General features: G+C 45.8%; 1 protein-coding gene across 6 annotated transcripts; it reads left to right on the top strand.

Annotated features, from left to right (window-relative positions):
* The first annotated feature begins 46,656 nt into the window (after window positions 1-46,656).
* LOC113901597 (N-acetyllactosaminide alpha-1,3-galactosyltransferase) lies at window positions 46,657-124,047 on the top strand. Of its 6 annotated transcripts, XM_027556160.1 has the most exons (9): window positions 46,800-47,043; window positions 56,981-57,075; window positions 91,015-91,130; window positions 101,818-101,906; window positions 108,408-108,443; window positions 110,076-110,141; window positions 110,701-110,793; window positions 118,599-118,736; window positions 123,063-124,047. In XM_027556160.1, exons 4-9 carry the CDS (start codon window positions 101,827-101,829, stop codon window positions 123,754-123,756), a joined length of 1,107 nt encoding a protein of 368 aa, XP_027411961.1. In that variant the 5' UTR covers window positions 46,800-47,043; window positions 56,981-57,075; window positions 91,015-91,130; window positions 101,818-101,826; the 3' UTR covers window positions 123,757-124,047. The 6 variants fall into 6 exon arrangements, with proteins under 6 accessions (XP_027411957.1, XP_027411958.1, XP_027411961.1 ...); XM_027556159.1 differs by lacking the exon at window positions 56,981-57,075 and having other exon boundaries at window positions 46,906-47,043; XM_027556162.1 differs by lacking the exons at window positions 46,800-47,043; window positions 56,981-57,075 and adding an exon at window positions 48,062-48,128.
* Window positions 124,048-144,179: the final 20,132 nt, after the last annotated feature.

The following is a 144,179-nucleotide window of genomic DNA, read 5'->3' as shown; positions in this document are numbered from 1 at the left end:
AATGTTTCCTGCAGGAAACGCAAGAGTCCTGGGTCAGAGACAAACGACTTTATTACTCAGCATGGCTAGTGAGTATATTAGTATATTTGTATACTGATGAAATGTATGTTTGTATACAAACATACATTTGTATGTTTACATACACAAACATCAGTATATTTGTCTCAGTGAGTCCCACGGGGGTAGGATGCTTGGTTTAGAAAATAAATACAGAGGGCACCTGGTTAAATTTGAATTTTAGATAAATGATAAATGCCTTTCTTTAGTATGTCTCAAATATTGCATGAGACGTATCTATACTAAAAAAGTAGTGACTGGAACTTCCCTGGAAGTCCAGTGGTTAAGACTCTGTGCTTCCACTGCAGGGGGGCGTGGGTTCCATCCCCAACCAAGGAACTGAGATCCTGCATGCCTTCCCATGTAGCAAATAAATACATAAGCAGTCGTTGCTTATTTGAAACTCAACATTACGTGGGCATCCTATAGTTCAATAGGCAAGTCTACACAGGGTTGACACACACAGATCCAGTTGGATACCTCACATGCGGTGGGTTGCAATACAAAAGATGAGCCCTGAGCTTTGAGAACCCCAAACCTTTTCTTTTTTAAAATATTTATTACATTATTTTTGTCTGTGTTGGGTCTTAGTGGTGGCTCATTGGAGTTCTCGGGCTTACTTATCCCCAAGGCACGAGGGATCTTAGTTCCTGACCAGGGCCCCGTTCCCTGCATTGGAAGGCAAATTCCCAAACACCGGACCACCAGGGAAGTCCCAGAGAACCCCAAACTTTAATAGTGGGCAGGAAGCATGCCTGCCTTTTGATTCAGAGAGAAAGACTCTCCATCATCCAAGGCTATTCACCGTGCAAAGGTTCTTGAAAAGATAGTCTGTAACAAACAGCTGTCAGTGTCTCCACTTGCAAGATCTGAGACACCCATGGAGATCTGACTTCCAAAATATCCCAGGTATGGGGAAGAGGGGATGGCTGAGGTCTCTCTCCTCTGGAGTCAGTATAAGTGCTCGTCATTGGGTCTGCATTCTACCCATTTCTCTTACTAACCTCCCTCCCCCACCTCTAGTAACAGTCTGTCTCCTTTGCAGGAGGAAAGGGGATTATATGATAATTCAAGTTCAGTTCTAACGAAATCACAGATGGCTGCAGGAGCTCCCTGGTGGTCCAGTGGTTAGGACTCAGCACTCTCACTGCCAGGGCCAGGGTTCAGTCCCTGATGGGGGAACTAAGATCCCTGCAAGTCACATGGCACTGCCAAAAAAAAAAAGAGAGAGAGTGAAAGATGGATGAGAGTACACGCATGCATGCTGAGTCACTTTAGTCTTGTCTGGCTTTTTGTGCCCCCATGGACTGTAGCCCTCCAGGCTCCTCTGTCCATGGGATTCTCATCAAGAATACTGGAGTGGGTTGCCACCAGTGGATATTCCCAACCCAGGGATTAAAGTCACATCTCTTATGTCTCCTGCATTGGCAGTTGGGTTCTTTACCACTAGTTCCACCTGGGAAGCCCATGCAAGTCCATATTCTCCCCCTTTCAGTTCATCCAGCAAATGTTTGCCCCGTGCCTACCGTGCATGGTCCGTGTGAGCGTGGACACTGGAGCTGCAGTAGGGCAGGAGACTGACCTGATCCCTGCCCACAGGGAGCTCACAGTCTGATGCACTTGTAAAGGGGAGCAAGAGGAAAAATGACCTCTCCTTTCTGTAAGAAAACAGCTCCAGTGGCAAAGACCCTGCTCAGTTCTCTGCCTGGAGGCCTCACTGCAGCCACGTGGGCTACTGTTTGCTGTCCGCCACCTCGAGTGTCTCTATTTCCTCGACTTTGCTTCCACTGCAGCTGCTGCCTGGCAATGCCTCCCCTCCACCCCTTTCCTCCTGCTAATATCCTGTTTCTGTTTGGAAAATTTCAGCTCAAATCCTGCCACCTCCAAGAACCTTCCTCAGAATGATGCTCCTCTCTCTCTTTTTTTTTTATTTAAATTTATTTATTTATTTTTGTGTGTTCCAATAAAACTTTATTTACAAAAGCCCGAGGGTAAGCTGAACTTGGAGGGGCAGGCCATAATTTGCCAGTGGCTGTCCTAAACACTGGAGAGATTTACATAGCCATCTGGAAATAGTGACATATACAGCTTGTGATATATACAACTCAAGACTTGTTGATTTGTTCATTCCATTAATCTTATTTTTTTTTTTATTGAAAGATAATTGTTTTACAGGATTTTTTTGTTTTCTGTAAAACCTCAACATGAATCAGCCATAGGTATACATATATCCCCTCCCTTTTGAAACTCCTTCCCATCTCCCTCATTCTAGGTTGATACAGAGCCCCTGTTTGAGTTTCCTGAGCCATATAGTAGTAAATTCCCTTTGGCTATCTATTTTACATATGGTAATGTAAGTTTCCATGTTACTCTTTCCAATCATCTCACCCTCTCCTCCCCTCACCCCGTGTCCATAAGTCTATTCTCTATGTCTGTTTCTTCATTGCTGCCCTGCAAATTCTTCAGTACTATTTTTTAAGATTCTGTATATATGAGTTAGAATACAATCTTTATCTTTTTGACTTACTTCACTCTGTATAACAGGTTCTAGGTTCATCCACCTCATTAGAACTGACTCAAATGCATTCCTTTTTATGGCTGAGTAATATTCCATTGTGTGTATATACCACAACTTCTTTATCCATTCATCTGTTGATGGACATCCAGGTTGCTTCCATGTTCTAGCTACTGCAAATAGTGCTACAATGAACAATGGGATACATGTGTCTTATTCAGTTTTGGTTTCCTCAGGGTATATGCCTAGGAGTGGGATTGCTGGGTCATATGGTGGTTTTATTCCTAGTTTTTTTTTTTAAATCTCCATACCGTCTTCCATAGTGGCTATATAAATTTACATTCCCACCAACAGTGCAAGAACATTCCCTTTTCTCCACACCCTCTCCAACATTGTTTGTAGACTTTTTGATAAGGGCCATTCTGACAGGTGTGAAGTGATATCTCATTTTAGTTTGCATTTCTCTAATAATGAGTGATGTTGAGCATCTTTTCAATGTGTTTGTTAGAGATCTGTATGTTTTCTTTGGAGAAGTGTCTGTTTAGGTCTTTTCCCTCCTTTTTGATTGGGTTATCTGTTTTTCTGGTATTGAAAAATACCAGAAAAAATACATGAGCTGCTTGTACATTTTGGAAATTAATCCTTTTATATTTTGGAAATATATTATTTTATATTTTGGAAATCCTTGTATATTTTGGAAGTATTTTGGATATTAATATTTCCAAATATTTTGGAAAATAATCCTTTTTCAGTTGTTTCGTTTGCTATTATTTTCTCACCTTCTGAGTGTTGTCTTTTCACCTTGCTTAGAATTTCCTTTGCTGTGCAAAAGCTTTTAGGTTTAATCAGGTCCCACTTCTTTACTTTTGTTTTTATTTCCATTCCTCTATGAGGTAGGTCATAGAGGATCTTGCTTTGATTTTTGTCATTGAGTTTTCTGTCTATGTTTTCCTCTAAAAGTTATATAGTTTCTGGTCTTACATTTAGGTCTTTAGTCCATTGTGAGTTTATCTTTGTGTATGGTATGGGAAGTATTCTAATTCCATTCTTTTACATGTAGCTGCCCAGTTTTCTGAGCACCATTTATTTAAGTGGCTGTCTTTGCCTCATTGTATATTCTTACCTCCTTTGTAAAAAATAGGGTACGCATAGGTGCATGGGTTTATTTCTGGGCTTTCTATCTTGTTCCATTGGTCTATATTTCTGTTTTTGTGCCAGTACCAAACTGTCTTGATGACTGTAGCTTTGTGGTATAATCTGAAGTTAGGAAGATTGATTACTCCAGCTCTGTTCTTTCTCAAAATGACTTTGGTTTCTCAGGGTCTTTTGTGTTTCCATATGATATTTATTTTTAATTGAAGGATAATTAAAAGACACTTACTCCTTGGAAGGAAAGTTATGACCAACCTAGATAGCATATTCAAAAGCAGAGACATTACTTTGCCAACAAAGATCTGTCTAGTCAAGGCTATGGTTTTTCCAGGGTCATGTATGGATGTGAGAGTTGGACTATAAAGAAAGCTAAGTGCTGAAGAATTGATGCTCTTGAACTGTGGTGTTGGAAAAGACTCTTGAGAGTCCCTTGGACTGCAAGGAGATCCAACCAGTCCATCCTAAAGGAGATCAGTCCTGGGTGTTCACTGGAAGGACTGATATTGAAGCTGAAGTGCCAATACTTTGGCCACCTGATGTGAAGAACTGACTCATTGGAAAAGACCCTGATGCTGGGAAAGATTGAGGGCAGGTGGAGAAGGGGACGACAGAGGATGAGATGGTTGGATGGCATCATCAACTCGATGGACATGGGTTTGGGTGGACTTGGGGAGTTGGTGATGGACAGGGAGGCCTGGCATGCTGCATTTCATGGGGTCACAAAGAGTTGGACACGACTGAGTGACTGAACTGAACTGAATTACCATATTGTTGTTTTCTGCCATACATCAACATGAATCAGCCATAAGTATACTTATGTCCACTCCTTCTTGAACCTCCTTCCCACCTCCCACCCCTCTAGGTTGTCACGGAGCACCAGATTTGAGGTCCCTGCTTCATACAGTGAATTTCCACTGGCTATCTAATTGTTGTTGTTCAGTCATGCAGTCATGTCTGACTATTTTCAATCCCATGGACTGCAGCACACCAAGCTTCCCTGTCTCTCTCCATCTCCTGGAGCTTACTCAAACTCACATCCATTGAGTCAGTGATGCCATCCAACCATCTCATCCTCAGTCATCCCCTTCTCCTCCTACCTTCAATCTTTCCCAGCATCAGGGCCTTTTCCAATGAGTCAGTTCCTCGCATCAGGTGGCCAAAGTATTGGCACTTCAGCTTCAGCATCAGTCCTTCCAATGAATATTCAGGACTGATTTCCTTTAGGATGGACTGGTTGGATCTCCTTGCAGTCCAAGGGACTCTCAAGAGTCTTCTCCAACACCACCATTCAAAAGCATAAATTCTTTGGCTCTCAGCCTTCTTTATGGTCCAACTCTCACATCCATACATGACTACTGGAAAAACCATAACTTTGACTATACAGACCTTTGTTGGTAAAGTACTGTCTCTGCTTTTGAATATGCTATCTAGGTTTGTCATAGCTTTTCTTCCAAGGAGGAAGCATCTTTTAATTTCATGGCTGCAGTCACCATCTGCAATGATTTTGGAGCCCAAGAAAATAAAGTCTGTCACTGTTTGCATTGTGTCCCCATCTATTTGCCACAAAGTGATGGGACCAGATGGTATGATCTTCATTTTTCAAATGTTGAGTTTTAAGTCAACTTTTTCACATCCCTCTTTCACTTTCATCAAAAGGCTCTTTAGTTCCTCTTTTTTTTCTGCCAAAAGAGTGGTGTCATCTGCATATGTGAAGTTATTGATATTTCTTCCGGCATTCTTGATTCCAGCTTATATTCATCCAACCTGGCATTTCACATGATGTACTCTGCATTTAAGTTAAATAAGCAAGGTGACAATATACAGCCTTGATATACTCCTTTCCCAATTTGGAACCAGTCCGTTGTTCCATATCTGGTTCTAACTGTTGCTTCTTGACCTGCATACAGGTTTCGCAGGAGGCAGGTAAGGTGGTCTGGTATTGACATCTCTTTAAGAATGTTCCACAGTTTGCTGTGATCCACACAGTCAAAGGCTTTAGCGTAATACATATGTTTCAATGCTACTCTCTCAGTTTATCCGACCCTGTCCTTCCCCCACTGTGTACGTGAGTCTGTTCTCTGTGTCTGCATCTCCATGGCTGCCCTGCAGATAGGTTCATCAATACCATCTTTCCAGATTCCATATTTATGTGGGTTAATATGCAATATCTCTTTTTCTCTTTCTGACTTACTTCACTCTGTATAATAGGCTCAGGGTGCATCCACCTCTTTAGAACTAAGTCAGAATGATGCTCCCTTGCTTCACGCTCCCACCTGGGTTTCAGCCTCTTTTTGAGCACTGTGGATACATAACCTCCTCTGAATCAGAAATACAGGGAGGGGCCCTGAGCCTGGACTCTGAGGTCAGACCTTCTGGGTTCCAGGACAGGCTTGGCCACCTTAAAGCTGAGCCATCCTGTGAAAATCACCCTGGCTCTTTGTCTCTGCTTCTCTCATCTGTCGAGAGGGGTCTCAGTGAGGATTAAATGAGAAAAGTCAGGACAAAGACCCAGCATAGAGCAGATGCTCAGTCATCAAGTGTGAAACTGAAAGCTGGTGAGAAGTTGCTATATAACACAGGGAATTCAGCCTGGCACTCTGTGGTGACCTCGGGGGTGGGGTGGGGGGGAGGGGAGGGGGGCTCAAGACCAAGGGGATATACATATAATTATGGCTGATTCACCCTGTGGTATGGCAGAAACCAACACAACATTGTAAAGCAATTTTCCTCCAATTAAAAAATCAATTCAAAAAATAACATTATTTTTTTTTAAATGTCACAGTGAAGATGATTATGACAAACTGCTTTACTTTCAGTTTCTGTTGGTGCCTCACAACAGCCTTAGCTGGCAAGTATTACAACCCCCACTCTACAGATGGGGAAACTGAGGCTTGGAGACCTGAAGTGATTTGCCCAAGCTGTGCTAGTGAGTGCTGGAGCTGGGTCTCAAACCCTGGCTGGCCTGACTCCAGAGTTCATGTTCTTCCAGAAACAGAAAACCTATGGGGCCTGGGGGCCAAGGTGGCCGAGGATAGTGGCCATGGCTTCTGGAAGGTGAGGAACCGTGAACCCAAAAGGTGACGAGTTTCCATCCTAAGCGGCTCCATACGGAACTCTGGTTGGCTCCGTCTAACATCTTTTCTTGCTGTTCTGCAGGCCCAACATGAAAGAAATGGGCCATCTGCAAGATGAGTAGACTCTGTGGACAGCTGAACCTCTGGTTGTCTTGGAAATGCTGTTCCCGACCTCCCACCTCCACCCCTGCCAAGATCTTCCCATAATAAGTCGTTCTGAGCCTTCACAGAACACAGGCAGCTGATTTCCTTTCACTCTGGCTCCGCCTCCCCATCCCGCCCGCTCCTGTGTCCTTGCTCTGGAGCCCCTGGATGAGTGTTGGAGCTGAGCCCTGCTCCAAGGCCTCCTGCTTGCCTGGGACTGGTCTGTTCACTGGAAAGTCAGGACTCTGAGTGTCCTGATGCCAAAGGGCACTGACAGCCATGCTTGGAGCAGTGGTGGGCAGAGGAAAGCGTTTGACTTGGGCTGGTGGATACAGCCTGCCCCTGATCCCCTCAAGGCGTCCCCAGGGACCAATAGCCTCTCTCCTTCTCAGTTCTGCTGACAAATATGACTCCTCAACTCTCTCTGGCAGCAAACCCTATCCCATCTCCCCTCTGCCAGTTCAGTTAACAGCAGCTGCATCCCTTCTCACCCCTCATTGACAGGAAGTCCTGAATCACACTTTTGGGTTTCCAGGGAACTCTAAGGATGCTGTGGGTGTATTGTTGCTGCAGCCAACACACGGCCTCATGGCGCTGCTCAGTCTGTCTGCTTGGGCTGCCCCATGAGGCCTGGTTCTTGTTCAGGCCACCGTGACCCACCCAAGGTGAGGCGCTCCACTGGCAACTTCACCCCAGTGTGGTGAGCTCATCCACTAGGGCATGAGGCCCCAACCCTCGGTGCCACACCCCCAAAGCCCTCTGGGGCAGGCAGAGGGGGACCCAGGCTTCTGCACTTCTTGGCACCCTGTCCCCCAGCCTTCTCTCCAGTCCCAGAAACCCACCCAGAGGGTTGACACCTTCCTTTTCTCCCTTTACAAAGATTAAGGGTGTGTTCTGTCCTGTTTCTCTTCAGGAGACTTATCGCATGGACCAGGGACTTCGAAATGCGCCCAACTTTCAAACTCTCCCTGGACAGGAGGGTGCTCAGGCCTGGCTGAGGGTGCAGCCTCCCCTCATTCCTTCCTGAGCCAAATAACCTCTCCTCCCAGCACTCACAGCCACTCATATCAGATTGGCGAAGGAGGCCTCTGTCCGCCTGCCCCCCTCCTCCCGGCATGGAGAAAACAAAGCTCAAGTTAAGCTCTCCCTATGGACCAGCTCTCCATGCTAATGACAGCATCCACAGCCAGTGACCAGCCCCCACAATCCCCCTAAGAGGTGGGGTTCATGAATCTACTTTAGGGATAGACCAGCCCTTCTGTAATGGACTTCATCATAATCAGAGAGGCTGTCATTTGCAAAGTGCCTATGAAACAGCTCACGTGTGTGATGAATGTCTCAGATGGCACTGACCATGCTGGAGATCTGCTAAAATCAGTCCAATGCTCTCTGCTCTGATTCTTTTTGCTTTATGGCCATGCTGGGTCTTCATTTTTGTGGGGGCTTTCTCTAGCGGCAAGTGGGGGGCTGCTCTTCATTGTGGTGCATGGGCTTCTCATTGCGGCAGCTTCTCTTGTTGTGGAGCACAGACTCTAGGCGCATGGGCTCAGTAGTTGTGGCACATGAGCTTAGTTACTCCTTGGCAGGGTGTTTCTTCCCAGACCAGGAATCGAACCCATGTCCCCTGCATTGGCAGGCCGATTTCTATCTACTGCACTCTCAGGGAAGTCCATACCCCAGCTTTTCACCCTTATTTTATAGTACCTGGAGGTGGAAAGCTTCTGCAAGCTTACTGCTTTGTGTAAGCTAAACTTCTTTAACAATTGACCCAGAATGTAATGACCTCACACAATGGAAGTTTATTTTTCTCTCATGATAAGATCTAAGAGTTTGGTTCCAAGTTGGTAGGGTAGACGTGGGGTGCAGGCTGATGATGGATCTGCCATTGTCAACATAGGGCCCCCAGGGTCATCCCACACACAGAAAGGGGACCAGAAGGGTGGGAGTTTTGGGGGCAGGCCTGGAATGGCACTCATCACATCTTATCATCTGCAACTCCATCATTTGGCCAAACTAACCTCAAGGAGGCTGGGGAATGTAGGAAGCTGTGAGCCCAGGAAGGAGAAGCATGGATGTCACGGACTCAGTGGTCTCTGCCAAACCAAGCTTTCTCAGATCCTTAGCTTTTTCTTCCTTCCTTGTGATCTCTGTTTCGTATTGCCTTGCCTTAAACAGGAAACTTAGTTCTCTCTGACTTACACAAATACACACACCTACACGTACAATCTGTATCAAGCACTGGTGGGACTGGCACATGTTACTGATAATTTGGAGGTAGAGAGGGGATGGTGTTACAAATAGCTTCTGGGAAGAGTGGAAAAGCTTCATTATCCTAAAGCTCTCCTTTGCCCAACCCTGCTTGTCTGGAAGTGGGGCTGGTCCCCCTCCCCATGCTGGCTTTCTCCATTTTGCTGGCTTTCTTCCCTGCTTCTTCCTCTCCCTCCACCTCACTTCTTATTCTTCCTTCAAGAAATCCCAGCCCCAAACAAAGCCTTCCTGCGTCTTATCATACCCAGCCTCTTAAGTCTCTCCAAGAAGTTTATCAAGATGTTTTCCCCAAAGACAGTTCCTAGCCCTTAAGATAAGAGTTTTGTTCACATTCTCAGTAACCCCAGGAGTAGGCATTGTTACCTCAGTTGACACTTTGGACATCAAGAGAAGCAAAGAACTTGCTTAATTAAAGATCCAATATATAATAAACTCCCCACTTGGCCAATAGACTTGAGTCGGGGGCCGCAGGCTGTGGGCTAAGTGTGGCTAAAGAAAGACCCTGACATTTCTTAGGAGCTCTGCATGGTCCTAGGGCTTGATATGTCTTATTTGAGCTGGAATTCCCCCCACCTTCACCCCCACCCCGACTCCTGCCCCCTTTTCACAAAGAAAGTGAGTATCAGAGACAGAGAAGCAACTTGCTTGAAGTCAGCAGCAGGCCGGACCACCCTTCCCTGTTCCAGGTAGTCTCCCCACGTGGGGGCAGAAGCCTGGAGACCTGGGTGTTAGCTCCAGATCTGCTTCTGTTTGCTCTGGGGCCTTGGTTCCATCCCTTCCCAGAGTTAAGCCAATGGGATTGGATGGGGCAGTTTCTCCCAGTGTGGATGCTTAGAAGGCCAGGATTCCACCTCTGTCAACTGTGCTCAAGCTTCTCTAGCCAAGAGAATGTCCTGCCTTTGCAGGCTCTGCAACTCTCAGTTTTGACCCCAGGTTGCAGGCTCATGATGGACTTTGTAGGAAAGGAGTTTGTATTCCCTGTCACCCCCTGGCCCCACATCTCCTCCCACCAGAGTTCCTCGTGTAACCAGCAACCTGAGAACTCTGCTGGCCCCAGAATGCTTTCCAAATAACCCAGAGGGCCAAGTTCCTGAGGAAGGAAGGGACTAGACAAACAAAAAGCCAATCTAAAAACTTTCTTCTTGTTCTGATCTTGGGGAGTACCACACGTTCAGTGCGTCAGGATATCCCCTCTCTAGCTTCCCAGTGCCTCTGCCATCTTCAAACAGCCAGAGCAGGGACTTCCCTGGCAGTCCAGTGGTTAAGACTCTGTATTCCCAATGTAGGGGACCTGGGTTAGATCCCTGCTCAGGGAACTATATCCCACATACTGCAACTAAGACTCAGCACAGCCAAATAAAGAAATAATTTAAAAAAGTAAAACAACCAGAGCACTTTGTCAAGGGTGACCAATTTGTCTCAGTTTACCTGGGACTTGTCTCATTTTTCAATCAGAAAAACTAGCATTCCAAGAACACCTGCTCACTCCTAGGCAAACTGGGAGGTCATTTGCTCTTACCTTTAATATTTTCTTGCTTAAGAATAATATACAATTATTTAAAGTACATATGGACTAAAAAGAAATGTTTTAGAATAGAAAGGTGTATTTTGTCTTTGTTTTTCATATATGCCTTTATTTTATTAGGTTGAAAATGTGCCGTTCAAAACTTATTTAACTTGAGATAGGACTTTTGTGTTTATCCTTTTGATAGTTCATAGGAACTGAACCAGAGTTTTTTTTATTTTTACTCAAACAACTGTAAATCATACAGGATTTCTTTCACATCTGTTGCAAATTTGAAAACTATTCCCAAGCCTACATGCTTACTATTGCATTCAACTTTCCTGATAACTATTGCACAATTATCTTTTTTATATAAAATATTATTATAACAAAGTTGTTTGGATTTTAAAAGCAAATTACCATATAGCCAGAGTTAGGTTTTTTTTTTTTTTTGGTAATGAACTAAATAAATTTAAAAAAAGAAGAAGAAGAATGGTTTGGGCTTCCCTGGTTGTCCAGTAGTTAAGAATCTGCCTGCCAATGTAGGAGTCATGGGATCGATCCCTAATCTGGGAAGATCCCACATGCAGCAGAGCAACTAAGCCCATGCACCAGCTACTGAGCCTGCACTCTGGAGCCCATGACCCAGGAACCCATGTGCAGCAGCTACTGGAGCCCAGGTGCCCTGGAGCCTGTGCTCTGCAACAGGAGAAGGCACCGCAGTGAGAAGTCCACGCACCACAACTAGAATGTGGTCCTGCTCACCACAGCCAGAGAAAGCTGGGGTAGCAACCTGGCCAAAAAAAAAAAAAAAGATTTTTTTTTAATTATAAAGAAAGAATTGCTTAGTGATTGAGAATGATTAAGAATTCAGTGTCTGGAATCAGATGTACAAGGACTGAGTCTTGCCTCTGCCCCTTATGGGCTGTGCATCACTGGACAAGTCATCACTCCCCCTGGAGTCTTAGTTTCCTCGGCTGTAAAATGGAGATAATACAAGCATTTTGCTTCAAGGGTTGGTGTGAAGATGTACTGAGCTAGTGTTTAGTAATATATAGTCTCCAGGGTCACAGAGATGATACAGATCTAGCCTCACCCGTGAGCATCCAATAGACTGATATGGGTGAAGGAGGCTGGTACTGAGTGTCCCTGGAGCACAAGGAGGGGCTGGTGAAGTTGGCCCAGGGATGACAGGAGACTCTTGAGGGATGGAGAGACATTTGAGTGGGGCTTTAATGATAGACAAATAGGAGTTATTCAAGAGGAGAATGGAGAACATTCCTGGCAAAGGAAACAGGCTGGGGAAGTGCGTGTCTGTTCAGATTCAGCTGAGTTGAAACTAAGTTTCTGGAATCTCCTCTGGGTTGAGGTTGGCCATAAGAAAACTTTGCATGAGGTTTGGGAAGTGGAAGTGAATGTAGCTGTGTTTGTGGTCAGGTGATGAGGAGAGAAACTGTTGCAGCTCATGAAGGCTGGCCAACATCTACTGGCTCTCTCTGTGGGTTTTTTTTTTTTTTTTTTTTTTAATGGTATGATGTAGCAGGCAGGCCCACACCTACTACAGCTCTTTTTCTTCTTCTTTTTTGAGTTCTCATTTATTTTCTTATAAAGTCCTTGAAAGGAAGGTATCAGTCACTTTTGTGATTTTGTTAAGAAACTACTACAAGAGCGTAGAGTGAAATTTTTCTTTTCTTTTCTTTTCTTTTTTTAAACTGAATTATAGTTGTTTACAATGTTGTGTTAATTACTTCTGTACAGCAAAGTGGCTCAGTTATACATATATACACATTCTTTTTTTATTATTTTCCATGATGGTTTATCATGGGTTTGAATATAGTTCTCTGTGTTATACAGAAGGACCTTGTTTTCCTTCAGTTTCTTCTGTATCTTTTGGGTCAGTTTCTTCAATGAAGACTCCACTTCTGCAAGTCAACCATGTGATGGAAGCTAGAGGTGGGGACGCGAGGAGAGACCACGTGGGTTTGTTTGTTCCTGTGAGAACCAGCTTCCCCTCGCTCTCCTCAATTCCTCATCATTTTCCCTCTCTATTGCCTGCCCTGCTGGCCTCTGACGCAGCAGTGACCCTAGCTATGTGTAAACGATTTGTGCACTGTTCCCCTCTCATCAGTGCATCAAGTCAGCTCCCTGGAAGACACGGCCGTTCTCTCTCATGCCTAGTGGTTTTGCTTCTCCCAACGAAACCTGACTGATACCCCGAGTCCTGTGTGGCTGGGAGTTGGAGAACTGGCAACATGGGCAAGGGATGGGAAGGGGGTGATGTAAAATGAGGATAGAGAGGTAGGCTGGGGTCCAGGGACTTGAAAGGTGTGAATGTCTGGGCAGGGGGCTTGCAGTTTATCCTGCTGTTATTGAGGAACCATGGGAAGTTTTTGAGCAGGAAAGTGATGTGGCCAGATGGGCACTCTCTCTATAACATGCTTGATTTCTTTGATTATGTGTTTTTTATGAGCTAAGCCCTGGGTTGCGTCCTGGGAGAGAAAAAGAGAGGGTCAGACATGGGTCTCGCCCCCCTCCCACCCCTCCCACCACATACACCACCCCTCCCCCCCCCCATCCCAGGGGCTTGTAGGCACATATGAGTTCATTCTCTTATGTGCAGAAGGAACTTTAAGGCAGAGAGTGGTCAAAACCACAAGAAGAGTACTGGTAAGTCAGTGTATTTCCTCAGTTAGAATATGACTTTCTTAAACCATATTTCTTTTGTACTTCCCCTTCCAGGGTTGAGTATATAGCCATTGCTTCTTGGATTGACTTGAAAAATGCTAGTTCTCACTTCGTCAGAAGGAGATAAAAAACAAACCCCCCCCCCCAAACTTAGGGATTTACACTAAGCAAACAGAGGTTTCAAAAATTGTCTTCTCTCCCCTTGTCTTCATTTACCTAAAAGTGGAGGTGAATCTGGTTATTAATGAGAGGGTGGGACAAGGAGACCATCAACCCTGTGTCCAGGGGTCCTGGACGGTCAGAGTTGGGATTCAGATGCCTTAGTACATGTGTCCAGTTAGGCGATGTCCTCCACCCAGCCACAGGCTATTGTACCCACTGATTCACGGAGGGCTGAGGCGCTGTCTGGGAGGGACACCCATGTTCAGACATATGTCAAGGTTCAGACACATGCAGGGATGTGTGGCAGAATGTGGTGAAGGAGGGAGGGACTGACTGTCAAGGAAGGGGCAAGGGACTTGGGGACTTCCCTGGTGGTCCAGTGGTTAAGAATCCTCCTACCAATGTAGGGGATAGGGGTTCAATCCCTGGTCTAGGAACCATGATTCCACATGCTGTGGAGAAACTAAGCCTGTACGCAACGACTACTGAGCCTGCGTGCCGAGGGCACATGCTCTGCAACAAGGGAAGTCACTGCAAAGAGAAGCCCACACGCTGCAAACAGAGAGCGGTCCCTTGCACTGCAACTAGGGAAAAGCCGGCACAGCAATGAAGACCCTGCACAGCCAAAAATAAATCAGTAAACATTTAAAGGCCAAGAGACCTGGAGTGGCATAGCAGACTCAGCCCCAAGGCCAAGGAGGGGGACACCAGGGATTAGTGGCCATTGTGGAAAACTGCCATCATCTTCCTGGTCCTCCTGGGAATGCAGGAGCTGTGTCTCTAAACTCCATAACATGTAAGGGTCCAAGAAGCCCTGCTATGGGGTTCCAAGACAGTGTGCAGCCCAGAGAGGAAAGAGCTTTCTCCTTTGCAGCCATAGGACAAACCATGGTGGCACTGTGAGGCCAGAAGTGTGGGTGGCAGTGTTATAGGCTGGATCGTGGTGGCCTTGGAGCCTTGGAGAGGATGGGGGCTTGCCGTATCAGATGATGTCTCCTGCTCAGCTAGCAGCAATGTCACCTTCGACGTTAGTCACTTTCTACTTCTGAGAGCCTTGGCCGTGGCAGTGAACATATATTGGCAGCCAGGACTGACTCCTCAGGGACCACATCACACTCCTTGGAACTGGAGATCCTGTGTTAGCAGGTAGGTTTCCAACTTGCAGAACTGAAAGTCAACTGTTAGTGGGACGTTGGCAAGATCTGGGAAGGTTAGATGATACCAAAATAAGGATGGAGTGGGTAGAAGGATGGTAATCAGATGGGTAGAGAACTGGAAATCTCTTAGGGAGGACGAGAGTGGTAGGATTTTGTGGAGCCTGGCGAGGAAATATAATATGTGGCTCAGATGGTAAAGAGTCTGCCTACAATGCAGGAGACCCAGGTTCAATCTCTGGGTTGGGAAGATCCTCTAGAGAAGGGAATGACTACCCACTCCAGTATTCTTGCCTGGAGAATCCCACGGACAGTGAAGCCTGGAGGGCTACAGTTCGTGGGGCTGCAAAGATTCGGACACACCGATCCACTAACACTTTCCCTTCACTTCAGGGGTGGGGGTGGGCCACAACTCCTTTCAGAGCTCAGGTGGTGGGAGGAGCTGGAACCAATGGGAGAAAGCCACGCAGATGCAGATTCTCCTTCAGCTCAAGGAAGAACTTTCGAGAGCCAGATCCCTTCAGGTAATAGTGAGTACTTGGCCCCACAGGATTCTGGCAGAGGTCGGATGATTCAATGAGGAGGATGCTGAGAACCTGCAGACTCTAAGCTCTGGGTCTCATAAAATAAAAGTCAAATACCAGTTCAACTTTTATTTGAACCAGTCAAATAAAAGTTTAAAAATTATTTTTGGTATCAACACCAGAAAAGGGAGGAAGAACATACACATATGCCTTCCCAAGAGAGGATTTATTTATCATATACCAAGAAAAAATGGAAGAAAATATCATTCATGTATCCAGTTTCTGTTGCCGCAACAGAGTAACATAAAGCAGTGAATATGAAGAAATTACAACTGGAAACCACAGCCCCGATGTGCCTTAGAAACATAATATCAAAGGGGAAAGAAGACTCACAAAAGACCTGCAACATGATACCATGTATATAAAAGTTTCAAAATGAAGCTAAACCAAAGAATATGTTCTTTAGGGGTGGATACATCAGTGAGAAAACTATTTTTGAAAAGTAAAGGCATCAGAAACAGGGCTTTAAGTAGTGGTTACAGGGGGTGGGGAGGAAGCCCCGGGCTGGAGCAGGGAAGCACACAGATGGCCTTGACAGTATCAGCGACTGCTAGCGTCTAATGCACGTGCTTGAAGGACACACACTGGCTTCATTGCAATGCTTTGTGACCTCATAGTGTAACATATATTGGGCTTTCCTGGTGATCCAGTGGTTGAGAATCTGCCTTGCAATGCAGGCGACACAAGCTCCATCCCCTGGTCCAGGAAGATCCCACATGCCTCAGGACAACTAAGCCTGTGTGCCACAATTACTGAGCCTGTGCTCTTAGGCCTGGGAACCACAGCTACTGAGCCCATGTGCAGCAACTACTGAAGTCCAAGTGCCCTAGGACCCATGCTCCACAAGAGAAGCCACTGCAGTGAGAAGCCCGCACACCACCGCTAGAGAGTAGCTCCCACTCTCTGCAACTACAGAAAGCCCCCTAGCAGCAATGAAGACCCAGCACAGTCCAAAATAAATAAATAAATATTTTTTAAAAACAAAAATGTGACATCTATTTTTGTCTGTTTAATATTTGCAAAAAACAAACAAACAAAAAACCCATGGGCTATATTCAGAATTACACAAAATTGTATGTACATGTATATATATATATATTTAAACTTTTTTTTTTTTTGGTCCTTTCATATTTGGCAGGTTTTTGTAGCAGCGATTGAAAAAAAATGTTTTAGACAGAATTCTTTCCAACTGGGCATCAACGTTGACAGTGACACAGAAACAAAGTTGAATGTCGGACTTGTTCTAGAACTTGAGCTTCAGTCAGTCCTTTTCAGCCATCCAGTGTCATCTGAGTATGTGGAAACCCTTTTGCTCACTTGTGCAAATGCAGGAAATTGAGGAACTGTACCTCTGGCTGGCAGAGCTTGCAGCAGGCAGGCTACAGGGCTGGCTGGGGATGCTGTGCAAGGGGAAAATGGGGACACAATTTGGAATTTGGAAAGAGTGGTGGGGAAAGGGGTGAGGGGAAGGATTGCTGTAAATGAACTTCAGGAAGGTGAGAGTGTGTATCTTTCCTGCTCTTAGGATGGGGGTAGAGTCCCCCCTGTGCTCTGGTTCCCCTCTGACCATACCCTCTTTGTGGGGTGAGGAGTCTCCAGGGCCAAGGGGACATGCTTTCTCAGAGCTTCCATCATCCCTTTCTTGGAACCACATCCCTGGTACCTGGCATTCTCTACCCAGAGGTCCTGGGGCCTGCTTCCTGAGGGCAGACCACACTAGCCCACACTAGACAGCGTGCACAGGCCTAGGACCATGAAGGCCGTGCAGCGAGCAGATGTGGACACAGTTTAGAGCAACTGAGGATGCTTGTGCAGATAGGTGAGGCCCCTGTGGTGGTTGATATGGAGCTGTGAGTGGGGCCAGGAGGAGAGGAAAGGGCTGGGAACCTTCACTGGTATTCTTGTGCAGCTCCACAACTTTTAGGGAGTGGGGAGCTGTCCAAGGCTACTTTCATGTCTAAGATTGTCCCCATGTCTGTGTGCCAGTCCCAATAATGTGAAGACAGGATGTGGGATTGAGAGACCACTCTGGCCAATGTGCCCATGTCAGAGGTTTCAGGGGACAGGGGCAGGGATACTCCACGTGCCTGTGTTATCTCCTGACCACAACATAGGACACTTAGGCATGAACTGCTCTGCAGGTCCCGGCTAGACATGGGTTAAGGGTCCTAAGCTCTAGGCTCTCCCTGGCTTTGCCACCAACCAGCTTGGACAAATCAGCTCCCTTCTCTACATATTGAAGGTGGAAGATACCAGGAGCCTTGGCGGGTATCAAGGCAAGGAGTGTCTCAGTGGAGGAACCACCGTCCACCCAAGTGTTCAGCCCCCTGGAGTCACCTCTCTGTGACTCCGGTCTGCCCTGTCTCTTACCAAGATGACTGCCCCCAGCAAGCTGAGCTTGTTGCCCTCTTCATACCCCATCTCAGCTCCATCCTGAAGAAATATCCCAGCAGCTGCGATATGATAGCTGTGGTAGGCAACCTCTAAGATGAACCCCCCTAGAATTCCCACTTCTAATATCCATTTCCTCACAGAGTCCTCCCTCTGAGTGTGAGCTGAAACTGGGAGCTTGATTCTAACGAGCAGAATATAGAAAAAGTAAAAAGTGATGGATGTCTTGTCCAAGATTAGAGTACAAAACCCCTGTGGCTTCTATCATTCTCTCGGTCTCTCACTTCCTACTCAGAGGGAAATCGGCTGCCGTGTTGTGAGCTGCTCTGTGGAGAGGCCCACGAGACAAGGAGCTGAGGGAGGTGTCCAGTCAACAGGAAGGGAAGAAACAAGACCCTCAGTCCCGTGGCCCATGAGCAATCGAATCCTGCCCGCAAACACTTGGAGGAGCTTAGAAATGGATCTAACAGGCCATCCCCCAGTAGAGATGGCAGCCCCAGATGACATCAAGAGTCCAGCCTTCAGAGAGATCTGGGCCAGAGGCAGCTGGTTAAACTGCTCCTGGCTTTCTCACCCCAGAAACTGTGAGACAATGAATGCTTGTGGTTTTAAGCCACTAAATGCTGGGATGCTTTTATTTAATTTTTTTTTTTTAACTTTACAATATTGTATTGGTTTTGCCATATATCAACATGAATCTGCCACAGGTATACACGTGTTCCTCATCCTGAACCCTCCTCCCTCCCTGTACCATCCCTCTAGGTCATCCCAGTGCACCAGCCCCAAGCATCCAGTATCGCGCATCGAACCTGGACTGGCGACTCGTTTCATATATGATATTTTACATGTTTCAGTGCCATTCTCCCAAATCATCCCACCCTCTCCCTCTCCCAGAGTCCAAAAGACTGTTCTATGCATCAGTGTCTCTTTTGCTGTCTCGTATACAGGGTTATTGTTACCATCTTTCTAAATTCCATATACATGCATTAGTATACTGTATTTGTGTTTTTATTTCTGGCTTACTTCACTCTGTATAATAGGCTCCAGTTTCATCCACCTCATTAGAACTGACTCAAATGTATTCTTTTTAATGGCTGAGTAATACTCCATTGTGTATATGTACCACAGTTTTCTTATCCATTCATCTGCTGATGGACATCTAGGTTGCTTCCATGTCCTGGCTATTATAAACTGTGCTGCGATGAACATTGGGGTACACGTGTCTCTTTCAATTCTGGTTTCCTCAGTGTGTATGCCCAGCAATGGGATTGCTGGATCATAAGGCAGTTCTATTTCCAGTTTTTTAAGGAATCTCCACACTGTTCTCCATAGTGGCTGTACTAGTTTGCATTCCCACCAACAGTGTAAGAGGGTTCCCTTTTCTCCACACCCTCTCCAGCATTTATTGCTTGTAGACTTTTGGATCACAGCCATTGTGACTGGCATGAAATGGTACCTCATAGTGGTTTTGATTTGCATTTCCTTCCCTTCCCAAACCTGACGGTCTCTGGTCTTCTACGTGCTTTTTTTTTGGCTCCATCCAGTCTTAGTTGCAGTGCATGGGATATTCATTGTGTCATGAGGGATCTTTCCTTGCACTGTGGGCTTCTCTCTGGTTGTGGCACACGGGCTCCAGAGAACACAGGCTCAGTAGTTGCAGTGAGAGGGCCTAGTTGCCCTGCGGCACATGGGATCTTAGTTCCCTGACCAGGGATCTGTTTCTCCTGCCTAGAATCTCTGCAAAAATGGGGCTGTTGCTTCTCCACCACTGCATCTCTGAAAATTCAGGGCAATACCGTGATCAGTATCTACCAGCATTAACAAGCAGTAATGCTGAAGAAGAAGCTGAATGGTTCTATGAACACCTATAAGACCTTCTAGAACTAATACCCCAAAAAGATGTCCTTTTCATTATAGGGAATGGAATGCAAAAGTAAGTCAAGAGATAACTGGAGTAACAGGCAAATTTGGCCCTGGAGTACAAAACAAAGCAGGTCAAAGGCCAACAAAGTTTTGCCAAGAGAATGCACTGGTCATAGCAAACACCCTCTTCCAACAACACAAGAGAAGACTCTACACATGGACATCACCAGATGGTCAATACTGAAATCAGATTGATTGTATTCTTTGCAGCCAAAGATGGAGAAGCTCTAGAGTCAGCAAAAACAAGACTGGGAGCTGACTGTGGCTCAGATTATGAACACCTTATTGTTAAATTCAGACTTAAATTGAAGAAAGTAGGGAAAACCACCAGACCATTCGAGTATGGCCTAAATCAAATCCCTTACGATTATACAATGAAAGTGAGAAATAAATTCAAGGGATTAGATCTGATAGACAGAGTGCCTGAAGAACTATGGATGGAGGTTTGTGACATTGTACAGGAGACAGGGATCAAGACCATCCCCAAGAAAACGAAATGCAAAAAGGCAAAATGGTTGTTTGAGTAGGCCTTACAAATAGCTGAGAAAAGAGGAGAAGTGAAAGGCAAAGAAGAAAAGGAAAGATATACCCATTTGAATTCAGAGTTCCAAAGAATAGCAAGGAGAGATAAGAAAGACTTCCTCAGCTATCAATGCAAAGAAATATAGGGAAACAACAGAATGGGAAAGACTAAAGATCTCTTCAAGAAAATTAGAGATACCAAGGTAACATTTCATGTAAAGATGGGCACCATAAAGGACAGAAATGGTATGGACTTAACAGAAGCAGACAATATTAAGAAGAGGTGGCAAGAATACACAGAAGAACTATACAAAAAAGATGTTCATGACCCAAATAACCACAATGGTGTGATCACGCACCTAGAGCCAGACATCCTGGAATGCAAAGTCAAGTGGACCTTAGGAAGCATCACTACGAACAAAGCTAGAGGAGGAGATGGAATTCTGGTTGAGCTATTTCAAATCCTAAAAGATGATTGCTGTTAAAGTGCTGCCCTCAATATGTCAGCAAATTTGGAAAACTCAGCTACAGGACTGGAAAAGGTCAGTTTTCATTCCAATCCCAAAGAAAGGCAATGCCAAAGAATGCTCAAACTATCACACAATTGCACTCCTTTCACATGCTAGCAAAGTAATGCTCAAAATTCTCCAAGCCAGGCTTCAGTAGTATGTGAACTGTGAACTTCCAGATGTTCAAGCTGGATTTAGAAAAGGCAGAGGAACCAGAGACCATATTGCCAACATCCATTGGATCATCAAAAAAACAAGAGAGTTGCAGAAAAACATCTATTTCTGCTTTATTGACTATGCCTAAGCCTTTTACTGTGTGGATCACAACAAACTGGAAAATTCTTCAAGAAATGGGAATACCGGACCACCTGGCCTGCTTCCTGAGAAATCGGCATGCAGGTCAAGAAACAACAGTTAGAACCGAACATGGAACAGCAGACTGGTTCCAAATTGGGAAAGGAATACATCAAGGCCATATATTGTCACCTTGCTTATTTAACTTATATTCAGGGTACATCTTGCAAAATGCTGGGCTGGATGAAGCACAAGCTGGAATCAAGATTGCCGGGAGATGACAGGCAGATGACACCATCCTTATGTTAGAAAATGAAGAGGAACTAAAGAACCTCTTGAAAGTGAAAGAGAAGAGTGAAAAAGTTGTCTTAAAACTCAGCATTCAGAAAACTAAGATCTTGGCATATGGTCCCATCACTTCATGGCAAATAGATGGGGAAACAATGGAAACAGTGACAGACTTTATGTTTTGAGGCTCCAAAATCACTGCAAATGATGACTTCAGCCATGAAATTAAAAGACGCTTGCTCCTGGAAGAAAAGCTATCACCAACCTAGACAGCGTATTAAAAAGCAGAGACATTACTTTGCCAACAAAGGTACATCTAGTCAAAGCTATGGCTTTTCCAGTAGTCATGTGTGGATGTGAGAGTTGGACTATAAAGAAAGCTGAGTGCCGAAGAATTGATGCTTTTGAACTGTAGTGCTGGAGAAGACTCTTGAGAGTCCCGTGGACTGCAAAGAGATCCAACCAGTCCATCCTAAAGGAAATCAGTCCTGAATATTCATTAGAAGGACTGATGCTGAAGTTGAAACTACAATACTTTGGCCACCTGATGCATAGAACTGAGACTCATTGGAAAAGACTCCAATGTTGGGAAAGATGGAAGGCAGGAGGAGAAGGGGACGACAGAGGATGAGATGGTTGGATGGCATCACCAACTCAATGGACATGAGTTGGTGTAAGCTCCGGGAGTTGGTGATGGACAGGGAAGCTTGGTGTGCTGCAGTTCATGGGTCACAAAGAGTCAGACAGGACTGAGAGACTGAACTGAACCGGTGGGGGACACGGCCCTTATAGGATGCAAGTACTCCTGGGATAGATATATGTCCATTCAGGGACCCTGGAGCAGTGTCTCTTCAAAACCAGAGGCCTCTTTACCCAGTCCTGCCCATGCCTGGGCTGGAGACATAAATTGCCATTGCCTAGCTGGGCTGGACACTGCACAAGCTTACCCAGACCCTTGTGGGTTCATTTCTTTTTTTTGAGATTGTTTTGATATGGATCATTTTCTAAACTCAATTGAATTTTTTTTTTAAGGTTTAGCTATTTTTCTTAAAGTATTCTGAGGCATTTGAGGGAACTAGCAGTTACTTTGAATCTTCCACTAGTCAGAATAAACTTGTATCAGAATAATGAGATGTTAGTCTATTACCTAAATCTCAGAAGCTCTTTGTAGCTTCTTTCCCAACAAAACTCTTTATTGAATTTGTTACAAATTTGCTCCTGTTTTATGTTTTGGTGTTTTGGCCACAAGGCATGTGGGCCCCGACCAGGAATTGAACCCACACTCCCTGTAATTGGAAGGTTAACTGCTGGACCTCCAGGGAAACCCCTGGAGGCTTGTTTGTTACAATCACCAAACACATACTGACTTCAAACACAGACACATGTATTATCCTATGGTTCTGATGTCCACAGTCTGACACGAGTCTCAGTGGATTAAGTTCATGGCATTGGCAAGGCTATACTGCTTTCCTGAAGCTCTCGGGGACAATCTATCTCCTTGACTTTCCAGCTCCAGAGGCTGTCAGCATCCCTCGACTTACGGCTTCTTCTACCCTCAGAGCAGAGATGAGGGTTTGAATACTTGCACTGCATCACCCCAACCTCTCCTTCATTCCTAGACATCTTCTGCCTCCACCTCCCACTTTTAAATATTCTTGTCTTGGGCTCACCCAGATAATCTAGAATTTTTACATTTGATTTTTAAGATCAGCTAATTAGCAACTTTAATTCCATCCACTGCCTCCACTCCCTTTGCCACATAATGTAACACATTCACAGTTTCTGGGATTCCGACCTGGATGTGCTCAGGCACTGGTATTACTGCTTTCTGTTCTTAGTAATTTGGAGAAGGCAATGGCACCCCACTCGAGTACACTTGCTTGGAAAATCCCACGGATGGAGGAGCCTGGTAGGCTGCAGTCCATGGGGTCGCTAAGAGTCGGACACGACTGAGGGACTTCACTTATTCTTAGTAATTAATTAATTAGGCTGCATCGGGTCTTAGCTGTGGCACACAGGATCTTCATTATGGCATGCAGGACCTTGCGTTTCAGTGCATAGGCTTAGCTGCTCCGAGGCATGTGGGATGTTTGTTCCCAGACCAAGGATCGAACCCACGTCCCCTGCAGTGCAAGGTGGATTCTTAACCACTGTGCCCACCAGGGAGGTCCCAAGAAGGCCAGTATCCTGCTTCCACATCTTGTTGTACTGCAGACTCCAGGGCCCCTGCAGCAGACAGGGGTGCCGTCAGGGGCTCTGGAGTCTGTGTTTTACCCTGGGGCAGTGAGAAGGTAGGAGGTGGGGGCTGGGGGAAAGCAGAGCAGGTGGGGCTGATGGGGAGGGGGGAGATTTCCTGGTTCCTTTTGTCTCCTAAGAGCCTCCTTCCCCTGCGGCCTCAACAGCTGTGTCCTCCTCCCGCCAGCTTCAGGCCTGGGGGGACCGAAAGGTGGGTGAATTAAAACCCAGGCCTTGGGTGTGTCTCTGTTAAGAAGAGAACTCCAGACTTCCCAGGTGTGTTCTCCTGACTCCCGAAAACTTGCTTTTCCGTTTCAAGGTCCCCGTGTCACCCTGGTCGCCTTCAGGCTGTTGAAGAGACCCTGGTCTTTGTTGCAACTTGTGGTGGCAAAAGCCATTCCTATGTGTATCTCTTTGCGATCCTGAAATGCCTGCATTCTGAGTCACAGACAGGTGGTGAGGAGAGCCTGCAGGGGGCTTGTTGGAGCCTGTGGATGAATTCCAGTGGGAGCAGGGATGTCGCAACCAGATAGAAAGGAGCCATTTTGTCAAGAGAAGAACTGGAGGAGATGATTGATGATCTGAATGGGAAGTTGTTGTTCAGTCACTAAGCTTTGTGCAACTCTTTTTGATCCTGTCGACTAAAAAGATGCAAGTCAAGTTTTAGTTGCGGCAAAACGAGACCTGCAGCCTGGGAGATCGCTCTGAGAGACTGCTCCAAAGAGGCAGTGGGGGAAAATCAATATATAAGATTTTGGTGAAAAGGCAGTTCAACACCATTAAGCACTCCAACACCATTAAGCACTCCTTTTACAATTGACTATGCCAAAGCCTTTGACTGTGTGGATCACAATAAACTGTGGAAAATTCTGAAAGAGATGGGAATACCAGACCACCTGACCTGCCTCTTGAGAAATTTGTATGCAGGTCAGGAAGCAACAGTTAGAACTGGACATGGAACAACAGAATGGTTCCAATAGGAAAAGGAGTACGTCAAGGCTGTGTATTGTCACCCTGCTTATTTAACTTATATGCAGAGTACATCATGAGAAATGCTGGGCTGGAAGAAGCACAAGCTGGAATCAAGATTGCCGGGAAAAATATCAATAACCTCAGATATGCAGATGACACCACCCTTATGGCAGAAAGTGAAGAGGAACTCAAAAGCCTCTTGATGAAGGTGAAAGAGGAGAGTGAAAAAGTTGGATTAAAACTCAACATTCAGAAAACGAAGATCATGGTATCTGGTCCTATCACTTCATGGGAAATAGATGAGGAAACAGTGGAAACAGTGTCAGACTTTCTTTTTTTGGATTCCAAAATCACTGCAGATGGTGACTGTAGCCATGAAATTAAAAGACGCTTACTCCTTGGAGGGAAAGTTATGACCAACCTAGATAGCATATTCAAAAGCAGAGACATTACTTTGCCAACAAAGGTCCGTCTAGTCAAGGCTATGGTTTTTCCAGTGTGAGAGTTGGACTATGAAGAAAGCTGAGCACTGAAGAATTGATGCTTTTGAACTGTGTTGTTGGAGAAGACTCTTGAGAGTCCCTTGGACTGCAAGGAGATCCAACTAGTCCATTCTGAAGGAGACCAGCCCTGGGATTTCTTTGGAAGGAATGATGCTAAAGCTGAAACTCCAGTACTTTGGCCACCTCATGGGAAGAGTTGACTCATTGGAAAAGACTCTGATGCTGGGAGGGATTGGGGGCAAGAGGAGAAGGGGACAACAGAGGATGAGATGGTTGCATGGCATCACTGACTCAATGGATGTGAGTCTGAGTGAACTCTAGGAGTTGGTGATGGACAAGGAGGCCTGGCGTGCTTCGATTCACGGGGTTGCAAAGAGTCGGACACGACTGAGGGACTTAACTGAACTGAACTTACAAAAGGTTTTCTGCTAGTTAGGAAGATGTGATGTCACCGTGAAGGGATTTAGTGCCTCTTAGACATGAGGAAATACAAGGATTGAAATAATAAAGTCTGTTCCTAAAAACATCCAACTATCTAAAGACCTGCCCCACCAGATTCCCCGGAACATAGAGCATCTCACTACACTCCCTCAGGGGCTGTTGAAGGTCAACAGCTACAGCAGCATGGGATTCAATCTCCCTAAAGGCAGATGGCAAATGCCCTTGTTGTTCAGTCATTGGCAATGCTCTCAGCAAGTGCCAATTTGTAGCTGACAAGTGCTTTTCTGGATATGAAGAGATGCAAGGATTGTGATCATGAAATCAGTTCCTGAGAATGTCTAACTATCGAAAGACCTGTTCCACCAGTTTCCCTGGAGCACAGAAACAGGCAGATGGCAAATGCCCTTGTCGTTGTTCAGTCACTAGCAAATGCTCTTGACAAGCGCCAGTTTGTAGTTGACAATCCCATGGACTGTAGCACACCAGGCTCCCCTGTCCTCCACTATCTCCCGGAGATTGCTTAAATCCATATCCTTTGAGTCGGTGATGCTATCTAACTGTCTCATCCTCCACCGCCTCCTTCTCCTTTTGCCTTCAATCTTTCCCATCATCAGGGTCTTTTCCAATGAGCCAGCTCTTTGCATCAGGCAGCCAAACTATTGGAGCTTCTGCTTCATGATTCCCTTCATGAATCACAGCCTTGTCTTGGCGAAGGGGCTTGTGTAACTCAATGAAGCTATGTGCCATGCTGCGCAGGGCCACCGAAGATGAATGGGTCATAGTGAAGAGTTCTGACAAAACGTGGTCCACTGGAGAAGGAAATGGCAACCTGCTCCAGTATTCTTGCCTGAAGAACCCTATGAATGAGGAGTGAAAGAAAGTTAGTTGCTTAGTCGTGTCTAACTCTTTGTGACCCCATGGACTATAGCCTGTTAGGCTCCTCTGTCCATGGAATTCTCCAGGCAAGAATACTGGAGTGGGTAGAAGTTCCTTCTGTAGGGGATCTTCCTGACCTAGGAATTGAATCCATGTCTCCTGCATTACAGGCAGACTCTTTACCATCAGAACCACCAGGGATGGCTGTGCCCAACCCCACTAGGCCTCCTCTGCTCTAGAGGCCACAGCCCACCCCCATCTTCTGGCTCCCTTTCAGGCCACATGTGTGCTGTTCTTCTTGTCAACTCAGCCTTTGATTACGCTGTTCCTTCCTTCTTTAACACTCTTCCCTCTCTCATCCCTCTGTTACTTTCTACTCATCCTTCAGAAGCCAGCTTGTTGCAGAGAAGTCAATTCTGACTCCATGCTACAATTGTTTCTTTGATTCACTTTTCGTTGTTTTTGTTATTTCAATCACACATAGCTGACTCAGAGCACCCTGCCACTCTGCCTTACTGTTAAACTAAAGTGCCTTTGTCCAGCTCATACAGAGATAATCCGATCCTGCTCACCTGTGATTGGCTACAAAAAAGAAGAGATGAACACACTCCTTTCCAAAGGCTGGCCCTTCCCAGAGATGTTTTGCAAGACGAAAAACCCTTTTTACTTTACTTCCTCACTGCCTTTCCCTCTCTATTCTGCCTTTCGACTTTAGAGAAGCAATGAGAAACTTCTCTCTCTGGCTCTATAAAAGAACCTGATGTCCAGACCCAGAGGAGATGGTTACTTTGACAAATTAGTCTGCCATCTTCTTGGTCAACTGGCTTTCCGAATAAAGTCATATTCCTAGCCTCTATGCTTCCTCTCGGATTATTTGGCCTGTCCTGCAGCAAGCAGAGCAAGCTTGGATTCATAACAAGCTGGGTCATCACACCTTCAGGAAAGTGTTCCCTGTCCTGCTGACACACATCCGGATTTCCCCATCAGAAGCCCTCAAGGGCACCCCGGACCCTTCTCACATCCTGCACCTCTGTTCCAGCATCTTTTAGGCTTTTTTTTTCTGCAGTTGTTTCTCCTTGGTTTTCTCTCCCACCAGTTCATAAGCTCCACGAGGGCAGGAAGTGAGCTGCCCTCATGGCAGCTTTCACTCAGTCACTGCATCCTTGGTTCTTCATGTAGAGCCCGGCACACACTAGGTGCTTAAAGAGTATTTGCTGAATGAAGGAAAGGGGATCAAGACTTGTGCCCTCTAAAAATAGATGATGCTTCTTTGGAGAGAGTGAGGCCTCCATCATCAGGAGCATTCAAGTACAACTGGATGTTTGTCTGGAGGGTACATATGTGTAGAGAGGAGTCAAGCAAGAGATGCATGTACCAGACGAGCTTTCAGGTCACCTTTGATCCCAAGAAGCCTGAGACCTGGGGAACCCATGATGAAGTGGCTGGCTGGCTATTGTCTGAGAGACCCACATTGACATCTGGCTCAAATCTAATTCACTTTTTAATCTCCCTTTATAGTTGCAATATTTAAGTCTAAGCATTTATTTTATGATTGGTGTAGTGCTGTGCTCAGTCAAGACTCTTTTCGACCCTGTGGACTGTAGCCCAGAAAGCTCCGTCCATGCAACTTTCCAGGCAAGAATACTGGAATGGGTTGCCATTTCCTTCTCCAGGGTGGTCTTCCCGATCCAGGGACTGAACCCGCGTCTTTTGCATCTCCTACATTGGCAGGTGGATTCTTTACCACTGTGCCACCTGGGAAGCCCTTCTAATTCACTTTTTAAACTATGAATGTTTATCTCATTTTCCTCTCCACTATTCATTTTCTCATCTTAAAAACGGGATGATAATAATTACGCCCCAACCCACGGGATTACAGTGTATAAAAATGCTGTCCTACTCTCCTCAGCTGGGTTTCCTAGAAGCAGAGCCTGGGAGGGGCTTCTTGAAAACTTGATTTATTAGAGGCATGTTCTCAGGAAAAGCGCAGGTGGAAGGGCGGGGTTGTGTTGAAGAACACAGTTGGGGCAGAGAAAGAAAGTCATAAAAGGATGTGGTCTTGGCTGCTGATTTAACCTGTTCCCTTGGGGATCTCTGAAGCATGAACTGTATCATCTTCCAACAAGAGGGCTGACTTTCTGTAACCCAGACCAATCAGGAGTCATTGGTTGCTGGGTGTTCTGAGAGGTACCTGACCTCCCAAGCAAACAACTTCCATTTGGCCAAGGATAAGAAGAGGGCAGCTAGACTTTAGAAGCCAATCCTGGGATTTTCCCAGTGGTCAGTAGTTAAGACTCTGTGTTGTCAATGCAGGGAGCCTGGGTTGGATCTCTGGTTAGGGAAATAAGATCCCACATGCTGTTTGGTGTGGCCAAAATATACAGTTTTTTAAACAAAAGGGAAAAGAATAATGGGTGACATACACTTAAATATGATTTTTAAAATAAATTTTTAAAAAAGCCAAGGGCACCAGTGGGCGTGAAGGAGACCTGGGTGGGCTCTGGAAACCTCCACTGTACATGTTCACGGTCACTGGAATGGAAAGGGCTTGACCTTGGTATCCTATCATGTTGTCTAGGAAGTGGAACCTTCCAAAGTTTCAGCAACTTGTCCAAAGCCTAGTTCATCCAAGAGTGGGAGCAGACCTTGAAACTAGGATGTCTGCCTCCAAATCTCTTGTCCTTCAAACAATCCTCCTCCTAAGGCTGAGGCTCCCCTGGCTGGGGGAGGGTCTGCCCAGTGGAGGATCTGGGAGCCCCCCAGAACCTGGAAGGAAAGGAGCTCCCACCCCAAATACTCAGCATCAGGGTGTCAACCAGTCTCACTAGGGCTCTTGCAAACTCACTCCTTCTGGTTCCCACAAAGGAAGTCAATATAGTCTGGTGAGTGAGAGCTGCTACTAATAAAAGCCTGCCTGAGCCCCCACTGAAGTGCAAAGGGGACTGACTGTGTGAACCACAGGCATTTCTTGACTGCAGGGAGAGAAATCAAGCCTGGGGCTACCAGGCTTCCTGCACACATGGACACCTAGGTGCACACCCACCCACAGCACACAAGCATGCACACACCACACACAGTTGAACACCAAGATGCCATTTCAGGCACCTCCCTTGTGGGTAGGCTCACAGCCACCCACAAGCACCCACTCCCTCACATTCAGCCCTGCAGCCGCACACACTGAAACACACACTCACATACTTACATGTGCAGACACAGTTACAACACACATCCAGATACCAATATGCCTCCCCAGCTCAGCCCCATCACAGGTGCACATTCAGAAAAACATAGGAATGTACACACAGCCACACACACATGTGACTATCAGGGTCACTCAAGGAGTCACACATACTCTAGAGCATATTCCTTCAGTGATCAGATATTCATTGTGCAGTGGATATCAGTGGTAAATAATCCATCTGCCCATATGCAAGATGCCAGAGATGCACGTTCCATCCTTGGGCAGGGAAGATCCCTTGGAGGAGGAAATGGCAACCCACTCCAGTATTCTTGCCTGGGAAATCCCATGAACAGAGGAGCCTGGCAGGCTATAATGATGGAGTAGCAAAGAGTCAGACATGGCTAAACGACTGAGCATCCACCCACATGGCTAAAGTACTGAGTGTGCACACACACACACAAACATACACACACACATCGATTTGTCCAGACATGCAGGTATGTGGACACACAGATACACGTTCAAGTATCTCCACACACACACACACACACACACACTGATTTGTCTAGACATGCAGGTATGTGGACACACAGATACATGTTCAAGTATCTCCACACAAACACACACACTCAAGCACACACACAGACACAAAGACAGACACACACATGTACACACCATACATAACAAATACACACAACCATTTTCCCCCCCCAGCTTTACTGAGATATAATTGACCACACACAGTCCGATTTCTCAGTGAGTGAAAATGACAAGCGATGTAGTTTCTTGAAACATCTTGCCTCGGTGTTCTCTCCCTGCCTCCTCCTCTCTCCTCCTTTCTCCCACTCCTGCTCTCCTTTCCCCTTTCATCTCTCCCCTCCTTCTCTCTTCTCCCAAAGTCTGTGTGTAAGCTCAGACGCTCAGTAGTGTCCAATTCTTTGTGACCACATGGACTGGAGCCCACCAGTCTCCTCTGTCCAAGGGATTCCTTAGGCAAGAATACTGGCGTGGGGTGCCATTTCCTCCTCCAAGGGCTCTTTCCTGTCCAAGGATCGAACTCAAGTCTCCCGAGTCTCCTGCATTGGCAGGTAGATTCTTTACCACTAACGCCACCTAGGAAGTCCCCTTCCCAAAATCTATCTCCTATTTTTCCGATTGATTATATTCTTTGCAGCCAAAGATGGAGAAGCTCTATACAGTCAGCAAAAACAAGACCAGGAGCTGACTGTGGCTCAGATCATGAACTCCTTATTGCCAAATTCAGACTGAAATTGAAGAAAGTAGGGAAAACCACTAGACCATTCAGGTATGACCTAAACCAAATCCCTTATGATTATACAGTGGAAGTGAGAAATAGATTTAAGGGCCTAGATCTGATAGATAGAGTGCCTGATGAACTATGGAATGAGGTTCATGACACTGTACAGGAGACAGGGATCAAGACCATCCCCATGGAAAAGAAATGCAAAAAAGCAAAATGGCTGTCTGAGGAGGCCTTACAAATAGCTGTGAAAAGAAGAGAAGCAAAAAGCAAAGGAGAAAAGAAAAGATATAAACATCTGAATGCAGAGTTCCAAAGAATAGCAAGAAGAGATAAGAACGCCTTCTTCAGCGATCAATGCAAAGAAATAGAGGAAAACAACAGAATGGGAAAGACAAGAGATCTCTTCAAGAAAATCAGAGATACCACAGGAACATTTCATGCAAAGATGGGCTCGATAAAGGACAAAATGGTATGGACCTAACAGAAGCAGAAGATATTAAGAAGAGATGGCAAGAATACACAGAAGAACTGTACAAAAAAGATCTTCACGACCCTGATAATCACGATGGTGTGATCACTCACTTAGAGCCAGACATCCAGGAATGTGAAGTCAAGTGGGCCTTAGAAAGCATCACTATGAACAAAGCTAGTGGAGGTGATGGAATTCCAGTTGAGCTATTCCAAATCCTAAAAGATGATGCTGTGAAAGTGCTGCACTCAATATGCCAGCAAATTTGGAAAACTCACCAGTGGCCACAGGACTGGAAAAGGTCAGTTTTCATTCCAATCCCAAAGAAAGCCAATGCCAAAGAATGCTCAAACTACTGCACAATTGCACTCATCTCACATGCTAGTAAAGTAATGCTCAAAATTCTCCAAGCCAGGCTTCGGCAATATGTGAACTGTGAACTTCCTGTTGTTCAAGCTGGTTTTAGAAAAGGCAGAGGAACCAGAGATCAAATTGCCAGTTTCCGCTGGATCATGGAAAAAGCAAGAGAGTTCCAGAGAAACATCTATTTCTGCTTTATTGACTATGTCAAAGCCTTTGACTGAGTGGATCACAATCAACTGTGGAAAATTCTGAAAGAGATGGGAATACCAGACCACCTGACCTGCCTCTTGAGAAATTTGTATGCAGGTCAGGAAGCAACAGTTAGAACTGGACATGGAGCAACAGAATGGTTCCAAATAGGAAAAGGAGTACGTCAAGGCTGTATATTGTCACCCTGCTTATTTAACTTATATGCAGAGTACATCATGAGAAACGCTGGACTGGAAGAAACACAAGCTGGAATCAAGATTGCTGGGAGAAATATCAATAACCTCAGATATGCAGATGACACCACCCTTATGGCAGAAAGTGAAGAGGAACTCAAAAGCCTCTTGATGAAGGTGAAAGAGGAGAGTTAAAAAGTTGGCTTAAAGCTCAACATTCAGAAAACGAAGATCATGGCATCTGGTCCCATCACTTCATGGGAAATAGATGGGGAAACAGTGGAAACAGTGTCAGACTTTATTTTTCTGGGCTCCAAAATCACTGCAGATGGTGACTGCAGCCATGAAATTAAAAGATGCTTACTCCTTGGAAGGAAAGTTATGACCAACCTAGATAGCATATTCAAAAGCAGAGGCATTACTTTGCCAACAAAGGTTCGTCTAGTCAAGGCTATGGTTTTTCCTGTGGTCATGTATGGATGTGAGAGTTGGACTCTGAAGATAGCTGAGCACTGAAGAATTGATGCTTTTGAACTGTGGTGTTGGAGAAGACTCTTGAGAGTCCCTTGGACTGCAAGGAGATCCAACCTGTCCATTCTGAAGGAGATCAGCCCTGGGATTTCTTTGGAAGGAATGATGCTAAAGCTGAAACTCTAGTACTTTGGCCACCTCATGGGAAGAGTTGACTCATTGGAGAAGACTCTGATGCTGGGAGGGATTGGGGGCAGGAGGAGAAGAGGATGACAGAGGATGAGATGGCTGGATGGCATCATGGATTCGATGGACATGAGTCTGAGTGAACTCCGGGAGTTGGTGATGGACAGGGAGGCCTGGCATGCTGCAATTCATGGGGTTGCAAAGAGTCGGATACGACTGAGCGACTGATCTGATCTGATTTTTCTCAGGAGATGGGTGGCTACAACCCTGTTTCAGTTGTAAGAAATTCAACCTGAAAATCTTGTGGGCCTGGATTTCTTTCTTCCCTTGTGCTGCTCCAATGCCTTTTCTTTCTTTCTCTCTTTCTTAAATTGAAGTACAGTTAATTTACAATATTGTGCTAGTTTCACGTGCATAGCAAAGTGACTCAGTTATATATATATATATATATATATTTTTTTTTTTTTCAGATTCCTTTCCATTATACAATGGTTATTGCAAGATAATGAATAGTACAGTTCCCTGTGCTATACAGTACATCCTTATGGTTTATCTATTTTATATATAGCAGTATGTATCTGTTAATCCTGTACTCCTAATTTTTCCCTTCCCACCCTCTTTTCCTCTTTGGCAATCATAAGTTTGTTTTCTATGTCTCTAAGTCTGTTTCTGTTTTGTAAGTGAATTCATTAGCATAGTTTTTTAGATCCCACATCTAAGTAATATGATACAATATTTGTCTTTCTATGTCTGACTTACTTCACTTAGTTTGATCATCTGTGAAAGAAAGTGTTAGTCACTCAGTCGTGTCTGACTCTTTGCAACCCCATGGACTATAGCCCTCCAGACTCCTCCATCCATGGCATTTTCCAGGCAAGAACACTGGAGTGCACTGTCATTTCCTTCTCCAGGGGATCTTCCCAACCCAGGGATTGAACCCAGGTCTCCCACATTGCGGTCAGACTCTTTACCATCTGAGCCACCAGGGAAGCCTTGATCATCTTTAGGTCTATCCATGTTACTGCAAATAGAATTATTTCATTCTTTTTTGTGGCTACATAATATTCCATTTTATATATTTACATCTTCTTTATCCATTCCTCTGTTTATGGACACTTAATCCACCCTTTTTCTTTTGCTCAGATCAACCTGACTGCCTTTAGCTGAGGTAGGGCCAGATGCTGATGATCTCAGAGGAGGCGGGTGCCGAGTGGGAAGGAAGAGTAAAAATCTGTCCTGGAACCCAGAACTTGAAGAATTTGGTTGGAAAGCTAGAGGGACAAGGAAAGGATGTAGTCTTTGGCCACAGGCTGCACCCTTTACCCCAACTATCAGACTCAACCCCCTCTCCTTAGGAAGAAAGGCTTGAGGTTAGGGAAGAGATAGAAACTTGCTTAAGCACGGACTTGTACCCAGGTTTCTGTATCCTGTTCTGAGCAATTTTCCTCACACCAGCCGCATCTACTCCCAGTCGAATGGCTGGATGATACAGATGATGGTGGTGGTGATGGTGGTGGTGGCGGCAATGATGACGATGGTTGTGATAATGGTGGTATTGATAGTGATGGTGATGGTGATGACAGTGATGGGTGATGATTATGATGGAATTACTGGCCATCATGAGGGTATCGACTCACACACAGTACCTACTCTTGCCAGGCTCTGTTCTACACTCTTAAGTAAATTATTACTTTCACTTTGTCCATGAGGCAGCTAAGGCACAGAAAGGTGACACCACTTGCTCAAGATCACACAGTAACGATGCCTGGCAAGTTCAGAGAAGACATTGCCTTGACTCAAATGCCGCACAGGCGGATGCCAGAGCAAAGAGAGCCTGGGGAGACCCATCCACTCTCTGGAGTCACTGTACAGATGGGGCATCTGGAGCCCAGGGGAGGGGCCCTCCCCAGGTCACACAGCAAGAGTCTCCTTCAGGGAGAATTCCAATGCTGATGCTCAACCAAGCCAGAACTCTCTGAAATGGAGAGTCTCATTACAGAGAGAAAAAAGCCATAGTTACAGTCAACCGCAGGCGGTCTTTGAGTATTGACAGCCTCTAGAAATGATCCATGGTCAGTTTGTTCAGGACCCCAGCATGTGCAGTGTGCAGTGTGGGGAGAGACCCGCTGCCATAGTAAGTATTAAAAATGAGGGACTTTCCAGGCAGTCCAGGATTAAGAGTCCATGCTTTCACTGCAGGGGCATGGGTTTGATCTCTGGTTGGGGAATTAGGATCCCACATGCCATGTGGCATGGCCAAAAAGAAAGAAAATGGAGGTCATCTCCTCCTCACTCCACCTTCTGCTTTCTGTACAAAAAGAGACACAGGACTGGACATTTGGGTAGCTTGGTTTTACCTATGGCAATGATTTGAGATGACTCAAGATGCCCATCCCCCTGCCCCTGTTTCCTCCCAATCACCCTTTCAGTTTCTGACATTCCACCATCTGAGGTTCATTCCTGTGTCCTGATAACCATCACAACTGTCTTACATGGACAGGTGCCTCACATATCTCATCTCATTGGCTCCTGGGAGGGAGGCTTCCTCCTTACCCAGATATGGAGACTGATCCTGGGAAGGGCTTCCTCCTCCTGATCAAAGATCCCAGCTAGTAATGGTCAAGCCACGATGGCCACCTAGATTTTTTAGAGTTCAGGACCTTCTCTCTTTACTGGGGCAGCCACTGGTAACTTGGAGTCCTCCTGGCTGTGACTTCTGCCTCTAAAAATAGGGTGGAATGGACTTTTCATGTGGGGTGCCTCCAGGCCTGTGAGCCTGGGGGCATGAAGCTGAAGCATTGGAGGAACTATGAAGCTGCCTGATGAGGCAGTCAGAGCCAGGCAGGAGCCAGGGGCCTCCTGACAGTGCTGCAAAGCAAAAAAACAGACCAGGCTCCCAGCACCTGGTTTGACAGCCCACAAGTCAAAAGCCAGGACCAATGGAGACAGATCTGAATCAACTTTCTTATCTAAAGAAGGGTTTTGGTTTGGTTTTTAATTTAAAAAAATCTAAAAACAACATTGATGCTTTTGAATTGTGGTGTTGGAGAAGACTCTTGAGAGTCCCTTGGACTGCAAGGAGATCAAACCAGTCCATCTTAAAGGAAAATCAATCCTAAATATTCATTGGAAGGACTGATGCTGAAGCAGAAGCTCCAATACTTTGGCCATCTGATGCAAAGAACTTACTCACTGGAAAAGATCCTGATGCTGGGAAAGATTAAAGGCAAGAGGAGAAGGGGATGACAGAGGATGAGATGGTTGGATGGCATCACTGACTCAATAGACAAGAGTGTGAGCAAACTCTGGGAGATAGTGAAGGACAGGGAAGCTGGCATGCTGTAGTCCATGGGGTCACAAAGAGCCAGACATGACTGAGCGAGTGAGAAAGTATGTGCTTACAATAAGCACTGGGTCGGGAAGATCTGAGGCAGAGGGAACAGCAGGTACAAATGCCCAGATGTGGATTATAGGCAACCTGTTTGAGGGACAGCACAGAGGAGACGGTGGCTGGAGGCTTAGGGGGCCCAGGAAGATTGGTGAGGGACCAGGCAGCCAGGTTGTGCCTGAGCTGAGATCTGCAGGGTGAGGAGGGGAGCAGAGGGAATTAGCATGACTTAGTAGGGGGGACCTCATGTGCACTGGGTTTAGTGACTCAAAAATTCAAAGAAAAACTTTATATAATTGACCATAGGAGCTCACATTTATTCGGTGCCTTACTATATTTAGAACCTCTTTTATATGAACATATGTCATTTTTTATTCTAACATACCCCTGGGAGGTAGAGATAATTATCTCCATTTTATAGATAACTATCTATAAAAGAATAGATAAGTATAGGACAGAAAATTTAAGTGATTCTTTTTCCTCTCAAGGTCACCTGGCTTGTGGAATTTCAGGAACAAAAACTGAACCAGAGCTGATCCCAGGCTGGTTCTATTACACATTTTTTTTCTAATGCCCAGAACATAACATTCATTCAAACTCTTGAGAAGACCGAGGACATTAGTGTTTTTAAGTTGCGTCTTTATTTTATTTATGTGCTTAATTTGAAAAATAGAGAAGATATTCTCAGGGAATAACAATCTTGAAATACACAAGGGTTTAAGTGGATTATTTCTTTGACCTTTTTTGAAAGTTGAGAGGAACACACTTTTAACACGGTGGAATGTAGCTTTATTAGTTTTGGTTGCGAATATAAAATTTTATTTCAACTGGTAGAATTCTTTGGCCCTGGAAGCACGGACAGTTTTCAAAAATGAACCCAAGAGCCTTAAAAAACTTGGCCTTCTCCCTGTTTCTGCCTTTTGAAATTAGATATATGTAAATGCCAGAGGTAGAATTTAACATCATTAGAAAACAAATGACTTCCAAGTACCAAACCAAGTAAAAAAGGATATTTCCTTGCCTGGAGATGATGATTTTAATAGCATTTCCCTGGTTCAATAAAGGATGGAGAAAATGATGGGCCTTTAAGGAGCCAAGTCAGCCTCTGGTCTCCTGGGCTTGTCAATTCCTCCCATCTTATTTATTGTCCAACTGGAAGGAAAGCAATTATCTGATGCCAGTCTCAAGTCAGAAAGCCTTTTCTTCTTCCTTCTCTCCCTCCCTCTCCCCACTTCCTTGCCTCAGTAGGGGAGGAAAGCACTGTTCCTTTACCCTCTTCTGTTCTGTTAATGCAACCTGCAAATTAAACCGACAAAGACAGATTAACTGGAGAAAAAGGCATGTGTTCCTTTATTGATGCTAATATTTTTATATATGTGGGGGCTTCACAGGAGAAATAAAAGTGAAAACCCAAAGAAGGGATTAGACCTAAGGTCTTATCCACCACTTTAACAAAGGATAATAAATGGTGGAGAAGTGACTAGACAAAAGTAAAGGAGTTGGGGCTACTAGGGGTGGTACGTTTTGGGAAGGAATATATCTGGAGGAAGCTAATGGAAGATAAGTGTTATTTGAGTCAGGTTGTTTTGCTTATGCAGACTCACCTGATCGCTGGTAATAAAGGTCGCCCTCCTCCTCCTGGTATGAGTGGGGGTTGGAGTTGGGGAAGTGGACCTTCACAAGGAGAATTTATGTCACCATTAGGAAGGGAAATTTATGCCCTGCTTTTAGGCAGAATGGTAAGGGGGGGAAAGTGGTAGCAGAGAGTTGTTCCTGTGTCTGCTGCTTCCCAATTACCTTCAGCTCCAAATAGTCTTCATGCCAAAGTGACATATTTTGGAGGTGGTGTATTTTGTTAATTGTTGTGTTTGATAAGAGGAGAACTTTGTTTACATAAATGCTCCATCATTTTATTTTATTTTATTGGCCATGCCACGCAGCAGGGATCTAAAGCTTCTCCACCCAGGGATCAAACTCCTGCCCCTGCACTTGGGAGCACAGAGACTTAACCACTGGACGCTGGGGGTGGGGAGGCTGGAGTGGGGGTGGGGGTGGGTGGCAAGTTCTGTTTCCCTTAATTCCTCCTTCCCTCCCTTCCTTCCTTCTTTCTTTCCTTCCCTCCTTCCTTTTTGACTCCTCTCTCTTTCCTTCCCGTGTGACTTTACTTTTCAGGGACAGTGATAGTAAGGGTAGGACTAATCCCTCCAAGGCAAACTCCTTCCTGCTTTCTCCATCCCCAGGGATGATGACTCTAGAGGCTCCCTTCTGTGGACAGGATAAAAGGCAAATTCTTGGTCTCCGCCTTCCAAGCCTCTCCACCATGGCCCCTCAGCCTCCGGCCGGTGGCCCCATGGCTCAGGGGGAGGACTTTGCCTGTCCTATCTGTCCTTTGCACAAGCTCCTCTGCTTCCTGTTCTCATCCTCCCAGCTGCCCTCCTGCACCCCCACTTCTCCAGGACTCAGTACTCAGCCTCACCTGCTTCAACTAACTTGACTATTTCTGGCAGCTGCTGTAGAACACTTTCCCCTTCTGGCCCTGAGAGTTTCCCCTCCTATCTGGGGCCTGAGGAGCACGTGAGAGAAGAAGGAATGAAACCCAGCTCTGAAAAGTTCGAGTAGGTGATTTTGAGGAAGTCACTCCCCCGTAGTCCGAAACTCATTTCCTCGTCTGTAAATTGAAGGGCACGGCTGGCCATCTCCTGGGGCTCCAGAGCCCTGTGTGTCTCTGGTTCTGGGGAAGTTTCCCATTTCCTTGAGGTGGGATTTCTGTGGGTCGGGCTCATCAAACTCTGCAGACCCTGGTCTTCTCGCCGCCCCCTCCCGCTCACTCCCAGCACGCCCCTGCTGATAAGCTCTTCCCCACAAAAGCCTAGAACAATTTTCCATCCACTGAAATGGACTGATGGGGCTTGTAGCAACACAGAAAGTTTTGTTCCTACAGTTATGATAAGTGCTACGAAGGGGACACCTGTGAACTCTGACCCAGTGACATTTCACGCAGGCCCTTAGCCAGATGTAAAAATAGAAGAAGATGCGTTTTCTTCCTGTTTATCTGCAGGCGTTCCTGCAGACTCAGGATACCAGTCCTTTTTTGTTTTCTACCTTGCAAACATCTCACAGTTTCTGGTTTGCCCATTAATTCATTGTGGCATCTTTCCAGTATGTGTTGTATTTGTATTTTGATGTAGTCAAATTTATTTATATTTTTCTTTAAGGTCAGTACTCTGTGTATGTGTGTTTAAATAAACACTTACCTATTGTGAAGTAATAATGATATTTTCCTCTGAAGGTTTTAGTTTCTCTTTTCCTTTAGGTCAGTTACCCATGTGTTCTGTGGCATGTGTGTGTGCGTTGTGTGTGTTAGGAATCTAATTTTACTTCTCATATGGATTGCTCAGAAACACTTTTTAAAGTTGTGATAAAAGTCATAACATAAAATTCACATTCAAAATGGGTGAGCCGTGCTCAAGTGCACAGTTCAGGGCATTTAAGGTCTTCACGGTGCTGTGGAATCCTCAGCAGTGTCTATTTCCATACTGTTCTTCATCAGCCCAAGAGGAAACCAAGTACCCACTTGGCAGTCGCTCCCGTGCTCCCTCCCCCAGCCCCTGGTAACCATTTGTCTGCTTTCTGTCTCTATGAATTTGCCTATTTTGGATATTTCCATAAAGTTGAGTTATACAATACGTGACCTTTTGCGTCTGGTTTCTTTCACTTAGCACGTTTTCAAGGTTCATCCACACGGTAACATGAATCAGTATTTCATTCCTTTTTATGCCAAATAATATTCCTTTGTATGGATGTACCATGTTTTCTTTATCCGGTCATTGCTTGAAGGACACCTGGGTTGTTTCCGCTTTTCTGCTGTTATAAATAGCGATGCTATGAACATGCCTGTGCAAGTTTTTGTTTGCCCACCTGCTTCCAATTCTTTTGGGCTCAGCAATACTCTCTGAAGTCTATTCTTTCTCCGCTGATCTGTAGCCCCATTTCTGGCCTACACTGAGTTTCCACATGCTTGTGGGTCTCTTTCTAGGCTCCTTATTTCATTCCCTTAGTCCAGTAATCCATCCTGGTACTAACCCTATGCTGTTAGAGTTTCATGGTGTGTCTTGATATCTGGCTGAACAACAGCCCATCTCTCACCTCGCTGCTCAGTCAAGACTGTCTTGGTTACACCTGGCCCTTTGCTCTTCCATTCAGGTTTTAAGAGCAGCTTGCCAAGTTCCACAAAACTCTGCTGGGATTTGTTTTGATCGAATAGGTTGATTTGCAGAAAATGGCTATCTTTGTGATGCTGAAGCTTTCTAGCACACACTCATGGCTCTTTCTCCTCCTCCCTAAAGACTTTGGCTCTGCTTGGGTCAAAGAGAGCTTTGGCTCTCCCCTAAGCCTTCACCTGGTGAATTTCTCCTTCTTTTGGTCTCAGGGTCCCCTGCAACCTGTAGTTATCCCTCAGAGCCCTGATCACAATGGTCCCAAAATTATTCATTGGGTGGGTCTTGGTTTAATGTCTGGGCTGCAGCCATCCCCCAGGGCTATGATGCTACATGCTTACCTTGATATCCTCAGCTTGAAGATCAGGGGCTGACAGATACCGAGGTCCCAGTAAGTATTTGTTAAAAGAGTGAGAAAGGCCTTCTGGATTCAGAGCATTTTCGTCAGACCTAGAGAGATGGGGAACAAAAGTTACCTAACTTGCCTCTGCCTCGGCTTTCTTTTCTGGAAATCGGGGGATGTGATTAGCATGCACGAAGGATGACATGAGCTGAAGTATGTGAGAGGCACCTGGAGCAATGCCTGGCAAGTCATCAGAGCTACCTGTGCTTACCTGCCTCATCCTTGCCCTCTGTCAATATTCAGCCTCACACTCCTGTGATTCCAAAGCCCTTTCCCCAACATTATCCCATGAACTAGTCACCTTATTCCCTTTCAGCATATGACACAAAGTAGTCTCAGACAGGAAGAATGACTCATCTAAGACCTTAAACCTAGAAGTCTTGACCCAAAGCTGATGTATGTAATCTTGAAGGTGTTTTACAGCTCAGCCATTCAGTCAGTAGAATTTCCAGTTAGATTTTGAGAGCTATATGTGTGTGCATACATGCTCAGTTGCCTTAGTCGTGTCTGACTCTTTGCGACCTTATGGACCATAGCCCACCAGGTGCCTCTGTTCACGGGATTCTCCAGGCAAGAATACTGGAGTGGGTTGCCATGCCCTCCTCCAAGGGATCTTCCTGACCCTGGGATCAAACCTGAGTCTCCAGGATTGCAGGCAGATTACTGCTGAGCCACCAGGGAAGAAGCCCTGAGAACTATATCAGTACAGTTCAGTTCAGTAGCTCAGTCGTGTCTGACTCTTTGCGACCCCATGAATTGCAGCACCCTGGGCCTCCCTGTCCATCACCAGCACCCAGAGTTCACTCAGACTCATATCCATCGAGTCAGTGATGCCATCCAGCCATCTCATCCTCTGTCGTCCCCTTCTCCTTTTGCCTCCAATCTCTCCCAGCATCAAAGATTTTTCCAATGAGTCAACTCTTTGCATGAGGTGACCAAAGTACTGGAGTTTCAGCTTTAGCATCGTTCCTTCCAAAGAAATCCCAGGGCTGATCTCCTTCAGAATGGACAGGTTGGATCTCCTTGCAGTCCAAGGGACTCTCAAGAGTCTTCTCCAACAACACAGTTCAAAAGTATCAATTCTTCGGCACTCAGCCTTCTTCACACTCCAACTCTCACATCCATACACGACCATAGGAAAAACCATAGCCTTGACTAGACAGACCTTTGTTGGCAAAGTAATGTCTCTGCTTTTGAATATGCTATCTAGGTTGGTCATAACTTTTCTTCCAAAGAGTAAGTGTCTTTTAATTTCATGGCTGCAGTCACCATCTGTAGTGATTTTGGAGCCCCAAACAATAAAGTCTGACACTGTTTCCACTGTTTCCCCATCTATTTCCCATGAAGTGATGGGACCAGATGCCATGATCTTCATTTTCTGAATGTTGAGTTTTAAGCCAACTTTTTCACTCTCCTCTTTCACCTGCATCAAGGGGCTTTTGAGTTCCTCTTCACTTTCTGCCATAAGGGTGGTGTCATCTGCATATCTGAGGTTATTGATATTTCTCCCAGCAATCTTGATTCCAGCTTGTGCTTCTTCCAACCCAGCATTTCTCATATAAGCAGGGTGACAATATACAGCCTTGACGTACTCCTTTTCCTATTTGGAACCAGTCTGTTGTTCCATGGCCATTCTAACTGTTGCTTCCTGACCTGCATATAGGTTTCTCAAGAAGCAGGTCAGGTGGTCTGGTATTCCCATCTCTTTCAGAATTTTCCACAGTTTATTGTAATCCACACAGTCAAAGGCTTTGGCAGAGTCAATAAAACAGAAATAGATGTTTTTCTGCAACCCTCTTGCTTTTTCCATGATCCAGCAGACGTTGGCAATTTGATCTCTGGTTCCTCTGCCTTTTCTAAAACCAGCTTGAACAACAGGAAGTTCATGATTCACATATTGCTGAAGCCTGGCTTGAAGAATTTTGAGCATTACTTTACTAGTGTGTGAGATGTGTGCAATTGTGCAGTAGTTTGAGCATTCTTTGGCATTGCCTTTCTTTGGGATTGGAATGAAAACTGACCTTTTCCAGTCCTGTGGCCACTGCTGAGTTCTCCAAATTTGCTGGCACAGTGAGTGCAGGACTTTCACAGCACCATCTTTCAGGATTTGAAATAGCTCAACTGGAATTCCATCACCTCCACTAGCTTTGTTCGTAGTGATGCTTTCTAAGGCCCACTTGACTTCACATTCCAGGATGTCTGGCTCTAAGTGAGTGATCACACCATCGTGATTATCTGGGTCATGAAGATCTTTTTTGTACAGTTCTTCTGTGTATTCTTTCCACTTCTTCTTAATATCTTCTGCTTCTGTTAAGTCCATACCATTTCTGTCCTTTATCGAGCCCATCTTTGCATGAAATGTTCCCTTGGTATCTCTCATTTTCTTGAAGAGATCTCTAGTCTTTCCCATTCTGTTGTTTTCCTCTATTTCTTTGCATTGATTGCTGAAGAAGGCTTTCTTATCTCTTCTTGCTATTCTTTGGAATGCTGCATTCAGATTTTTATATATTTCCTTTTCTCCTTTGCTTTTTGCTTCTCTTCTTTTCACAGCTATTTGTAAGGCCTCCTCAGACAGCCATTTTGCTTTTTTGCATTTCTTTTCCATGGGGATGGTCTTGATCCCTGTCTCCTGTACAATGTCATGAACCTCTGTCCATAGTTCATCAGGCACTCTATCTATCAGATCTAGGCCCTTAAATCTATTTCTCACTTCCACTGTATAATCATAAGGGATTTGATTTAGGTCATACCTGAATGGTCTAGTGGTTTTCCCTACTTTCTTCAATTTCAGTCTGAATTTGGCAATAAGGAGTTCATGATCTGAGCCACAGTCAGCTCCTGGTCTTGTTTTTGCTGACTGTATAGAGCTTCTCCATCTTTGGTTGCAAAGAATATAATCAATCTGATTTTGGTGTTGACCATCTGGTGATGTCCATGTGTAGAGTCTTCTCTTGTGTTGTTGCAAGAGGGTGTTTGCTATGACCAGTGCATTTTCTTGACAAAACTCTGTTAGTCTTTGCGCTGCTTCATTCCATATTCCAAGGCCAAATTTGCCTGTTACTCCAGGTGTTTCTTGACCAGTCCCCTATAATGAAAAGGACATCTTTTTTGGGTGTTAGTTCTAAAAGGTCTTGTAGGTCTTCATAGAACTGTTCAACTTCAGCTTCTTCAGCGTTACTGGTTGGGGCATAGACTTGAATTACTGTGATATTGAATGGTTTGCCTTGGAAATGAATAGAGATCATTCTGTTGTTTTTGAGATTGCATCCATGTACTGCATTTCGCACTCTTTTGTTGACCATGATGGCCACTCCATTTCTTCTGAGGGATTCCTGCCCGCAGTAGTAGATATAATAGTCATCTGAGTTAAATTCACCCATTCCAGTCCATTTTAGTTCGCTGATTCCTAGAATGTCGACGTTCACTCTTGCCATCTCCTGTTTGACCACTTCCAATTTGCCTTGATTCATGGACCTGACATTCCAGGTTCCTATGCAATATTGCTTTTTACCGCATCAGACCTTGCTTCTATCACCAGTCACATCCACAACTGGGTATTGTTTTTGCTTTGGCTCCATCCCTTCATTCTTTCTGGAGTTATTTCTCCACTGATCTCCAGTAGCATATTGGGCACCTACTGACCTGGGGAGTTTCTCTTTCAGTATCTTATCATCTTGCCTTTTCATACTGTTCATGGGGTTCTCAAGGCAAGAATACTGAAGTGGTTTGCCATTCCCTTCTCCAGTGGACCACATTCTGTCAGATCTCTCCACCATGACCCGCCCGTCTTGGGTGGCACCACAGGGCATGGCTTATTTTCATTGAGTTAGACAAGGCTGTGGTCCTAGTGTGATTAGATTGACTAGTTTTCTGTGAGTATAGTTTCAGTGTGTCTGCCCTCTGATGCCCTCTTGCAACACCTACCGTCTTACTTGGGTTTCTCTTACCTTGGACGTGAGAACTATATAGGTCTTCCCAAAACAAACAAATAAAAAAGTCCAGATCCATAGTATTGACTTAAATTATTTTTATTTTATTGTTACTGAAATAGGTATAAACCTAAAATTAACCAGGAAGCTGTCATGCTCACACTCTATAAAACAACTGTAAAACCAAAACAAAATTTCTAAGATACAAACGCAACCTCAAAACCAACAAAATCCAGAATAACAACATTAAATTAATGTGACTGGTGATGCGTTGCTGAAATCAAACCTCTTGCATTGAGTTTAATAGTAGCGGAGTGATGTTTTTACACGTTCTATTTCCTGTGTCCTTGTCTTTTGATTTTAATCACGATGAGCTATCATTTGAGCCACTTGAATTACTGTCATAGTTTTCTTAAAAAAAAAAAACTCATTTATTGTCCAGTTTGATGGACTGAACAATTGAAACAATGCATCCTTAGATGCAATAATGAAAACATGGGGAATGATGAACTTGGTATTACATCATTCGTATATTTACTGTGATACTCACCACTAATGAACTATTGCAAGTGAGTTCACCCAAGACAATAATGGAGCAGTTTGTACTTTTGCAAAGGATGTACTGTGCTGATTGTCATGGAATACCTCCTTCCTGAGCAACCATGTGGGGTTGATGATTCAATTCTCCCACCCGTTTATTCCACTGGAACTGTAACAGGAGGGAAAGGGGCAGGGCACAACTTTTGAAAGAATGACATAGCCCAAGGATACAAAGCAGACAAGATGAGACCTTAATCCTTAATCAACAAGTGAAATGACACGCCCAGAAGTGCCCTGAGGAGTGGGCACGATGGCCCAGATCCTGGAAATCTCCACCCCTTCCCAAAAATAGTTGGAATAATCCTCTCACTTATTAGCATATGAAATTATCCAGCCTATAAAAATGAACCACACCAGATTTCGTGGCCCAGTTTGCCCTCTGCAACGGCCCACAGTCTGGAGTGTGCAGCTTTCCATATCTGAATAAATCCACCTCTTACCTATGACTTTGTCTCTCACTGAATTCTTTCTGCGATGAGACATCAAGAACCTGAGCTTCATTAGGTCCTGAAACCAGGTACTGGGTGTTTTGGCTGGGTTTGAGTCCCAGCCATGTGGGTTCAAGTCCCAAGCAGGGTTTTGGCTGGGTTTGAGTCCCAATCTGAGGTAAAAGGTTTCAGAATCATCAGGAAACTCCATCCTTCCAAGTTTTCAGAAGTCACTTGGCCTCCTGCAGCCTCTTATATCCTTCAAATATTTGATCAGGGCTCTGTTCTTTTCTCATTAGCATGAAACAATTAAAATGATACATTATACTCAGGCTCTGTGCCATTTTCATGGTGTCAAATTACAGTTTCAACGCGTTAAAATATTTAAGAAGCTAATTTCTTAGCCCCTGAAGTTGAAGTTCAAAGGCAAATGATCCCCGCCAAATAAAATTCTGAGTTTTGCAGCAGCAAAATATATGGTCTGGAAACCAAGAAGTGAGATGATTGTTGTGGCCACCAGCACAGAACTAAGTCAGCCGGATGTGCCTACATCAACTCACCAGAAGTGAAAGGTAGTCACGCCCGGGCTCAGAAGCACAAACTTTGAAATAGATTTTTTTTTTTAATTTGTTTTCTAGTTCTGTTCTAAAATAATTCTAGTGGTGAACCACAGGGCCTGTGCAGAATTCTGTTTGAGGAACTCTGGGCCCGAAGACTACTAAGTCTGCGAACAAACCCTGGCAGGGCCGGCGCTAGGTGCTCAGTGGCCAGCCCCTCCCATTCGGAGCTCCGGATGTGGGGGGCTCCGGCGAGAGTGGCTCCTGCCTGCCGGCCTGTCGCTGTCATCTGCACCCTTCCTTCCCCAGGAAACAAACAGTGGATCAGACCTCCCAGGCTCTCCTCTTCCCTCGTGTCTGGCGGGGCGCCAGGGCTTCGGGGCCCCTCCCCGCGGTCCTGGGTGACAGACCCAACCCCACCGTCCGAAGCTCCGGGTCCCCCACCACCCCCCCCAGCCCCCGCCCCACGGCCACCCCCACCACGCGCAGGCCCAAGAAGGCAAAGAGGCCCAGCCACCCTCACCAGGGATTGTCTTTTCTTTTTTTGCTGGTTTCAGGCTTTTTTCTGCCTGAGTGAAAATGAAACAAACACTCCCCTGCGCCGCCCTGCCACCAGACACACACGCGCACCGGCACTCGCGCACTAGCGCGCCGGGCCTCCCAGCGGCCGAGTCCGGGGCGGGACCCGCTCTGCACAAACACCGGGGGCCGGGCCGAGCTGGGAGCGTGCAGCCCGCTGCCCAGCGCCCGCCGGCTCCCTCGCGCCCCTGCCCGCCGCCCCGGAGGAGCGCCCGGCGGCCGGCCGACGGGAGCGCAGGCGGCACACCCCGCCCCGGCACGCCCCGCGGGGCTCGGGAGGAGGCAGCGCGCCGACTGTTCCGGCAGCCGAGGACGCCGCCGGGGAGCCGAGGCGCCGGCCAGCCCCCAGCGCGCCCAGCTTCTGCGGATCAGGTGGGTCCCGCGAGGCGCCACCCCACGCCCCTGAGCCCGCGAGCCCCCGGGGGGCTGGAGCCGGGTGCGGGCGGCGCGACGAGAGGACGGGCCGCCGCGCCGGCCCTGCCCTGTTGCTGCCCTGCCCGTGTCCCCGCTTTTGTTCTGATCGCTCCCGCGGTGCCCAACTCTGACCCGGTCTCTGTCCCATCCCGTCCCCGTCTCAGCCTCTGCCCAGCTTTCCGGACTCGGGCCTCTTGAAGGGCTGCGGGCAGGGCTTCCCACGGGGTCCGGGGGAGTGGAGGAGGGAGAAGGCAGGTTCAGGGGGCGCAGGGCGGGACCACCGAGGAAGTCTCGGAAGGAGGGAAGGCTCTGCCTCATCTACGGGGCAGGAGGTGGGAAGGGGCGCCCTCGCCCTGGACAGGGTTGGGAAGAGGATCCCTCCAGGAAGGGGGCTCCTGGGAGGGTAAGGGAGGGGCGCAGGAACCCCTCAGAGCCGGGGCGCCGAGAGGGAGAGGTCGAGGAGCTCAGAAAGCCGAGAACCAAGCCCAACACCCAGCACGGGGAAAGTTTCAAACGTAGTAACTTTGGCAGCTACGAGGCCGGAGGCGGCGGGGTGATGGGACGCGATCCGGGCCCTTCAAGTCTTCAGACCACCACGTTCCCACTCCAAAGGGACACCACCCTGCGTTTGAAAATGGCAGAAAAGCAGCTAAACAGAATGATTGCACAAACTCTTGAAAGGCGTCCAAGAAACAGTAAAGTGGAAAAAAATGTCAGCACGCAAAGAGAGCAAGCAGAGCGACTTGAGATTCCCATTCTTCCCGCGGGCCGGGGAGGGGAGGGACGAATACGCGGAGGTTTGTCAGCCAGCGCGCTCCTCTCTGCGGAGGCGAGACCCGAGCCCCTGCGGCGGCGTTGGTGGCTTTGCTTGTCGTTTGCGCTCCTCCTCAGCAGGCCTCGTGGCCTCCTCCGTTTACTTAGAAATGGGTGGGTCTCAAGGGGCCGGAGGTGGGGCGGGGAGCATCTGGCCTCGCTGCTTCCTAGGCGGGAAACCCTTTCCCAGGGAGAGCCTCCGTTTCTGCGACCACGAAATAGAGACAGCTGTGAGTGAGGAAATGCCAAGGGCAGAGGGGCTGGGGTGGGTGGGGGGTCGCGTGTACCTGGGGGAAGGTTGTGGGTGTTCTATCGTCCTTCTGCACCTCTTGGGCTGCACGAAGTTCTTTCTTCCTTCCTGGGAATCATTTCTGGGTCTTCCTTGCCTTCCCTACCACATTGAGGGGGGAGGGGGCAGGTGCAGATTCTTAGTTATTGTTACATGGAACAGGTGCACAATGACTGAACAAGCTAGCTGAAGACGTCCCTCGGGTTCATCTGGTTAGGGGGATTTCAAACTTTGCCCCTGAGAGGCCTAGAGTCCTGGCTCAAGGGACACCATGGTGGTGGTGGTGGGGGGAGGCTGGGCAGCAGGGCGCTGATCTTTCCCTTCCATCTTTCAGACAGAACCAGTTCAGGTCTGATTTTGCCTCCTCTAGATACTGGGAAACCCTGGAGGCTGTTTTCAGTATCAGATTCTTCAGATCCAGTGTGATCTGGGCCCTTTTGGTGTAGCAACTGAATCTAGAGGTGTGCAAAGTGATTTGGGCAAGACCCACCAGTGGCCAAGCCTTGCCAGGAAACCTGTGACCTTAGTCATTGGTCAGGAACACCTTTTCCTGGCCCTGGTGGCTCTGAGCTTTTAGCATTGGCCCACCCAGACCCTAACTCCAGGACCCCCAGGGCCACCTCTCTACCTTCAGGGGAGAAACAGCCCAGGAGTCTCCTTGCTAAGCTTTTCCAGTCCTTCAGCGAGTCTTTCACATATAGTTTGGTTTCACAGGCTGAGGTCAAAAGAATTAGGTTCTCCAGAAACTAATCAGCACACTGCAGCTTGCTTAGCCCAGCCCAACGGGTATCAACCGACTTTATCATTGAGGCAGTGTAGGCTGAGAGACCAAGTAACTTGCTGGTGGGCACTCAGTTCCTAAATTGCAGCTGGGATTTGAAAGCAGCTCTGTCTCTAAGGCTTCTGCTCTTTGCATTGCATCATCTCTTAGGATGGCTAGAAACTGATTAACGGGCAATTGTCATGGAGATTGGGGCAAGAGTGAGGGGAGAAAGACTGAAAGGGGGACTAGGTTAAGGTGGGGGGGACTGACATTTATATAGGTGTATCCATAGCATAAATATACTTGTATTTTAACTGAATGTTTTCTGCCCTGTGCATTTGTGGGCACTCAATCACTAAGTCGAATTGGACTCTTTTGCGACCCCATGGACTGCATCCTGCCAGGCTCCCCTGTCCATGGGATTCTCCAGGCAAAAATACTGGAATGGGTTGCCATTTCCTCCTCCAGGGGATCTTCCTGACCCAGTGATCGAACTTCTTTACCATTGAGCCACCTTTTCTGCCCTGTATATTCTCATTATTTTAGTTTTTATTTTCTAGATACTTTACAATTTTTTTGTTTTGCTAAGTTTTAACTAAACTATAATTTTCGTACAATAAAATTCACAGATTGTAAGTGCTAGGTTTACCATGGTTTGACAGTTGTTTGCACTCATGTAACCACCACCCAAAATGAGATATGAGATATGAATTGCCCAGGGATGGCGGAGCCTGGTGGACTGCTGTCTATGGGGTCGCACAGAGTTGGACATGACTGAAGTGACTTAGCAGCAGCAGCAGCAGCAGCAGCAGCAGAAGGTTCCCATTTGTAGTGAATTTTCCTTCCACCCTTCCAAGCAACCAGTTGGTGATTTTCTTCATCACTGATTAATTTTGCCTGCTCTGGAACATCACATAAATGGAATTGTATTGTATGTCTTTTTCACGTCTGGCTTATTTCACTTGGTGTAGTGTTTGTTAAATTCACCCATGTTGTTGTGTATATGAGTAGTTTGTTCCTTTTTAGTGCTGAGTAGTATTCCATTTTATGGATATACCATCATTGCATATTTATTCTCCTGTTGATGGATATTTGAGTTATTTCCAGTTTGGGCTATTATTTCTTCAGTTCAGTTCAGTTTAGTTCAGTCACTCAGTCATGTCCGACTCTTTGTGACCCCATGAATTGAAGCACGCCAGGCCTCCCTGTCCATCACCAACTCCCAGAGTTCACTCAGACTCATATCCATCGAGTCAGTGATGCCATCCAGCCATCTCATCCTCTGTCATCCCCTTCTCCTCCTGCTCCCACTCCCTCCCAGCATCAGAGTCTTTTCCAATGAGTCAACTCTTCACATGAGGTGGCCAAAGTACTGGAGTTTCAGCTTCAGCATCGTTCCTTCCAAAGAAATCCCAGGGCTGATCTCCTTCAGAATGGACAGGTTGGATCTCCTTGCAGTCCAAGGGACTCTCAAGAGTCTTCTCCAACAACACAGTTCAAAAGCATCAATTCTTCGGCGCTCAGCCTTCTTCACAGTCCAACTCTCACATCCATACATGACCACTGGAAAAACCATAGCCTTGACTAGACGGACCTTTGTTGGCAAAGTGATGTCTCTGCTTTTGAATATGCTATCTAGGTTGGTCATAACTTTCCTTCCAAGGAGTAACCGTCTTTTAATTTCATGGCTACAGTCACCATCTGCAGTGATTTTGGAGCCCCCCAAAATAAAGTCTGACACTGTTTCCACTGTTTCCCCATCTATTTCCCATGAACTGATGGGACCAGATGCCATGATCTTCGTTTTCTGAACGTTGAGTTTTAAGCCAACTTTTTTTATTATTTCTTAGAGAAGTCTTTTGTGGTCATTTGTTATCACTTAGTAGTGAAATTGTGGGATCATAGAGGGTACCATTTTACATTCCCACAGCAAAGCATAAGACATAATTATTCCACATCCTTGTCAAGATTTGGTATTGTCCATCTTTTTTGTTTTAGCCTTTTTTAGTGCCTGGGTAGTAGTATTTTATACCTTCTATTTTTATGATAGAATTTTAAGAGTTCTTGGAGAACACAACATGATCACGGTGAAGAATATGAAATAAGATGCAAAGAGCCAACTCACTGGAAAAGACCCTGATGTTAAGAAAGACTGAAGGCAAAAGGAAAAGGGGCCAGCAGAGGATGAGATGGTTGGTTAGCATCACTGACTCAATGGCCATGAATCTGAGCAAACTTGGGGAGATAGTGAAGGACAGAGGAGCCTGGCGAGCTACAGTCCCTGGAATTGCGAAGAGTCCGACATGGCTTAGCGACTGAACAGCAGCAACAACAGTGGAGGCCATTGTGAGGCATGACTCCTGAGGAAAGGGACCAAATGGTGGCTGGAATTGTGATTTTAGGAATAGGAATTTATGGGCTCAGGAAAGAGCTCTCTCATGTGAGAATGGAGATTTAAAGATCTGGTCCTTGTACTCTGTAAATAGGCAAGTTGACTCATGCTACCTCTATAACAATCATCTTTATCTCCAGTTCAGATCTCTATTGTAAGCCCCCAGTTCACATGTTTAACTGCCCTTTGGGTATCTCTCCTTGGATGTCCCAAAGGCAATGCAGACTGGACAAATCCAGAACAGAATTCATTATCTCCTTTTGGCTTTCTGTCAGGGATCACTGAATGAATAATTGTGCCACTAGCTAAGAGAATACAGAAAGAGGAATGTCTGAGGTTGAGCAACGAGATACTGAATTTAGTTCAAAGCTAACTGTTGTGGAACAATCTAGGAAGATAAGGACTGGATCAGTTCAGTTCAGTCGCTCAGTCATGTCTGACTCTTTGCGACCTCATGAACCGCAGCATGCCAGGCCTCCCTGTCTATCACCAACTCCGGGAGTCCACCCAAACCCATGTCCATTGAGTCAGTGATGCCATCCAACCATCTCATCTTCTGTCATCCCCTTCTCCTCCTGCCCTCAATCTTTCCCAACATCAGGGTCTTTTCAAATGAGTCAGCTCTTCACATCAGGTGGCCAAAGTATTGGAGTTTCAGCTTCAGCATCAGTCCTTCCAATGAACACCCAGGACTGATCTCCTTTAGAGTGGACTGGTTGGATCTCCTTGCAGTCCAAGGGACTCTCAAGAGTCTTCTCCAACAACACAGTTTAAAAGCATCAATTCTTCTGCGCTCAGCTTTCTTCACAGTCCAACTCTCACGTCCATACACGACCACTGGAAGAACCATAGCCTTGACTAGACAGACCTTTGTTGGCAAACTAATGATGTCTCTGCTTTTGAATATGCTGTCTTGTTTGGTCATAACTTTTCTTCCAAGGAGTAAGTGTCTTTTAACTTCATGGCTGCAGTCACCATCTGCAGTGATTTTGGAGCCCAGAAAAATAAAGTCAGTCACTGTTTCCACTGTTTCCCCATCTGTTTGCCATGAAGTGATGGGACTGGATGCCATGAAGTGATGGGATTGGATGCTATGATCTTAGTTTTCTGAATGTTGAGCTTTAAGCCAAATTTTTCACTCTCCTTTTTCACTTTCATCAGGAAGCTCTTTAGTTCTTCTTCACTTTCTGCCATAAGGGTGGTGTCATCTGCATATCTGAGGTTATTGATATTTCTCCCTGCAACCTTGATTCTAGCTTGTGCTTCCTCCAGTCCAGTGTTTCTCATGATGAACTCTGCATATAAGTTAAATAAGCGGGGTGAAAATATATAGCCTTGACATACTCCTTTTCCTATTTGAAACCAGTCTGTTGTTCCTGTCCAGTTCTAACTGTTGCTTCCTGACCTGCATACAGGTTTCTCAAGAGGCAGGTCAGGTGGTCTGGTATTCCCATCTCTTTCAGAATTTTCCACAGTTTATTGTGATCCACACAGTCAAAGGCTTTGGCATAGTCAATAAAGCAGAAATAGATGCTTTTCTGGAACTCTCTTGCTTTTTTGATGATCCAGTGGATGTTGGCAATTTGATCTCTGGATGGCATTGAGCAATTAAGAGATTACTGGAATATACTGTGAGTAGTTTTGGTGGAGTGGAGGGCAGGTAAGCTAGATTGCTGGTAGGTGATAGAGAAAGAAGTGGAGATGGTGAGTAGAATCAACTCTTTGAGGAAGTTTGTTTGAGAAAGTCAGGGGAGCGATTGAGCTATAGTTGAAGGAAGAGAGGGTGAAGAAAAGGATTTTAGATGGAAAAGACAAGTGAAATATAAGCTCAGGGGAAGGATTCAGTCCAGGAGAGGGCAGGGATGGCTGATAGAGTGAGGTACTGGGAGGAGTAGGAAGGAATGAGGAGGGTTGGCTTTGAAAAAGATGGAGAAGTTTCATCACCTACAAAATTCTGTTGACCCTCCATGTGCACAACTCCTAATCATGACATGTGAGGTTCTTCACCATCTGTTCCCTTCTTGTCTCATATATATAGCATATATCAGCTTTGGCTGCAGTTAATGCTGCATAACAAACATCCCCCCATCACTGACTCTTAGTTTATGACCACAAAGGTTTCTTTACTACTCATGCTACATGTCAGCTGGAGGGCAGTCAAGACTACATGGTTTTGTAGACTTGCATTGGGTTCCAGCCAGGCAGACTGTCTGCTCTGTGTATCCTCTCCTCCCAGAACCCAGGCTGAAGTTGCTGCTTCTACCTGATATGTGTTATTTTATGGTGAGAGCTGGAGGGAGAAAGAGATGATGTGATGTTTCTTAAAGTGGCTGCACTGGCATGTGATCACTTCTATCCATATTCCATTCATCAAAGACAGTCATGTGACCAAGTCTAGAGTCAATGGGATGGAGATATATGCTCTGCCTATTGGTCCAGAATGGATGCTTAGGACCAGCAATCCACCTGACCACATATATTTATTAGAAACCCCTTCAAACAGATCTGCACCTGTCTTTAACTCTCCAAACTAATCTTCAGTGCACCACTGCTCTTTGGCTCCATTGTTCCCCTTTTTTCAAGCATGGCAATGGCCTTTCAAGTCTTTATATCCCTCTATCTGGACACCATCATTCTCTTGCAGCCCCCACAATCTAATATAGTTCAGGTAATTCCACCTCTTTACCAGTTCTGCAGAGAGTTCCTTTACTTCCAACCCAACTGCCCCTGCTGAGTTGGCATGCAACCCTCCTTAACTGAGAGCCCTGCTGCCGGGCACTCCCTGTTCTCTGCTCTAAACTAGCACCCTCCTCATATCCTGTCCCAGCAACCCAAGTCCTCTTTCTAGACACTAGATGATTGGCATTGTCCATCTTTCCAAGGCTCCCCTCTGCTCTCCAGATACAGCACATATTCCTCTAGGTGATATGCAAGGTCTTGCATGAGCTACTCTCTGAAGCTCTCATCACCCTCACCACCCCACCTCTTGGAACTTCTGCTCCAGCCTCAGGGAACTACTGTAATTCCTGAAACCCTCTCCTGGTTTGGTACCTCTGGGCTTTTCCCCATCTGCTTCCTTTGCTTAGAACACCATTCCCTCCTCCCCTAAAAAGCTACTCACAGACTCCTACTCATCCTTCAAGACCCAGCTTAATCATCTCTAAGCTGCCAGTCTCTTCATTCTGCCTCTTGCTCCCCGCCATGAATTAGGCACTTCCCCACATGGATCTCTGGGCATCTTGCAATGCACACTCTGACACATTATGTCACGTGTCATATCTCTCCCGTCCTTGACCATGAACTGCTGGAACCCACTGTGCACGTGACCACAGTACTCTTTGCCTGGCTCACCCTGCTGGCTGAGAGTGGCCTCCACTGACTGAGTTTGCGCCTCTACTGCCTGTCAGACCTAGAACAAAATACCTCCCCTCTGAGCCTGGGCTGAAAAGCTCTGCTGATAAAAAGCTTCATGCTCGCTCCTGCAAGAGAGAGGCCAGGTAGGTCAGACTGGGAAATCAAAGAGTAATGTACATTTGGACCATGGAGGCAAGGGGGTCATCATTTAGTGTACTGAACGCAGAATTATTTATAAAATTCCTTGCAGTTCTAAAAAGAGGAAGTAAAAGTATGTCATAGAAATCTCCAGACAAAGAGCTGGTCTGCTCAGCTTGTCGCAATGGGGGGTGGAGGCGCCAGACCCTCGGCTACCTCTGGTCAGACCTGGCTGGGGCTCTTGCTGGCACTGTGCTCCAGCTTTATCGCCAGATAGAGTTTCCTAAAGGAGAGGTGGCGAGGGCAGCAGGGTGGGGACCTGAGGTTGCGTGTTTACATGTCGTGTCCGTGGGGAAACTGCATGCTGGGTTTCTCCAGGGATCTGGGTGTAAGGGCATCAGCTTCCTGCAGGGTGTGTTTCAGGCCATGTGTGGTAGGCAGATGTGAACGGCAGGAAAAAGCATGGAGTTGCTCCCCAGACCGGATCCTAACTGGAGAGTGAGTGATCTGAGAGAGGGGGCACATGTGGGAAGGCAGAGGGAGAGAGGATGTCTAGAAGGATATGGTCAAGAGGGTTGCATGGCGGAGAGGCTGAGTAGAGGATTGGGCCCTGGAAGGGGTCAGCTGGTTGTGGGTTGACTGCAGGACCCTGGTGGGAATGGAAAAATACTATAGTGTTGTTCTTCCTAGAGTTCTCTACACGAATGGCCAGTTAGATAAGTGAGATCGTATATCCACCTCGCTTGAGGCTCACGAAAGCCCTGTGAAGCTGGCAAAGTGGGAATTATCCCCCCATTTTACGTGTGGGGAAACTGAGGCTTAGAGTGTTGATCTTTTGGCCAAAGGTTCTCAAGAACTAAGTGAAAGAACTGAGGCATGAGAGCCCAGTCCTCACTCCAAACACAGTTTGACTTGGAGATCCTGGTGGGCTGCGGGTAGGGGGAGTGAAGGTGATTCTAAAGGAAGGGGAGGGCACGGGCTGTGGAGCAGATCCATGCCCAGCCCAAGAGAGGGCTCCTGCCTGGCACTGTGCAGCCTGGAATTAGCCAGAGTGCAAAGTAGCTGCTGAAAGAGGGTGGTGGGAGAGGCCAGGTCTTGTGATTAGTTCTTAAAGAAAGTTTCCAACTCCATCCCAGTCTAGGTGTCTTATCTTTCAGAGCCTTACTTTAACATGCCCTGGTCTTAGCCACACGGGGCAGGGGTTTGTACCATCAGGACAAGTGATCAGGAAGGGCTTCCTGGAGGAAGTGACCTTCCAGCTGGTGGGTGGCCAAGGTGAGTCGGGGTGGGGTCACTGAAAAGAGTGCTGGGCTGAAAGTGAGCTGGTCTTTTCCCCACAGGACGTGGAGACTGTCGGAGCCTCAGTTTCCTTGTTAACAAAATGTTTTGAGGCTGTGATCCAGGAAACTTCTCTTTGAGCACTATCTGCTGTTAAACAAAAGGCAGACAAGTCCAAACCCACAGGAAATGAACATTCAAATTAAAAATGTGCCAGGGAGAAGTAGCTGCTGAAGTGTACAGAGAGATCCCAAGCTTTGAGCTTCCCACCTGTGAATTTGGGTACCAGGAACTGTGGTTCTGAAAGATGCACCTCTTGCCAAATTCGTGCTTTGAATCAGATCTTACCCAACATTCATCGGGCTGCCAGATCTTCATTTACTGCTGGTCAAAGCATTCAGAATGTACTCAGCATCTCTGCTAGACACACCTGAGATTAGCAGTAAACAGAGAGGTACAATCCCTCCCCTGCTTCCCTGCTGAGATGGAAGTCAGTTTGGGAGACAGTCATTAAATAGCCAATTGCCCAGAGGGAGCCATGAAGGAGAAGCATGGGAGGCAAGGTAGGGGGTGGGCGGGGGGCAGGGGGTCTGTACCTGTCAGGGCAAGTGATCAGGAAGGGCTTCCTGGAGGAAGTGACCTTCCAACTGTGGCCTGCAGGATTTGGAGGCTGAAGAGGGAAGAGTGTTTTGGGCAAAGGTAGGAGGCCCTGAGAAACAGTCATCCACATCTTCTCCAGGGCTGTTCCCGAATCCAGATGTCCCTGGTGTCTGGAGGGGCACTGAGGGGGGTCAGCTGCCCAGCGGGGTGACGTTGTATTTGGCAGCATCTACGTGCAGAAGTGCAGCTGTCCTTTCTCCTCTGTCAGGGAAACCACGTGTCCTCAAGTGGCCAGCCAGCTGTCCCCAAGAGGAACTTGCCTGGCATTTGCACGGAAAGACGAGACACTTCACAAAATCAACGGTGAGGTTTACTTTAAGGGGAACATGGCCCCCAGAGAGCAGGGACAGGGGTCTGGATGCTCTAGGTTGATCTATGGTTGTCTGTACATTGGTGTTTTGTATGGCAAACTATTTTCACATGTTAGCCAGAGCTGTGCAGAGGGGGTGTGTGTGCAAATTAATTGAGTGCTTAGGAATTCATTCCCTGGCATGAAAAAGCTCCCTGAATGTTTGAGGCTGATGTGTTGAGAAACGCAGGAGAATCCGTGGCTGCAAGCAAGGGATGAAGCTTCTAGCTCACTGAGGCAGAGGAGGCGTGCATTGGAAGGATTTTTTGCTGTTGCTCATGGTATCCCTGGGGAAGCTGGAAAAGCAAGCTGCCCAGAACTAGTAGAGGTTGGGCAACAGACAGCACACTCAGGGTCTCCCAACAGGAGCTAATTGTAGTTTCTGCTGCCACTGGAGCCGCTGTAACATTTCAGTGGCATCTGAGCCTTGGTGCTGCTTCTTTAGGACACAGAGCTACTAAGTGACCACACTGAGGTCACTTTTCTGCATTCCAAGTGCAGATGAATGGCCAGGGGCAGGGTCTAGGTCATTCCATTCTGGTGGAGAAAGAAGGGTCCTGACGATAAGCTGAGAAACCACAAAATGCTCCCAAGCTGCCAGAGATGGGCTTCCAGTAGTGCCATGGAATCCTACATGTGTAAGCAGAGTCACGGGGCCATAGCTACTGGAGGGAAACGTGTTCTGGGGAGCTTTCAGAGGGACAGCTTGGCCTTGGTCAAGTTATGCAGCCCCTGAGCCTCAATGTTCCCATGTGTAAAATGGGTCGATGTGGATTTGAAAGATAATCTATGTGTCTAGTGCCTGACATGGGGCTAGTGAGTGTAAACTACTGTTACCATTATTATTAGTAGAAGTGATAGTAACTTCATTCTGCTATTAACCAGTACAGTTATATTCCTGAAGGAAGAAACTCAACATATGAAAATCTAGAGGAATTAAGAAGTGACCACACACATTTATACAAACAGGTTCTCTGCAGGGTGTTCCTTTAAATTTTTACCTTCACAATAGACTTACGATAAGATTTAATGTGTCAAATAAATAAACAAACAAAGGAAGGAATGAATCACCATCTTACGGACCCTCCTTAAATACTACTGTTGAAGAGAACAATTTTTTTCCCTGGGACTGACAGATCTGTTTGAAGATCTTGGACTAGCTTCGTCACTGTGGAAGCCTTAAAAAAGGAAGAGGGAAGTTGACTGCCTCAGGACTGGGGCACCGCCCCCACATACAGCCCCGGGAGAATTGGACTACACTGCCACACTCTCTCCCTGGAAAAACAGACTCCCACAAATACGGAAGGCCTGGATTAGAGCTGGAGGTCATGGTGTGCCCTTAAATATTTCATGACCAGCTGAAGAATGAAAGCTCAGGGACTTCCCTGGCAGGCCAGTGGTTAGGACTCTGCACTCCCGCTGTAGGGGCACGCGTTTGATCCCTGGTTGGGGAGCCAAGATCCTGCAAGCCATATGACGGGCCAAAGAACAACAACAAAGACCCTGGTATGTTGTGTTTGTCAGTTTCCATAGTGGAAATATTTCCACCGTGAGTGGGGAGCATGCTGCTATAGAGTATTCTCCACTACATCTAGCTACAATAGATGTAAATAACCTTGAGTATAGCATGTAGTAAAACAATTAGGAAGTGATGAGTTTTGATGACTATCTTTGATCTGGCTACATTTTATTTAGTCTTGAGTTTATAGAATTTAATTTTTTCATAGTGACTTTGTTTAACAACTTGCTCGCCAAGTTCCTGAAGATTTAACAACTGGCTCTTGCATGAGCCAGCTCCAGCGTGCTGCTGGCTGGGGAGGTCCTTGGGGACCCTAGAGGACCCAGTGAAAATGGATCATCCCCACAAACATGTTTCCCCTGCCCCGAGGCAGTCTCCAACATGCCAGCCTTCTATTTGCTTTATTACCCTTGTCCCCACCTGAAATTATGTCTTTAATGACTTGTTAATTGTTATTGATTTGTTTATTTGTTTACCAACTAGAATGTGAGCTCTGTGAGAACAAAGGCCTTCTTGGGTGCTTCATCTCTGAATCCCCAGTGCTGAGAACAACGCATGCGTGCAGCTGCCCCTCAATAGCCATGGATCGAATGCACGAGCAGAGACAGGGCTAGAAGCCTTCAAGGGTTCAAATCTTGCCTCTGGTACAAAGTGCATCTTTAAAAAAACTGGAGTGTAGTTTTACAGTGCTGGGTTAGTTTCAGCTGTACAGCAAATAGATTCAGTATATTTTATATATATATATATATTCAAATTCTTTTCCCTTATAGGTTATTAAAAGATACTGCATAGAGTTCCCTGTGCTATTCAGTAGGTTCTTATTGGTTATTTCAAATGTGTGTGTGTGTTAGTTGCTCAATTGTGTCTGACTCTTTGCAACTCCATGGACTGTAGCCTGCCAGGTTCCTCTTATCCATGAAATTCTCCAGGCAGGAATACTGTAGTGGGTTGCCATTCCCTTCTCCAGGGGGGTCTTCCCAACCCAAGGATTGAATCCAGGTCTCCTGCATTGCAGGCAGATTCTTCACTATCTGAGCCACCAGGGATCAGATCAGATCAGATCAGTTGCTCAGTCGTGTCCGACTCTTTGCGACCCCATGAATCGCAGCACGCCAGGCCTCCCTGTCCATCACCAACTCCCGGAGTTCACTCAGACTCACGTCCATTGAGTAGGTGATGCCATCCAGCCATCTCATCCTCTGTCTTCCCCTTCTCCTCTTGCCCCCAATCCCTCCCAGCATCAGAGTCTTTTCCAATGAGTCAACTCTTCACATGAGGTGGCCAAAGTACTGGAGTTTCAGCTTTAGCATCATTCCTTCCAAAGAAATCTCAGGGCTGATCTCCTTCAGAATGGACTGGTTGGATCTCCTTGCAGTCCAAGGGACTCTCAAGAGTCTTCTCCAACAACACAGTTCAAAAGCATCAATTCTTCGGCGCTCAGCCTTCTTCACAGTCCAGCTCTCACATCCATACATGACCACAGGAAAAACCATAGCCTTGACTAGACGGACCTTTGTTGGCAAAGTAATGTCTCTGCTTTTGAATATGCTATCTAGGTTGGTCATAACTTTCCTTCCAAGGAGTAAGCGTCTTTTAATTTCATGGCTGCAGTCACCATCTGCAGTGATTTTGGATAGTGTGTATATGTTGATCCCCTAAGGGTGCATCTTTCCTTGAGCCTCTTTATCTATAAAAGAGTTGGAGCAGAGACCCCCAGGGTTTCCGTAAGCTCTAAAAGGTCTATACCTGATAAAGGCATCCCTTACCCACAGTGCAGCCCAACAGGGATTCTTAGCTGAGCATCCTCAAGGGTGAAAGCCCGTGCACTGGTTCTTAGGACCGTCGGTTTTATTCTTCTCTTCTGAGGACAGCTTTTCGCACTGAGTGCAGCGTGGCTTCTCTTGAGCGGCCATGACTGGCCCCAGCCCAACCTCCTGGGCTGTGCAGACAGAGAGCGCGAGCCAGGACCTGCCAGTTCAGGGGCAGCAGAGAGTTTGAGGCCGGTTGCATCCATTTGTAGCCACACTTCGACACTCTCAGCGGCTGGTGGAAACAGGTATTTGAGTCTCCTCCTTTTGCAGGTGGATTCTTTACCAACTGAGCTATCAGGAAAATACACCTGCAGGAGATCCCGGTTTGATTCCTGGGTTGGGAAGATGCCCTGGAGAAGGGATAGGCTACCCACTCCAGTATTCTTGGGCTTCTCTTGTGGCTCAGTGGGTAAAGAATCCGCCTGCAATGCGGGAGACCCGGCTTCAATCCCTGGGTTGGGAAGATCCCCAGGAGAAGGGAAAGGCTACCCATTCCAGTATTCTGGCCCAGAGAATTCCACAGACTGTATAGTCCATGGGGTTGCAAAGAGTCGGACACGACCGAGTGACTTTCACTTTCACTTTTCCTTTTGCAGGTGAGGCTGGACAGGGTTTGGGACTCTCCCTGTGAGGAGCACACGTCCCTGTCCCCAGGGAAGAGGCCACCCATTGCTGTCTAGGGAGTCTGCCTGTCTCTTCTCTGTTGTCTGTTTCCCTGGGGGCTGATCTGACTGAATTCAGCCTCCTCTTCCCTGGAAGGTTCTGGGCAGAAGGAACAGAGATAAACCAAGGCCATATCTTCTGCTGCATCTTACCGCCAACTCCCACTTCCCTCAGGTTGTCCCCCATCCCCCAGGGCAAGCTGGGAATGGGCCCACCCCTCGACTACTGACTCTGGGTGCAGCCTCCTTGGGCACCAGCAACCCCAGGGAGCAGCTGATCTCCCAGTTCATCTGCTTTGGGGCAGCATCGTAGGGTGTTGTTGTTGTTGTTTACACAGTTCTGTGTTTCTACCACGCTTGGCTCACACTGAGATTCGGACTTGCTTTTCCTGAGGGCCAGGACTTGGGCACGCACCGCAGGGCCAGTGGGGCTCTCAGGGCTCAGCTTGCTCCTTCTCCAGATGGCAAACCGGGATGAGGAGCAATTCAGAAACCAGAGACATCACCAAACAGTAACAGCTCACGTTTACTGAACACTCACTCCAGATGCTGGTCTTGGAGCTTTACAGGAGCCCTGCCTTTTCATCACCCAGAAACCCAGTTTATAAGTGAGGAAATGAAGCACAGAAAGATTCAGCGATTCCCCAGGGCCACATGGTAAGGGAGAGATTTGAGACTCAGATACGGGCAAGATGACGGTACCCTTCCTCAAAGCTGCACACTGTCTTCAGAAAGAAGACTGCAGAGCGAGCTGGGAGCTGGCAGAGCCCCCAGCCCAGGCTTCTTGCTCAACAGGTGGAGAGACCCAGGCCCAGAGAGGGGTGGAGGCTTCTCTGGGGTCACACAGGGCCTGGGAGGTCCAGGCAGATCCCAGCAGTGCCCCTCCACCTACACTGCTTGAGGGAGGTCCTGGGTACAGAGTCCAGGATTTAGCTGGAAAAGTTCAGAAACTCTTGGCTCCCTTGCTGGCCCCTCCAGGCTGTAGAGAAACAAGTGGCCCAACCGTGCCTGGATGTCACATTTCCTGTTTGTGAGCCTGGGTTGTGGTAGAGCCCTGAGGAAGGGCAAGGGGAGGAAGGCCCTTCCTTTCGGGAATTTGAATTGTTGGACGGGGTAATTGCTGCAACGTTGTCCCTAAGTGTTTCATTCTTGTAGACAGGGGCACCAAGGCCCACCAAGTGTAAGAACCTGGCCGAAGTCACAGAGGGCTCTGGGATCACCCAGGGTTTTGGTTTTGCTTTTAGGGTTGGGTTGGTTTAGTTTTTTTTTTGTTCTTTTTGAGATGATACAATCATAGAATGTGTGAGCTGGCAGAGATCTAATCAGTGCTTCGGTTCACCTCCCTCGGTTGCTCAGTTGAGAAGCTGAGGCTGGGGTGGATGTGGGCAGGAATGGGAGAGCACTCTTTTTTTTTTTTTTAAATTCTGTAATGCTTTATTGTATTTGTTGTTGTTCACTCCCTAAGTGTGTCCAACTCTTTGCAACCCCATGGACTGCAGCACACCAGGCTTCCCTGTCCTTCACTAACTCCTGGAGTTTGCTCAAATTCATTTCTACTCAGTCGGTGATGCCATCCAGCCATCTCATCCTCTGTCACCCCCTTCTCTTATTCAGTCTTTCTCAGCATCAGGGTCTCTTCCAATGAGTCAGCTCTTCGCATCGGTGGCCAAAGTATTGGAGCTTCAGCATCAGTCCTTTTAATGAATATTCAGGGTTGATTTCCTTTAGGATTGACTGGTTTGAGCTCTTTGCAGTTCAAGGGACTCTCAAGAGTCTTGTCCAACACCACAGTTCAAAAGCGTCAATTCCTGAGCACTCAGCCTTCTTTTTGGTCCAACTCTCACATCTATACATGACTATTGGAAAAACATAGCTTTGGCTAAACGGACCTTTGTCATCAAAGTGACATCTCTGCTTTTTAATATGCTGTCTAGGTTGGTCATAGCTTTCCTTCCAAGGAGCAAGCATCTTTTAACTTTATGGCTGCAGTTATTGTCCAAAGTGATTTTGGAGACCAAGAAAATAAAATCTGCTTCTGTTTTCATTTTTTCCCCTTCTATTTGCCATGAAGTGATGGGACCGGATGCCATAATCTTAGTTTTTTGAATGTTGAGTTTTAAGCCAGCTTTCTCACTCTCCTCTTTCACCTTCATCATGAGGCTCTAGTTCCTCTTCGCTTTTTGCCATTAGGGTGGTATCATCTGCATATCTGAGGTTGTTGATATTTCAGCCAGCGATCTTGATTCCAACTTGTGATTCATCCAGTCTGGAGTTTTGCATGATGTTCTCTGCATAGAAGTTAAATAAGCAGGGTGACAGCCTTGGTGTACTTCCTTTCCTAATTTGGAACCAGTCCGTTGTTCCATGTCTGGTTCTAACTGTTGCTTCTTGACCTGCATACAGGTTTCTCAGGAGGCAGGTAAGGTGGTCTGGTATTCTCATCTCTTTAAGAATTTTCCAGTTTGTTGTGATCCACACAGTCAAAGGCATTAGCGTAGTCAGTGGAGCAGAAGTAGATGTTTTTCTGGGATAAAATGGATGTTGGCAATTTGATCTAAATGTTTCATAGTATATTTAACAATTACTTTATTGTTGAAAATTTGGGCCACTTAAGAAAATATTTTTTAAAATTAATTTTTATTGGATTATAGTTGATTTACAGTGTTGTGTTAGTTTCTGCTGTATAGCAAAGTGAATCAGTTATACACATAGTCACTCTTTTTAAAAAAGAATTTTTTATGGCCGTGTCAGGTCTTAGTTTCAGCTCTCTAGTTATGGGGCACAGGCTCCAGAGCCCATAGACTCTGTAGTATGCAGCACATGGACTTAGTTGCCCCAAGGTAGGTAAGATCTTGGGGGCTTCTCAGGTGGCTCAGTGGTAAAGAATACGCCTGCCAGTGCAGGAGACACAGGTTTGATCCTTGGGTCAGAAAGATCCCCTGGAGAAGCAAATAGGAAGCTGCTCCAGTATTTTTGCCTGGAAAATTCCATGGACAGGGGAGCCTGGTGGGCTACAGTCCATGGGGTTGCAAAGAGTTGGACACAAAGTAGTGACTAAACAACATACGGGATCTTAGTTCCCTAACCAGGGATCAAGCCTGCATCCCTTGCATTGGAAGGCAGATTGTTAACCACTGGGCCACCAGGGAGGTCCCTATATCCACTCTTCCCCCCACCCCCAAATCTTTTTAGAATCTTTCTTAAGATTCTAGAGCTGGCTGCTGGCAGAACCCTGAGGAGAACTCATTTTTTGAATCAACATACAACAAATACCATTGAATGCCACCTCTTACCCGATGCTGATTAACAAGGAACTTTCCATCTGGTGGGGAGGCAGATATTAATCCAATAATTATGCATATGTGTCCAAAGAGGGGTCACTGCCCTCAAGAAAAGAAAAAAAAAAACAGGAAGCTATATGAAGAATAAGACTCTTCCCTTAGAAAGTATGTTTGTAGCTGAGACCTAAAGGACAGGTAGTGAGGGGGTGAATGGGTGTGAGCAGCAGGGAAAGGTGTCCCAGGCATAGGAAAGAGCATGTGCAAAGGCCCCGAGGCAGGAAGCCCCTCATTTTGTACATGAAAAAGCCGAAGCCCAGAGACTGGAAACCGATCCAGCTAAGCAACCCCAAGAATCTTTGTCTCCCCTCCACGCCTCCAAATTCTCTCTAACTTTTTTGAGGGAAAGAGGCAGAAGATAAACAACTAGCTAAACAAATGAGGTAGTGGCAGAGCTGAAATGACAAGGACCCACCCCTTCATGATGATGGGATTTTAGAAAACCTTAAAACGGGCAGTTTCTGAACCATGGGACCTTGACTATGACAGTTAGCCCCTCAGAGCCCCTGTTTCTTCATCTGTAAAATGATGAAGCCCTTCCCGTGAAAGGACTCCATGCTGGCTGGTCAATGTGGGAAACAGCCAGGAACTGCCAGCTCCCGTCCTGTGCCTCTTCCTAGGTCAGCCCTGGGCCCAGGGTCTGAAGGGGCCTCTCTCCACCCCGTTGTTTGACTGTAATCCTATAACCCACCAGTCAGCATTAACTGTATATGGTACCAGTGTCCCATCAAGACAAAATGAATCTTGGACAGTGAACTTCTAGGAGATAAAGAGGAGGCTTGGGAGCCTATTAATACTATACATCCATCATCTCAATAGACACTTCAACAGGCAGTGCCCTTTACTCCTCTCAGCAGCCTTGCAAGGGGGTAGCTCTTCTGCCCCTGGGCTAGGGAAGGACACCGAATCTCTCAGAAGGATCCTGCCTGAGCTCACATGGCTGGGGAGGGGCCACTCCGGGGTGGGGGAGGCGGGGTGCAGCCCCAGCCTGCTCACCTTGGCAGCTACCTTCTGGTCTGTCTGCCCTTGAGACAGCCCTAAGCAGAGGGTCCAGGCACCAGGAAAGTGGACCCGTGTGGCCCAGGGCAGAGGGCAACCCTGGCAGGCAGATACACTGGCTGCCCTTCTAAACCGATAGTCTTTAAATCTTTGTTCAACATTTATCTGGGGTGGAGGGGGTTCGTGCTGGAGGAAGTGGATTTGCAGTGAATCCAAATGGTGAACCTCTTCTCAATTCTGAATTCATTCTACACAAGAATGTTTTGCAGAACAGAAGGGATAGAAATTCACTGACAAAGTCACTTTCCCAGCTGCAGTGAGTTAATGTCCTAAAAAAACACTGGCTGTTCCCCATTTTTCTTTCTCTCTCCAGTGTGCGTTTGAGCTTTTCCAAGCCAGACAGCTTCTTGGGAGGCTCGTTAGAAGATTTGTTTTGGTTCTGTTTTTATTTGAAATTTATTTAAATACAGATGAGAACAACTAGTCTCAGAAAGGTGGACCACTCTGTCCGTCATTTATTTTGACTGAAAAGCTTGGGGTATTCTTTGGATGACATATTTGAACTTGGCTCCTTTTATTAATTAAGCACAGAAAATATTGCTTGCATTTACATAAAAGACAGCAATGCATTTTCGGAAAGTATCAAAGAACCACTAGATTTATTTAAATACCTTTTGGTCTGGCTTTAAGAGTAATGTATTCTCATTGTAGAGCATTTGAAAAATGTAGAGAAGTGGAAAGAATAAAGGGATCACACTACCACAATCTCATCGCACAGAATTCACCGCTATGACCATGTGACACTAGGCATTGTTTTGTTCTTGCTGTAAAATATAACACAAACTGTTTTAACATGATTTGAGTGTGCAATTCAGTAGCACTAAGTACATTTGCTTCACCAGTTTCTAGAACTTTCCCATCATCCCAAACAGAAGCCCTGTACCAACTGAGCAAATAATTTCCCATTTCTAACTCCTTGCAGGTTTCCCTGGTGGCTCAGGGGTAAAGAATCCGCCTGCAATGCAGGAGAAGTGGGTTCGATTCCTGGGTTGGGGAGATCCCCTGGAGAAGGAAATGGCAACCCACTCCAGGAAACTAAACTACCACCACCAACTCCTTGCAGCATGTAAACGTGAAGTCATTCAGTCATATCCAACCCTTTACAACCCCATGGACTGTATCCTGCCAGGCTCCTGTCTCTATGGAAGTCTCCGGGCCAGAATACTGGAGTGGGTAGCCATTCCCTTCTGCAGGGGATCTTCCCAACCCAGGGATCGAACCCAGGTCTCCCGCCTTGCAGGCAGATTCTTTACTGACTGAGCCATCAGAGAAGCCCTTGCAGCGCATGGTAATCGCTAGTCTACTTTCTGTATCTATGAATTCAACTACTCTAGGTACCTCAGCTAAGTAAAATTATACAATATGTGTCCTTTGGTGTCTGGCTTATTTCACTTAGCATAATGTTTTCAAGGTTTATCCAGGTTGAAGCATGTGTCAGAATTTCATTCCTATTTCAGGCCAAATAGCATTCCACTGTGTGTCTGGACCGCATTTCTTCGTCCATTCACTCGTGGATGGATGTCTGAGTTGTCTTCACCTTTTTAGCTTTTGTGAATAATTGCTGCTTGAACATCAGTGTACCAATATCTCTCTGAGTCCCTGCTTTCAGTTCTTCTGTGTCTATCGCCAGAAGTAGGATAGCTGAATCATATTGTAATTCTGTGTTTTATTTTTTGACGAAATGTCCTACATGTCCGGTAACTCTGATGTATAAGATCCCAAATATAAATCATGGTCTATGCAATTTTTAAAACTAATTTTATTTATTTACTTTTGGGCTGTGCTGGGTCTCTGTGGCTGCACGGTTTTTTCTCTAGCTGCAGCAAGTGGGGGCTACACTCTAGTTGGGGTACTCGGGCTTCTCACTGAGGTGGCCTCTCTCGTTGTGGAGCACAGGCTTCTAGGGCACTTGGGCTTCAGTATTTGCCGCACGCAAAGCACAGCTGTGGTTCCCAGGCTCTAGAGCACAGGCTCAATGGTTTTAGCACATGCTCTTAGTTGCTCCACTACAAGTGGGATCTTCCCAGCTCAGGGATGGAACCGGTGTCTCCTGCATTGGCAGGTGGATTTTTTTTTTTTTTTTTTGCCACTGAGCCACCTGGGAAGCCCTATGTGTAATTTTGTGCCTGACTTTCTCACTTAATTTTCCGTTTTATTAACTATTCCTTAAAAACATTTTCGAAAGTTTGCATTGTTATACCACATTTCCTTTCTCCCCACTCATTGATTTCTGGGCCACAGCAAAAGATTTTGAACTATGATGATAAAATAAATACCTTGCTTCTGGTAAACAGCCTTGTGGTTTGTTCGTACTTGTTCGAGAAATACTCACCAAAGATAAGTGGCTGCCCTCAAGAAATTTTTAAATTTCTCCTTGAGGATTCTTGGGGATCATCCAGTTCAGTGTTTTCAAAAGTTCTTTGTCGCCAAGAAACCTTTACTACAAACAAAATAGCAAAGAGATAAAAGGAGAGCTGATCTAGAGAAAGGTGGATGGGACTCAGAGTCCTGCTCTCAGTCTCCCCAGCTCTTCTCTGTCTTTGAGGGACTTTGGTGGGGAGATTCTGTTTTTTTTTTTTTTTTTTTTTTCTGGAACTCAGTTTAAAAACCACCATGCTGATCCAGCATTTTAATTTTAACAAAGAGTGGACATCTTGAGAGAAGAAGGGACTTGCTTGAGGTCAAGTTCATTTTTTAAAGTTCATTCATTCATTTATACTTTTTCTCGGCCCATAACACCTACTGCGCGCATGGCAAGCATCACTTAGGGAGCTTGTTAAAAGTACAGGTTCCCAGGACTCTTGCGTCTGGACTGCAAAGCACAGGCGCGTGGTGAGACCGGGACAGGAAGCAGCTCCACAGTCCACACGGGGCTGTCCACGGGCGGTTTCCCACTGCAGCCCCTGTGTTTGCATATTCAGCCTTTTGACCCGAATGCCCTTCCCCACCCACCGCACTCCTACTCACCATCTGAGGCCCAGTTCAAACGTAGCCCCTTCCTCTATGAAGCCTGGCTGCAATGGCTTCCTTCCTCTGAGGCCCCCAAAACACAACAGGGGGGCTTCATTCTCACTCAGCCACTCACATTTTTTTCTTTCTATCGTATGTAATTGCTTCCAGGCCTGGCTCCCTGACTACAATGTAAGCTCCTTAGGGAGTTTTTATAATCTCTGCGTGCCCCACGGTACCAGGCATAGATGGGGATGCTTCGTGATTGTTTATTGGCTGGACTTGGATCTAGTACAGCCCCATATTTAGAGGATAAAAAAAAAAAAAATTGCAGCCCAGATAAAGCCTGCAATTTGTGAAAGGTCATACAGCCCATCAGGTGTGTCCTGGGCTCAGCTTGGCACTGGCCAGCTGCCCGGGAAGGCAATTATTTGTCTGGCCTGAGCAGAGAGCATCGGCTCCTTTGCCTTACTGCTGCCTCCCATGATAGCCCATGTTTTCTGAAATCTAGAAAGCTCCACCTTGCTAGTGATTCAGTGTGCATGTCTGGATGCCTGGCATTGCAAATAAAATTGAGTTTCATCAAGTTTCACAAAGTATAAAACTTCAGCAGATATTATGTGACCGCCACTTGGACCAAGCCAGTGCTCAGAAGCTAAGAAGCAAGACTAACAGCGACTGTCTGGGGGTGGGGCCAGCCAGCCTGCTATCCAGAGGTGGTTGCTTCAAGCACTCCTGTTATCCTAAGTTGTGATCAACAACTGATGCTTTTCTAATTAGCACGCTGGATGCTAAAATAGTTTTTTTAATTGGGAAAACAGGTGCATTGCTTATTCTGAGAAATGTTATACACGTGCTTACAGCACTGAAATCAAATGAGTTGTGATGTTTATGTATTTACGCTGTGTGGATGGGATAGCAGTTTCTGTTCACTCCCCACTGTTGCATGAAGATGGTATTCCGGTCCTTTACCCCATCCTACCCAGGAACTCTGGGTTCTGTGGGATAAGGTGGGACAGAACCCAGCCTCTGGAAACCTGGCTTTTGTCTCTGCAGGGGTTGTTAGCCATTATTGTGCTCTTTCATGGACTCCTTTGGCATCTGTTAAAATATTAATGTTAGGGGTTGAATTTCAGTTCAACCAAACTGAGATGCTTCCTCATCGGTAATTGGAGGTAATTCCAGTACCTGCCTCTCAGACAGCTTAGCAAGAATTGAATAATGAGTATAAAGTGCTGAGAACCCAGCCCAGCATTCAATAAATAGTAGCATTTGCTGCTGCTCCTGCTTTGTTATTGTTTTATTATATAAACAGGCTCCTACTATTCAGTACCTCACACTCTGGACTGGGATATATATAATTATATATAAGTAATTAAAGGTAGAAGTAAAGGTGCAGAAGAGAAGCCTGAGAAGGGGCCAAGGTGGACGCAGAGAGAATGAGATGGTTTCTGGGTGAAAGAACACCGGGTTTTGGGTCAGCCAGACCTGGATGAGTTCTGGTTCTGATCCTTAGCTGACTGAGCTTGAGCAAGAGATAGCACCTTCCTAAGCCTCAGTTTCCCTCCCTGTACAATGGGAGTACCAGTAGAATCCATAAGGATGCTGTGGACATCACCTCCTTCCCTCCCAGGATCAGCCAGTTAAATCACACATCTTTGTTGCCTTGAACCGTATGCCCCTCCTTGTCTTTCTAGCCAGCTCTCCCCACCCCTGGTCTGGAACAGTCTGTGCCTAACTGGGGAGGGATCAGGCAAGTTGCCATCCTTCCCATTGTCCCTGGGCTGGTGTGGCTGGCTCGGTTACAACCCTAGCAGGGTTGCAGAGCTGCTTGGCACCCTGTGTCCTCGTTCCTGGCCAGTGTCCTCTCTTGGTGCCCAAGGCATCTGCTCCTAACCTGGGTGGCTGTCATGCTGCAAGCCTGACATGTTCATAGGAGTGATGTAGCTTCCTATTCCATAGCAAAGGGAAGCCATAGAAGACAATGCTCTGAACTTCTTTCTCATTCTTTTCAAATTTACCCGAATCTGCACCCTACTTTGAGACCTAAGGAGGAAAAAATTTCTACAGGACACTGAGGAACACTCTTATCTCTGCTTCATTTTCCTTTGGTCATGCAAGGCTCTCATTGATGAGGAGGGTAAAGATTTTATAGGGAAGAGTAGAAGATATCCTACTCTGTGTGAGATGGGGAGTGTATCAGTCAGGATGGAGTACGTTATGCTGCAGTAACAAACAACCCCTGAATCTTAGGGACTAAATCCATAAAGGTAGGGTTTTTTTTTTTTGGCTATACCTCTCAGTTTGTGGGATCTTAGTTCCCCAAACTGGAGATTGAACCCAGGCCTTCAGCAGTGAGAGCATGGAGTCCTAACCTCTGGACTGCCAGGGAATTCCCTAAAGCTTTCTTTCTTACTCTAGTTATTGTGAACATCTTGAGTCAGCTAGGGGCTGCGCTCCTCATTCAAGGAACCAGGCTGATGGAGCAGTTACCTCTTTGAATGTACTTCATGGCACACAGAAAGAGAGCCCTTGAGGGTCTTCCACTGGCAATAAATATTTGGGCCAGCTCACGTCTTACTGGTCAGACTAGTCACGTGGCCCTACTCAGCCACAAGGGGACCAGGAAATGAAAGCCTACCACGAAGATGGAGAGTAGGAAATATTTCGTAGAACAGAATTAATGAGTACCCTAGGCACGTTACTCCTTTCTTTACCTAGGGTGCTAAATCAACTCTCCAAGCTGAGATAACCAGGCTGGTGGTACCGATAGAGCAGGCTGTCAGCTTTCCTCTGTGAGTGCTAGGAAACCACAACCAGAGAGGAAAAACCCCAAGGCACTTCTCAGGCTCAAGTGTGAAGCAGAGGATCAAGAAGTCACGTGCAACCGCCAGCCTCTCTAGGGTGGGAAAAAAAGCAGCTCCTCATGAAGAATAGCAGCCACGAAGAGGCAGGTGATGCTTGCTGGGAGTTCCAGGTGCTCAATGTGTAGGCAAGGCAGAGGCAATACGTGCTGAACCAGGGTTTGCAAACCACGTTCTTCATCTCAGAACTACGTGGTGTTCTACAAGTGGAGTGCACATTTAGGTGTTTTTGCTCCATTTCTGAGCTATTTGATGTTTAGGAGAGGGATGTTCTTTCTGAATTGGATGCCTCACTTATCTCCAGGGCACCCCCGATGCTTACCTTCTTCCAGTGGCATTTCTTTTATTTGTTTGTTTATTTGTCTTTTGGCTGTGTCAGGTCTTAGTTGAACCGATGTATCGTGTGGGACAGTAGTTGTAGCACGTGGTCTCCAGTGCTCATGGGCTTCAGTCGTTGCGGCACGTGGGATCTTAGTTCCCCAACCAGAGATAGAACCTGTGTCCCCTGCATTGCAAGGCACATTCTTAAACACTGGACCACCAGGGAAGTCCTGCCAGTGACATTTCTGTGTCCCATTGTGGCATCCAAAATCGTTCAAGAGCAGTGCGGGTAGAAGGGGGAAGGAAGGACAGAGATGTGGCCATCCCTGGAAGAAGATTTGGGGTTTTTCTTGGACATAAATAAGGAAACTCTAGAAGAAGACCTTTGACTAAAGCCCTCAGCCCCTTCCCTGAGCGCTTGATTTCCTGTGCTACCGTTAAGAGGCGTCTCCTCCTGGAGAGATGCCAGATACTTGTGTACCAGCTGCAGCTCTCCCACTTCATTGCTGAGTGGGCCCTGATAAGTTATTTCCCTGCCTTGCTGCCTCAGGTTTCTCATCTGTAAATTGAAGTGGTTCAGAAGCCTCAGGCCAGACTTGAGAGGAGAGTGGTGCTGGGTGGTGAGGGTGTTCCCTCACCATGCAGTGGTAGTACATGGACAAGGAGGCAGGTAAGACTCCTCTCTGAATCCTCCCAATGTCCATGGAGCCCAGAGGAAGGGAGTGACTCACTGCTGCCATGGGACACTCACCTTGGTTGCAGGATGTATGTGGCTGCAGGAGAGTTGGACTTCCCACTACACTGAGCTCTATGAGAGAGGGTCCTTATTGGCTAACCCTTGTCAATCTTGTAGCCTGGACAGTGCCTGGCACTTGGTAGGTGCCAGGATTGTGTGTTAGTTGCTCAGTTGTGTCCGACTCTTTGAGACCCCATGGACTGTAGCCCACCAGGCTTCCCTATCCTTCACTGTCTCCCAGAGTTTGCTCAGACTCATGTTCACGGAGTCAGCGATGTGATGTACACTATCTCATTTATTATGGTCTAAAAAAGAGACCATTTCATGAAAGGACGGGCACGATAAAGGACAGAAATGGTAAGGACCTAACAGAAGCAGAAGAGATTAAGAAGTGGTTGCAAGAATACACAGAAGAACTGTACAAGAAAGGTCTTAATGACCAGGATAACCACAGTGGTGTGGTCACTCACCTAGAGCCAGACATCCAGGATTGTGAAGTCAAGTAAGGAAGCATTACTATGAACAAAGCTAGTGGAGGTAATGGAATTCCAGCTGAGCTATTTAAAGTCCTAAAAGATGATGCTGTTAAATTGCTGCGCTCTATATGCCTGCAAATTTGGAAAACTCAGCATTGGCCACAGGACTGAAAATGTCAGTTTTCATTCCAGTCCAAAAGAAAGGCAATGCCATATAGTTGTGCTCATTTCACATGCTAGCAAGGTAATGCTCAAAATCCTTCAAGCTAGGCCTCAACAATACATGAGCCGAGAACGAGCAGGATTTAGAAAAGGCAGAGGAACTGGAGATCAAATTGCCAACATTCACTGGATCATAGGAAAAACAAGAGAATTCCAGAAAAACATCCACTTCTGCTTCATTAACTATGCTAAAGTCTTTGACTGTGTGGATCACAACAAACAGTGGAAAATTCTTAAAGAGATGGGAATTCCAGACCACCTTATCTGTCTCCTGAGAAACTTGTATGCAAGTCAAGAAGCAACAGTTAGAACCGAACATGGAACAATGGACTGGTTCAAAATTGGGAAAGGAGTATGTCAAGGCTGTATATTGTCACCCTGCTTTTTTTAACTTCTATGAACTATAACTTCTAAGAACTACACAAAAAAGATCTTCATGACCCAGATAACCACAATGGTGTCAACACCAACCTACAGCCAGACATCCTGGAATTCAAAGTCAAGTGGGCCTTAGGAAGCGTCATGATGAACAAAGCTAATGGACGTGATGGAATTCCAGTTGAGCTATTTCGAATCCTAAAAGATGATGCTGTGAAAGTGCTGCCCTCAATATGCCAGCAAATATGGAAAACTCAGCAGTGGCCACAGGACTGGAAAAGGTCAGTTTGCATTCTAATCCCAAAGAAAGGCAATGCCAAAGAAAGAGCCTCTTAATGAGGGTGAAAGAGTGATAAAGCTGGCTTAAAACTCGACGTTTAAAAAACTAAGATCATGGCATCTGGTCCCGTCACTTCATGGCAAATAGAAGAGGAAAGAGTGGAAACAGTGACAGATTTTATTTTCTTGGGCTCCAAAATCACTGAGGACAGTGACCGCAGCCACGAAATTAAAAGATACTTGCTCCTTGAAAAGAAAGGTATGACAAACCTAGATGGCGCATTAAAAAGCAGAGATATCACTTTGCCAGCAAAGGTCCATATAGTCAAAACTTTTTTTTCCAGTAGTCATGTATGGATGTGAAAGTTGGAAGGCTTTCCAATAAAGAAGTCTGGCTGAGCTCTGAAGAACTGATGCTTTTGAACTGTGGTACTGCAAACTCTTGAGAGTCCCTTGTGTCGACTAAAAAAGATGCACAACTTGCAAGTTAAGTTTTATTTGGGGCAAAATGAGGACTGCAGCCCAGGGAACAGCACCTCAGATAGCTCTGAGAGACTGCTCCAAAGCGGCAGTGGGGGAAGGTCAATATATAAGGTTTTGATGAAGGGGGAGTTCAATACCATTAAGCACTCATTTTACAAAAGGTTTTTTGCTAGTCATGAGGATCTGATGTCACCATGAATGGATTTAGTGCTTCTCTAGATATGAGGAGATGCAAGGACTGAGATCATAAAATCTGTTCCTAAAAACATACAAGTACCTAGAGACCTATCCCACCAGATTCCCTGGAACAAAGAGCACCTCACTCCACCCTGAACCCCCTCAGGGGCTGTTGCAGGTCAACAGCTATAGCCGAAGGGGGTTCCATTTCCCTAGAGGCAGATGGCAAATGCCTTTGTTGCTCAGTTCAGTTCAGTTCAGTCACTCAGTCATGTCCGACTCTTTGCGGCCCCATGAATCGCAGCATGCCAGGCCTCCCTGTCCATCACCAACTCCCGGAGTTCACTCTGACTCACGTCCATCCAGCCATCTCATCCTCTGTCATCCCTTTCTGCTCCTGCCCCCACTCCCTCCCAGCATCAGAGTCTTTTCCAATGAGTCATCTCTTCGCATGAGGTGGCCAAAGTACTGGAGTTGCAGTTTTAGCATCATTCCTTCCAAAGAAATCCCAGGGCTGATCTCCTTCAGAATGGACTGGTCGGATCTCCTTGCAGTCCAGGGGACCCTCAAGAGTCTTCTCCAACACCACAGTTCAAAAGCATCAATTCTTCAGTGCTCAGCTTTCTTCACACTCCAACTCTCACATCCATACACGACCACTGGAAAAACCATAGCCTTGACTAGACGAACCTTTGTTGGCAAAGTAATGTCTCTGCTTTTCAATAGGCTATTTAGATTGGTTATAACTTTCCTTCCAAGGAGGAAGCGTCTTTTAATTTCATGGCTGCAGTCACCATCTGCAGTGATTTTGGAGCCCAGAAAAATAAAGTCAGTCACTGTTTCCACTGTTTGCCCATCTATTTCCCATAAAGTGATGGGACCAGATGCCATGATCTTCGTTTTCTGAATGTTGAGCTTTAAGCCAACTTTTTCACTCTCCACTTTCACTTTCATCAAGAGGCTTTTGAGTTCCTCTTCACTTTCTGCCATAAGGGTGGTGTCACCTGCATATCTGAGGTTATTGATATTTCTCCCGGCAATCTTGATTCCAGCTTGTGCTTCTTCCAGTCCAGTGTTTTTCATGATGTACTCTGCATATAAGTTAAATAAACAGGGTGACAATATACAGCCTTGACGTACTCCTTTTCCTGTTTGGAACCAGTCTGTTGTTCCATGTCCAGTTCTAACTGTTGCTTCCTGACCCGCATATAGGTTTCTCAAGAGGCAGGTCAGGTGGTCTGGTATTCCCATCTCTTTCAGAATTTTCCACAGTTTATTGTGATCCACACAGTCAAAGGCTTTGGCATAGTCAATAAAGCAGAAATAGATGTTTTTCTGGAACTCTCTTGCTTTTTCCATGATCCAGTGGATGTTGGCAATTTGATCTCTGGTTCCTCTGCCTTTTCTAAAGCCAGCTTGAACATCTGGAAGTTCACGGTTCATGTATTGCTGAAGCCTGGCTTGGAGAATTTTGAGCATTACTTTACCAGCGTGTGAGATGAGTGCAATTGTGCGGTAGTTTGAGCATTCTTTGGCATTGCCTTTCTTTGGGATTGGAATGAAAACTGACCTTTTCCAGTCCTGTGGCCACTGCTGAGTTTTCCAAATTTGCTGGCATATTGAGTGCAGCACTTTCACAGCATCATCTTTCAGGATTTGAAATAGCTCAACTGGAATGCCATCACCTCCACTAGCTTTGTTCTTTGTTCGTAGTGATGCTTTCTAAGGCCCACTTGACTTCACATTCCAGGATGTCTGGCTCTAGGTGAGTGATCACACCATCGGGATTATCTTGGTTGTGAAGATCTTTTTTGTATAGTTCTTCTGTGTATTCCTGCCACCTCTTCTTAATATCTTCTGCTTCTGTTAGGTCCATACCATTTCTGTCCTTTATCGAGCCGATCTTTGCATGAAATATTCCCTTGGTATCTCTAATTTTCTTGAAGAGATCTCCAGTCTTTCCTATTCTGTTGTTTTCCTCTATTTCTTTGCATTGATCGCTGAGGAAGGCTTTCTTATCTCTTCATGCTATTCTTTGGAACTCTGCATTCAGATGCTTTTTTCTTTCCTTTTCTCCTTTGCTTTTTGCTTCTCTTCTTTTCACAGGTATTTGTAAGGCCTCCTCAGACAGCCATTTTGCTTTTTTGCATTTCTTTTCCATGGGGATGGTCTTGATCCCTGTCTCCTGTCTCCTGGCAATGCTCTTGGTAAGTGCCAATTTGTAGTTGACACTTGGATTGCAAGGAGATAAATCAGTCAATCCTAAAGGAAATCAACCCTGAATATTCACTGGAAGGACTGATACTGAAGCTGTAGCTCCAGTACTTTGGTCACCTGATGCAAAGAGCCGACTCATTGGAAAAGACCCTGATGCTGGGAAGGATTGAAGGCGAAAGAATAGGCCAGCACATAATAAGATGGTTAGATAGCATCACTGAGTCAATGAACATGAGTTTGAACAAACTCCGGGAGATAGTGAAAGACAGGGAAGCCTGGTGTGCTGCAGTCCATGGGGTCACTAAGAAGTTGGACACAAGTTAGCAACTAAACAGTAACAACAAAAAGAGAGACATTTCATTTAAGAGAGACATTTCATTTACAGAGGAGAGAAACCAAGTCCCAGGAGGTCAACTGACTTGCCCAGGGTGAGGTATTCAGTCAACGCTCAGACCAGGCTCGTGCAAGTGCAGGCTCTAACCACTATGCTATACTGCCTCCCGCTACTGTGATGAGATGGAAACAGTGCTTGTCCGTGATATTAATAATAATACAAGTTGCCTTTTTCTAAGTACCTACGAGGTACCAGGAACTTTACAGATGTTATTCTTCACCTTTTAACAACTTAAGGAGTAGTAAATTATTATCCCTATTTTTATAGACGAGCAAATTGAGGCTCAGAAAGTGATGTGACTTATTCAGGGCCACACAGCAAGAAAGTTGGAGGGTGAGGGGCAGCTGGAATTTGAGCTCAGGCCTGGCTCATTCCAAGAACAGGCAGAAAAAAAATCATCTCTGCTATGGGCTCCGTTAAGAGATTTTCTTGATTTTGTAGTTGTTTAACTTCTCACTAGGGTTCCTGGAACCTCATCACTACAGATTAATTCTTGGACAGGCTTTTATGCTCAAGTCAACTTACTGTAAGAAAAAAAAAATCTAGCGTGTGTGGGGGAAGCCCAAGACAAAGCAACCTCAGGATTTTCTGGTAAATTCTTAGAGTCTTAATACTTCCTGGCCTACATAGGGTAAGCAGGGCAAGCTGAGATGATTCTAGCCCCAGGTGCTAAGAGGGGCTTGTACCACCTCCTGGATTGTAAATGGCCACAGGAAAGAGCCTGGCTGCTGGAGAGGCTAACCTAAGGCATGGGTTGATAGTCAACACAAGCCTGGAGTCCTAAAGGGTCCAAGGGGACTTCATTGAACGCTTTTTCTTTTATTGAGCTGTTTTTACATAAAACGACCCTGTGATTTATCCTCCAACCTGCACATCTTTGAGAGTGAATGGGGCATGAAAACGGTGACCTGTTACTTGATCACAACACAGATCAGAACTGTGGTAGGGAAAGCATCTTGATCTTACAGGCTCTGGGAAACTACCCACACCAGGTTGGGGGGTGGGTGGCTGTGAAAAGGTAAAGACCAGGTGGCAAGAATAGGAGGGTGGTAAAATAGAACAGGAGACCAGGAGATGGGGCAGGTGGAGCAGTGACTTCCCCTCTGGGACACCTCTGCAACTCTGGTCCTGTGCCAGCCCCCCCTTGGTTAACACAACGGCAGTAGCTGAGGTCTGCAGAGAGCACTGGGCATTAGTGGGCACACGTGTCCCTCTGACCAGACTTGCACTTAACAAGTGCAGGGACTGGATGCCGTTTAGTCTGTGCATAGCCCAGTCCCAACAGTCTCAGGACTAAGTACTTGCCTTTCGAGCATTTGCTGATGATGCTATAAATGCTAGTGGGCATGGCTTTCCTGAAGTGTGCCAGGGGGGAGATGATGTTTGGCTTGCAGAGGGAAGAGTCAGGGGCCCTATTTGTGAGGAGCTGTTAGGTTCAGTGGGAAAGGCGAGGCAGGCAGAACTTACTGATTCTACGATCTTGCCATATTAGTTGATTCTGAGCTTTGGATTCCCTGTCTAGGAAACAGAGGGCTCTTTACTGATTGCGGGGCTTCCCTGATGGCTCAGACAGTAAAGAGTTTACCTGCAATGTGGGAGACCCAGGTTTGATCCCAAGGTCAGGAAGATCCCCTGGAGAAGGGCATGGCAACCCACTCTAGTATTCTTGCCTGGAGAATCCCATGACAGAGGAGCCTGGCAGGCTACAGCCCATGGGGCTGCAAAGAGTCGGACACGACTGAGCAACTAACACTTATGAGAATAGGATTCAATGAGATAGTATGTGTAAATGAAAGGCAGTTTTGATTACTAATAATAAGATTCTGGGAAGGAGAACTCAGCTCTCCTGAAAAGATGTGTCTTACAATCAATCAGAACAGTCCAGAGATGAACCAGACTACCCGGGTTGGTGATGAAGCCTTCTCATCACTGGAAGTCTTTCTTCAAGCAGAGGTGTTCGGGCATGGATGCTATAAATGGTGTGGCCACCTTTGGGAGAGAGGCTGGGTTAGCAGGACCTGGGGGAGAGGAAGCTGAGAAGAGTGACTTGTTTACATCCCTGTCCATGTCACCTGGAAGACTGTGCTGTCAGCCAGCGAGGGGAGCACACGGGACCAGCAGCCCGGGACTGAAGTGGACTAGCCCTTTGAGAAGGGACATCTGCTCCTAGGAGGGAGAACAGGAAATAGGCAGAGGTCCCTGACGATTTTCTCTTTTTCCCATGCATCAGCCCCTTGCTGGTTCCAGGGCCTCCCATCTTGGCTGAGAGAGAGGAGGCGGCTTCTTTGGACCTTGAGCGCTCAGCTGTTCCAATGGGAGCCTGGTAGAGCTTGGGGTTCGGCACACTTGTTGGCCCCCGGGCACACTCCCTCCATCCAAGGCTGTGCCCTCCCCTCTGGCCCTGGTCTCTGGAGCCTCATCACATGCTCTGGATGCACCAGCTGCGCCCGTGAGGAGGTTCTTCGCCCAGAGTCTGTGGCTGGACACGAGGGTGCCATGAGCCCCCGGAGCTGGCAGGCAATGCAGAGTCAGGAAGACACAGCTCCTATCTTTTCATCTAATGGGGCGGGTTAGAGGGCAGGGGGATACTGAGGCACACCCAAGGAGTTGCTTAGAATTGGACCCCTGTCTGTCTATTGCCACTGTTCCATTTGCCCCACTCCGTGGGATTCTGAGACAGCAGCACCCTTGCCAGGGGAACACGACCTTCCCTCTTCCGGGGGCACGTGTGGCAAGAGGCAGTCACAGGAGTGTCAGCGAGTGGCGCTGAGCTGAGAATTCAAATGTGGCTTCTCTCAGCATTCCCCACAACTTTGGTGCCTGGCTGTCCTGCCTCTTGGCTCTGCCCCTCAGGTTTCAGGGGTGTGTCCGTTCACGTGCCCATTCAGGACTCCCTGCTGTCTCTCAGCGCACCCTTCCCTTGGTGCACAACAGATCTGCCAGCTCTTGCCTGCACGCTGGCAGCTCCCAAATCGGGCTCTGCCCAGGCTTTCTCTCTAGAACAGTGTTACTGAGCTGGCTTTGGCAGGTTCTTCAAACTCAGCACTTCCAGAACCAAGCACCAACGCCCCCTCCTTCCAACCCCTCCTCTCCATTTTTCAATCAACCGTCTGATCTCCTATACCAGCCAGAAACCTGGGGACCAGCTGGGTTTCCGGATCACCTGCAGACAGATTCCTGGGCCCCACCCTGGGCATCCTGCTTGGTTAGAGCTGAGTGGACCTGATGCTCCACATCTCTAACAAGCTCCCAGGTGATGCCGAGGCTGCTGCTTGTTCATCCACATTGAGTCTCACTGAACTAGACTCCTCTCTCTCCCTTCATCCCATGGCTCACTGTTAATCTTGTTACTGGGGCTTCCCTGGTGGCTCAGACAGTAAAGAATCTGCCTGCAATGCAGGAGACCCAGGTTCTATCCCTTGGTTTGGGAAGATCCCCTGGAGAAAGGCATGGTAACTCACTCTAGTATTCTTGCCTACAGAATTTCATGGACAGAGGAGGTTTGTGGGCTACAGTCCATAGGGTTGCAAAGCGTCTGACAAGACTGAGCAACTAACATATACACACATTCTTGTTATTATTACCATAGTTAATACGTATTGAACATTTAGGGGCCAAGCCCTATACCAGGCATGCATTTCAGCCTACAAAGATGTACTGAGTACCAGGTGCTGTAATAGGCATTTCCATATTGGTATAAAACACAGATGTATTTGCCAGTAGAGTTGACGTTCTGGTCAAGGAAGAAAGAAACTTAAAGGAAAAATAAGTTACCTACAAAAGGAAGGTAATCTAAAATGCAGGACCATCTCGTCTCTCCAAGAACGTGACACTGAAACAAATTTTGAAAGAGAATTCAGTTCTTATAACCTAAGGTCTCAAGATGCCACTTCTTTCTCGTCTCCCCATGGCATTAGGTCTCCACATTCCCCCTGGACATTGGCCAGCCACCTCCTGGCTGAGCTCCCTGCCTGGAGATTTAACTTCTCCCACTGACCCTCATCCTTCAGCCAAAAAAGTCTTCTAAAAAGCAAATCGTTGTAGCTCTCTTTGCCTAACAGCATTCAAGGATTCCCTAGTACCTTCAGGAGGAAATGCAGATTCCTCAGGTTTGAGGCTGGTAGTGATGAGATTCAGCTTGGCCCTCCAGTTTCTCTGACCCCACCCCACCCCGCTTCTGCCTCCTTCATCCTCCACACTTCAGCTGTTCTGGATTGGGGCTTCTTAACTTCCCACGTTGCTACCCATCCTGCACCCCACCACCCACCCCTGCCCCGGATCACCAACCCACCCAGTCTGTCTCTTCACTTTTTGCACAAGGGGAAGCACCTTCTGCCTGTCTTGGTGCCCCCGCCCCCTACACTGCTGATCCTCCTTGCAGAGCTGATCTTTGGTACCCGTCCTTTCTCTCCTATGAATCTTCAAACTCTTCTCCCCTTGTCTCTGTCCCATCATGAGTTTTCCAGGGGCAGCAGTGAACTCATGAGTATTTCCCTTTTTCTCCACGGCCTTTCTAATTGGACCCTCTCTCCAGCCCTTCCCAAGGCAAGCTGCTGGCGCGAGGTCCTTGCACTCACTGACATCACTTCCTCACCTGAGGTTCATTCCTTGAGCCACTGCAATTTGGTGCCCAGCTCCAAGCATCCATGTGTTCTTGATGCCAGCTGCCCCGGGAAGCTCTTCTTTCACATCCTTCCCCTCTGAGGGTGATCTTATCCATTCACATCTCAGTGATCCCCAGAGCTGAGTCTGAGAGACCTGTAGCATCTTTCTGGGGCATCCCACAAAGCCTGTCCCAGGGTGGTATTTCTCTTCTTCCTACAATCCTGGTCAAACAGAGATGCTCTAAGGATTCCATCTACTTTCCTCTTTCTAAAGAGCACCTCCACCTCCCCGCCCACCTCCAACTGTTGCTTTCAACTCTGTAATTATGTACGGGGTTTCTGCCTCCATGGGTGGTTCTGCTAGTGTTTACAGGCTCCCAACCAATAACTATTTAGGTAACTGTCTCTAGTGGATAGAGTCAAGTCTTCCAAAAAGATGTGTTCAAGTCCTAACCCCAAGTGCCTATGGCTGTTTTTGGAAATAGATTCTTTGTAAATGACTCAAATTCAGATGAGGTCATCCTGGATTTGGGATGACCAGTGTCATCCAATCCAATGACCAGTGTCATTTCCTTCTTATAAGAAGGAAACTTGGACACGACACAGACACACATGGAGAACACTACATAGACCGTGCTGGAATGGACACAATGTACACACAAGGGCACTTTCAGACTGGTGCTGGAGAAGACTCTTGAAAGTCCCATGGACTGCAAGGAGATCCAACTAGCCAGTCCTAAAGGAAATCAGCCCCGAATATTCATTGGAAGGATTGTTGCTGAGGTTGAAGCTCCGTATCTTTGCCACCTGATGTGAAGAGCTGATTCACTGGAAAAGACCCTGATCCTGGGAAAGACTGAAGTGCAATAGGAGAAGGGGTGACAGAGGATGAGATGAGATGAGATAGCATCACTGACTCAGTGGACATGAATTTGAGCAAACTCTGGGAGACAGTGGAGGACAGAAGAGCCTGGTGTACTGCAGTCCATGGGGTCACAAAGAGTTGGACACGACTTAGCAGCTGAACAAGAAGACACAAGAAATGCCAGTGACTGCTGGCAACCACCAGAAGCTGCGAGTTAGGCGCGATGGACTCTCCCTCATGACCTTCAGAAAGAACCAACTCTGCTGACACCTTGACTTTGGACTTCTGGCCTCTAAAACTGTGAGAGAATAAACTTCTGTTGTGTTAAGCCACCCAGTCTGTGGTACGGTCTTACGGAAGCCCTAGGAAGCCCATATGCTGACCATCTGTCCATCCGTCCACCAGCCCACCCATCATCAGGCCCTCCTCTGTACCAGACCCTGTGTGAGGACCAGCAGGGACCTTGGGTCAAAGCAGAGCTCCCTGCTGCCCTTGGGAACTTGCGTATGGAAGCTAAGATGGACACATGGACACACACACACACAGCAACCTGGGCTCCAAGCAGGCCACGCAAGGGCAGAGGGAATTCGGGAGAGAGAGTCAGCCTTGGCCAGGAAGCGGATCCCAGAGGAGGTGGCATTGAGCTCTCAGCTCTGAAGGCTGCACATTCATCAGCCAGCTTTGCAGAGCAAGTGAGAACAGGCCTTCCACAGCCACCAAGCCCACGTGGGTCCCCGCCAAGGAGCCACAGGATCCTGGGAAAGTTCCGCCTCAGTTTCGTCAGCGCCCACACGGGGTGTGAGGCCCAGATGGGGACAAAGAATGTGCCTGGGGCTACATGGCCTGTGGAACCATGTCACTGGATTTATAAAGCACTTTCTTGGGCTTTCTTTTCTCTGCTTGTATTATTGGTGTTGACCTCAGTTTTTAAATAAACTCTCTTCACTGCAAACCACCCCCTTGCACAGGCTTTTGGGAAAGAAATGTTTCCAGGGCGGGGCCGGGTAGGGGCAGGCCTGCGCGTCCTCCTTATCTTCACGACTGCTTTAGTTCTCACCTGGCCTTGCAGTGAGCCAGGGTGAGAGAGACTTCTCTGGGGCCCTACCAGATTCCAAGTCTCCTCTCTCAAAAGTTGTTTCCCTCACTTCTGCTTTTCCCTCTTCTCTGTTTTTTCTTTCACTGGTTTGTTTGGGCCCCCGCCTTGGGAGGGTTCAGTGGGGCTCCTGAGTGGGCTGGCAATCCTGTGGCATCCTAACCACCTTCCCCCCGACCCCCCGCCTCCTCCAAAAGCCGGAGCTAGTCTTTCGTAAGATGACCCCAGGACCCTGGGGGGACAGGGCTTGAGTAGAAGAGGATTTACACATCCTGAAGGGTTGGGCTGCCCGCCTCCCCCTGCAGCTTGGTTTTCCAGCCTCTCTTTAGTGACAAGAAAGAGAGGAGTGCACAAGAAAGAGCCTGTGCATATTGACTCACCAGGTCCCTAGGAGGCAGGAGATGTCCGTCTGAAAAGGGCCAGTCACATCACCTCCTCCATGAAGCCTTCTGGGATTGCCCCGGTCAGATTTCTATAGGAGCCCAATTCACAGCTGTACCCCAGACTCAGGCCCAGGCAGGGCAGAGTCGGACTGGGAGGAACTGCACTCCACAGATGAGAAAACAGAGGCACAGAGAAGGAAGCCGGACATGTCTATGTCACACAGTCTGGTGATGGCAGAGCAAGGGATCAGACAGTACTTTTAGCTTCTGGTACAAAATGATTTTCCTTAAAAAAGGAGTCCTCATGGCCAGGATATCACATTCCGGACTCAGAAGTTCTGTTTAGATGCAGGGTTTGTTTTTTCTGTTTTTATTTATTTTTTATTTTCGGCCACACTCGGCAGCTTGCAGGAGCTTAGTTCCCCAGCCAGGCGTCGGACCCAGGCCCCCTGCAGTGGAAGTGTGGAGTTCTAACCCCTGGACCACCAGGGAAGTCCCATTATTTTTTCTCTCTTTTGAAAATTTGATTTTGATCTGATTCGGGCAGAAGGTCCCCAGTTTTCTGCGGACCCCACTGCTTCCTATTGCATTATACTTGGTCAGAGTCACACACTTCTGTCACCCGGGCTTCCACTCAGCATTCATTCAGCAAATATCTTTTGAGCCTCTAATAGGTGCCAGGTACTGGGTGATAGGTACCAGGTACTGATCCAGGTACTGGGAAAACCCAGAAGTGACCAAGATGGAAGACAAGCCACCCCCGCACCCCAGTAGTTCTTGGGTTCCAGTGGCATTAGGTTCACAGCCCCTGCCTCATTCTAATGGGGATCCATTAACATCCCCAGCTTGGTCTGGCTTCACCACCACCAGGGATATAAGAATTTGAGGTACGATGAAATTATGGAGAAACCCCAAGCTTGTCTTCCATTTTAGGGTTGATGACTCAGACCATACAATTCTGTGAGGTTCTTATTTTACCCTTAGTTTCCTTCCTTACAACTTGGGACTGTGATCTTTACCCTACTTTCCTCTAGGGTTGTGTGAAAGCTATCTGGGTGTTTGTAGAGCTCTACAGGGAGCTCTAAATGGGGCGTGACTTTTTGACCTTGAGGGATGCTGAAGTCTTCACCTGTTCAGGAAGCGGTTGGGCTCTGAGGAATGGTGCTGACCTACTTGGCTTCAAGACTCTCTGCTCAGGGAGGGCTGAGAATTTCTCTGGGGGGTGCGGGGAGGGGGAGGGCACCCCCTCGCACCCATTGCCAGATTGTGATAAGAATGATCAGGTGTTGCTTTTTCACCTCCGTCTGGGGTCCTCAGCCTGAGGAAGTGGTGAGAACTGAGGGAGGGTGGAGGGGGAGGGGATTTCCTCTTTGCTGGAAGCTCAAACCCAGGCTGCCTTCAGTACGTGGACCTTGCCCCTCGGTGGGAGCTCCTCCCATCTTCCAAGCTGTCAACAAAGCCGGCATCTCCCTTCTCTAGAAAGTGTCTGACCTACAGCATGAAGAACTGAGGTTAGCTTCACAGAGGGACTTCCTGGTGCAAAGGGATAAGGCTGAGGCTCATGATGGAAGCCTGTAGAGGAAGAGGGAGGGCTGTAGCATGGGTTCAGTGGCATCTGTCCTGGAGTTAGGTGGGATGGCAGATCTCAAGAAGGTTGGCTAGGTGTTGCTTGGAAAGAGTCGTCATGATTTCATTTTTCCCACCTCTTCTCAGGTAGACTTGCAGGTACAAACACTCCTGATTGCAGTCATTTATTGTGTGGGCTTTTGCCAGGACCATTTCAGCACTGACGCTCACAGGTGTATGGCAATACTTAATGATAATGGGACCTTGGGCCAGAACCTCTCCTTCCCTACCTTTCTCTCACCCACCAGGCTACATGGCCAATATTTTTATCTGATGTAAAGCTGTGGGAGCAGCAACCTTGGATTAATTGAACATTAGAGTCTATGGTGTGAAAAGAACATTAGAGTCTATAGCTGTGAAAGAACATTAGAGTCTATAGCTGTGAAAAGAAGAGAAGCGAAAAGCAAAGGAGAAAAGGAAAGATATAAACATCTGAATGCAGAGTTCCAAAGAATGGCAAGAAGAGATAAGAAAGCCTTCTTCAGCGATTAATGCAAAGAAATAGAGGAAAACAACAGAATGGGAAAGACTAGAGATCTCTTCAAGAAAATCAGAGATACCAAAGGAACATTTCATGCAAAGATGGGCTCGATAAAGGACAGAAATGGTATGGACCTAACAGAAGCAGAAGATATTAAGAAGAGATGGCAAGAATACACAGAAGAACTGTACAAAAAAGATCTTCATGACCCAGATAATCATGATGGTGTGATCACTCACCTAGAGCCAGACATCCTGGAATGTGAAGTCAAGTAGGCCTTAGAAAGCATCACTACGAACAAAGCTAGTGGAGGTGATAGAATTCCAGTTGAGCTATTCCAAATCCTGAAAGATGATGCTGTGAAAGTGCTGCACTCAATATGCCATCAAATTTGGAAAACTCAGCAGTGGCCACAGGACTGGAAAATGTCAGTTTTCATTCCAATCCCACAGAAAGGCAATGCCAAAGAATGCTCAAAGTACCGCACAATTGTACTCATCTCACACACTAGTAAAGTAATGCTCAAAATTCTCCAAGCCAGACTTGGAGAATATGTGAACCATGAACTTCCTGATGTTCAAGCTGGTTTTAGAAAGGCAGAGGAACCAGAGATCAAATTGCCAACATCCATTGGATCATGGAAAAAGCAAGAGAGTTCCAGAAAAACATCTATTTCTGCTTTATTGACTATGCCAAAGCCTTTGACTGTGTGGATCACAATAAACTGTGGAAAATTCTGAAAGAGATGGGAATACCAGACCACCTGATCTGCCTCTTGAGAAATTTGTATGCAGGTCAGGAAGCAACAATTAGAACTGAACATGGAACAACAGACTGATTCCAAATAGGAAAAGGAGTACGTCAAGGCTGTATATTGTCACCCTGTTTATTTAACTTATACGCAGAGTACATCATGAGAAACGCTGGACTGGAAGAAGCACAAGCTGGAATCAAGATTGCTGGGAGAAATATCAATAACCTCAGATATGCAGATGACACCACCCTTATGGCAGAAAGTGAAGAGGAACTCAAAAGCCTCTTGATGAAAGTGAAAGTGGAGAGTGAAAAAGTTGGCTTAAAGCTCAACATTCAGAAAATGAAGATCATGGCATCTGGTCCCATCACTTCATGGGAAATAGATGGGCAAACAGTGGAAACAGTGTCAGACTTTATTTTTCTGGGCTCCAAAATCACTGCAGATGGTGACTGCAGCCATGAAATTAAAAGACGCTTACTCCTTGGAAGGAAAGTTATGACCAACCTAGATAGCATATTCAAAAGCAGAGACAATTCTTGGCCAACAAAGGTTCATCTAGTCAAGGCTATGGTTTTTCAGTGGTCATGTATGGATTCGAGAATTGGACTGTGAAGAAGGCTGAGTGCCAAAGAATTGATGCTTTTGAACTGTGTTGTTGGAGAAGACTCTTGAGAGTCCCTTGGACTGCAAGGAGATCCAACCAGTCCATTCTGAAGGAGATCAGCCCTGGGATTTCTTTGGAAGGAATGATGCTAAAGCTGAAACTTCAGTACTTTGGCTACCTCATGTGAAGAGTTGACTCATTGGAAAAGACTCTGATGCTGGGAAGGATTGGGGGCAGGAGGAGAAGGGGACGACAGAGGGTGAGATGGCTGGATGGCATCACTGACTCGATGGACGTGAGTCTGAGTGAACTCCGGGAGTTGGTGATGGACAGGGAGGCCTGGCGTGCTGCAATTCATGGGGTCGCAAAGAGTCGGACACGACTGAGCGACTGATCTGATCTGATCTGATCTGAGAGTCTATGGGCAGTTGAGAACCTCAAGCACTTTCCAAGGAGTAGTTCCTTAATTCTTGCAATAATGGGTAACATGCATGTCTATACCTTTATACGTGCCGCCTACCACCCAACTGCTATTATCCCCTCTTACAGCTGTAGAAACACAGAAGTTAAGTAAATTGCCCAGGATTGCACAGCATACAGGGCAGAGCTGGGACTCAAACCCAGGCGGCTTGGACCCAGAGTCCACATTCAGAACCACCACGCTGTAAGCTCCTCATCCACCTTGAAAGGTGGGGACTGTGATTATCTCCAACACACAGAAGAGGAAACCAACCAGCTTGTTCCATCAGTCACAAGCATCACCAAGAATGTCTTTTATAACTGCCCGGAACACATTTAGGTTTAAACAAACAGCAATAGCCTGCGACCTTTGTGTCTGTAGCAAGCTTTTCTGGGAACACTTAATCCTCATGCCCACAGAGGTAAGCAGGGTGGGGATCTGGACTTTTGTGTTTCCCAGCTGAAAGGGGTCTGGGATGTGAAGCTAGGGCACCCCACGCCTGGGCTGCACCTTTTTATGTTGGCTGCAACTCTGAGGCCCTGTGATCCTTTGACTATGGGTGTGGCCAAGAGATAGTCACTCAATGCTGGCGGTCATCTGACCGTCCCTGGACTATCATTGTTGAAAGGGGCCTTAGTGATTTATTGAATGATGAGATTAGTCAGCCTGGCTGGGAATGGTTCCAGGCTCTTACCTGGAGAAGGAAATGGCAACCCACTCCAGTACTCTTGCCTGGAAAATCCCATGGACGGAGAAGCCTGGTAGGCTATAGTCCATAGGGTCTCGAAGAGTCAGACACAACTGTTCGACTTCACTTTCACTCACTTACCTGGACAGCCTCTGGCCTCCTTTGATCAGTGGAGCGACATGGCCTGAGGCTTACTTGCTCCAGTTCCCTGCCTCCCAATTAAAGAATGACCACAGGTATGCGTTCCATTGTTTTGAGAGTCCTTAGCCTCAGGTTGCTTTAGGGAAAAACAAAGATCCTGTTGGATCTCCTGGAAGATGAATCTTCTGCCTTCCAGTTTTACATGGTCTGTTGAGCTGTAGATAACCCACCTGGAGCCTCTGATTCCATAACCTGGAGAGAGTCCTCCTGGAGGCAGGAGGAAGGGCAGCAAAGACCCACCGGCTGGTGACCTCGAGTAAGTCATGGAGGTCTCAGAGCCTCTCTCACTTTCCTGACCACGGGGTGGGTGAGCCTGAGGACCCACCGAGATAAAGGGAGAGGCTGTTTTGTAAACAGTAAAGGGGGAGACCTGTGTGATTGGGGGCTGCTTGTCGGCAGGACCAATCTGTCTTGGCCTAGCTCCTTAGCTTCTAAACGCTGTTCCCCTTTCCTTTGTCCGCTGACCACAGTCCAGATGCCTGGATCATTTACAACCGCAAATTTTCTCTGAACCTGTAGAGAGATGCTCCGTGGTGCTCAGAATTGGGGTGTTGAACCCCAGAGAAGGAAACTGCAGGTCTACCCAGGACCCTATGTCCTGCGAGCCAAAGTCAGGGGAAGCCAGAACGCCCAAGCGAAGGCAGTTTCCAGCAGGAAGTTTTCTGTTCATATTTGCTCTTCATATATACACAGAAAGGCGTGTTTGTGATGAATTTTACAAAGTGGACACACACCTGTGTCACCACTACCCGGCTCAAGAAATGACATGACCAGCCCCCTGGGAACTCCCTCGGGGCCCCTTCCTAGTCTCGCCCACCCCGACTCTGACTTCTAGCACCAAGGGTTGATTTCACCTCTGAATGTTAAATACGTGGAATCCGTCCAGAGCTCCTTTCGCTCAGCGCCGTGTGTGTGGGAGCTTCATCCTGGTGATGTCAGTGGCTGTAGCCGGTTCCTTCTCCCTGATGTACGTGGATGCCTACACTTGGTCACACCTGATCTGTCTGATGGTGGGCAGTGGGGTCATTTCCAGTTTTCCATGCGCTATGAATGTTCTAGTCCACGTGTCTGGGTGAGCTGATGTGCACTTTCGTTGGGAGTACAGACCTGGGGTGGAATGATAGGCTCGTAAGAGGTGGTTGGTTTGGTTGTAGTAGATGCCAGCAGGAAGGATTTAAACAAGCAGTTAAGCAGGACTTCCAGACCCTGCAGACTGTTGGTGGGCTAGCTCTTGTCACACCTCTTGAAATTTCCTCTGGAAAACAGGAGGAAGAGGCTGAAGGAGGCAGGCCTGCGTTGGAGGCTGGGGTGGGTAGTCCTTGGCCCCTCTCTGTCTGGTTTTGTTCCCCTTTCCATAGTCTGTCTGGGTGCCCAGTCTGTACTCCCAAGGAGGTATCTGGGGCCACTTGGAAGGGATGGGTAGGAGGGTTTTAAGCTTCATTTCCCTGCATCAACCAAAGCCCCCTGTGTCCTCTGTTTTACATAGTAGGATTTTGAGAATGACAGCATGTGATTATTGTTTTGTTTTTCTTAAAAAAAAAAAAAAAAAAGCTTTAGCTATGGAACATTTGAAAATTGTTGAAGGGACCGCTGTGAGGTCCCTTCCATCTGGATAATTCTATTTTGGGATCAGGAGGAGGGTGTGGGAAGGGTTAAGCATTATTCAGTCCAAGAGCAGGGCTCGTCCTCATTGACCTTTTTAAAGTTCTTAAAGCTCAGCTCATGATGCGGGAGATCTCAGTACTTTCTATTAAAATAGTGTTCAAACAAAACGGAAAGCCTACAGGATGTGGGGGAGAGGCTCCATGTGGAGGGACGTTTGGGTAGCCTTTCAGCAGGAGTCTCGAGGACTCGCTCCTTCAGCCACCCCTCTGCATTTTTGTTTTTTTTTCTTTTTTAATTCTCCACCAGCTGTTCCTGGTGGTTGTCACTTGGGGTGTTCAGGTTCAGAATGGTTCTTGTTTTCGCCAGGAGTGGGTGACGCTGCTGTCTGTCCTGAGGGTGGTGGCTTTCCTTCCACCAACGCCAGGCCGAGTTTGGACCTGTAGTTTCGCTTGGTGAGGGAGGCTGGGCCCTTCCTCGGCACCGGCACCGAGAGAGGAACGTCTCTGCCTTTGGCATGCAGCTCTGAGTCAACAGGCCTGATAAACAGCCCACTTCCCAGGACCAGCAAGGAACAAAGCCCCTGACGGCTGCGGGATCCGCCCACCCCCTCTTCCTGAAACAGCTGCTTATTCTTTTGACAGGAGTCAGAAGGCTGCACCTTCGCTTCCTCCCAGCCCTGCCTCCTTCTGCAGAACGGAGCTCAATAGAACTTGGTACTTTTGCCTTTTACTCTAGGAGGAGAGAAGCAGACGATGAGGTATGTGACACAGTGGAATGATCTACCTCTGCTGGGTCAGGGTCCCTGGGGGTATCGTGAGTCAGCTGCAGTGTGGACACTCCTGGGGGAGGAAGCCCACTCTCCCCCTGGCTTCTTGCTGGAATCCTCCAGTCGTTCTGGAAGACAACAAAGTCCTCTTCTCCCAGCGCTGGATCTAGAAGTGGGTGCTGGCGGGGTGCTGGCTCCGTCCCTGGAAGCTCTGCTGGAGTTTGCTGCCCCTGGCAGGACCTCACAGGGCGGGGCTGCAGCCTGGGGTTTTTCTGGGACTCAAAGTGCCAATGCAGGGGTAGGAGGGCTTGTGCATGCAGAGCCCTCTTGGGGTAGCACTGACCCTTCATTTACCTCGCCTTATTTCTCCTGGGAAAACTCTTGCGCAATGATTCCTGGATCAGGCAGCAAGGAAAAGCTGGCTGGACCCAGGCTTCAGATTTCCTGAAGGGGATTCTAGAAAGGGCATTGTGAGAATCCCTCCAAAAACAGGTTATTCCATCTGTGGTGACTGGAGCAACAGCTAGTCGTATATTTAGTCTGAGGCTTGTCTCTTAGTTTCCTCTATCTGTGTTTACTTTGACCCTTATAATGAAAAACATAACTGGAAACACGTCCATGTACCTTTTTCCCCCCACAAATTATACCATGTTTCTTCTAACAGGGAGCATCTCTCCCTAATGCCCACCAGTTTAGAGAGATTTCAGGGTAAAAGCAGAACTTTCTCTCCTCACCCCCAGCACCACCTCCCTGCCAGGAGCTGGGCCAGGAGGGCAGAGGGTCTGCTTTTCAAACACAGCATCCCCCCATCACCACCTTGAGGGTAAGCCCAGTGATCTCAGCCTTTGTGAAAGCTCAGTTTCCTCAGCTATAAAGCTACTGTGCTGCCCAGGATGAGGGACGAACAGGATAGAGTAAGGAAGGCTCAAATGCCAGGTACACAGGAGGCACCTGGAAATGGCAGAGGCGCTGAACCGAGTAGGCGCACCAGCTGGTCCAAGGAAGCCTGTGATTGGCTAGCTTTGGGCCAGTTGCTTAGTGATAACCGTGAAAGGCAGGCTTCCCAGGTGGTATTAGTGGTAAAGAACCCACCTGCCAATGCAGGAGACGTAAGAGAGGCAGGAGCCATCTTCCTGGGTCAGGAAGATCCCATGGAGGAGGGCACAGCTTCCCACTCCAGTATTCTTGTCTGGAGAATCCCATGGACAGAGGAGCCTGGTGGGCTACAGTCCAAAGGTCACAAAACAGTCGGACACTGAAGCAACTTAGCAAGCACGTACCCACTCATGCAACCAGGAAAGGCAAAACGAAAGGATGGGCCTCAGAGCTGGCTGATGAACCTGCGGGTGAGCCTGCATGTCTGCTGAGGACACAAGAGATACAAGGGTGAGCACTGGAGGCCAGATCTCTGGACCTGAATCCTGGCCCCACTGCTTTATGCTGTGTGACACTGGGCAAGTCACTTAACCTTTCTGAGCCTCCATTTTCATGTCTGTAAAATGAGGATAATATTAGAGTGCCTTCACAGGGTCATTATGAGGCTTACCCGAGAGACTGCTGGGAAAGCGTTTAGCCCAGGCCGTGGCCTGGTTCAGTTGAGGGGCATCCAAGTGTTGCAGGGCCAGAAGTTTATTCCATTTCCAGGCTCCCTTTAGGAAAAAGAATGCAAAGTGGAAGTAAATGCCATCATCCCTTGGTATCCACTGGGGATTGGTTCCGAGACCCTCGCAGATACCAAAATCCAGGGACACTCAAGTCCCTTACATAAAATGGTATGGTATTTACATACTACCCACATACATCTTCCCATTTACTTTTAATCACCTCAAGATTACTTAGAATACCTGCTGCTGCTGCTGCTAAGTCGCTTCAGTTGTATCCGACTCTGTGCGACCCCATAGACGGCAGCCCATCAGGCTCCACTGTCCCTGGGATTTTCCAGGCAAGAACACTGGAGTGGGTTGCCATTTCCTTCTCCAATGCATGAAAGGAAAAGTGAAAGTGAAGTCACTCAGCCATGTCCAACTCTTAGCGACCCCATGGACTGCAGCCCACCAGGCTCCTACGTCCATGGGATTTTCCAGGCAAGAGTACTGGAGTGGGGTGCCATTGCCTTCTCCGACTTAGAATACCTAGTACAGGGTAAATGCTATGTAAATAGTTACCTGCACGCAGCAAATTCGAGTTTTGCTTTTTGAGGCTTTCCTGGAATTTTTTGTTTTTTAAAGTTTTTGATCTGTGGTTGGTTGAATCTGCAGATGAAACCCATGGGTACAGAAGACTGACCGTATTTAGGAAAGGAGGAGACATCCAAACATATAACAAAAACAGACAAATGCTCTCCATAGGAAAAAATCCAGAAAATAACATTGTAATAAAGTGTGAAGATAATATAAAAATGATTAGTATTACTCAGCTGTCGGATGCACCTGTTATATTTTGGCTGCAAACTCTTGGACTGCCTCTTTGCTGACTTTGTAATAACATTTTAAATTGAGACAAAAAGAAGACAAATCAGTTTTTGCCTGTGCTGCTGCTGCTGCTAAGTCACTTCAGTGTGTCCGACTCTGCAACCCCATAGACGGCAGCCCACCAGGCTCCCCCATCCCTGGGATTCTCCAGGCAAGAACCCTGGAGTGGGTTGCCATTTCCTTCTCCAATGCATGAAAGTGAAGAGTGAAAGTGAAGCTGCTGAGTCGTGCCAACTCTTAGAGACCCCATGGACTGCAGCCTACCAGGCTCCTCCGTCCATGGGATTTTCCAGGCAAGAGTACTGGAGTTTTGCCTCTAGCTTGGTTAAATCAAAGGTTGCATTTTATTACCTCGAGTTTAGAAGAGTTTCTTTCAGCTTCACAGCTTGTTATTGGTGATGCCATGGCTGTGAATCGCTTGGCAGTTTCCTGCTCAGGTGACTCCAGCCAGAGCTCCAGGGAACTCAGCTCTTCCATCCTGGATGGGGTGGTAGGGGTGTGTTGGGGGAATATGGGCACCAGGTAGCTGTGAAGTCTGGATTACGGTGACCCCTGAGACCCCCAAGTGGGGAGCAGAACAGCAGTTAGTTCAGCTCCTTCTCTGAATCACAGTGAGGGGCTCCTGGGAGCTCAGCAAGGCCCACCTGTGGGGAGTGGGGTCAGGACCCAGGCCCCACCTGCAGCCCCAGGACTGGTATGATTCCCCCAGACAGGGCTGCATCTCATCTCCGGGAAGCATTTGAGCCTTAACCAGTCCCCACCCCAAAGGGAGAGCAGGCCCAGTTTGCCAAGGGGCCTGACATGGAGGTTGCATAAGCTTCCAGGTCAGTTGACCTGTGGACTCAACATGACTTGGTTGGCAGTCTTCTCTCATGATCATCACTTCCAAGAAACTGGGGCTATTGCAGAAAGATGAGCTTGGTGTGGCTGAGTGAACCTGTCCTCTCGGCAATGAGATTTCCAGCCTTCTGGCTGATTTATTGCCAGGTCCCGGGTCAATCAAGAAAGACTGTGGTGGAAAGTTAAGTTCACAGGACTTGTTTCAAGGACGGGGAGACTGAGGTCAGAGAAACCATGACTCAGTTCACAAAGCCACTTCATGTGGCCGCTGGGGGTGCCATTTGAGCCTCCTCTTCTTCCCCTCCCCATCGTGGGCCATGGGGTCAAACGTGATGTCCGCGGGACCCTGAGCTGGGGGCAGTGGGGAGTGGAGCTGACTATCACATCAGTCCGCAGGCGGGGAGGGCCCGCCTGTGACCCTTCTGGGTCCTGCAGTCTCCGATGGAGCCACGTGCTTCTGAATCTTTCCCCTAAAAAAAGCAGCGTCCTCATTTCAACTGCGGTTTGTGGAGCATTTACTGCCCACCAGGACAAAGTGCTGCGTAAACACGGTCTCCTTTTGTCCTTTCAAGAACCCTAAATGGGGGCGTATTTGAAGCTCCATTTTGTCTGTGTAAACAGAGGCTCAGAGCCAGAGAACTTGCCTGGGGTGTGCGTCTAGGGCTGCACAGCCTTAGCTGCCAGACTCATTTCTGCCCGGAACGCTGGAACTAAATGTTACAATGGAGGATGTGGAAGATGAATGATAGGAAGTTTCCCGAAGGGTGACTAATAGTCAGTTCCTGGCCCTCTCTCCTGCCCCACCACCCGCACCCTCACCTGCTTTGTTTCCTTTGCAACACTTGTCACTGTCTGATGCGAATCGTTTTGAGTCTCTCGACCCCATGCAGTGGTCCAGAAGTGACTGCGGCTCGAGGTTGCAGGACGGGATGTGTTCCAGGGACAGGGGACGATGAATCACAGGCAGAGAGGAGGATATAGCCTGCGGGAAGGCGCTACTTTCCCCCTGCTCTGTCCCAGATAATGGCTTTTCCAGGGCTTCTGAGTGCCCAGTGATTCAGCTGAGAAGCTCACCTCTCCCCCTGATGTGAGATGGGGAAAACAAGGGCCACTAGACTTCCCTTCAGAGAGGAGTTTTGCTGGGAAGGAATACCTGGGCTTATACCAGATGGGGTGAAATGATGAGATTCTCTCAAGCCGTGGGTGTGTGTATCGTCTGTGTGGAAGAATTAATTTATGGGCCTCATGGAAAAGTCTGACGCTCCAGGGAAACAGAAGCAGAAAAGGAGGCAGGGGAAGGGGGTAAGGAAGGTGGAGAAATGACAGTGTGACCCAGCCTTGCGAAATGCACTGGGGTTGTTAGCACCATCTGTACATGTTTCAGGAGTGGGGGTGGTTTTATTTGGAAGCCATGGTAAGGGCTGAGTCCTGGGAGTGGCCCAGGAGCGGCCTGTGTGGGTGGTAGGTTGGATTCAGAGAGAAATTGCCAACGCCGTTGACAAGAGGGCTGAGAGATGCTGGGAGGGCTCAGGTGGAACTGGGCCTGGCTGGGCTCACCTGATCCTCTGAGGGGTGGGGCCAGGTGACTCAGATAGTCACACTCTCCCATATAAGACAGGATGTTTGTACCCTGTAGGGCCTAATTGAGGGGCTTCCTGGGTGGCTCAGTGGTAAAGAATCTGCCTACAATGCAGGGGAGGTTTGTGTTAGTCGCTCAGTCGTGTCCGACTGTATGTTACTCCACTGACTGTAGCCCACCAGGCTTTTCTGTCCATGGGATTCTCCAGGCAAGAATACTGGAGTGGGTTGCCATGCTCTCCTCCAGGGGATCTTCCCTACCCACGGATTGAACCCTGGTCTCCTGCATTGCAGGTGGACTCTTTACCATCTGAGCAACAAGGAAAGGGTGCAGTGCAGGGGTCGCGGGTTCAGGCCCTGGGTTGAGAAGATCCCCTGGATCTTCTGAGCACACACAGGGCCTAATTCTATGCTCTACTCCTTAAATGGGCTATTTAGAAGCAAGCCCACATTTCCTACTTGGTGGGTAAGATAGTCAACTACCAGTCTTCAGAAAGATGCAGTTTTGAAAATTCTGAGAGACAAACACATCAGTGAAGGGATTTTAGACCACATTGCCTGCCAAATGCCTCATCATATCCAGAGAGAAAAATGAAAATGTTTTCAAAGACCCACTGGCCTCCCTGCCAACCCTTCTGTAGCCAGTGCTTTGCTGAAGGACTCGAGATTGACTCATTTGGCCAGCTTCCAACTGTGAGTCTTTTAACAAGAGTGACACCTGACCACAGCAAAAAGTCAGCAGATTCAAGTCATTTATAGGATCCAGAAAGAAATGGGCTCCAAGGGACTTCCCTGGTGGTCTGGTGGTTAAGAATCTGCAGGTTAAGAATCCCTTCTAATGCAGGGGTTGGTGGTTGATCCCTGGTCCAGGACCTAAGGCCCCACGAGCTGCTGGACAACTAAGCCTGCGCTCTACAAGGAAGACCCAGAGCAGCCAAAATTTAAAAAATAAGAAAAACATTAGAGGGTTCAGGATGGGGAACACGTGTATACCTGTGGCGGATTCATGTTGATCTATGGCAAAACCAATACAATATTGTAAAGCTAAAAAATAAAATATAAAAAAAAGAAGAAAAATATTAAAAATGGGCTTCAAGAGTTGTCTCTGGGGCTAATTTCTGAGATTAAAAAAAATCAAACACCTGCATTTGGAGAGGAGATGAGGGGTGTCCCTGATGTACGTGTCAGTGTTCTCTACCACGAGAGTTGTGTGTTTAATGTTTCTTACACTGGGAGAAAATTTGTGTTTGATCCTCAGCAGGTGGGGTTGATAAAGCTTCAGATGGCTGGGGCTTGATCAAAGAAAATCAAAGTTGCCTGGCCTTTCCAAAGAGCTCTTAACCAGGCTGCAGCACAGAACAGATGGATAGACCTTCAGCGTCCCTAATTTGCGTCGATTTGCACTTTATTGTCTAGCAAAACCCGATTCTTTTCTCTCAAATATGTTCTGAGCTTTTGCTGAGTACCAGGCTCTTTGCTTTCTTCATTGGATCCTCCCAACAGCCCGTTTGATGGACACCAGTAAGAAGAACTGGCAATTTTTGAGCATTTACAGGGTGCCAGGCACAATGCTAAGCATTTTACAGATGCCATCTCTTGCAACCATCCCCATTTTTCCCCCATTTTAAAGATGAGGAAACCTATCTAATATGGTCCATTACAAGTCCAGCGTCCCTTTTCTGAATCCCTAGGCCAAATATGTTGGAATTCAGAATTTTTTTTTTTTTTTTGTATGCAGAGTATTTATCATATATTATGTAATGTCCCAATGCAGCAGCAGCAGCACATAACAAAATACATCAATATTTATACAAAGAAACATTTAAACAGCCTCACCAAGAGGGATAAAGATTATAAATAGCCTCACATCAGTTAGGGCCTGGATGTCAATTGAATTATAAACAGGCTTTCAGTTTTCAGAGCTTGCTGGAGTCAGATGAGGGTCTGAGAAGCTGCTTTGTGTTTGGAGGTAGCCAGTTTTGTATGTCTCAAATCCCTACTTCACTCCCAGACTCCTGTGTTCTAATCACCGTCCACATTTCTCTGGGAGGGACCATAGCAGTAGAGTGGGGTGGCCACAGTTTCAGTCCAGACCTGTTTGTTTCCAAACCCTGGCCTTTCCTTGCACGCAATGCTCATGGTATTGATGTAGAAATCAAGTGGCTTTTCCTAGCAGCCAGGATGAGTTGCAAGCATTCGTCTGCATTTTGTAACTTTGCCTTGGGTCCTGGGCTCTGTGTACCAGCTCATGAGGTATTCACAGGGAAGAAGCTCAAACTGAGGTGTCCCTGTGGCCTAGCAGGTCAATCTTCTCATGGTCTCTGGAACACCACTGGTCACAGTTGTATCTGAAAGCGGGAGGGTGAGTTATGACCTGGAGTTCAGCCCTGGCTTTTCCATTGCCAAACAGAGCTCACTTTCTAAGCAAGAAATGTCATGGCTGGTAATCCCACACTTCCTCTTTTTTAACTGCATTTAATAATAAAAGTGATGAAGGGACTATCCCTGGCAGTCCAGTGATTAAGACTCCGCTCTTCCAATGCAGGAGGTGGGTGCAGGTTCTATCACTGGTCAGGGAACTAAGATCCCACATACCACTCGGTGAGGCCAAAAAGTTGTTTAAAAAGTAGGGAGGAAAAAGAAAATAATAAAGGTGATGGAGCACAGGAGATCCAAGCCAGGAATCATTTCAGAACCCTCTTTGAAAAGAGTTAGAGAATAACCTGTCCCACGAAGGACTGTCCTGGTGCCTTCTCATTTTATTTCACACACTCACTAGGTGACGGCCTCCTCTGGCTCTTTGAAGGTACAGGGGATTCAGGGTTGAATAAGAAGATCAGAGGAGATGGAGCCAAATGTGGATGTTGCCATGTGAGCTGCCACCCAAGGTGATATGTGCAGCAACGTGAACACAATGATGGGGGAGCCGGAGGAGGGAAAGGGGGCTACGCTGGTGGTTGGGGGTAGGGAGTGATGTCTTGCCACTCACACGGTTCACTGGACCCAGGGTAGCTAAGACACAACTAGGGAAGCTGGAAGAAGACTCAAGGAGCCGGAGGGACTGCAGACATGTTTATTCTCTCCCAGAAGCAGCAGCAGCAAGTTTTCAAAGACTACTGATATACTAAGACAGATATAAGTGGCCCATGGCCAGGTAGGTGCGAAGGCCCAGTGCTACAAAGGTCAGCAATATTGTTGTTTACAGAACACAAGGTGTGAGGCTGTGAGAGAATGGGACAGGAGAGCCTGACTGGCTTCATGTTGTCAGTCAGTTTCTGCACAAGTGGTCTCTCCAAGGTGATGATGTTGGCTCCCTGATGTCTACTCTCACGTTTCCTCCACCTGCTGGCCCTCTCCTTCTTGCCCCCTTCTCTGTCCTACCTTCGAGTGTCGGCATTTTTAAGCTTCAGCCCAGGGCCCTCCTTCCCTTTTGTCTCTCTCCATTATCTCCTTGGTAATTGAGTTTATTCCCTTCATGTTAAATATCATCCTTGGTCTATGGACACTCCCCCAATTGCACAGCCTGCCCACAGTTCTCTGATGAACTTCAGACTTGAGTTCCGCTTGCCTGTGAGTCTCCATTCAGGTGTTCACACACTCTTTGAAATTCACATATCCAAGAGGGAACTCATCTTATTTTCCTTCAAGCCTATTCCTCCTCTAACCAATCTGACTAAATGCTACGACCTACCTGCTTAAGCAGAAACCTTATTTCTTCCTTCATCCCTAATGACTAAGTTACCAGCCAAATCCTATCAATTCTCTCTCCAAAGTATGTTTTGAATGAAACCAACCATTGAGCCAGCCCATCTCCTCTTTTTTAAAAAATTTTATTGATTTAATTTTGGTTGCCTTGGGTCTTTGTTACTATGCAAGGGCTTTCTCTAGTTGTGGTGGGCAGGGACTACTCTTTAGTTGTCGTGCACAGACTTCTCGTTGCAATGGCTTCTTTTGTTGCGGATCACAGGCTCTGAGCGTGTTGGGCTTCAGTAGTTGTAGCACATAGGCTTAGTAGTTGTGGCTCGAGGGCTTTAGAGTGCCCGGTATGTGGGATCTTCCCAGACTAGGGATCGAACCCTTGTCCTCTGCATCGGCAGGCAGATTCTTTGGACCACCAGGGAAGTCTCCAGCCCATCTTCCCTGTTGCAATTAGAATAGTCTAGCTTGTCATTTTATCCGTTCCCCACACCCAGTGCCCAGATGGGTTTCTCTGAATGAAGATGGGTGGGGTGACTCTCCAGCTTCAGATGCTTTTGTGGGCGCCACCCTCTTTCCATGCCCTTTCAGCCTCTGACTGCCCCTGCCCACCCTCTGCCGACCGGCCATCACCACCACCACCCTGCCTCTTTCACTCAGGTGGGACAACTGCACTATTTTTATCTTGTCCACGTTTTTGGCTTTTGTTTTCCCAAACACAGGAAGCTTTTTCTCTAGTCAGCCTGGTATGGATGCTGTTTCTGAAATATTCTCATCCCTTCTCATGGGACTTTCTTTTCCATCCTTTTCCATCCTATCTTCACCCCATGGGAAGCTTTAAAATCATCTCCCCAAGTGAGCCCTTCCCCAACCACCCAAATCAAAGTACTTCCCAAGCTGTAATTCTCTACCCAGTACCCCTTCCCCCTTTGATCACAATTTCATGCAGCAATTAAGAAATATTTATGTACCTACTGTGCACCAGCTGTGTGGGTGTGGTAGGGAAATGGTTGAGTCTCAATGGTAAAAGACCAGCATGCTTTCCCCTGGGAAATGGTTGAGTCTCAATGGTAAAAGACCAGCATGCTTTCCCCTCTGAATGAGGGAGCACGTAGTTAGGATATCAGGGGCAGCAGAGCCATGGAATTGATGATTCCCCAAAGTCACATGCCAAGAGGTAATGCTATTAAGTCAGAGGAGGCCAGCATCTGTGGGAACCATTAGCTCAACCCTCACTCTAGAAAAATGGTACAGATGAACTTGTTTGCAAAGTAGAAATAGTCACAGATATAGAGAACAAATTTAAGGTTATCAAGTCAGGGAGGGGCGAGATGGGATGAATTGAGAGATTGGTGTTCACGTACTGATCCTGCTGTGTATTAAGTAGATAACTAATGAGAACCTACTGTGTAGCACGAGGAACTGTACTCAGTGCTCTGTGGTGACCTAACTGGGAAGGAAATCTAAAAATGAGGGGATATGTGTATGTGTATAGCTGATTTACTTTACTGTACAGTGAAAACTAATACAACAGTTTAGAGTAACTGTACTCCAATAAAAATCAATAAACCCTCTCCCACATCCATGGTGGACCTTGTGATCAGTCAGGACACTTTCCCTCTGAGCCTCAAAGTGGCCTTAGCATCTTTCACAACTCAGGCAGCCCCATCTGCTCATTGAATTGGCTAATTTGCCATTGCAGACCCATGCAATTTAAGGTAGAGCCTGCTCCTTGCACGTGTGTGTGCCCAGTTGCTTCAGTCGTGTCCAGCTGTTTGTGACACTATGGACTATAGCCCACCAGACACTTCTGTCCATGGGATTCTCCAGGCAAGAGTACTGGAGTGGGTTGCCATGCCCTCCTTCAGGGGATCTTCCCCATCCAGGGATCGAACTTGTGTCTCCTGCATTGCAGGCAGATTCTTCACTGCTGAGCCACTGGGGAAGCCCAGAACATGCCCCTCAGTGCTTATTAAATGTTCATCACCTTTTCCTTTTAGAAAGGATATGGGTAGAAATATTTCTTAAAAAAAATCATATCCCACTCTTGCTATATTTAATCTATTTCCCCCCCTCTTCTTTTCTTTTCCCAGGAGAAAATAATGAATGTCAAAGGAAAAGTGATTCTGTCAATGCTGGTTGTCTCAACTGTCATTGTTGTGTTTTGGGAATATATCCACAGGTAATTATGGAACATGATAAAGTGATGTTAATGAACGTCTCCATCAGCCAAGTCACCATGTTGAATTAAAATTAGGATTTCTTCCTTCCTGTTTCCCTGAGCCCTAGACTTTAACGACTGTCTTTAAAATCATTAGATCTTCAAGCACTTTCTAAGGAATTAATTATCTTTCTTCCTGCCATGTTCCTAATGTCTCAATTTTTATATAGCTTTGCAGTTCTGGGAAGACTAGAGCCAGAAACAGTAAGGTCCTATTAAGACCAAAATGTCATATTAAAATATGACCAGATATGGAAATTGCATTAAGAAATTTCAGACAGGAATTCCACGAGAAATTCACCCTGATTTTTGCAGTCCTAAAATATTTGCAAAGTTCAAAGGAACAACTCAAAGTTGTTGACTTTTGCTGCAAAAATACACTTAGAGTCCCTGGTGATTTATTTGTGCCTGGCTAAACTTTTGAGTGTTTTGTCTGTGTTTTTTTTTTTTTTAAACTCTGGAAAACACAATGAATGAAATATTTCTGAGTTTTCAAATTCATCAGTGGATTCACCTCAAATTTTTGAGCTGCTTTGTGTGTTTTGAGAAACTATAATGCCTCGGAGGTTCCAGCTGGAGAGGCTTCTGACAGAAAGAAGTCTCCCCAAGCAGCTACAAAAATGCACAATGGTTTTGACTTTAAAAGGCATCAGTATAGTTCAGCCTTTCTTTCAAAAAGGCCACCTTACACCTAGAGGTGGATGAACCTAGAGCCTATTAGACATAGTGAAATAAGTCAGAAAGAGATAAACAAGTGTTGTATATTAATGCATTCATATGGAATCTAAAAAGATGGTACAGATGAAAGTATTTGCAGAGCAGCACAGGAGATGCAGACATAAAGAACAGACTTGTGGACACAGTGAGGGAAGGAGAGGGTGGGATGAACTGAGAGAACAGCATTGAAAAATATATATTGCCATATGTAAAATAGGTAGCCAGTGGGAATTTGCTGGATGCTGCAGGGAGATCAAATCCAATGCTCTGTGACAATTTAGAGGGGTGTGATGGGATGGGTGGTGGGAGGGAGGTTCAAGAGGGAGGGGACATATGTATACCTATGACTGATTCATGTTTATGTGTTGTGGAAACCAACACAATATTGTAATTGTCCTCCAATTAAAAATACATAAATTCAAATAAATAAATAAGGCCACCATACAACTCTGGGCCAGGAGCACTGTCTTGTCACCATTGATATCTTCATGGTCTTAGTAGCTTCCCAAGTTCAAGATGATGGCCTGGATAAACATTAGAATGTCGCTTTCAATTCTTAGATTCTAAGGTTTGATGAGCTGGGAGGACTGTCCTGACTACTTATAAAGGGACTGCCCATTCAGGTGCATCAGTGGAAGGAGGAATCTCTAGACTCTGTAGCTGGTTTTCCCCAGGGTGACCTAACCATTTCTGGAGTATTATTGTTTCATTCTGAACAACTCATTTTAAAAGAAAGAGGACAAGCTAGAGAGTGACCATGTTAAAGGGGTCTACAAACCAGGTCTTTCGAATTGAAGGAAACTGTGGGTACTTAGTCCGAAGAAAAGATGACTCAGTGTTGGATGCAGGGACCCTGGGGCTCCCTTTTCTTGAGGGCTGAGGAAGTATCCTGGCTGGAGTCTGGAACTAGGCTGCCTGGGGCTGGTCCTGTGCCATGACTTACCTCCTCTGTTTTGGGCAAGTTACTTCGCGACTCTGTTCTTTGGTTTTCAATAAGTTTCCCTGTTGTTTAAAATGGGCATAGTGGTAGTACCTGCGTCATAGGGTTGTTGGATTAAATAAGTTATTGTGTATAAAGCACATAGGGCAGTGCACTCGGTAAATGTTTGCTGCCATCACCATCACCATCATCACCGCCATTCTCATCACCTGCTCAGAGGTAAGATTTGGCAAATAGAAGGAAGAGCTCCAGCAGGTGGAAGAATCCAACAGAAGAGCGAGCGTCCTCTGGGGTGCTGCCCTGAGCTGAGATACTTGTGTAGGTAACCTTGACAGCATTCGAGCTCTGAATGCTTGATTGGATAACCTTGGTGTTTTGAATTGCAGCCAGAGTCACACTTCCAAATTTTGGGTACTTCACAAAATTAAAATATGGGAGCCAAAGGCCCAAATGTGCATATTGGCACTGGCCTCCATAAAGAGGGTTATTTTGCCGTGCTGGGTACACTCTCCCACACAGTAACTAGAGCAGCTTCTGGCTGCTCTTCAGAGCCATAGTCTGGCATCCAGACTGCAGCCACATCATTCTTCAATGTGGGGAATCTATTTGAATGTCTGCAAGAGGTTTAAAAGGCAGCAAATTCTTTGCCACCCTGAGAACTGGCCTTGTGATGGTGTGAGGTGAGCTGAGGGCACCAACCTTAGACAGGTGGGCAGCACTTTAGCTAAAAAAGATTTAAAAGTAGCTCAATCAAACATGTCAACTGATAAGTAAAGAGAGACTATTACCAATAGAGCATCCTGAAAGAATGTCATCCAGGACAGGGTTTGATTTGAGGTTGGATGAAAAGAAAAAACCTTAGAATTTTAGAGATGGAAGAAAATTTAAACGTTTATGATAAAGTAATGATGGTGAGGGTGATTTTGATGATAGTACCTACTAGTTATTGAGCGTTCGAATGTGCCAGGAACTGCACTAGGCACTCCCTCCAGTTCTTAAAATAGCCCTGCAAGCTAAGTATTAGTCTGCATAGTCTATGTATCTGGATGAGGCACACTGAGTCTCCACAGTGTTAAACGTGAAGGTTCAAGGTCACATTTTCAGGAAGATTTAGGTCTGAGGCTATCAGAATACAGCTTATTCTCTGACCCACGATACAACCCTTCCTTCAGTTGAGGGTTCTCATTTTTCAAGTGACAAAATGGAGACCAAATAGGTGAAATGACTTAGCAGTGAATTTATGTCCAAGTTCTAATTGGAACTCAGATCTGATTCATTGTCCGGGGCTCCTTCTTCAGCTGGTTGTTCGTGCTATGAGGGATACAGTATGAGGCTCAGGGAATTCCTACCCTCAGGAGGTTAAACTTTAGATGGAGCAAGCAGATGTGTACATCAATATCAACAATGCAAAGTGAAGGAAGGATATCAGAGGGAGAGAAAAGGAACCGTGAGAGTTCAAGGAGGCGAAGATTATGTTCGACTTAGACAGCGATCTGTCTTTTTTTGGGGGGAGGGGAGAGGCATTCATTTACAAATATTTATTGAGCAGCTACTATGTGCCAGACACTGTACTCAGATTGTACCACAGGAGAGGGGGCATTTGAATTGTGCCTTGAAGGATGAATATGTGTTAAATGTCGTGCTCTGCAAGGTGGGTGTTGCTGGGACCTGAAATGTCACAGGCCTCTGGGAGCGGAGGGTGAAAAGGGAAAGATAACAAATTTGAAAGATGGAACAAGATGGCAAGTCTGACTCTACAAAATGATGTCCTGAGCACCTGGTGGGGGTCTGAGTGCTAGGTTGCAGAGGGCCCTCTCCCTCCTCTTTCCCTTCTTCCTAACCCCCTCTTGTCGGGTCTGGAGTCAGATTCCCCAGGTTCAAGTACTGTTTCTTCTAGCAATCCAATCTTAGACAAAACCACTTAATGCCTAGGTGCCTCCGAGGAAGCATAGAACCTCCTTCGTTGATTGTTGTGAGGATTTAATGAGCTAATACGTATCAATTGCTTAGAACAGTCCCAGGCCAAGTATTAGCTGTTATGAATATTGTCAGATCAATAAACAGATTTAGAAACAAGAGATATTAGAACTTGGTCCACAAGTGTTGAGCTCAGAGGGGTAACCGTAGGAGGAAAGAGGGCATACATTTCACTCTGGTTAGGTGATATGGACTCCCAGCAGGGGCAGAAGGCAGAGTCTGAAACAAGTATTAGTCATTTATATTTTTTTTCAGTGATGAGGGCAGCTAGGGCCAGACAGGTGCAGAGCCAGGGCAGGTGCCTGAGCCCAGGTCCAGAACTCTTTCTACCAGGCTCTATCCCTTTTATTCACAGGGAGAAGGAAGCAAGAAAGATTTAACCATTGGGCACAGCTTCCGTGCACAGAACGGTGGAAGAATCCAGTACGACAAGTCCTATCCCTTTGCCCCCAAAATATCTCTCAAGTCAGCGCACTCCGCTCTCTCCATCTCTTTGGCTGCCTTGATCTGGGCCTGGACCACTGCCAACACCTCCTGACTAGTCACCCCGTTTACTCTCTTGCTGCCTACAGAGACGACCCGGTCCCACTGCTGCCTAAAACTCTTCAAGGGCAAAATCCACAGCAGGCTACAGCAAGGGGACCTCCAGTTACTTCTTCGTTTATTTCCTTGCACATTTAAATGCCTCCTTCCTTTTTCAGGGCCTTTGCATATATATTTTTGGTCTCCAAGAGACACTCTTTCTAATTTCTCTTCCCCTGGACTTGTAGTCATCCTTGAGAACTCAGCTAAAACATTATCCCCTCCTCTGGGAGGCCTTCCAGGTCTTCCTGTTAAGTGCTCCTAGTTACTTTTGCTTCTTCTTCTTTTTTTTTTAACAGCTCTTCTTGGAGTTTGGAGTCCCGTAGCTGTGTGATATAGGGTCTGACCTCTGCACTAGCTTGTCTGTACCACAGGATGCATAGGGACTCTGTCTCAGACAGCACTGTATCCCCAGCGCCAGGCCACGTGGCACATGCTCAGAAAGTATTTGTGGAATGGAGGGAGGTGGTCTGCTAGAGGAGTCAGATGGTCACTGGTCCAGTCTTGTAGATGCCTTCAGATGGTTTCACTGCCTTCGTTAGCTTCAGAAATGCCCTTTGAGGCTGCTCCCCCTTTGAGGAGGCTCTGAGGTGGTAGGGTGCCAGCTCGGCAGTCATTGGTTTTCTGGGGGAAGATAAATCCTGGGCAAGGGATGGGCCGTGGTGTTCCCCACTAGGAGTCAAGAGGGGAGCCATCTGGGAGCCCCTCTCCCTCAGTGAAGCCACTGTGGACATTGGAGAGCTGCCATCTTTTATTTTTAAACTAAGATTTGAGATTCTCCAGGGATCTTCTGACCACTGCTTGTTCTGGGTAATCCAGAAGTGATTAAAGTCCCTTGGTGTCATTGGTTTTATCTCAAAGGAAGGTAGGAATCTCGTTCTTGTTCAGTTGCTCAGTTGTGTCTGACTCTTTGCAATTCCATGGACTGCAGCACTCCAGGCTTCCTTATCACTATCTCCCAGAGTTTGCTCAAACTCATGTCCTTTGAGTCGGTGATGCCGTCCAACCATCTTATCCTCAGTCATCCCCTTCTCCTGCCTTCAATCTTTCCCAGTATCAGGGTCTTTTTCAGTGAGTCAGTTTTTTGCATCAGGTGGCCAAAGTATTGGAGCTTCAGTTTCAGCATCAGTCCTTTCAATGAATATTCAGGATTGATTTCCTTTAGGATGGACTGATTGGGTCTCTTTGCAGTCCAAGGGACTCTCAAGAGTCTTCTCCAACACCATAGTTCAAAAGCATCAATTCTTTGGCGCTCAGCATTCTTTATGGTCCAAGTCTCACATCCATACATGACTACTGGAAAACCCATAGCCTTGACTAGATGGACCTTTGTTGGCAAAGTAATGTCTCTGCTTTTTAATACATTGTCTAGGTTTGTTATACCTTTTCTTCCAAGGAGTAGGCTGTGGTCACCATCTGCAGTGATTTTGGAGCCCAAGAAAATAAAGTCTCACTATTTCCATTGTTTCTCCATCTATTTGCCATGAAGTGATGGGACCATATGCCATGATCTTAGTTTTTGAATGTTGAGTTTTAAACCAGCTTTTTCACTGTCCTCCTTCACCTTCATCAAGAGGCTTTTGAGTTCCTCTTCACTTTCTGCCATAAGGGTGGTGTCATCTGCATATCTGAGGTTATTGATACTTCTCCCAGCAATCTTGATTCCAGCTTGTGTTTCTTCCAGCCCAGCGTTTCTCATGATGGACTCTGCATTTAAGTTAAATAAGCAGGGTGACAATATACAGTCTTGCCATAATCCTTTTCCAATTTTGAGCCAGTCTGTTGTTCCATGTCTGGTTCTAACTGTTGCTTCTTGACCTGCATACAGATTTCTCAGGAGGCAGGTCAGGTGGTCTGGTATTTGTATCTCTTTCAGAATTTTCCACAGTTTGTTGTGATCCACACAGTCAAAGGCTTTAGCATAGTCAGGGAAGCAGAAGTAGCTGTTTTTCTGGAACTCAGTTGCTTTTTCCATGATCCAACAGATGTTGGCAATTTGATCTCTGATTCCTCTGCCTTTTCTAAATCCAGCTTGAACATCTGGAAGTTCTCAGTTCACGTACTGTTGAAGCCTAGTTTGGAGAATTTTCTGCATTACTTTGCTAGCATGTGAAATGAATGGAAACCTGGAAGTAGCCAAAACCCAAGCTCTCAATTTGGCCCGGGGCTTCAGTGATAATGGCTGCAAAATAGCTTTTCTGAATTAAAAGTAATATGATACATTTTTATGTCTCATTTGCTTTTAGCCCAGAAGGCTCTTTGTTCTGGATAAACCCATCAAGGTAAGTGCTTTTAATTCTGGGTTTCTATGGGATTCTCCCCCTGCCTGCCTGCTCTGGCTCCCCTGCAGTCCATTCTTAACTTGGCAGGTGGTGACACAGCTCTGGTCACAGGTGGAGGGGAAGGGTCTCAGGAGTCTGGACTGTATTCCTCCAGCCCCTTAGTCTTGTCTCTCTAGAGCCATGACTCATGTTTTGTCCTTGCTTTTTATCAAGTATTTATCTCTTCAGATAGTCTTGTTTGGAGAACATTCCTGCCTTGCTTATAAAAAAAATCAGGGTAGATATTGTCCATTATGCTACCCACCACATGTTGTATAAAGACCCTTGCAAGAAATTTCATTGCGATAAAGGATCAGGAAAAAAGTTTGGGTCTCCTGATGAACTAGTGTGTGGTGTGGTAGTATTGTTATTATTGGTCTTGAGGACTCTGCAAGCCTTGGTTTTCAATCTTTGGCTTGGTTGCCAGGAAGCTCAGAGCAAAGTGTTATGTTCAACTGCTTGAACTTTCCTTGACCTTCATTTTTGAAACAATTTCTCCCCTGGTATTAAATCTTGGCTTTTATGCTTACATGTCATATGACTTTGGCAATTTGCTCAAACCCACTCAACCAGTATCTCAGTCAGAAAAATAAAGGTAAAATTTTTATTCTCCCAGAGTGGCTCAGATGATCAAGGTCATGTGAACATGCCTACTGAGTGACTAAAATGTTTATTTCTTCTTGCTTCATTTTTATTCTTGTATTTTTTTTCTTATTTATTGTAACCATACTTTCTTAATCATAAACTACTTCAAGCACTTTTTGAAGAGATGGGTTTTAAAGCATGTTTCTTTTTTATCATGCTGTTCATACCTCACCACCTTATTTGTTCAACTGAAGTGTATTGTTTCCTGGATTCCCCTTTTCCCTCTTCTGGAAGGTCCCCACCCTGGAGAGGCTCTCACAGGGAGTGTGGACGCGTCAGTATGTGCGTGGTGAAAGTGGCTTCTAATTACAGTTGGTTGAGCTTCTTACTGATTTACAGACCCTCGGATTTCCTGCGTCTGTCACTGCTGACCTTTGTAGCAACTCAGATTCTCCTCATTTAGCCAAAGAGATCATTCCTGGAAATGTGAACCGTTTTGTTTAAAGACTACGACTTGCTACAGTAATTTTCATCTTAGAAAGCTCTTTTGTGTATGCTACGTATATTTAGGCTTCAAAGCCACCCTCATGGTAGGTTTCTTATTGTTGTTGTTGTTATTATCTCTGACTTTTCAGAGGAGAAAACTCAAGATTCAGAGAGGGGAAATGTCCTCTCACAGTCACCCGGCTAGTAAGCGGCAGACCCAGGATGCAGATTTATGGCTTAGCATCAACCCCACTTTGTCGCTCCATTTTTCTCCTTCTCTCCCTGTGAGGGACCCTTGGATGGGCTGAGTGCAGGGGGCTGCCCATGGGAGGGGAGATCTAGGTGGCGTCAGGCGCATCCCCTCCTGTTCAGCTACAGCAGCGTCACTTGCATTCATTTTACAAATGAGCGATTTTTTTAAACAAAATTTTAAACGACATACCAGAAAAAGAGTTTGGAAATCCCCCCGTTTGGGACTGCCTCCTTTTCTAAAAATGTTTGTCATTTTTTCTCATTTCTTAGAAACCCAGAAGTTGGTGGCAGCAGCATTCAGAAGGGCTGGTGGCTTCCGAGATGGTTTAACAATGGGTAAGGTGGTTGTGTAGTGATCTGTTTATCCACCCAATGCTATAGAGTCCAGATAGAATGGTTTCACAGCCATGACCTCAGTCATTTGTATTTCTGGCTTATTGGAAACACACGAGGCCTCTATTTCATGGTTGGGACTGGGCCATTGAGTTTGGCGGTCATGTTTTTATTTTTTCCCCATTTAACTTGAGGGTGAATGAAGTTCAGGCTAAAGTTGGGACTGCAGGAAAGCCTATCATAAACTAAAATGTTTTTATGAGGACTGTTTTATTAGTTTTCCCTCCTCTTGAAATAACCTGATGGTTATTGGGTCGTTAAATTGCTAACTGTGCTGACCTGGAAGGATAATAAGCAAGCTGAGTCCTGCACCATTTCAACAAAAGTAGGTCTTTATGAATAAACGTTTAGCATCATGAACCTTTCTCCAGACATTCACTTAGTGCAGGTGTTCTCTGCCGTGGAACCATTTTTATAAGGTCCTCAGCCACCATCCTGATACCATAGGCCAGCCTTCTTGCCTTCCTCAGCTTATTTTTCCCTTTGTATGTGTGACCCGCAGTTACCATGAAGAAGATGGAGACATAAACGAAGAAAAGGAACAAAGAAACGAAGACGAAAGCAAGCTTAAGCTATCGGACTGGTTCAACCCATTGTAAGAAAAGAAGTGTCGCCCTGTTTCCAGTAAATCCATAGCTCAGCATAAAGGGGCGGGGGCTATGGAGGCAACAGTGCCATGGAGAACAGCCCTGACTAGGGGGACAGAGACTTAGCATCTATTAGACCTTTACACCAGAGAAGGCAATGGCACCCCACTCCAGTACTCTTGCCTGGAAAATCCCATGGACGGAGGAGCCTGGTAGGCTGCAGTCCATGGGGTCGCTAAGAGTCGGACACGACTGAGCGACTTCATTTTCACTTTTCACTTTCATGCATTGGAGAAGGAAATGGCAACCCACTCCAGTGTTCTTGCCTGGAGAATCCCAGGGATGGTGGAGCCTGATGGGCTGCTGTCTATGGGGTCGCACAGAGTCGGACACGACTGAAGCAACTTAGCAGCAGCTGCAGCAGCAGCAGCAGACCTTTACACCAGATTAGATGAGAAACTTGAGAGGCTGGTTGTGTTATTTGTTTGAGCAATAACTACAATGATTCTGACAGCAGTCAGCCAATGGCAGTGGAAGAATCACAATATACTGGGGCTGGAAGGGGGTCTCATAGGCCACGGGGTATTATGGAAAGCTACAAAGCTAGAGTCAGAGCAAGAAAATTCTGAGATTCAGTTAACTCGTCTGTAAAATGGCAGTGATGTTACAGAAGCTCATAGGGCCATGCGTACATCCTTTAAACAAGCGTACAACAAATGTTTGTCAAACACCCATGATATGCTAGCTGGTGTTTTACAAACTACTGGCCACTATCCATTAATGTGTTCAGAAACTAGCTGAATGGGTTTAAAGCAGCCTTTTAAAAATTGAAATCAATAGAAAATCAGGGCATCACCTGAGGAAGGATAGGTATTGTTAAGTGGATTTTTGCCTCTATGTATATATGTGTATGTCCATGTGTTTTTGACATGAGATGTATTTCTTACTGTGAATCATGGTAAAAAATTCTGTACTAGGCATTGTGTTAGGTATAGGAGACAGGAAAAATCAATCAGCATGGTTCATCAAGAAGTTCATGGTCCTGTAGGGGCTCTAGATGTGTAAGTAGTGTTTGCCAAGATTGATTAAGGAGCTGTGAGCAACCTGACTTAGAAGGCTGTGGTTTGGGGAGCAGGGAGGTGGGAGCTGTCCAGGATGACCATGAGTCCTGAGAGACCAGTGGGTGGTGGTGCCACTGACCAGGAAAGTGTCTAGGAGGGGTGATGAGCTCAACTAGGGATGCGTATGGATTCAGCAACTTGTGGGGCAACTGGACAGAGATTCATAGGGTGCCTATCTCAGTCGTTCAGGCTGCTATAACAAAATACCATAGACTGGATGGCTTATAAACAACAAATATGTATTTCCTACAGTTCTGGAGGCTGGGGGGTCCAAGATCAAGGCCCCAGACGGGGTGGTGTCTGATGAGGACCCACTTCCTAGTATATTCATGACGGTGTTCTCACCTTGCTCTCACGTGCTAGAAGGGGAGAGGGAGCTCTCAGGGGTCTCTTTTCTAAGGGCACTAATCCCATTCATGAGGGCTCCACCCTCATGTCCTAATCCTCTCCCTAAGGCTCCACCCCTTAGGTTTCAACACATGAATTTTGGGGGACACAACAGTCAGTCTGTAGCAGTGCCCCTAAGTGTGGCAGAAGATAGGTGGTGGAGATGTGGGAAGAGGAGCCTTCAGCGTACAGGTGGCAATGGGATCTGCAGGCCTGGATGAGGCACCAGGCCGATGTCTGACATCAGCATTGAAAGGGCCAGTGCAGGGAGAGAAGTCTGAAAAGCAGCAGGGGTGGCCATAGAGGTAGGAGGAGGATCAGGGGAGAACAGCAGCTATCACAGCATGAGGGATCTTGGTTCTGCAAAGACTGAATGTGTTCTGGCAAGTTCTTTTATTTTGGGACGAAGGATCCATGCCAGTGTCAAAGGATGGGAATTTTGCTCCCTCCCCCCAAGGTATCATTTAAGGAGCTGGACAACAGGGTAGCCCTCTATGGGATGCTAAACCATTCCTGGAAATGGAAGAATATGGAAGCACTGTGGTTTGATAAGCCCCTTAGGTATATGTGTGTGTGTGTGTGTGTGTGTGTGTGTGTGAGGTGGGTGAGAGCCCCCCAGTGGCCAGTTGGATGAGCTAGCAATATAGTCGCCATGCTTACTTCAAAGGAGGGTGGTACACTTTCACTGTGGTACTTCTGCTTTGCTGAGTGGGACCTGGAGGCGGGGGCTGGGGCTGGGTTACTCTGGTCAGAGAAGAGAAGCAGATTACAACCAGCAGTGGTCACTCTCTCCACCGCCCTCCAAATGAATGACGAGCAGATATTTAAAGAATATTGATTTGTAGTGACACCAAATCTAAGCCTTCTAAGGGCACTCAAGTATATTTCTTGCATAAATGAATGAAAAATGAACAACTGGATTCACAGATGACATATTTATAGAAATGTATCCTTTTCTATAAACTACCAGAAGCATGGTAAGTATATTGTAGATATATTTTTTATATCAATATCTCTTCAATATATATATATATATATATCAATATCAATATCTCTTAGCCTCATATCATCACATTCTCTTAATTTTCCTCCTACTTTCTCAGTCTCTTTAATGGGGCCTCTTCCCAAGCCTCAAATATTAGCTTCTGGAGGTTGAGTCCAGTATCCTCATCTCTTTTCTTTATACTATCTTCCAATGTGCTCTCATCCATTTCCATGGCATTAGACACCATCCATGGGAGAATGACTCCCACATTTACATCTTAAGTCCAAAGGTTTTCTCTGAGCCCCCGCTTATGTCTAACTGTCTGTGTGTCTCACAGAGTTTTTGATTCACCCCACCCCCGTTCTTCTCATTCCTATTTAAGTCAGAATCCAGGAGACCTCTCCAATTCATCCTTCACTCTTTCCTTCATCCATCCTACAGTCTAATCCATTAGCACGTTCTGTTAATTCTTCCTCCAAAATTCTTCCTACATCATCTCTTTCTTGCCACCCCACAGCTCTTGTCTTTGTCCTGCTGCCTGGAAGGAGTCCAGTAAAGAACATGCTGTACGCATGCTACATCTTTCGTGAACTGCTGCCTGATTCATAGAATTTTAATACTTCCTCTGCCCAGCCCCTGGGGACCACAGTGTTCCCATTAAGTATATGCACATGCTCAGTCAAGTCTGACTCTGTGACCCCATGGACTATAGCCTGCCAGGCTCTTCTGTCCATGGAGTTTTCCAGGTTAGAATACTGGAATGGGTTGCCATTTTCTACTCTAGGGGGTCTTCCCATCCCAGGGATCTAATCTGCATTTCCTGCATGGCAGGCAGATTCTTTACCAAGGAAGGCACCTGGGAAGCCCATAAATAAGTACGTATGATGTTCAGTTCAGTTCAGTTCAGTCGCTCAGTTGTGTCTGACTCTTTGCGACCCCATGAATCGCAGCACACCAGGCCTCCCTGTCCATCACCAACTCCCAGAGTTCACTCAGACTCATGTCCATCGAGTCAGTGATGCCATCTAGCCATCTCATCCTCTGTTGTCCCCTTCTCCTCCTGCCCCCAATCCCTCCCAGCATCAGAGTCTTTTCCAGTGAATCAACTCTTCGCATTGGATAGACTTTGGTGTTTTGTTTTGTTTTGTTTTGTTTTGGTTAAATTTCATAAGCAAAACTAAGGTATTGTAGATACAGTTTTAAGCAAAGCTGAGGTACCATAGATACAATTTTGCCTTTTGTCTGTTGAGAAGTTTGAGTGAGGTTGGTGTAAATTATAAAATTATGTCTACATTCATTTGACTGTATATGGCTTCCAATTATTTGTATAATTGGTTTTGGAGATGTCAGGAGAAGTCAGTTTCCCCAAGGGAAACTGGGCGGGTTCCGTGAAACATGAACTGTCTTCGAGCCCTGGGAATCGCTTTCTGCTTCTTCTGGCTTTGGATTTGACTTGTTTGGATATCTCATACTAGTGGAATCACAGAATGTTTCTCCTTTTTTGGTCTGGTTTATTTCACTTAATATAATGACCATAAGGTCCGTCCACATTGTAGCATTGTCAGAATTACCGACTTTGAAGGGCCGAATCAGATTCCATTGTGTGTCTACCACAGTTCGTTTATGGAATTGGCTGTCCATGGACACTTAGATTGCTCCTGTTGGCCAGTGTGAATCATGCTGTTGTGACTGTGACTGCAGAAATATGCATTTTTTGAGCCCCCTTTTCCAAACCTTTTGGGTACACAGCATGAATTAGAATTGAAATATCTGTTTATTCCATGTATTAGTTTTGGAGTAATTTCTGTAATGTCTTGTGCAGTGTCAGAACCATTTCAGTTTATCTTTTTGTATGGTAGAATACTGTTCAAGCTTTAGAATATACCCTGTGTTGCATATTCATTCACCCACCGATGGACACTTGAATGGGTTCTACCTTTGGGCTATGGTGAATAAGGTCCCTATGAATATTTGTGTACCAGTTTTTGTTTGAATTATTAACAACTACATAGTACTATATATGAAAGAAACGTAAGATGTAAATGCTACCAGATACCTAGGTAGGTGTATGTTTGGATTATGGAGGCCCGTCTGTGTTGTGGGGAACCTTTGGCCTGTACTTGGGGGACGCGACAAGCGGAGCTAACGCAGCAGCTGTGCTGCTTGGAAAGAAGGCATCTGGGCAGTTTTCCGTCTTCCCTGGTACTTTTCCCTCCTTCTAGAGCCCCATCGTGGTGACCTTGGACATCTTGTGGTCTTACACACGTGTCGCTTGCCTGCTGTCACTTCTTTTTTTTTTTTTTTTCTGGGGTGGGGTGGGAGAGGTTCATCCAGGAAGCTGATCTCAAGCATCCTCCCACTCCCTCGTCCTCCCCTTGGCCTGCCTTTTCAGCCTGTCATCTGGCTTCCTAGTCAGGGTCGCTGATGTGTGGGAATGGCCAGTGGAATTTAATAATTAATAGCTGGGAAATAGAAAATTTTAATTTTTAATGAAACATTAATTTTTAATATTACTACATTTTTTTTTCCCTTGCTCAGAGCAATCTTCCCCATCAAGTAACCAAACTGGACATTGGTGTCCTGACTCAGTCCTTTCTAGAAGGTGTGGAACTGAGTGGTCGTGCAGTGGAAGAGTGGCAGGCGGCAGGCTGGCCACTTTCAGGACTTTGAGACCCTCAAGGGGTAGGCAGGTCTCATTCCCCTGATCTCGGAGCTCAGCGAGGGGCCTGGCAGGGAGTAGGGACTTAGCAGAAGTGCCTGGAGGAGTTTAGTGCCTTGGTCTGACCCCTCCTGTTGATTAAGTGGTAGTTCCCTTCTCCTGCTCTCCAACCCCCTACTTTCTTTATTTGTGAAATGAGGGTCATGACAGCACCCACTCTAGAAGGTAGCTGTGAGTATTCAATGAAAGAATGAAAGTCAAGGATTGAGCCCCGATGCCTGGAAGTGTTAAATAAGAATACCATCCTTTTCTCCTTTTCTTCCTCCCCTTTCTCTTCTCTTTCTTAAAAATATTACCTTCTCCCCAAATGTTCAGCTCACACGCAGCTGGATGGCTTAGCTAATGGGTTGGGTCAGCACAGCTAAGAGATCCCTGACAGGCTTCACTAAGAACGGCAATGGATGGGATGACAGTATATGGGAGGGTTTACATTCAGAAATAGTGGTTATAGGATGATAAGCCTGTGTGTGTGTGTGTGTGTGTGTGCGTGTGGTTTTTCTGGTTTGAAACCTAGTCATTTAACAAAGCTGGGGGTTTTATGTGACTAAAAGCATCCCATAAGCTTCTAAAAACAAAATACAAAAGCTCATTTCTCATCTGTACTGATAAAAATGCTGAAGTATCTAAGTTGAATGGAAATGATGACAAACCTGGTTTTTAACCCCAGTTCGTCAGCCTAGCAAGTAAATATCCAACACAATGAGCAATAGATGTAGTGGTTCAGAGCATGGACTTACTGAGTCAGACTGTCTGGGTTCAGATTCCAGCCTGACTCCATAGCTGCTGTGTGACCTCCAATGAGTTATTTAACTGTTCTGTGCTGCAGTTTCTGCTTTGATAAAATGGGAATCAAAATAGCAGCTTCCTCTGAAGGGTGAAGCCCTGGGTACTGTGTTGTTCCATAGGAAGTATCCAGGGTACATTAGTTACCCCCATTAGCTGTTTGGCCTTGGACAAGTTAACAGGCTTTTCTGAGCCTTGGTTTTCTTATCTGTACAAAGAACGTAATACATGACAGGGCTTTTGCAAAGACTGCCTGAGAAAGTGTGTGTGTGTGTGTGTGAAAATGTCTCGTGCAGGTTGGTGCAGAGTCCAAAATAGCTGCTTTCACGATTGAAGGGAAACCTAGAGCAGCTGTCCAGGGCAGCCATGCCGCTGACATACCCGGGCGTGCAGGTAGAGCTGGGCTGTGGGGTTTGAGACGAGACCTGGCGGGGAGGGCCGGCCCGGCAGTGTCCCTCCCCATCTCTGGAGGAGACTCCTTGTGTGTGGAGGAGGGAAGCAGGCCTGCCACAGGGCACCGGGACGGGGTGGGAGGGCCTGGTTGGTTCTAGAACAGGAGGACCGCAGAGCTTGGTGACGGAAGGACAGGAGGTGTGGACGAGTGTCTATTGGGGGCTGGGGTGAGGAGGGGGTGACCTGGCCTGGCCCAGCCTCCCTGGAAAAAGCTATCTTCACCCATGGCGGAGGGGCAGTGTTGTGAAAACCCACTCTTCACCCATGTGTGAGGGAGAGAGGAAGTTCTCAGTGGGCCAATCTATTTGCCAACGTCTCCTCGATAGCCTCACCAAGGCCATCTGTGCACAGTCAGCAGGGGCCTGATGGGGCCACCAGGACTCTGCCCCAGTCACTGGCCCTCCCCCTGCAGTGGCTGAAGTGCAAGCACACGGCGGGGCCCCTGTGTGATACGGGCTAATCTAAATGACTGTTCAGTCTCCACTTCCCGCCAGGGAAGGGCAGTCACTTGTAAACCCAAATGGGGTTGGAGCTGAGTCCCCACCCCATTCCTGCCTTAGCCTGGGCCCCAGCCGCTGCTCAGCCTTTCTGCATTTACTCTTTACAGTTCGTTGGTTTGTCTTCGCTCTTCCATTGCTTCCTGTGTTTGTGTTGGCTTTGCCAAGTCCCTTTCAAGTGTGCTGAGTGCACAGAACACCCCCCTCCCCCACCTCCAGCTTTGTAAAGAGGAAACGTGATCTGAGGGAGGTGACAGCTAGGGTCCCTGTGTTTCATCCCTGGCTACTGTGAGCCTGCAGGATCCTTTCTTAGTGACTGTCTGCTCCTCGTGTGTCAAATAAACGATAAAACCAGAAGCCCCATAGTCCTATACCCAGGTTACAACCAGAAATTCCTTTCTGGCAAAAGGCAGATTGAAACAGTTTCTTCCTCTTTCAGCTCTAATGTCACTGTCTTGTCCCCCTGCGTCAAGCATCAGGGCTTTCTCTGGGTCAGATGGCACCCATTGGGATAAATAACGTCAGATGCCACTGGCAGCTTAGGAAGGGGCTGGGGAGATGGGAGTGGGATATTGAAGGAAGATGAGGATAGGGGAAGCAGGAAAGGGGGACAGAGGGCATGAGCTGTACAGGTAAGACCCCCCTAGGGCCCCTGCTAAGGCAGCCCCCTGGCACCTGGGCCACCGTCTCCTGTCCCTCACCCAGAATATGCCCCAGATGTCACACCGCCAGCCGACTGTTCGGGGTTAAACTCCCGTCAGGATTCAAGGGTGGTCACCACCAGCCACGGTTGAGCCGTTTTCCATCAGATGTCTCTGCCCCACCTTAGCAAGGCCATCCTGACTCATGGACTCTGTTTTGTCACCAGTAAACGCCCCGAGGTTGTGACCATGACGAAGTGGAAGGCTCCAGTGGTGTGGGAAGGCACTTACAACAGAGCCGTCTTAGACAATTATTATGCCAAGCAGAAAATTACCGTCGGCCTGACGGTTTTCGCCGTCGGAAGGTAGGTGTTGCTAATAAAAGTAACCTTGACTTTTCCTTTGTCCCACTGTCAGAAGGTTGGTGAGGGGCTCCCTGGGCTCATGGAGGCTGTTCATGGACGTGTCTGATTCATTAGACAGGAGAATGGAGTAATAGGACTGTTTGAGGCTCCTTTTTGCTGAGGCCCCAGGAGGCTGAGAGCAAGGCAGTGGATGGGGAGTGGACAGCTTCCCACCTGAGCGAGGCCTCGGTTGCAGGTTAGAGTGTCTGCCGTACTCACTGAGCCCTGGAGTTTCCAGCACACCCAGAGCCGCCTCCACCCTGACCTCCACGGCCCTCTCTGGGAATTCCAAAAATGCCAGCTATTAGACAGCCCGAACGTGTGTCATTGTTTCTCCCACACGCTCAAGACCCCAGACTGAGAACCAAGGACAGAAGTGACTAAGCGCGGAGCTTCCCCACGTCAGCCTGGCTGACCGCTCCTCCCGGGCTTCCTCAGCTGCCTCTGCCCTCCTCCTCCTAGAGGCTTTGGCCCCCGGAGATCTGGCCAGCCAGAACTTCCTCTTCCAGAGGTTGGATGGGTTCCTGTTTCTGCTTCCATTTCCTTGTTTAGAACGACATTTCTCCCCAAATTGCAATCATTCTTACTTAAAAGTCGGAGCTGTGATATTAGTTTAAAATATAACCCATTTTGTTCTTTTGGAGAATTTTTTTTTTTTTTCTTTATCAAAACGAAAGCAAAAGTTCCCTTTTCCTATTAGCCTCCTCCCCGCAGCCCCCCTCCATGGGCCTTCCCATCTGTATCTTTTCCGAGCGCCACATGGGAAGTTGTCTGCTCGCTTGTACAGACAGAGGTGAAGGCCCAGGTTGATCTGAGTGAGGATCTGCGTGTCTTCACTCCCAAGATCGTCCCCAGCCCAGAGCCCAGAAGCCATCGCCCTCACCATACTGGTCAAGTCCTGATGTCACCACCTGTGCCTGTCCCAGGGGCATCTCTGATGGAGAAGGGTGACTCTGGAGTTTTGACATTTTTACTGAAAGAATCTGTACTGTTATGAGTCTGGAGCAGATGCTTAGCTCACCTCATGCTTTGGTATGAGAGGCTACAAGCCAGCTACCCTGTAGACTGATTTACTCCTGATGTTTCCACGAAGAACAGAATGTGGCCTGCGGCTCCACAATGGCTTCAGCCTTGTATCCGCAGCTTCACAGAACTAAGCAGTAAATTGTACACCGAGGTGAAAACCCTGAGCTCTCCTCTTGGAGGCAGGAGGGGATTGCTTGTACTCTGCAGCAGTAAATCCTCCCAAGAGTGGATTTGGACTTTAAGGAGGTGTGATGTTTGGTTTGTTTTCAAATAACAATGCCTGGAGCCAATTGCAATGCTTTCATCTCTAAATAATGTTAAACCTCACAAGGGCCCCCTCCCCTCCGCCTAGGATTGTCTCCCAAGCTTCAGGGCACAATAGACTTTTTTCAGAGCCATGGCAAAGTCCCTCTTTCTATTGCTCAGATATATTCTCTCCGTTTAAAGAATCAATACTGTAAACCCCGGGGTTTTTCCAGAGACCAGTATTAAAACCACAGTTTATTTTTGTAGAAGTGAACAGGAATCCAAACTACGACTAAGGAGCAAAAACAAATGCCAGTTATTATTACTCACAAAATGTCATAACTGGCCGTGAGTACGATCAGCAAATTAAACTTAGTCCGCATTCGCTGAGCGTGAGTCTGGGGGTGATGCAGTTGTGTTAAGCCAACTCCTCTCCTTCTCTATCATCCCCACGTTGTCACGTGATAGTGTGTAGCTTGGCTCGCAAAAGACATGAACGTGTTTTTTGAATGAATAAGTAAATAGCTAAAATACCACATCTATTAGAAGGCCCCAAGTCCAAAACACTGACCACACAAACTGCTGGCAAAAATATTGAGCAAGAAGAGCTCTGATTCACTGCTGGCGAGAAGGCAAGATGGTTCCGCTGCTTTGGGAGACAGTTCAGCGGGTTCTTATAAAGCTAAACATATTCTTATCATACAGTCTAGCAATTGCATCCTTGGTGTTCACCAAAAAAAGGTGAAACTCCAGATCCACACAAAACTTGCATACAGATGTTTATAGCAGCTTTATTCATAGTTTCTAAAACTTAGAAATAACTAAGATGTCCTTTAGTAGGTGAATGGATTAATAAACTGTGGCACATCTAGGTGGTAGAATATATTACCAGTGCAAAAAACACAAAATCTATCAAGCCATGGAAGAGATAGAGGAAACTTAAATGCATATTACTAAGTAAAAGAAACCCATCTGAAAAGACTACCTGCTGTCAGATTCCAACCTTGTAACATTCTGGAAAAGGCAAAACTATGGAGACAGTAAAAAGATCAGTAGTTGCCAAGGGTCGGCAAAGGGGAGTGGATGAATAGTCAGAACACGGAATTTTCAGGGTAGTGAAAATACTCGGTATGATATCATATACAGTGAAAAATACTTGTCATTATATATTTGTTGAAACCCATAGAATATACGCAACCAGGAGTGAACTTTAATGTAAATGGTGGGTTTGGTGTGATAATGATGGTCTGGGTTCATAAACTGCAGTGGGTGCTGGACACTGATAGAGGGGGAAGCTGTGGGAAGGAGTAGGAAGCATGCGGGTATATGAGAACTCTGCAGTTTCAGCTCCATATTGCTGTAAGCCTAAAAATGTTCTAATAATTAAAACCTATTAGAAAAGGAAATGAGATAGTTAAAATAAGTTTAAATCAGAGGTTATTTGCTCTGGTATTTGGATGGGTCTGACAATGGTTGTAGCTGGATAATGTATTGGTGTTTGGGGTAACCACTGGAAAACTCTTAAAGTGAATGTGTAATGTGGAAGGATATCCATGTCCCATAACCCATTTTCTGGGTCCCAGAGAAGGAGAAGAGAATGGCGATGGTTAGTCTTAGGGCATCCCCAGTGGACCTAAGGGGCATGTCACCCTTTCATCTGGTAGGGCAGGATACTGTTGGAGTGGATGTTGGGGTTTCTGAGAGATGCCTGAGAACTAGCGCCCCCTGATGTTGATCGAAGGGTATGACCTTCCAGTTATAAAATGAGCAAGTTCTGAGGATCTGACGTAAAACATTGTGATTATTGTTAATAATATTGTTTTATATACTTATAAAGTTATTCAGATAATAAATCTCAAATCTTCTCCCCCAAAAAGAAATGATGATTATGTGATGAGATGAAGGTGTTAACCAATGCTACAGTGGTGGTAATTTTGTGATATATGTGTGCTGTGTGCTCAGCCACTTCAGTCATGTCTGACTCTTTGTGATTCTATGGACTGTAGCCCACCAGGCTCCTCTGTCCATGGTATTCTCCAGGCAGGAATACTGGGGTGGATTGCCATGCCCTCCTCCAGGGGATCTTCCTGACCCAGGCATTGAACCCACATCTCCTGTGTCTCTTGCATCGCAGGCAGATTCTGTACCCACTGAGCCATCTGGGAAGCCCTTTTGTAATATATGAATATACCAAATCAACACTTGGCACACCTTAAGCTTAAACTGTGCTATATGTCAATTATATCTCAATAAAACAGTATGAAAAAAGGACTAACACACTTCCGCCTACCCAGAGTCTGGAACCAACTGATAAATAAGACAAAAGGATAAGTAAGGTAGATGGTAGTGATGATCATCTTCAGTACAGTTAAAGCTGATATTGAAGAATATGGGTTATAAAACTGAAGGCCCTGAGCCTCCTGATGTTGAACCACAGAATTAGAAAGACTTAGGCATCCCTCATCCATAGCACGAGAAACTGCAGGTGTCTGGATGTTGGAGAAGGGCCTGTATCATTTAGCTACACTGCAGGGCCCAGAGCAGTTGAGAATACATGTCCTCTCCACCTGACTGGCTTCCAAGAGTGAGAGAGGAGAGGCTGGCCTGCCCAGTCACCTTCCAGAATCATCAGGTAAGTCACTTTACCTCCTCAAAGTTGAGTGACTGTATGGTGGAGAGTGGCCAGAAATAATAGTACAGCAATGGACTTGCCTTGATGAGAACAGCATGTCGTCTCCTGCAGAAATCCCAGGGTGTGTGTTCAGTTGCTCAGTCGTGTCCGACTCTTTGAGACCCCTATGGACTGTAGCCTGCCAGGCTCCTCCGTCCATGGAATTTTCCAGGCAAGAATATTGGAGTAGGTTGCCATTTCCTCCTCCAGGGGATCTTCCCGGGGATCGAACCTGCATCTCCCTTGTCTCCCTCATCTCCTGCATTGCAGGCCAAGTCTTTACCCACTGGAGAAGCCTGCAGAAATCCCAGAGGTTACATTTATCCCATTCTTCTTTGTTTCAGATACATTGAGCATTACTTGGAGGAGTTCTTAACGTCTGCTAATAAGCACTTCATGGTTGGCCACCCAGTCATCTTTTATATCATGGTAGATGATGTCTCCAGGATGCCTTTGATAGAGTTGGGTCCTCTGCGCTCCTTCAAAGTGTTTAAGATCAAGCCTGAGAAGAGGTGGCAGGACATCAGCATGATGCGCATGAAGACTATCGGGGAGCACATTGTGGCCCACATCCAGCATGAGGTTGACTTCCTTTTCTGCATGGACGTGGACCAGGTCTTCCAAGACAAGTTTGGGGTGGAGACCCTGGGCGAGTCGGTGGCCCAGCTACAAGCCTGGTGGTACAAGGCAGATCCCAATGACTTCACCTACGAGAGGCGGAAGGAGTCTGCAGCATACATTCCCTTCGGCGAAGGGGATTTTTATTACCACGCAGCCATTTTTGGGGGAACACCCACTCAGGTCCTTAACATCACCCAGGAATGCTTCAAAGGAATCGTCAAGGACAAGAAAAATGACATAGAAGCCCAATGGCATGATGAAAGCCATCTAAACAAGTATTTCCTTCTCAACAAACCTACTAAAATCTTATCCCCGGAATACTGCTGGGATTATCACATAGGCCTACCTGCGGATATTAAGCTTGTCAAGATGTCTTGGCAGACAAAAGAGTATAATGTGGTTAGAAATAATGTCTGACTTTGTGCCAGTACATTTCTGAATTTGAGAGAGTATTATTCTGGCTACTTCCTCAGAAAAGTAACACTTAATTTTAACTTAAAAAAAAATACTAACAAAAGGCCAACACAGCAAATACATATTATTTCTCCTTGTAACTTTGAGCCTTGTAATACGGGAGAATGAACCTGTGGTAATCAGATGTAAATTCCCAGTGATTTCTTACCTATTTTTGGTTGTGGGGGCGGGGAATGGATACACCATCAGTTGAACCAAAAAAAAAAAAAAATTGTCATAGACAAAGAAAAAGCCAGAAACATTCTATATGTGCCAATTGACTTACTGGAGAGAAGTACGCAAAGGGAAGTGTTTGACAACAAGATAATGATTGTGAGGGGCTGTCCTCTTGATTTCTGTGTCTTCCTATCTCTGCTGGGTCTGAAGCACCACAGAGTTGCTTTTGCAGCAGGAGAACTCTTAGTAGGACACAGTCTACCTTGGCGATCCTCAAATGGATCAATTTCCTTTCCTTATCAGGATATTGGCTTCTGTGCCAAGACCAGTCAAAATTCCCAATGCATATGGTGAAGATGTTGGAAGTCACAGGCAATCTGAGTGAGTCAGTGGGTGCTCAGCACATAATGAAAACAAAGCCTCCAAGTAAGTTGGCCATGAAATAAGCAAAGAGAGAGTTGAAAGACAGGGAGCTGATCCCTATGGGGCATTGCCTTCTCTGAGGGGCACAGGGCATGTGGCTGGCACATAAATACAACACGGATCCAGGCAGTGTGGGTGGTCTCCAGTTTCCTCAGCCATTATGACAGCCAGAGCAGTGTTGTCTTATGAGATGCTTCTTGTTTTGGCCGAGTCATATTCAGTATGCCGGACTCTGGAACTTGAGTCTTCAGATCCTTGGCCAGACGAAGTGGATGGTGTCCGAGGAAACCAAAACCTGCAGGGGACTGAAGAGAATTGCCAGGGGTTACATTTCCCAGACATGGGCTTCATGACAGTCAGTTGTCAGCAAGTCCTGCCACCATCTGCCCTAACCCTCAGCCCATCAAGCCCCACGTTGCAGGGCTGACATCAAGGAACCTCTCATTTCCCCTTGCCCCATCTGCACTACTGAAGTATAACAACCAGATGTGTTTAATAAAATTGTTAGTTGATTTTATGTCAAAAGTAGAGGGGATGGCGATGGGAGATCCAGTCCTTGTGACTGAACACCTTACCATTCAATTCCTTTCTCTAAGAGAAGCTATGAAATTGTGTATATTATTTAAAGTTAAGCAAGTCAGTGTAAAGGAGGCAACATTTACATATGCAGGCATGTTTATGTTTTGCTCGTGTTCCAGTTTATGTCATTGCTTTTCATTTTCAAGCAATTGGCTTAAAGAGCCACCTCACTGGCTTGATGCTCAGCAGTGTGGGCTTCTTTGATAAAATGAAACCTCCGTTTTCTCTACTGTTTTACTGTGCCTCCTACTCTTCCGTTCTTGCCAAATTTTTTTACAACCCAGTAAAACAAAAGAAAACCAACAAAAATTCTGAAGAAGTGGGCTTGTAAAAGAAAAGGGAGATCAAAGGTCAGTTAGGACTCTTGCTTCTGTATAATTCAAGTTTTTGGGGATCCATTCTGGACTAGGGAGAGTTCATGGTTTAAGTCTGAAAGCAAAGAAATGACGTTTCTTCAAAGATCAGAGAAAAGGAATGAAGTTTCCTTTTGAAGGGATCTTGATTTTTTTTTAATTCACTTAAATTTAAAATCCAAATGGACAAACTCAAAAATCAATAGTTCAATGTTAAAAAACTAAAATAAAATTCCTGATTTACAATTAAATAAATTATTTTCTCAATATATTCTGGTCTTTGTCATGGATTGTACATTTTCTCTCAAAGATGTTCAGGACTGTCAGTAACAGAATTTTAAATACTTAGACTTTAAAAAGTCATTGGGTCCTAAAAAATGTGTGCACTGTCACAAAGATAGAAAGAACATGGTTGAGATTTGCTAACTTTTATAACAACAAATGCTCATATAGAACTTTCCAAAGTGATGCACTGAAGTAATTAAGTGCCAGTAGGATTAGGCTTCGGAGAAGGCAATGGTACTCCAGTCCAGTACTCTTGCCTGGAAAATACCATGGATGGAGGAGCCTGGTGGGTTGCAGTCCATGGGATCGCTAAGAGTCAGACACGACTGAGCGACTTCACTGTCACTTTTCACTTTCCACTTTAATGCATTGGAGAAGGAAATGGCAACCCACTCCAGTGTTCTTGCCTGGAGAATCCCAGGGACGGGGGAGCCTGGTGGGCTGCCGTTTATGGGGTCGCACAGAGTTGGACACACTGAAGTGACTTAGCAGCAGCAGCAGCAGCAGCAGGATTAGGCTTGCCATGAAGGTCAGGGCGGGCAAGAGGGCAAAGGGAGAAAACCATGCCATAACCATTTCTGGTGGTTACTAGTCCTGACCTCTGGGAAATATATCTGGCCAAGGGAGCCCCAAGAGAGACTTGCTGAATTTCTAGCACGACTGGGTGGGTGTATTTGTTATGAATACAAAGTCAAAGTGGAGCAGGCTGATGTAGTGTGGTGCATGGGATATACAAGAGGGCATGATTCCCTCATAGTAGAGACTTATTGCCATTTTGCAGACGAGCAAAATGAAGTTCAGAAAGGTTAAACCACACAGAAAGCATCTGAGCTGTAGCTCGCACCAGAGAAGCTGACAAGGATAAATTTGTTGAGCCACTTCAGGCTCCTCAAGTGGCCCACCCCACACACAGGGCCATGTTTCCTATCAGGGAAAATGCTTTATGGAAGAATCTAATAAAGGGGAATTTGTGCCATAAGAATTAATATTTTAAAAACTAGGTATGCGCCTAGGCTCGTACCACTTCCCACTTTTTCTGCACTAAAGCTGCCCCATGCGTGCATGCGTGTTAAGTTGCTTCAGTTGTGTCCAGCTTTTTGTGACCCTGTGGACTGTAGCCTGCCAGACTCCTCTGTCCATGAGATTCTCCGGACAAAGAATACTGGAGTGAGTTGCCATGCCCTCCTCCAGAGGATTTTCCCAACCCAGAGAATGAACCCACGTCTCTTACATCTCCTTCATTGACAAGCAGGTTCTTTACCACTAGTGCCGCCCAGGACACCGAAACCTGCCCCAAGGGCATGAAATTAGTTTCAATGTATGATGTAAAAATAAATGAAAGACTCTGTGATCATTCTTAACTTTAGGTTGTGCCTGCAGGGCCCCTAGAAGCCCCATGGGCACACAGAAGCTGTTATGCCAAGGCATTTTGCCTTGGAGGGCAAAGCTGGGTGAAGGGGCAGGTGAAAGGGACAGCCATGCCTCCTTTTTCCACTCTGGGGGTCCCATGAAGCTGGAGAGAAAGAAATTTCTGTAAGGCTGTAAGGGGCTGTCATCGCTTGTCTGTCTCGTAATGACTCATTTTTTTCCTCTCAGCCAAAGTCACCATGTAATTTACTGATAGCTATGGCAATATTTACAGTTCTAAGAATTTATTAAATCACCATTTATTAAATGTACCTTATGTACATGAATAACACAGGCATGTAGCATACTCACAAGTGTGAAACCCCATAGAAAGCCTGAATACATAATATATGATGCATACCTTTTAAAGAGAGAAAGCTAGGTTAAGTGGGGATCTACTGGTCAAGTCTCAGGGATTCAAACCCAGGACTGTCTGACTCTAAATCCTTTGTTCTTTCCACAGCTCAAGTCTTTCTCTTTCAAACACACACACACACATACTTTAACCATTTTGTTTTTGAAACTGAGGACAGCAAGGAATCACCACCAAGAACTCTCAATTCTTGTATTAGCATTAAAGAAAGAGAACTTAGTGGACTCAAACTCTTCAGAGATGGAAGGTAGGTCTAAACTCACCCTGGAGCCTGGCTGGAAAGCAGTCAAACAGAACCTGAGCGATACAAGGCTCAGGGAAGTTCAAGGGCTGAGGAGGTACAGAGGAGGGAAGGTCTGAGAGGTGGAAACAGTCTCAGAGGGGCTGCTTCTGAATTGAGCATTGAGAGAAGAGAAAGGGATCACTGAGAAGTGGAAATGGAATGAGGTTTCAGAGGGAGGAACAGCAGGTACGAAGCACGGAGGACTGTTCTGAGGCTTTTAGGGAGACCCTGGATGAAATCTCATAGGAGAGCCTGTGTAAAAAGCAGCAAAGAGCTTGAAAGGGCTTTGGCTGGTGGCGAGCTGCACATTTGCCCAGCATCTGTGCCTTTATTTCTCGCTTTATCTCCTTCACAGAGTCTATGTGGTTTCTATGGCAACTAATGCCATGGTTGGACCTAGTGACCCAGACTAAGCTAATCAACATTTTCCCTCCCCACTTCCCACCCTACCCCTGGTGAGCAGATGATCTAAACTAATCCAATCAAGTTGAATCTCAGGCCTTTTACTGGAAATGTGGATGCATTAGGGAAAGACTAGAGATCTCTTCAAGAAAATCAGAGATACCAAAGGAACATTTCATGCAAAGATGGGCTCGATAAAGGACAGAAATGGTATGGACCTAACAGAAGCAGAAGATATTAAGAAGAGATGGCAAGAATACACAGAAGAACTGTACAAAAAAGATCTTCACGACCCAGATAATCACGATGGTGTGATCACTCACCTAGAGCCAGACATCCTGGAATGTGAAGTCAAGTGGGCCTTAGAAAGCATCACTACGAACAAAGCTAGTGGAGGTGATAGAATTCCAGTTGAGCTATTCCAAATCCTGAAAGATGATGCTGTGAAAGTGCTGCACTCAATATGCCATCAAATTTGGAAAACTCAGCAGTGGCCACAGGACTGGAAAAGGTCAATTTTCATTCCAATCCCAAAGAAAGGCAATGCCAAAGAATGCTCAAACTACTGCATAATTGCACTCATCTCACATGCTAGTAAAGTAATGCTCAAAATTCTCCAAGCCAGGCTTCAGCAATATGTGAACCATGAACTTCCTGATGTTCAAGCTGGTTTTAGAAAAGGCAGAGGAACCAGAGATCAAATTGCCAACATCTGCTGGATCATGGAAAAAGCAAGAGAGTTCCAGAAAAACATCTATTTCTGCTTTATTGACTATGCCAAAGCCTTTGACTCTGTGGATTACAATAAACTGTGGAAAATTCTGAAAGAGATGGGAATACCAGACCACCTGACCTGCCTCTTGAGAAATCTGTATGGAAGTCAGGAAGCAACAGTTAGAACTGGACATGGAACAACAGTTTTGTTCCAAGTAGGAAAAGGAGTACGTCAAGGCTGTATATTGTCACCCTGTTTATTTAACTTATGTGCAGAGTACATCATGAGAAACGCTGGACTGGAAGAAACACAAACTGTAATCAAGATTGCTGGGAGAAATATCAATAACCTCAGATATGCAGATGACACCACCCTTATGGCAGAAAGTGAAGAGGAACTAAAAAGCCTCTTGATGAAAGTGAAAGAGGAGAGTGAAAAAGTTGGCTTAAAGCTCAACATTCAGAAAACGAAGATCATGGCATCCAGTCCCATCACTTCATGGCAAATAGATGGGGAAACAATGGAAACAGTGTCAGACTTTATTTTGGGGGGTTCCAAAATCACTGCAGATGGTGACTGCAGCCATGAAATTAAAAGATGCTTACTCCTTGGAAGGAAAGTTATGACCAACCTAGATAGCATATTCAAAAGCAGAGACATTCCTTTGCCAACAAAGATCCGTCTAGTCAAGGCTATGGTTTTTCCTGTGGTCATGTATGGATGTGAGAGTTGGACTGTGAAGAAGGCTGAGCACTGAAGAACTGATGCGTTTGAACTGTGGTGTTGGAGAAGACCCTTGAGAGTCCTTTGGACTGCAAGGAGATCCAACCAGTCCATTCTGAAGGAGATCAGCCCTGGGATTTCTTTGGAGGGAATGATGCTAAAGCTGAAACTCCAGTACTTTGGCCACCTCATGTGAAGAGTTGACTCATTGGAAAAGACTCTGATGCTGGGAGGGATTAGGGGCAAGAGGAGAAGGGGATGACAGAGGATGAGATGGCTGGATGGCATCACTGACTCAATGGACGTGAGTCTGAGTGAACTCCGGGAGTTGGTGATGGACAGGGAGGCCTGGCATGCTGCAATTCATGGGGTTGCAAAGAGTCGGACACGACTGAGCGACTGATCTGATCTGATCTAGGATGATACTGATGACATTAGAAGCTGCTAACACGTCTGGCTTCCCAGGTGGCGCTAGTGGTAGAGAACCCGCCTGCCAATGCAGGTAAACGTAAGAGACGCGGGTTTGATCCCTGGGTCGGGAAGATCCCCTGGAGGAGGAAATGGCAACCCACCCCAGTATCCTCCCCCGGAGAATCCCAAGGACAGAGGAGCCACCCGGTGGGCTGCAGTCCATAGAGTCATGTAGAGTTGTACACAACTGAAGCAACTTAACATGCATGCAACACTTTTGGGGACCACAAGGTAGGTCAGCCTTAGGATGAAATTGACAATAGGATCCTAGGAGCCGAGACACTGAAGGAACCGTAGTCCTCGATGACAGCCCTGAGCCAGGGGATCCAGCCTTATCTAAAGTGTGCACGGCCTGTGGGCTCTTGAATGTGTGAGCCAACAAAGTCCCATCATTAAGACACTTGGAATCAGGTTTCTCTTAGAACTAAAAATATCCCCATTGAACCCTTCTAGAACTGTTAGTTCCCTAAAGTCTGCCTTTCCATGAGCTCCAGCACCCATTACATCACCTGGCTCACAGACACTGCTAAGAGTATCTATTAGATGAATGAATAAATGAATCATCACCTCCACTCGCATCATGCCTCATAAGAAGTGCTTTTTTGCAATCAAGAAAAATGTTTTTGATTGTGGACTCTGTGTCCTACTACAAAGTAGATGCTTTTCTACCTGGTCAGAGTGAGAGGTGATAGTCCTCTGTCGTGTCCAACTCTCCAACTCTTTGTGACCCCATGGACTGTAGCCCAGCAGGCTCCTCTGTTCATGGGATTCTCCAGGCAAGAAGTGGAGTGGGTAGCCATTCCTTTTTCCAGGGGATCTTCCTGACTCAGGGATCAAACCCTGGTATCCTGCATTGCAGGAAGATTCTTTACCATCTGAGCCACTGGGGAAGCCCTTTCTATCTGGTACCTGGAATTATTTCTTCTAGAGCTTCAGGCTGTAACTTTCAGCTCTGGGTTCAGTGTGGCTCGAGGTCAGTGATGCAGGGGACAAACTTCCTCCATCAGAGTAGAACAGCCATTCTCAAGCAGGATAATTTTTCACAATCACCACCACTGCTGCACACTCACACCCACTCCTGCACCAACTCCCGGGATATTTTGCAATGTCTTAAGATCTTATTGGTTGTACAACTTATAGGGAGACTGTTGCTATGCACATATAGTGGGCAGAGGCCAGGGATGGTCCTCGACATCCTGCAATGCACAGGGCAGCCCTCACAACAAAGCATTATCTGACTCAAAATGTCAATCGTGATGAGCTAGAGAAATCTGGTGTGAAATTCCCTTGAACGTCACGAAGAAAGAAAAAAGGGGAGCCAATATGCACAATACCCACCTGTCTATACCCAGGGAATATTCCCTGATCAGTACCAAAAGCTTCCAATTCATCTGTTCTTAGTCCCCAGTAACATTCACAGCTAAGATGAAAGTAGTTCCCCATACTGGACACCAGCGGGCAGGAATTTCCAAAGACAACACTTAATCCTAGGCAACTGCTGCTGATGAAAACACTAAAGATGATTAAAAACATTCTTTTCTGAACCTGGAGAGGACTGCATATTTGTAGAAATATATATGAATTTTGCATAGAAATGAAGATTTCTATAAATATTTAAAGTATGTGGCTGTGAAAAATCAGCCAACGTTAGAACACACTTTTGGTAAATTGATGCTTTGGAATTGTGGTGCTGGAGAAGACTCTTGAGAATCCCTTGGACAGAAAGGAGATCAAACCAGTCAGTCCTAAAGGAAGTCAACCCTGGATATTCACTGGAAGGACTGATGCTGAAGCTGAAGTTCCAATACTTTGGCCACTTGATGTGAAGAGCCAACTCATTGGAAAAGACCCTGATGCTGGGAAAGATTGAAGGCAGGAGGAGAAGAGGGCAGCAGAGGATGAGATAGTTGGATGGCATCACCGACTCAATGGACATGAATTTGAGCAAATTCCAGGAGATAGTGAAGGACAGGGAAGCCTGGCATGCTGCAGTCCACAGGGTCTCAGAGAGTGGGACATGACTTAGCATGAAGAACAACAATAACAACAAAACTGTTCAGAATAAAAGGGGGTTATGCTAGCTAGGTGTTTTAAAGATATTTTCGTTGCAAAGGACTGACATTCCCCTTGAGTTGTGTAAATCCCAAAGGGAGGTTCCTGGGAGGCTACTGGAGAGTTCTACTGAATATAAGGGACAGTTGACAGCCAGATAGTGGCACACTGAGGCCGGTTCATACCTGCTTATGAGAACCTGTTAAGTGCAATACTTCCCTGCTCCCTGTTCAGTGACTTCATGCGGTAGCTTGATATGGGCCACAGTGGGAATATTTGCACCATGGAAAGCAGCAAACACTAGAAATCAGGGTTCCATCCCCTTCCTTTCCATTTCCATGTGTTTTTTTTTTTTTTTTTTAAAGAAAGTGGTTGTGTAAAAATTTACTAGCACGTCACTACAACCAGGCCATAAGCAAGAGCCAGGGAAGTACAGGGGCCTCAAGAGTTGAAAACTGTGAACTTCCCCTAAAGGTCTGCATATATGACCAAGCTCCAACTATCTCCAGACTCAAGGTTTCTTCCTTCAGAACTCTAAATTCCTGGAAAAGAAAAGCCAAATGGTGTAGCATCCATTCATGCTTTCAGCAGCTGCACCTTGGAGCAGGTTTACTGGAGGGTAGATTGCTCTCTGGGGTGGTTCTCAGAGAAGGACATGCTGTTGTGAGCTGCGTTGATGTCTCTAAAAGTGTCTACAACATTTACTTATAGCTGTCTGGCTGTCGATCACTTCTTTCCAGATATCTAAAATATTCCCTGCTACCATGATTCAAAAACATTATGCACAATTCTAGCACAGCCTCCCTCACCTAATCGACCACAGAAAGTGAAAATGTTAGTCACTCAGTCGTGTTTGACTCTTTGCAATCCCCATGGACTGTAGCCTGCTAGGCTCCTCTGTCCGTGGAATTCTCCAGGCAAGAATACTGGCATGGGTAGCCATTCCCTTCTCCAGGCGATCTTCCCAACCCAGGGATTGAACCTGGGTGTCTTGCATTCCAGGCAGATTCTTTATCATCTGAGCCACCAGGGAAGGGACGAGTAGACCACAGAATCCATAGCTAATGTCAGAGGGCCAAGTTTCTCAGAGTCTACTATCTCCAGGTAATAACCATTTGCCTTTGGTTCCTTAGAAAGCCCATCTGACTGTTCTGCAATCTTTAAAATAAATAGTAAATTTAGCTCACATGAGAATCAGTAGTAAAAGGCAAGGAAGGAAGAGGGGGAAACATTACAGTAACTCCTATCTTTCCAAAGGAAGGAAAAAATAAAAATAAAAGGAGGGAATGATGGTTATCTGCTCAAAAGGACATTTCTTTACTCCAGAATTCAGATGGCCTCTGCTGGTAAGTTTTCTATCAAGGCTAACAACAGTCTTCATCCATCATCCCAGTTTGCTTCAGATCTTTTTAAACGTGTAAAATTTAAAGGTCATAAGAGTCCAGTGGCAGGGCAACTTGTCTGAAACATGGACCAGCTGAAGTGCTTTCTCCTGTCCAAGGTCCTGCTGGAAGCTCACTGCTTTTACACTTATCAGACAAGCGGGAGATTGCTGGATATCCTTATGCGTGGGAACACTGCCTCCAAGATTCAAAGTATGACATAAGAGTTATGTCTCTCTTTAGTAATAGAAGACTTAAAGCTGCATTCTGGTTGACAAACTTGGTTGCTTTCTGGAATGACCTGGAGAGCTAATACAGTTGCCTGGTTCCAACCCCAGGAATCCTGTTTCAGTTGGTATGGGTGGGCACTGGGACTTTCAAGAGCTTCCCAGGTGAAGCACTGGGAAGCTGTCCCTCCACCTAGGCTGGCAGAATTTTCTGGGGTAACTATTTTGGAACTTTGGATTGTATTGAAGGCTTGTGTCTTCCAAGGGAGGGCTTGAATGGTAAATTAAGGTTGTTGGTGATAGCAGTTTAGTCACTAAGTTGTGTCTAACTCGTTTGTGACCCCATGGACTGTAGCCCGCCAAGCTCCTCTGTCCATGGGATTTCCCAGGCAAGAATACTGGAGTGGGTTGCCATTTCCTTCTCCAGGCGATCTTCTCAACACAGGGATTGAACCCAAGTCTCCAGGATTGACAAGCAGATTCTTTACCACTGAGCCACCAGGGAAGACCAGATTAAGGTTAGTTGCAATTGGTTTCAGCTCTTGGCACATAGCAGCCATTCATCCCCTTCTTCCAGCCATTAGACAGACCGCTGTGCATGTGTTCCTGGAGTGACTTACTCACAGCTTGCGGAAGCCAGGGTGGGCAAAAAGGACCCTGTCTTCCAAATATTGGGTGTCTGTGCTCTGATTGCTTCTGATCACAGAGGTGCAGAGAGGCAAACAATGATGCACTTCCCATCATTGTTGCAAGTCCCTCCCCTTCCAGTTGAAGTAACTTCCAGGGGATTTAAAGCGTCAACAACCATTACCCCTCCCTTCATTTTTTTTTCTTTTTCTCTATTGGTTCTAGATATTAAAGACAAGGACATTCAAAAACAATACATATAAAGGGAAATTAGTAAGCGACCATGAATACCCAGGGAAAGGCTCAGAAAAGACTTCAAAGACCTTAAGTTTATAAGTTAGACTGATTCTTAACACAGAGACAGCCTACAACAATCAAAAAAAGCAAAAACAATAGTTGAAAGCTATAACAAAAAACAGCAAACTGCAGGGGAAAGAGGATAATCTGCTTTCCAGAGTTACCACAGTATGTGAGTCAAATGTCCAGTTTTCAGTAACAACAACAACAAAAAATCACAAGTCAAGCAAGCAAACAGGAAAGTGTGGACTATTCAAAGGAAAAAACAAATACCAACTGTTCCTAAAAAAAAAAAAAAAAAAGACTTGATGGAAAATATCCTAGATAAAGGCTCTATAATAACTGTCAAAGATGCCCAAAGAACTAAAGGAAGACGTGGAAATTTTTAAAAATGAAGTATGAACAAAATGGAAATGTCAGTAGAGAGAAGATCTAAAAGTAAACCAAAAAGTAATCCAGGAGCTGAAAACTACAGCAACAGAAATAAAACATCTGCTAGAGGGATTCAAAGACAGGTTTGAGGAAGTAGAAGAAAGAATCCATGAACTTGAAAATAGGACTGCGGAAATTATTGAGTCGGAGAAACTGAAAGAAAAAAGATTGCAGAAAAGTGTATGGAGCTTAGGAGACCTATGGGATACTAGCAAGCTGAGCAATATATGCATTGGAAGAGCCCCAGCAGGAGAGGAGAAAGCATTTGAAAAAATAATACCTGAACCTTTCCCAAGTTTGATGAAAGACAGGACTATAAACATCCAAGAAGCTCAATACACTCCAAGTCAGAGGAGCTCAAAGTGACCCACACCAAGACACACGATAGTCAAACTTTTGGACGACAAAGGGGAAATCGTGAAAGAAGCAAGAGAGAAGTGATTCATCACATATGACAGAACCTCAAAAAGATGATTGGCAGATTTTTCATTAGAATCTTTGGAAGCCAAAAGGGAGTCTTGCAGGTTGAAATGAAAGGACATTAGCCAGTTACCCAAACCTACATGGAGAAATAAAAGATCGCATAAAAGTACACACATGGATAATTATAAAAGCTAGTATTGTAACAACTGCTTGTAACTCCACTTTTTGTTTTCTACATTGGTAAAGACACACACACACACATATATATTTTAAAATTACCTGTCTGAAAACTAGTATTATTATAACTTTCACATGTTTTCTATATTATTAAAGAGACAGATAAATATATATATACATATATTTTTAAATTGCCTGTCTAAAAACTAGTATTATTATTATAACTTTGGTTTGTAACTCCAAATTTTGTTTTCTACATAATTTAAGAGACTAATAATTTTAAAAGAATTATTAGTTTATGTTTGGGGCGTGCAATGTACAAAGGTGTGTAATTTCATGACATCAACTGCCACAAAGGGTGGGGACAGAGCTGAAAAGAAACAGAGTTGTGGTGTGTCTGGGCTTCCCTGGTGGCTCAGATGGGAAACAATCTCCCTGCAATGCAGGAGATTGGGGTTCAATCCCTGGGTCAGGAGGATCCCCTGGAGGAGGGAATGGCTACCCACTCCAGTATTCTTGCCTGGAGAATTCCATGGATAGAGCAACTTGGTGGGCTACCGTCCATGGGGTTGCAAAGAGTCAGACACGACATTGGTGTGTTTATGAAGTCAAGCTCGTATAAATTCTAATTTGAGTGTTATAACTTCAGGATGTTAGATGCAAACCCCAAGATTACCACAAAGACAATAGCTATAGAATGCAAACAAGAGGAAATGAGAAATAATCTCAAATACTTCACTATTGAAAAATCAACTGAACACAAAAGATGATAGTAATGCAGGAAATAAGGGAGACAAAAAAAGCTATAAGGCATATAGAAAGCAAATAGCAAAATGACAGAAGTTAAGTCTCTCCCTATCAGTACTTTACTTTAAATGTAAATAAAAATAAAGATAAAACATTTATTCTCATGTAGTGACTGGGATGAACAATGTCATGGGAAAATACCTACCTGAGTGACTAAATAAATGTCTCTTTCTGTTCTTGTTTGTTCTTCTTATATTGTTTCCCTGTTTATTTCAACCACACCTTCTTAATTGTAAGCCATCTAAAACAACTCCTGAATGGAGATGGGCTTTAAAATAGGTTTCATAATATTATTACACCTGTTCATGCCTCACCACCCTATTTGTCCAACTAAAGAGCATTACATCCCCTGGTTCCACCACCACTGCCTTTTTACCCTCCTTCTGATGGCCCCCAGCTTGGAGAGGTTCTCACAAAGAGAGAATCCAGAAACTTCCCTATGTGAGTAGTGAAGATAACTTCTGAATAAAGTTTCAGTTCAGTTCAGTTCAGTTCAATTGCTCAGTCATGTCCGACTCTTTGCGACCCCGTGAATTGCAGCACACCAGGCCTCCCTGTGCATCACCAACTCCCGGAGTTCGCCCAAACTCATGTGTATCGAGTAGGTGATGCAATCCAGCCATCTCATCCTCTGTCGTCCCCTTCTCCTCCTGTCCCCAATCCCTCCCAGCATCAGGGTCTTTTCCAATGAGTCAACTCTTCACATGAAAGAAGAGTTGACCAAAGTATTGGAGTTTCAGCTTCAGCATCAGTCCTTCCAATCAACAATCCAGGACTGGTCTCCTTTAGGATGGACTGGTTGGATCTCCTTGCAGTCCAAGGGACTCTCAAGAGTCTTCTCCAACACCACAGTTCAAAAGCATCAATTCTTCAGTATTCAGCTTTTTTCACAGTTCAACTCATATCCATACATGACCACTGGAAGAACCATAGCCTTGACTAGATGCACCTTTGTTGGCAAAGTATTATCTCTGCTTTTGAATATGCTATCTAGGTTGGTCATAACTTTCCTTCCAAGGAGTAAGCGTTTTTTAATGTTAGGTCATTAGTTCAGTCGCTCAGTTGTGTCCGACTCTTTGCAACCCCATGAATTGCAGCACGCCAGGCCTCCCTGTCCATCACCAACTCCTGGAGTTCACTCAGACTCACGTCCATTGAGTAGGTGATGCCATCCAGCCATCTCATCCTCTGTTTTCCCCTTCTCCTCCTGCCCTCAATCCCTCCCAGCATCAGAGTCTTTTCCAATGAGTCAACTCTTCGCATGAGGTGGCCAAAGTACTGGAGTTTCAGCTTTAGCATCATTCTTTCCAAAGAACACCCAGGACTGATCTCCTTCAGAATGGACTGGTTGGATCTCCTTGCAGTCCAAGGGACTCTCAAGAGTCTTCTCCAATAACACAGTTCAAAAGCATGAATTCTTTAGTGCTCAGCTTTCTTCATAATCAAACTCTCACATCCATACATGACCACTGGAAAAACCATAGCCTTGACTAGATGGACCTTTGTTGGCAAAGGAATGTCTCTGCTTTTGAATATGCTATCTAGGTTGGTCATAACTTTCCTTCCAAGGAGTAAGCGTCTTTTAATTTCATGGCTGCAGTCACCATCTGCAGTGATTTTGGAGTCCCAAAAAATAAAGTCTGACACTGTTTCTACTGTTTCCCCATCTATTTGCCATGAAGTGATGGGACTGGATGCCATGATCTTTGTTTTCTGAATGTTGAGCTTTAAGCCAACTTTTTCACTCTCCTCTTTCACTTTCATCAAGAGGCTTTTTAGTTCCTCTTCACTTTCTGCCATAAGGGTGGTGTCATCTGCATATCTGAGTTTATCGATATTTCTCCCGGTATTCTTGATTCCAGCTTATGCTTCTTCCAGCCCAGCGAATGCAGTTTAACTATAAGTAAATTTTAATTTCCTCTCTTTTTTCACAATGGATGATTAACATGATCTACCTTTCATTTCACTGACCTTTCCTTCTACAGTGTTCAATTTCATTGTAAGTCCACCCACTAACATTTTTATTTCAAATATAGTACTTTTAAAGTTCTAGTTTTTAATTGCTTTCATTTATTTGCTGATTCCTATCTGTTCATTCATTTTGAACAAGTTGTCCATTAAATTCTCAAACTTTTTTTTTTTTTTTTTATAAAAGCTGCTTTAAAGTCCTTATTTACCATTTCCAATGTTTGAGTTATATTGGGGTTAATTTCTTGTCAGTATGTGTCACATATTCCTGTTTCTTTGCATGCCTAGTAACGTTTTAAAAATATATATCTGGCATTATGGATGACATGTAGAAGTTCTGGATCTGTTATTTCCCTCTATAGAGTGCTGATTTTTGTTTGGACAGTTAGTTAACTGATCTGGACCTAAATTCCAAAACATATTTCTACTGCAGGAGGCATCAGTTGAAATTACTCAATTTTTATAGCCTTGTAAATGTTGCTATTTCCTGGAGAAACTAAAGTCTTTCCTATGCATGGACAGTTAAATTGTCATCCAACGTTTTGGTAAGAGTTTCTATGCCAACTTTGGGGTACCTCATTCTGTGTATCCCTTTTTCTGGGATTTCCCTATGCTTTTCAGCCTCCTTTACAACTCTATCCTCTGACTCTTCAAGTCTTTCTATGTGAGTTCTAGCCACCTAGCTCTATGTGAATTGAGGGATAACCTCAAATGAAAAGCTCTATAAATGTGCATTTTGCCCAATAAACTTCCCTCCTTTCAAGGATTGGCGTATTTTTAGTCCCTCTCATTTACCTTCAGACATTGATAATTTTATTTAACTTTTTCTTTAAATTTAACCCAGAGCATATGACTCATATAATATATGGGAGCATTAGTCCGGTATAACCTATTCAGTTGTGATCCAAAAGAGATTCTAATTCTGCACTAATTTAACTTAGTTATCCTCCTTCACCACCTTCTTTTTTTCTCCTAGGAAGAACTGAAATCAACAGAAAATCTCTAACATTGATACAGCTTTTATTTTGTATATGAATCATGTATAAAGTGAAAGTGTTAGTTGCTCAGTCGTGTCCAACTCTTTGTGACCCCATGAACTGCATCATGCCAGGCTTCCCTGTCCTTCACTATCTCCTGGAATTTGCTCAAATTCATGTCCATTGAGTAGCTGATGCCATCAAAGCATCTCATGCTCTGCCGTCCTCTTTTCCTTTTGCCTTCAATCTTTACCAGCATCAGGGTCTTTTCCAATGAGTTGACTCTTTGTATCAGGTGGCCAAAATATTGGAACTTCAGCTTCAGCATCAGTCCTTCCAATGAAAATTCAGGATTGACTTCCTTTGGGATTGACTGGTTTGATCTCCTTGCTGTCCAAGGGACTCTCAAGAGTCTTCTCCAGCACCACAATTCAAAAGCATCAATTTACCAAGTGTTAGTCACTCAGTCATGTCCAACTCTTAGAGATCCCATGCTGTAGCCCTCTAGGATCCTCTGTCCATGGGATTTCCCAGGCAAGAATAGGGGAGTGGGTAGCCATTCCCTTTTCCAGGGGATCTTCCCAATGCAGGGAGTGAATCTGGGTTTCCCACATTGCAGGCAGATTCTTTATCATCTGAGCCACCAGGGAGGCCCTGAATCATGTTGTATTATTTCAGGTAATTGTAAACCATTGGTGAACAATAATGGCTTCCTTATTCTTTTTTTGAATGATATATTATGATGAGCCAGAGATTTTCTAATTTTGATAAAGTATACTTTATCATTTTTTCAGCTGTTGTTTTCTGTCACCTAAGGGACATTTATCTACCCCCAAATTACAAAGATATTCTCCTATGCTTTTCTCTAAAAGCAAAATACTCTCTGACATAAATCACAGCAGGATCCTGTATGACCCACCTCTGAGAGTAATGGAAATAAAAGCAAAAATAAACAAATGGGACCTAATTAAACTTAAAAGCTTTTGCACAACGAAGGAAACTATAAGCAAGGTGAAAAGACAGCCTTCAGAATGGGAGAAAATAGCAAATGAAGCAACTGACAAAGAATTAATCTCAAAAATATACAAGCAGCTCATGCAGCTCAATACCAGAAATATAAATGACCCAATCAAAAAATGGACCAAAGAACTAAACAGACATTTATCCAAAGAATACATACAGATGGCTAACAAACACATGAAAAGATGTTCAATATCACTCATTATCAAAGAAATGCAAATCAAAACCACAATGAGGTACCATCTCACGCCAGTTAGAATGGCCACTATCAAAAAATCTACAAACAATAAATGCTGGAGAGGGTGTGGAGAAAAGGGAACCCTCTTACACTGTTGGTGGGAATGCAAACTAGTACAGCCACTATGGAGAACAGTGTGGAGATTGCTTAAAAAACTGGAAATAGAACTGCCATATGACCCAGCAATCCCACTGCTGCACATACACACCGAGAAAACCAGAATTGAAAGAGACACATGTACCCTAATGTTCATCGCAGCACTGTTTACAATAGCTAGGACATGGAAGCAACCTAGACGTCGATCGGCAGATGAATGGATAAGAAATCTGTGGTACATATACACAATGGAATATTACTCAGCTATTAAAAAGAACACATTTGAATCAGTTCTAATGAGGTGGATGAAACTGAAGCCTATTATATAGAGGGAAGTAACTCAGAAAGAAAAACACCAATACAGTATATTAATGCATATATGGAATTTAGAAAGATGGTAACAATAACCCTATATGCAAGACAGCAAAAGAGACACAGATATAAAGAACAGACTTTTGGACTCTGGGAGAAGGTGAGGGTGGGATGATTTGAGAGAATAGCATTGAAACATGTATATTACCATATGTGAAATAGATCACCAGTCCAACTTCAATACATGAAATAGGGCACTCAAAGCCAGTGCACTGGGATGACCCTGAGGGATGGAATGGGGAGGGAGGAGAGGGGGGGTTCAGGATGGGGGACACATGTACACCCATGGCTGATTCATGTCAATGTATGGCAAAAACCACCACAATATTGTAAAGTAATTAGCCTCCAATAAAAATAAATAATTTTTTAAGAAAACTTGTGGCTTTAGCTTTTATGCTTAGATCTGCAATTCACATTGAATTAACTTTTTGTATGGTGTGAAATACACACAATAACATTGGTGAGTTGCAAAATTTTGGAGTGAGAAAAGCCAAATACAACAAGTGAATCAGTATAGTTCTATTTATGTGAAGTTTTACAGCAGGACTAGCTCAGCTATGGTAATAGAATCAGAAAACTGGTTTCCTGGGTGTGGGAAGGTAGTGACTCCAAGGGGCACAAGAAATGTTTTGGGAGTTATGGAGATGTTCTATATCTTAAAGAAGTACATGTACATTTGTTACAAATCCAATGAACTGTACACTTACATTGCATATGTTTTACTTTGTTTAAATTATACACCAGTTAAAACTGTATTATGAACCTTTAAAAAATCCCCAAGGAGAGAGAAACTTAAGTCATTTTTTTTAGTTGGACAAAAGCTAGTCCCCTGGTAATGACAAAGAGAAGCTACTGGCATATAAATTGTTACAGTAACAATGTCTAATTCTTTCATCATCAAAAGAGAATTTGATGACATCATCAATCACAGGAGACTGAAATCATAAACACACAAACTGGAGGGCATCACAGAACCAATACTAGGTTATCTGATTCATGATTTTTCAAAGATCTCAAAATGTTCTACCTGAAAACTGTCTAGTCTCTTAGGATTCTCTACATGAATTCCCAAACCGCTATACCATAAACATCGTCTCTGAGAAGAGCTGTATAAAATTCCTATGTAATCATTGTGAAACAAAAGGTAAGAGTTTGTCCTTAATGTCAACAATTGAGTCATATCTAGTTCCTTTTCTGTACACACAGGATTTCATATTCCTTAGATTAAGTATTACAAAGGAGTTTTGTAAACCTGGCTCAAATTCCGAGGTCAGTATACAAATAATCTAAAAATGATAGTTTAGCCACCAGCCAGTGATCTGAATCAATTTTATATTCAAATACTTTCGAGAAAGAGCATATATTTTATGCTGTTATTGGTCCTATCACCTTTCTTAGAATGATCTTCATAATACTGTTTAATTAAAATAATTCCTTCATAACTATACAACTTTTTAGAGTCCAATTAAGTATTTTCATAACAGTCTCTTTCTCTGACACCCACCCTGTGAGTTAGGCTTGGAAGTGGCTTTTATATTTTTCGTTTCTGTAGGAAAAGCCCTTTGTACTTTAGAAAAGACATAAGTTTTAAGATCTCTTGTATTAAGGCCAGCTTAGGCCAGCTAATGTCCTAAGTCTTTGGGCAGCTAGCTCAAATTGTGTTTCTACTGACTTTACATTTTCATACGGGGAGATATCCAAGGATCAGAGGTGCCTTACACCACCCCAACCAATGTCTATTACTTCATTTATTACAATTTCAGTCATGGAGATGCAGGATTCAACACAGCATACTCTGTGTACATTCTGCTTTATTTAATCTAGTTTTACCTGTTTCTTTTTATTCCCAGGACAGAATGAGATACCAAAGGAAAACAATTCAAGGGTTATTATTTTTATTGTTTCTGTGGACCTTTCAGAGAATGTATCATTTCAGGTAACTTAAAAAAAATTAATGATATTTTATCTCATGTTGGTAAAGGATCTAGTGTATTCAGAAGGGTGATAAATTCTCCCCCTGAATGAATCATCATCCAAATATACCCAATTATATCCAAATATATTAGCATAAACATAGTCTTCAGCATAAAAGTTCTTTGTTTCTAATGTGATCAAAGGTAATGTAATTTCTGTAGGTCCATATGTGCATGGAGAAGCGATGTTAAGCTACCAAGAAGTTACCATGGAATTAATGACAGTGTAATGTTAGTACATGTTGTAAACTGGCCATTTTTACATGGGTGGCATTAAAAAAAAAGTTCCTAATATTGGTGACTTCACACATTAAGTGTGGTATTTGCCCTCCACATATTTGAGCAAGTAGAGAGATTTCATTGGAAATTAGGAAATTTCATTTTTTCTTTTGCTTGGTTTCTTTGGCTGTGCTGCACGGCTTTTGGCAGTGAAAGAAGAGTCCTAACCTTTGGACCATCAGGAAATTCCCACAAATGTCATTTTTTAAATGTTATTAAGCAAGCTTCTCTGTCATTTGTATCTCAAATAATTACTTTGTTTTTTTTTTTTTTTGATGTAGCATGCAGTCATAATTGTAATGATTTTTATCATGTTTATTACTGTATCTCTAAAACCAATAATGTATTTGGCATCTAGTGTGTGTCTTAGTCTATTTAAGCTACTTTAACAAAATTCCATAGACTGATTGGCTTATGAACTACAGAAATTTCTCACAGTTCTGGAGGTTGATAAGTCCAGGATCAAGGCACCAACTGATCTGGTGTCTGTTGAGGATACATTTTCTAGTTCATACACAGCCATCTTCCCAATGTGTCCTTCAGTAGCAGAAAAGTCTCTGCCACGGGGTCTCTTTCCCAAGGACATCAATCACATTCATGAGGGCTCCATCCTCATGATCTAATCACCTCCCAAAGGCCCTACCTCCTAATGCCATCACCTTAGGAGTTAGGACTTCAACATACAAATTTGAGGGGCATGCAAATATTTCATATATAACATTAAATGTTCATTAAATATTTGGTAATATTAGATAACAAAATTAGGTAATAAAATGAATGGGTTTATAGGGATATAAGTCCTGGGTGTTTATTGGTAGGACTGATGTTGAAGCTGAAACTCCAATACTT

Source organism: Bos indicus x Bos taurus, chromosome 11, assembly GCF_003369695.1.
Source record: "Bos indicus x Bos taurus breed Angus x Brahman F1 hybrid chromosome 11, Bos_hybrid_MaternalHap_v2.0, whole genome shotgun sequence".
Classification (NCBI taxonomy): Eukaryota; Metazoa; Chordata; class Mammalia; order Artiodactyla; family Bovidae; genus Bos; species Bos indicus x Bos taurus.
The sequence above is the reverse complement of the archived record's forward strand: the minus strand, read 5'-3'. Positions and strand labels throughout refer to the sequence as shown.

Coding starts and splice junctions, on each gene's coding strand:
- LOC113901597 (XM_027556156.1), top strand. CDS start 46,672: ATGAAACAAACACTCCCCTGCGCCGCCCTGCCACCAGACACACACGCG. Junction 47,044..101,817: donor GCCCAGCTTCTGCGGATCAG/GTGGGTCCCGCG, acceptor TTCTTTTCCCAG/GAGAAAATAATGAATGTCAA. Junction 101,907..108,407: donor TTTTGGGAATATATCCACAG/GTAATTATGGAA, acceptor ATTTGCTTTTAG/CCCAGAAGGCTCTTTGTTCT.